This window comes from Micromys minutus (genome assembly GCF_963924665.1).
Source record: "Micromys minutus genome assembly, chromosome: 29".
Classification (NCBI taxonomy): Eukaryota; Metazoa; Chordata; class Mammalia; order Rodentia; family Muridae; genus Micromys; species Micromys minutus.
The window spans coordinates 5,207,410-5,351,588 of record NC_137964.1 but is presented as its reverse complement, the minus strand read 5'-3'; the positions used below and the strand labels follow the sequence as shown (position 1 = coordinate 5,351,588).

The 144,179-nt window shown below is 43.1% G+C and overlaps 2 protein-coding genes and 1 pseudogene across 6 annotated transcripts; 1 reads left to right on the top strand and 2 right to left on the bottom strand.

Annotated features, from left to right (window-relative positions):
- Positions 1 to 24,213: 24,213 nt before the first annotated feature.
- LOC308439279 (large ribosomal subunit protein P1-like) lies at positions 24,214 to 24,540 on the bottom strand (annotated as a pseudogene). Its single transcript has one exon. The product of its transcript is annotated as a large ribosomal subunit protein P1-like (transcript).
- Positions 24,541 to 46,019: 21,479 nt separating this feature from the next.
- On the bottom strand, positions 46,020 to 57,404 carry RNF6 (ring finger protein 6). Of its 2 annotated transcripts, none has more exons than XM_080941299.1 (5): positions 57,208 to 57,404; positions 56,406 to 56,488; positions 54,413 to 54,609; positions 53,284 to 53,379; positions 46,020 to 48,785 (listed from the first exon to the last, which is right to left on the bottom strand). In XM_080941299.1, the coding sequence occupies exons 3-5, from the start codon at positions 54,588 to 54,590 to the stop codon at positions 47,047 to 47,049; spliced, it is 2,013 nt and encodes a 670-aa protein (XP_080797425.1). In that variant the 5' UTR covers positions 54,591 to 54,609; positions 56,406 to 56,488; positions 57,208 to 57,404; the 3' UTR covers positions 46,020 to 47,046. The 2 variants fall into 2 exon arrangements, with proteins under 2 accessions (XP_080797425.1, XP_080797426.1); XM_080941300.1 differs by lacking the exon at positions 57,208 to 57,404 and adding an exon at positions 56,848 to 56,933.
- A 13,252-nt stretch (positions 57,405 to 70,656) lies between these two features.
- Positions 70,657 to 135,331, top strand: CDK8 (cyclin dependent kinase 8). Of its 3 annotated transcripts, none has more exons than XM_080941446.1 (13): positions 70,657 to 71,221; positions 95,942 to 96,017; positions 103,341 to 103,451; positions 106,465 to 106,605; positions 117,057 to 117,114; positions 119,394 to 119,525; positions 125,784 to 125,927; positions 128,191 to 128,260; positions 129,355 to 129,427; positions 131,466 to 131,563; positions 132,134 to 132,212; positions 132,331 to 132,486; positions 134,081 to 135,331. In XM_080941446.1, the coding sequence occupies exons 1-13, from the start codon at positions 71,094 to 71,096 to the stop codon at positions 134,204 to 134,206; spliced, it is 1,392 nt and encodes a 463-aa protein (XP_080797572.1). In that variant the 5' UTR covers positions 70,657 to 71,093; the 3' UTR covers positions 134,207 to 135,331. The 3 variants fall into 3 exon arrangements, with proteins under 3 accessions (XP_080797572.1, XP_080797571.1, XP_080797573.1); XM_080941445.1 differs by having other exon boundaries at positions 132,328 to 132,486; XM_080941447.1 differs by lacking the exon at positions 95,942 to 96,017 and having other exon boundaries at positions 71,135 to 71,221; positions 132,328 to 132,486.
- Positions 135,332 to 144,179: the final 8,848 nt, after the last annotated feature.

Genomic DNA, 144,179 nt, shown 5'->3' with positions numbered 1-144,179 from the left:
ATGGTTTTCTTTGCTCTGTTACTATAAAAATGTCACCAAACTGTTACAATATTGTAACATGGTATTTGTCTAGGACAAGGTCACTCATATTTGGCTCTAAAACAAATGATTGTGGCTGTCTGTACGGCTTGTTGAGGTGAAGGAGCCCTTTGACCCAGCACTAGTTACCAGAAAATGCCAGAAGCATCTCCCTACTGAGTCAGCAGGCTGAGAGGAAGAGACAGCCGACTGGCCTCCCACAAAGCCCACGAGAGCTTGGCCTAAAATGATCTCATTATATCTGCAACGGAATGTAGCTTCAAAGTAGAAAAAGGAAATGTTTGTGTGAGAAAAGGGGGGGGGGGAGACAAATTAGCTGTCACCATGGGACTCTTCCACCTGCCTTTCTCAGATGGTAGTGAGATATAGATACTTCAAAATACTAGATATGTAGAAATCACTGTACATCATCCGCAAGTGGTACCTAATGGACACAGCAGTAACAGATCACTCTGAGGCCTGCTGATGCATTTCAGCGTATGCTAAAGTCCCAAAAGTTTTCAAGGACAAAAGCCACACAGACATGTGGATTTTCTTACTAAAGAATAATCAGTGACCAAAACCCAGGACAACCTCACCCGCTTAGAAGTAAAGCATTCATTTCCCAAAGAGACTCGGAAATGATAAAGTAACCCTCATAGAAGTCAGAGCTAATTTAAACAATTATTAAACACTCATTAATAATATGCAATTAAATAATCAATAAATAATAAATCAATTAATACCTAATCATTAATTGCTATTTCTTGATAAGCATCTAAAATTATTGATAGTAATAAATTATCAGCTGTAAATTAATAATTAATTATTGTTAATTAACAGTCAACAGATGATTATTAATTGTTGACCAATATTTATTAATGTTAACTAATGCTTAATTGCTAGCCAATAGTTAATTATTAATTGTTGTTAATAATAATGACTTATTAGTCATCAATCAATACTTTTTGTTAGTTGTTAATGAATGGATTATTGTTGTTGTTGTTGTTGTTATTACACCTGGAGAGATGGCTCAAAAGCATTGCTGCTCTTGCAGAGGATCCAGGTTCAGTTCCCAGCACCCACATGGCAGCTCACAACCAGCTGCAATTCTGGTTCATGGAATAAGACTCCCTCTTCTGGCCTCTGTGGGCACCGCACGAATGTGGTGTTTATACATACATGTAGGCAAAAAACTCATAGCACATCAAATTTAAAAAATTAATGTGATATATCAAATTTGGGGTGCAGAGAATGTCATGCTAGAAGGAAATATTAAAGGCTAATGCTAAGAAAGAAGAAGGGTAAAAAAAAACTGAGGTAGTAGGAATCTCTCTGAGGAACACTTAAAAAAACAGAAAATAAAGACAAAGAAAGAAGTTGGGATTATCCAAGAATAGAGACAAAAAAAAAAAAAAAAAAAAAAAAAACATAAGGGTCACACAGAAAAAATACCAAAGAAGTCATGAAAGCTTAATACCAATTATTTTGAGGAGATGAATAAAAGTCAGAACTCTGACAAAATCAATAAGAAAGTAAAAATATGAATTAAAATAGAGAATTTTGTTTAATAGTTCCTAGACATTAAAAAACAAACAAACAAATGTCTGGGTGTGGTGCTGAATGCCTTTAATCCCAGCACTCTGGAAGCACAGGCAGGGGGATTGCTATGGTTTGAGGCCAGCTTGGTCTACATAGAAAGTCCCAGGCCAGTCAGGTCTACACAGTAAGACCCTGTCTCAAGAGCATAAAAACAGTTTGTGACAAAGTTTGAAAATTCTCAAGAAAACCATGAAGTCTTAGAGCACCACGCTCTCCTTTACGGCTGAGACCATCATAAACTGCTTTGGTCACCTTGACTCTGGAACCCGCTTTGAGCAATGCCAGACTGGCCATCCAGGCTCAGAGATCCTGAGGCAGAAATGAAGAGCGAAGTGCTTGTCCCGAGGGTCTCTCAGACAGGGCAATGACCCCGTGCCTATCGAGCTGCAGAAATCGGAATTTCAAAGCAGCCTTGAACCCACCAAGTCACTTGAGGTGCTTGGCGTGTGCTGGAGCACCCTGACACAGTGCTGGTGAATGGGCACTCCAGGCTCTGCCCTGTGTGAGTGGAAGCCTCTTTCACTTCTGCATGCTTACAGCAATGCAGTCTGGTGTGACTTTAATCACACGTCATGGAGTTGTTTAACCACGGCTGTTCTTAGTACAACAGTGAGATCTTAGATTGTAGTACCATTGACAGGCTGAGCACAATGGGTGGCCTGCCCTGGACAGCCACAGCTGATGAAAGTGACTATTTTTGTGTTCCATCCCATTATTTAGGCACCTCAGTATCGTCAGAGAAGACTACTCGGATATGGATTTTAGCCAATGAGTCTTAGTCTGGCTGTTGACTACACTGGGTATTTGGAATCCCCAAGCCTTTCTAAGGATGAACTTTAAAGACCACAAAAATCATGTCTTGGGTGGACATACTTCAGTTAGCAACAACAGTTAGCCAGAAGTAGACCTACAGAAGTCAAAAAGCCAATTTAGTGCAGAGACTTTCTCAGAACTTTGGAGTTCGATGGACTAGGCCTTGGTTTTAGTTTTGGCAGGAGGATCTGTCTACATGTTGAATTTTATGACCTGAATGGTACTGACATCATGGCATCAGCTGGGCTAAGGTCTAGGGCCCTGCTACACCAGGATGTAGCTGCTCTGCCTTGATAGCCTTCATTTCTATGCTGGAGATTGGTGCTGATGCTTTGAATCTCATGTCCAGACACTGAAGGTCCTTGTCCCCAACTGGTTTTTGATCTACGCTGGAGGCCAAAGACTGGGTATAGGGTGGGACACTTACAGTTGCGTTGGTGGGACACAGAGAGAATCTCCTGGGGGAAAGGGGGAAGAATGGGATGCAGTAGTATAGCAGGAGATAAAGCCAACCTGTGAGTTTTCAGGTAAGGGGCTACTGGCCACTTCCCCATTGGGCCTGGGGTGGCAGGGGAAGGTTAAGTGTGCCCAGCCTTTGAATTAGCCAAGGCATTTTAAAAGTAACTGGTGCACGAACATGCACACGTGCATAGGAGATAGCTCCTGGTTGGGAGCGTGCATGCGATCTGCTGGGAGCACAAAGCCCAGCAGCCAGAAACTCACTGCAACAGTGATCTCTACAGTAGATCAGGAGTAGGAGCTCATGTTAGTGCTCCTGTGTAAGTAATGAAACTTAATTTCCCCTGAATTCACGTAAAACTACAGAATGTGGACAAATATGAGCAGATCCCATCGAAGCATCTAAACTTATGTCTCCAGGCTGGAGAGCACCAGCTCCATCGGGGCAGCTGGTGGATTCCAAGAGGCACATAAAAAAAAAGGATTCCCATTTGGGAGCGACATGTTCAAATCCTGTCTGTGTCGCCACCCATGTGGGACTCCAGAAAGCTCCTCGGATCCTGGGTTCCATTCTCCTCCCTGATGCGGAAGGATTGCAGTTGACTTCATGAGGGACTGTCCTAAATCAGGGGGCTCAGTGCTCCTTGCTGGACCCTCCAACTGCCCTGTGGGGAACATCTCATGGTTGAAGTGCAGGAAACGGACACCATGGTAAGATGCTGAGTCCTTGTCCAGCTGTCTAGGGATGAAGGGAGGGGCTTGTCTGGTGCAGAGGGAAACTTCAGGAAAAGAGGAAGCCCAAAGAGTTTAAAGCACATTGAGCATCTGGTCCGACTGTAATGAAAAAGACTGAGACAAAAACAGACAATTCTTGCCTTTCATAGTCCACACTCAGAAAGGTGGGCCGACTGTGCAGAACCTCATGGTGGCTTGACTTGTGTCCTGGAAAATTACACTGTCTTAGGGTGAACCTGCATTCCTATAGGTCCTAGGAATCCCTGACCTGCAGCACTAGCTCATCTCTTTAAGGGAAGAAACAGGGCATGTCTCCACGAGAGGGAGATTCCATTCTTGACATTAAAGTTGCTTTGGTTTTAAATCATTATTTTATCTTTTTGTGTGTATAGGTGCATGGTGGCTAATTTTGGTTGTCAAGTTGACTACATCTCTAATCAATTAACACCCATGCAGCCAGGCACTGGTGAGGGGTGTTATTGATTGGATTATTAGAGATGGAAAGACTCACCTTACACCCCCAGCAGAGCCCACATAAAAGGACACGAAAGAAGGAAGCTTTTGTGTTTTGCCTGCTTGCCCTTGATCTCTCGATGTTAGACCCTGCTTTGGGGTGTAGGGAGCCGTTTGTGCTGCACCTAAACATGGTGCCGGCTTCCCGCCGAGAACTCAGCAAACAGAGCTGTTGCCCAGCCAAGAGACTTAAAGCGCATGCACCACATAAGTCACAGCCCACCCCCGGGGCACGTGATTGAGCTACAGGAGGATGCACCAATCAGGTAGCAAGACAAGTCTCCTAGGCATGTATAGCAGTGCATCTTCTCCCCCACGAGGAGAAGAAAAGGAAGACAGTGGAGAGATTGCGGGAGACCACGTGGAGGGATGGCGGAGAGATTCCACGTGGAGAGAAGCCCGCTAGGAGAGATTGCGGGAGGTCCCACGTGGACAGAGACTGGACAGAGAGAACGCTCGTGGGGGACTGCGCGTGAGAGGTCGTCTAGACAGTAGAACTCGGTAGGGAGTCCCCGAATCAGAGACAAGTTTCCTGCTCATGAAGCCCCTGCTCAAAGTGCTGTACAATAAAGGTTATCCGCAGAAGAAGCTGTTTGTTTGTTGCACGCCTGTTCCTAGCGGCGGGAAGGGTGGGCGTGTGACATTGGGGTTTCAATGGAGACTGAGAACTAGCAGCTCTCTAGGAATTCCCTCAGACTTCAGCACCAGATAGGAATGACTGAGGAAAACATGGACAAAGCAAGCAGCCACCAAATCCTTGGTCTTTCATAAGGAGACAGCCATTGTTAGACTCTCTGGACCAGGGCCTATGAACCACCAAAAAAAAAAAATCTCTTTAATATGTTTGTGCTTGTACATGTGTGTTCATTCCAGTAGTTCTGCAGCTTAAAGAGCTCTGAGGAAGACAGGGTGGTGTGTCTCCATATATGTCTGTGCACAAAGTGCGGGCAGTGATCAAAAGAGGCCAGAAGAAGGCATCAGATCCCGAGGAACTGGAGTTACAGATGGTTATGATCCACCCTCAAGATCCACAAGAGCAGCCCATGTTTTGAACCATTAAACCATCTCTCCAGCCCATCTTTATATTTTCACAATATTTTATAGAGTTCAGTAAGTTTGGTGGTGCGAATGAGGATGGTTCCCATCGGCTCATATACTTGAATGATTTGGTCCCTTGTTGGTGTGGTTCCTCCATCATCACAGCCTGCCTGAGCTGCCCTACACTCTGGAAGGGGCACACTCTGTGCCCTGTAAATGGTCGCTGACATCGTACATGCCCAGGATGAGGACTGTGGTGAGCCATTTTTGGCTTTGTCCCATGGAGGGTTCCCTATACATGGTGAAGAGTAGGACTGCATGCAACCCGTTCTCCACAGGTGAAATGTGTAAAATCTCCATGGGGCCAGTCTTGTCATTTGATGACCACCCTCAGAATTGTGGGAAAGCCTGGCAGGTCTTTATGATAACCATGTTTACACATGGCGCAGTGTGTACACACAGCTCTGGGCTCAGGGATGGCGGGAATGGGGAGCAGATGACAGTTAAGCTGACCTCATCCTTCTCCGCATGGCTCTGCTGCCCAGCTTGACAGAGAAGAAGCCCAGAAAGTAGAGACCTCTGTCCATGAGCCCTGAAATGGCTCATCTAGAATCTGTGTCCCTAACTATTAGGGGCACCGCTGAGCCTAGGGATGCCACGAGACAGTCATATAGTTTATAGTCTTCACTGTTGGAATTTGCCCATTTTCTACCACACCAGCTGCTTGCTTTTCCATGCTTCCAGGATGGCATGCAAGGGTCCCATTTCTGAGACTGACCTGCTTAGCTTACAGCTGCAGGCCACAAGGAGACATGAGTAGATTGTACCACGTGGGAAATGAACTCATTTAGACGAGTAAACAATTCATTTTTATTAATACCCAAACATAAGTAAAAACCCAATGATCAAACCAACAATAAAAAAGAATCCAACATAATAAAAGGGGATGTTTTCTCAAAAGGGAAGGAGAGCTTAGGCAGGGAAGCTTGGCTAAGTGGGACTCAGCTGAAAATTCTCCTAACTATATGTCAACCTCAGGCAGAGGGGAAACGGCCGCTGGTGCACCTAATTGCACAACGGCAGAGAGAAACACCTGGCTGGCAGCTGGAGCACCTGCAGCCACATCTACAGGTGTCTGTGTATCAGCTGATGTGGGCAGAGCTTGACTTAAAGTCAGAGGCTTCACTGGTCCTACTTCTGGCACAGAAGGTTCCAGAACTGCCAGTTCCATGAGCTCAGTGTCCTTTGGGGGTTTCAGTTCTCCCTGTGGCTTTGCCACAGAAACTGACTTCAGAAACAGAGTCTCTTGCACCCCTGAGGCGTCCTGCACTGAGGGTTCTGGAGCTGTTGCACAACCTAAGGGCAGAAGAATATGGACCTTTTTAGTGAAGGGAGCCTAGAAACTTCCAGGAGGGGGGAGCTTCCCCAGGATGGCCTTGCCAGTCACACCAGAGAATTCCCAGGCCTCTCTTCACAGTAGGACATCTTACCTGACTGCTGTCCACCCTGGCTTCAGGTCAAAGCTCTGGAGAATTCCCTGGAGGAACCCTTCACAGAAACCACTTCCTACCTTGCCAGGCAGCCTACCCCAGGCCTCCTCACCTTTCTCAAGCTTTGGATTTTTGGCCTCCTGCTCCTCCAACGCTGAGAGCAGCTCCCTGGCTTGGGAATCTACATCTGGGGAAGGCACATGGAGCCTCACGTAGTCCATCAGCTTCCTCACCACGGCCATGTCTGGGGACTCACAGAAATCCTGGGGGAATTTCTGAAGCCACCGGGACAGAAAACAGAATATGGCACTGCGGGGAAGAGGAGGTTGGAGGGAGGTGGAGTCGGGCCTTGCTGCCCCAGCATAGCCATGGCCCTGATAGAGGAGGCAGTGACTGTCAGCCTGGGAGCTGATGGATAGGGTTCAGGAGTGTCCGGGCTGTGTGTGGAGGGCTCCAGACACTTTGTCCCTTGGAGGACAGACGAAGCTAACTTCACCTGCAGGTGAAGTTTCAGGCACCATCTCTCTAATGGGAATCCTCAAAGCAGAGCACCTGGCAATTGATTAGTCCTCAGCCCTAGCCCCTATCCTACTCTACAGATGGGCCATTACCACCCCCCACCGCCACTGCACAGATGGGCTCTTACCCCCTCTCCCCACCCCACCACCACTGTACAGATAGGCTCTTACCTCCCTCCACCTCCTCTCCACTGCACAGATAGGCTCTTTCCCCCTCTCCACCCCCCCTCCAGTGCACAGATGGGCTCTTACCTCCCTCCACCCCCCCTCCACTGCACAGATGGGCTCTTACCTCCCTCCACCCCCCCTCCACTGCACAGATGGGCTCTTACCTCCCTCTCCCCCCCACCACATCCCACTCTACAGATGGGCTCTTACCTCTCTCTTCACCTGAAGCCCACTCACCTCTTTGTTTGCTGGTCCTCCACACAGTCAGGCTGGAAGGATCCATACCTGTGGCATTCCATGAGGGTTTCACCCCTAAGGCCTTGTTTCCCTCACCTACTAATAGGTCTAAGGGGAGCTACTTGAATTTGAAGGAGCTAGAAAGGGACCAGGAATCCTGGGGGCTCTACACTGTTCTGACTTCATGTGTTGAGGGCCAGGGAATAAGCTTCTGGTCACAGGTCTGCAGAGACCTTCATGCAATGGCTGGAAGCCCAGCTGCTCCCTGACAGGGCCCTTGGTTGGTTCCTGGCTTTTTGGGTGGCTCTCAGGGTCCCTTGTCTGGAACCATTCATCCCATAGGTCAGATAGGGCCTAGAGCCTTTTAGACAAATGGGAAATGAGCTCTGTCCAAGGCACAAGACAGGGTAGTGTTTGACACTCCCTGGGGACAGTGAAAGACACAAACTAGAGGACCCCCAACCCCATGTTTGCCAATGTCACTTTGCAGCTGCAGACCCAGGACCAGCACTGCCAGGGCACAATCATACTTGTTCTATGGGAGCACAGAGTCTTGGAGAAGAGCAGAGCCCTCCTAAAACCAGTGTGATGCTTCACCACTCACATCCTCATAATCAGGTCCAGCACCTCCCAGGTTGTAGCGAACTTTGGGTAGGTAGCAAGAAAAAGGCTGATGGACAGGTTGTCGTGCTTCTGAATAGCAGTTGGTATGTAGTGGACCATTTGTTCAACAAATTCTGTGCTGTTGTAGTTGAACCTGGGGGACTTATGCAGAGAGCCTGGTTCCTGTGTATTCTGAGGAAGGACCAAGCAAGGCAGGAGGATTTACATGTAGAACTGCTGAGAGACATCAGCAACCCATTACCACACAGTGAAGAGTGGTAAAGAATGTTCCTCAGTGTCTCTCAGGAGCACACTCCGAGGCCGGGACCTCAGGGCATCAGGGAGACCAACCAGAAAGTTTCCTGCTACAGACTGACCTGTGTTATCGGGGGATCCCTGTGGGAAACACGCCAGAAGTGTGTCAGAGTGTGTATCCAACGTCTCCAAAGGCGGCCAAAGCGGCCAGTCTTGGCTTTTCTGTGCCTGGAGTCACTGGAAGTCTGGAAACAAGAGAACATCCTGCTCTCTCAAGCGCCTCCAGACAAGTAAGGCAGGTAAAGCTACTGTTGGCCTCTGGTTACCTGGTAACCAGGATTCTGAGTTCCATCTGGATTGTTGGGGTCAAGTGAGGTCAATTCCTGACTCCTCCAGCTCGAGCCCCTCCTCATAGGCTTTCTCTAGAGGTCACCAGTACTCCCTCCCCATTGCTGTCCTGTCTCCCATGTGTACAATGGGACACAGTGGCGTCCATAGGCTCATGCCTCTTCACTGACCTGGGCAGCTTGGCTGCAAGAGAAGCTCAGTTTTGAGAAGTCAGGGAGGAGTTTTCAAACCGCCACCTCTGTACCACAAGCATCCCAGGAAAAGGCAATTTCCTCTTAGGGTCTTCTCACTGTCCTGACCTGCTTCCTGAAGACCATTCTAGCAGGGTTTCTTAGAATGTGTATATGATCACAGATGCCCTATACCATGGAAACCTTATAACTGTGTTACCTGATGGGAACACACTTGTATACACATATACACACACATGTGCGTGCACGAATGCACACACACACACACATGTGCGTGCACGCATGCACACACACACACACACACACACACGTATGCTTACGTAACTCGCACATTTGGGCATGAGCATGGGGACAGAGAGCATTAACTTACAAATGCCTGGGAGCAAGTCAGTGTAGAAAGACCCCTTGTAGGGGTGTGTTAGTTTTATTTGGTTGATATTTGTGTTATGGTAACAAACTTTAGCAAAGTTTTGTTATCTGGTCAAAGTAGCCCACTGTAGAAACCACAATTAATGTCCAGTGCCACCCAGTAGGAAGTTTACGGCTGAGTTATTGGATACAACCTTGTTGTGAGAGTCATTCATTTCTGTCCCCTTAATTAAATTATTATATCAAAACCATCAAATATTTTCAACCTCAGGTGATGGCCACACCTATTGTGGCTACAGCTGTGCAGTTTCCATGGCACCTCATTGGGGGTTGGTGGGGCTGTATCCCAGGACACAGGTGGGCTGCCCGCCAGATGATGTCTCAGGGGCCCGAAGTCTTCCTAACTCAGGTCTGCAGAGAGATGCTGTGCTGTCTGGCAGGGGGACAGCTGTGGTCTCCCTTCCCCACAGCTGGGTGGTGGAGACCCAGCAGAAAGCCTCTCAGAGCCAGGCCTTAGAAGCCAGTCATGCAGCGGGGCAGTAACAATACCCAACAGCATTAGGGGCAGGGAAGCGAAGTCTACCTAGTCATAGGCAGTAGAAAATTCTAGAAGAAATGCTTTTGTCCAGTCTACTCTGGTTATACTAATAGAACCTGACATTACTTTGGAGAACATATTTTTTTAAATTTTTATGTGGGGTTTACTAAATTGTGCTCCTGAGAAATTGCACAAACTCTCTCCCAGTAGTAAGGTGAAGAGGAATATATTTTCTTCAAACAAAACGTTAATTGACAGAAATGGGTTGAGTGTCTGGGAACCCTTTTTCCCAAGTCTATGATGCTGCATCATGTGTCCACAAGAGGGCGATGGTTCTCCACAGAAGCATGAGAAGGCCCTCCCTGACCTATAGGCTGGCATCTCAGTGACATTTCAGATAGGGATGGGGGTTGGGTGGCTACTGCAGTGAGCTCAACAGAACAGGATTGGGAGCAGAAATCCGGGATGCCCTGGATAGGCTGTGTAAATAAAATCAGACAGTGTAGCTTTTTAGTTATCTGATTCTCTGCAGAGCAAGGGCCCTGCCTGTGGGAAAGGTGCCCCATCCCACCTCCTGCAGGAACATGGACCAAACCAGGGCTGAGAGTTCCTATCCAGGGGCAGAGGGTGGTAGAGGGTAATTAATGGAAATTCTTCAGAGGCTCATTTTCAGACAGCTTTAGCTTTACCAGAAATGCTGGGGCTTGTCCCATGTTCAAGGAGATTCAAGCCCCTTGTTTATTCTGGGTGGCCCCTGAATGGCAGCCCCTTTCCAACCTGTGTTCACATAGAGACACATTCATTTAAACAGGGTGGAGCTGAGACATTGGCTCCATCTTGTCTGGCTCCTCCTCTTTTCTCAGCCTCAACAGTGTTCCAGGATGCTGCTGTTCAGTGTCCCAGGATGCTGTTGGGAGCTATGCCCACCTCCCATCAGCTAAGGTTTAGCTGAACTGCCCGATTGTATGCCTTGACTTTGGGAATAGGACATGCCCTCCATTCAAGTTTAGATGGGCCCAGTCACTAGCAGATCCACACCTGTGTTCCTATTGTTTTCACTGCCAGAGACTATAGACTCACCCCAGGAAGTGAGGCTTCCACCCACCAACTAGGGAATTTGCATACTACCTTTGTAACTGCCTTAGTATATATCTGGCGTTGGGGTTGTTGAAGATGGAGTAAAGAGTTTTCTGGTAACATGAGTATTGGAGTCATGTCTTTTAAATCCTCAGGCCTTCACTGGATTCTGAGTAGCTGTTTGTGGTGCAGGCACCAAAGGATGCCACAAGCTTGTCACCTGACACACCAGCTCCTCAAAGTTCTGCTCCTGTTTCCCTGACATCCACCTGAGGACATATAAGCAGGGAAGCCTCCAGGGGCTGTTAGGGTCAGAGCCTGGACCCTGGTGGACCTGACAACCTAGACTGTGGACACCATTTTCCATGGGCCTGTTAGACAAGCCCTGTGAGCAGAAAAGTTCTGGGTATGGTGGTTCATGCCTTTTTTCCAGCACTCAGGAAGCAGAGGCAGGTGGGTAACGGTTAGTTCAAATGCAGTTTGTCTACATAATGAATTAAAAAAGAGTCAGGATGCATAACAGAGAAACCCTGTCTCAAAATCAAAACGGAAGAAAGAAGGAAAGAAAGTTAGGAAGGAAGGAAGGAAGGCAGGCAGGCAGGCAGGCAGGAAGGAAGGAAGGAAGGAAGGAAGGAAGGAAGGAAGGAAAGAAGGAAAGAATGAACAAACAAAAGAGATCTGTTCAGGTGGGCTCATAAGGAAGAGGAACAATAATGTGGTCCAAGGTCATCCCACCCCAACTTAGGGTCCTCACATGAGGGTTTCTTTGCAATAGAAAGCAAGAAGTGTGCAAAACTAAGCAGTCCCAGAATGAGGCAAGGTCAGGCCACACTGAGCCACCACAGCCTTTGCTCCAGAGTCTCCTGCGAGGCCATCTGAGGAGTGACCAGAACTCGGTGAGGCTTTTGTGGGAGCTGTTTCTCCTCCTGCCAGTGAAAGACCTCCGAAGGGAGACCCTCACTCAAATCTCAGGAGAGGCGCGCACCCAGCGAGGCACCGAGACCAGACTTGCTGCAATCGCATGAGGAAGTTTATTGAAAGTGAAAGAGTGAGATCTCAGGCCAGCATGCTGGTGTCGAGACTCATACACCACGCAGGGGTAGAGGAGTTCGACCCCGGCCTGAACTTGTAAGAGGCTTATAAAGGCAAAAATCACAAAGGAGGGGGAGGACAGGGGGAATGAGGAAATTCATAAGGGGAAGAATCATACATTTTTTTATCAGTACACCCCCAGGCACACCTAGGGCATTGGAACATTCCACAGAGGTCATCCGGACCTTCTGTGGTATTTTGGGAACTCAAATCTCAAGAAAGTGGGATTTCCTGGGTGGGATTTTCTGGGAGCGGCAGAGGAAATCCCTAGGGCAAGGAATCAGTGTCCTTTGACAACCTTTTACTCTTCATTCCCTCGTTTTTCTTTTTGTAAAAAGCTCTAATCTTAGAGCGATCCCTCAGCTTCTTGTAATATCTGGTATTGTTGTCTTAGGACCATTACCTGTACAGCACTCACCCTTTCTTTTATAGCATTATAGCTTCGGAGCTGAGCTATTCCTTCATAGTAAGGGGGATTGGAAGCAAAACACAGCCATCAGGACTGAGTAGCGGCAGGGCTAGTGCGGTTTAAAACAACAAATGCACTATCAAGCAGATTGAACAGGTGGTCCTCAGTTCTCATAGGGAGATAGGAGGGTGTGGTCAAAAGGGGATACAAGTCCTCCTTTGGTGACAGAGTGAGACGAGGAGGTCTCTCAGGCCTGGGTGCAGGGTTATCAAGCACCGAATTGGGGCCTACGGGTCGTGTGGGCGGACTCTCTATCTTTATCTTAATAACAAAAACGAATCCAGGGTCCCCTCTGCCAGTATAGACTCTCCATCCCCAACGGTTTCCTCTTACCCACTGACGATCTTGTTTTCCCTGTGGGGTAAAGCTGATATTTAGAGGGTTACAATAACTGTCTTTGCACGGTCCCTGAGGGCTACCGGAGCTTTCAGAGGCACACCCAGTCCTATAAGCCAGGTATTTGGATGGATCTCTTTCCCCTTTCTCTGGCTCCCCTGGCCTACGACCCTTTTTAACTATAATTAGATCCCAAGCGGAGGAAGGCTTCCAGTAGGCTTCTCCCGTGGTCTCACATCCCCATTTACTACAAAAATAGTCTGAGGCCCCTCTCTTCATTTCCCTGGTGTGTCCCTGTCCGGGGCAGACATAGAAGTCTGCTGCCTGAAGGTTGGCTCGGTAAAACTGTCCTGAACACCCCAATGTGATCCCTATGCCATGAGGGACAAACTGTTCTTCTGGGGATGGCTTTTCTAAATTGGTATAACTGGAAAGATCCCAGGCCATAGAGCCGGCTGCTAACTTACAGACATTGGGTGCAAGATCAGGCCACCAAGTCCAAGGGGGTGCACTGCGGTTGTTGACCACACGACGTCGCCCACTTCATTAAGCACTTCCCAGGTTAATTTTTGAGGGGCATGGGGGTTATTACCCAAGGTTGGGGCTACGACGAAGGTGCAGCTTAAGAGAATTGTCACCAGCTGCCACTGTACCCAAGCAGCAATCCCATTGACCTTGACTGCCGAGGGGGTAGTCAACAGCACCAGGTAGTGTCCCTTCCACCGGGGCTCAAGCATGCCAGCGCGATGTCGTCTGACCAGGACTGAGTCTCCGACTTGGAACCTGTGGGGCACCGCGGTGGTTCCTGGAGTGTAGGCTTCTTTGATTTGACTCCAGATCTGTGTTTTAATAACTTCTAAGGCCTTTAAGTGGGCAAATAGAGCAGAGGAGGAGGGGGAGTTAGTGCCAGGATCCAATATCCCGCATGACTCTGTTAAGGGGGGCGGTCCCCCATATAGGATTTCATAAGGGGTAAGGCTGAAACGTCCCGGCGAGTTTCGAACTCAAAGAAGCGCAAAGGGGAGGAGGGTCACCCAGTCTTTACCGCCGGTCTCAATAGCTAATTTAGTAAGGGTCTCTTTTAGAGTTCTATTCATTCTTTCTACCTGTCCTGAGCTCTGGGGTCTGTAAGCACAATGTAATTTCCAATTAGTCCCCAATAAACAAGCTAATATCTAACTTACCTGGGCAACACAGATGGCCCATTGTCTGATCCAATTACCTTAGGGGTGCCAAACCTAGGGAAGATCTCTTCTGGAATCTTCTTAGCTATGACCGCTCCTGCCATTTCTCTCTTTGTGGGGAGGCTTTTACCCGCCCAGAAAAGGTATCTATAAAGACTAATAGATACTTATATCTATATCTTCCTGGCTCAGTTCTGTAAAATCCACTTCTCAGTAAACCTCAAGTATATCTTCTCTCCTCCCGGCCTTCTACATACATTTGCTTTCTAACATGGCACACAGTTATCTACTCAAATCTGGCACAAAAGAATTTGACCTCAAGACAGCCTTTACAAGTTTGTCTACCTCTAGATGAGTCCATTGATGCATTCTCTTCAAGTCCAATGCTGTACACCAGGTCCTGGATAGGGCAATGAGCTCAACAGGTTATAGGGGTTAAGTACTGTGAGGTGGAGTTCTGCCACCAATTTGTTTACCTCTCAGAGATCTTGAACTGTCCAGCAGTCGTTGGTTCCATGTTTCCGCACCAGTAGGAGAGGCACACCTCAGGATGATGGACACATACGAAGTTGTTGGAGTAACCGAATGATGAGTGTCTTGATCCCGTCTCATGCCTCCTTTGATATGGGGTACTAACACACCACTAGCCTGGACTTTCAGCTCCATATGGGCAGGGGCTGGTTCTTAGCCTCTCTCATTCCTGCAGTCTCCGCCCAGGCCTGTGGATAAGCCTGCAGCCACCAGTCCATCTGATCTGAGGCAGGCTGTTTAGAGTTGGTACTTGTCCTCCAACTGGATGGTTAGAACCTGCACAGGCTCCCCTTCTGGACCTCTAACCTGTGGTCCATCAGAGTGGAAGTGAATCTGTGCCCCATCTTAGTCAGGAGGTCTCTCCCCAACAGGGTGCAGGGACAGTCTGGCATTACAATGAATAAGTGGGATACCCGGCCCACTCCGAGATCTACAGATCTTCGGGTAGTCCATAAATATTTAAAACTTTGGAGCCACATGTCCGGGGCTTCTGTTGCTGGTGTCCCCTTTTTTTCTTGTTGGGGCAATTTTTTTGTCTCAGTGGCCTTCTTCTTTATAGTAAGCACATTGACCTTTGTCAAGAGGCTCCCTCCTAGTGCCAGACTTGATTCCTAACTCTCTGGCCCTTCACTACTGTGGCCAAAATCCTACAAATTCCTTTTTTGTCTACTATCCTCCGGTCCTCTCTTTCCTCTGCCTTCTGCTTCTCTCTTTCTCACTTCTCTTCCTCAGTCTCCTCCTTATGAAACACTTTCTCTGATTCCTTCACCAAATCCTACAAAGTATAGTTTTGGAACCCTTCTAGCCATTGTAACTTTCTCTTAATATCTGATGCTGACTGCTGTATAAAGGCCATAGCCACCTCTGCCTGCTGACCCTCAGAGGTTGGGTCAAGGTATAACCCCTGTAAGCTTCCATTAAACGTTCAAGAAACACAGACGGCGGTTCAACAGGTCCCTGAAGAACCTCTCTTACCTTAGCCAAATTCGTGGGTCGCCTTGCGGCTCCCTTGAGACCTGACACTAGAGCCCGGCGGTAGACCTTGAGACGCTCCTTACCTTCTGGAGAGTTGTAATCCTAGTCAGGGCGGATCAAGGGAAAAGCTGCATCTATAAGATTAGGGAGATTGGTGGGGGTCCCATCTGGTCCTGGAACATTTTTTCTAGCTTCCAGGAGGATGCTCTCCCTCTCTTCCGTAGTAAAGAGGACCTGCAAAAGCTGCTGGCAGTTGTCCCAAGTGGGCTGATGAGAACACATCAGGGACTCAAGGAGTCCTGTCAGGCCCGAGGGGTCCTCTGAAAAAGAGGGGTGTTTAGTTTTCCAGTTATACATATCGGCTGATGAAAACGGCCAATACTGTAGCGGGACTACTTCTCCCGGAGCTGGGGCGGGTCCATAAGCCTGTAATGGTAGGGCAATAGCAGAGCCAAGCCCCGTGCCATTTCCCCCTGGGCTTCGAACCCGGGGGCTTCGGGTCCCGGCCGCTGGTCCTGTTTCAGAGGCCGTCTGGGAGTCAGTGGGAGTCGGCGCCTGTGGGGGACTTGCATGAGAAGCCAATTGAGGGTATGGGGGTGGAGGGTTGTCGAGGAGAAGAAAACCATCATCAATTTCAGGATAGATCTGCGTGGGGGCCGATGGAGCAGGTGCCAGCTAGTTCGAGGCCACGGCCACCGTTGCCGTTTCTGCCCCCGCTGTCCAGGGTCTCACCCAGGATGTCAGGTTTTGGACCAGGTCCTCCCACACGATGATGTATGGAACCTGATCGGGGTGTCCCCCTGAAGCCTGAAAAACAATTCGCTTAACAGCGGAGATAAGACATAGATTAAAAGTTCCCTCCAAAGGCCATCCTATGCCAAAACTCGGCCATTCGGAGGAGCAGAAAGTTTGCCACAGTCCTTTCCTGACTTCAACAGAAAGATTATGGGCCCTTGTCTTAACGTCCGTCCAATGGTTCAAAGTCAGTGTTAGTGGGGTTGTCACAGTCTGGCCCATTTCTAGTTCTGACACACACACACAAAACACTCACAGATACTACAAAACAGAGAGACAAAGTCAGTCGCCGACCTCGAGTCGACCCGAAATCCCGAAAAGAGCCAGATGGCCCAGAATTGGCCCTCTGACACAGATCGTCAAGGAGAAAAACTGATCTCCTGACTTTTCCCGTGGGGGTCCACCAGGCGTCCCTGGTCCTCCCCCTGTCCTCCTAGGACGTCTCCCAGGGCGAGCAAACGGTGGACCCTGGACACGTCTATCCCCGTCCACTCCGCTCCTCCCTTGGAAGAGCAGACTTGGTTAGAGCGTTTGCGAATACCGAACTGCGATCGCACCAGACCTCTGAACAAATCACAAACACAGAATCACAATCTGGACAATCCACAAACACAGAATCACAATCTGGACAATCCACAAACACAGAGTCACAACAGGACAACAAGGAAAGAAAGGAAAGAAAATCCTTACCTCCAAGTAGGTCTAGGGCCCCTGGGTGGTCCCGCAAATCCCGGACGAGCCCCCAAATGAAAGACCTCCGAAGGGAGACCCTCACTCAAATCTCAGGAGAGGCGCGCACCCAGTGAGGCACCGAGACCAGACTTGCTGCAATCCCATGAGGAAGTTTATTGAAAGTGAAAGAGTGAGATCTCAGGCCAGCATGCTGGGGTCGAGACTCATACACCACGCAGGGGTAGAGGAGTTCGACCCCGGCCTGAACTTGTAAGAGGCTTATAAAGGCAAAAATCACAAAGGAGGGGGAGGACAGGGGGAATGAGGAAATTCATAAGGGGAAGAATCATACATTTTTTTATCAGTACACCCCCAGGCACACCTAGGGCATTGGAACATTCCACAGAGGCCATCCGGACCTTCTGTGGTATTTTGGGAACTCAAATCTCAAGAAAGTGGGATTTCCTGGGTGGGATTTCCTGGGAGCGGCAGAGGAAATCCCTAGGGCAAGGAATCAGTGTCCTTTGACAACCTTTTACTCTTCACCAGCACCAGGCTTCAGTCTGGCCTTCTGCCTGCAAGAAATTTCCCAAGATATTCCAATTGTTTCTGGTGTGCCTGCTCAGATTTCCCATTGTCTACAGGAGGGGCTCAGTCTCTTCGGAGTCTTCACTTTCCCCAGGTCAGTCACATCTCCCATGTCTTCCTCTGTACAGCTTGGTCTCGACTGATGACGCCCATGTCCAAACTAACAACATGGACCCGCGAGCCTGGGTTAGTGGAAAACGATTATTAATATAATTTTAAGTAACAAATGAATCTGGCAGCTGTATTTCTTCACAGTAGTCTTCAATAACCACACAGAGAACTAAGATTTATTAACATAGGCTTGAGCCAAATATTGAGCAAATATTACTCCATTCTAAACCTCCAAGCTGGTCAGGATTCCTCCCAGACAGTATCCCCACATTACTTGTGTTTTTTATCATTTCTTGTTCCAACTCTCTTCTCCTGATGCTTCCTGGACCTCTCTCTCCTCATGGCTGCACTCCTTCACTTCCTGTCTCTCTCCCAACCCTCTGAGAATCAGAAGTCCCACTTTATCCTTTCTCAAGCTCTGTACTGGCTCCTTGGCTTTTATTCCCTAGGCAGAGAAAGAATGAGGAGCGGTGATTACACAAACTTGAGACATTACATAACAAAGCCATGTCAGGATTGAACCCAGATACTGGGATAGAGAAACCAGCATTTAAAATAACACAAGGGTAAACTTTTCACAGGATACAAAAACATTATGCCTATGGGTTGGAGCACATTCACCTTCTTGCCAGACAACCATACACGAGGATCTTTGCTCTATACTCTTTTGGTTTTAGCTGTTGTTGAACAGGTTGGCACTGTTGTCTCCATTTTGTTGTTAGCTTGGAGACACCAAGCCATGAGGCACATGCTGGCTTCAAAACCTTAGCTTCCTCTGGCCCAGTGTCTTAAGTACTGAGTCACAGCTATGCTGGTCAGTTCCGTGCAAACTTGATACAGCATCTGGAAGTTAGACTTGATAGTCTTGGGGAAGAGGGAACTTCAGCCAGGGAAATGTCTCCATGAGGTGACTTTTAGGCAAGTCTGAGATTCGTTCTTGATTAATGATTGACATGGGAGGGCCCAGCTCACTGTAGGAGGTGCCACCACTACCCCATCCCCTGCCAGAAATGTGGTTTTGGGTTACATAAGAAATCAAGCTGAAAAGTCCCATGGAGCAAGCAAGAAAGCAGCACTCCTTCACGGTTTATGCTTCAGTTCCTGCCTCCAGGTTCCTGCATCCAGGTCCCTGCGCTGGCATCCCTCAGTGATGGACTGTGATGGGAAAATGGAAGTCACATGAATCCTTTCCTCCTTAAGTTGTTTTTGGTCAGGGTTTTACCACAGCTATAGAAACCTAAGGAAGATAACAGGCAAAGGTTACTCAGCCCAGCAAGATCCCCTCCTGATTGGTCTTCCCTCGTCCATGAGCAATAGTCTCTGGACGCATCACAGATTCATCATCTTGTTTAATCTTGTCTGTCACCACTGAGAAGAGATATGTCCATCTGCTCTGATCCCACACTGGGGACAAAAGTGCCAGATGACAAGAAGCCAGTGCCAGTAAAACTCTCTAGCCAGTTTAAAGTAGCCAAGAGCTATGGCAAGAATAGCTATTAGGTCAGGCCTACTGGGAGTCTCTTCCTGGGTTAGATTCTGTCTGTCCTGTGGGTGATGTGCTAGGATCTCAGATGCTGCCCAGCCTCTTTCTCTAGATGATGTGTTTCCTCCTAATGTTAACAGACGTCAGTTTACAAGTTCCCAAGAAAACAAATGACAGTGGCAACATTTATTTAGTTTCTCTCCGTTCCTGTGGGAGTTTTGCTGTCTGTGTGTCTGTGTGTCTGTGTGCATGCATTTCCTGTAGAGGCCAGAAGAGAGCATGGGATTCTCCTGAACTGGATTACATCAGTTTCTGAGGTGCTGGGAACTTAACATGGGCCCTTGTAAGAGCAGACAGTGCTCCAAAGCCCTGAACCATCTCTCCAGATCCAAAGAGAAAACACATAAAACTGCAGGTGCTCTTTCTAGGTGTCCAATACTTTTCAATTATTTAAGGGCCTTATTCGAGTGCACACACTGCTAGAGCATTCTAGATTACATGTGCTTACAGATTTGTGGTAAATTTGGGACACCTTACATATTTAGTGCTGGTGACAGCAAGAATTTTTAAGTGTAAAAATTGTATCTTATATACATACTATAATAATACTACTCTGTCAACCCAATCACAAAAACAAAAACAAACAAACAAAAAAAAAAAAAAAAACCCCAAAACCACACATGGTAGACACTCACTGATAAGTGGATATTAGCTCAAAAGCTCGAATGACCCAAGATACAAATCACAGATCAAATGAAGCTCAAGAAGAAGGAATACCAAAGTGCAGATGCTTCAGTCCTTCTTAGAAGGGGGAAGAAAAATATTCACAGGAGGAAATACGGAGACAAAGTTTGAAGCAGAAACTGAAGAAAAGGCCATCCTGAGACTGCCCCACCTGGAGATCTAACACATATACAGCCACCAAAGCCAGCCAATATTATTGATGCGAAGAAGACCATGCCGACAGGAGCCTGATATAGCTGTCCCCTGAGAGTCTCTGCTAGATTCTGACAAATACAGAGGTGGATGCTCACAGCCAACCATTGAACTGAGAATGAGGTCCCCAATGGAGGAGTTAGAGAAAGGATTGAAGGAGCTGAAAGAGTTTGCAACCCCATAAGAACAACAGTACCAACCAACCAGTGCTCCCAGGGACTAACCACTATCCAAAGAGTAGAAATGGATGTAACCATGGCTCTAGCTGCACATGTATCAGAAGATGGTCTTTTTGACATCAATGAAAAGCCCTTGGTCCTGCCAAGGCTCAATACCCCAGTGTATTGAGAAATGTTAGGGAGGGCAGGTGGAAGGGGCTGGGAGGAGTGGCACCCTCATAGAAGCAGGGGGAGGGGAATAAGATGGGGGCTTAAGGAGAGGAAACCACTGGGAATGGGGATAACACTTGAAATTTAAAAAAATATATATTCAATAAAAGTAAAATGGAAATGATAATGATGATGATGATGATGACACTAATTCTTTGTCAAGGAGAGTGTGTAGAGAGAGCAAAACCTGGATGGAAGTTTTCTTCTTGAATGACATTGGTGAAGAATAACAAAAATGTTCAGAAAATTTCTGTTTCAAAGCTACTTTGATAAGATTCTTAAATATTTCAACCTTGGGCTGGAGAGATGGTTCAATGGTTAAGAGCACTCACTTCTCTTCCAGAGGTCCTGAGTTCAATTCCCAGCAACCACATGGTGGCTAATGACCATCTGTAATGTGATCTGATGCCCTCTTCTGGTGTGTCTGAAGACAGCGACAGTGTAGTCATATACATTAAATAAATAAATCTTTTTAAATTTCGCTTTAACCTCCCTTCTAGGCCATCACCCACCAAAGGTAGTGCAAAGGAAAAGTTAACAGGGCAAAGGGGAACGTGGACCTGTTTGGAAAAGGTTCTTTGTGACAATTCCAGTCTTCGATGTCACGAAATCAATAGTTGAATTTACACAAATCGGCAGTGGTAGCTCGTGGCAGAGCCTCGTCATTTCTTCTGGATCTAGAGGCTCTGCCAATCAGCCCAAGTTCTCTGAAGTGGCAAGAAGCCTCTGGAATGTCATGAAAAGTTCCTCCGTGCGTTTCTCTCTATGAAGTCATGACAGAAGTTGAGTGGTGAAGGAGAGCCAAAACCACAGTATCATCCACTGTCTTCTGGGTTATACATACCCCCTTTCCAACATCATCCACTCTAGCAAACATCACACGCCCTTTTCCAGGCAGCTTCCCGAAAAACGTCACCTGTCTGTGCTCAGCAAAACATCTTCTCAGAAGACAGTTTCCAGAAAAGCATCACATGACACAACTGAGTCTCCATGGAACCACAAATTCACACTTCACTGGCAATTTGTATGTTGGGAGTCCAGGTACAATGAAGATTTTTACACATTCATAAAAATAGCAACCACTGTTTCTTAGTATCACACAGAATCTGTAAACTTGTACAAAACGTATAAAGTTCATACAAAGCTGAACCATTGCTCCTCACAGAGACTTGGGTTATTGAAGCAGTTCCTTATAAATTTGTCATTTCAAAAATTTCAGCAACAGATAGTTAAACAAAACTTGATAATTTCTAAATAGCCAAAAGCCTTGGAAAACGTGTAAAAAACATGACCAATTAATTGGTTTTTCTGATTTATTCATTTATTTTATTCTCTTTCTGTTTGTCTCTCTGTGTGTGTGTGGATGTGTAGTTTAGAGGGTGGTCTCAAGGTGTCATCTCTCAGGTGCTATTTTTGGGATTTGCCATTTTGGAATTTATCATAACTCAGGTGACCTGAAATTGCAAGCCACCCACTTTTTATCATCCACCCTCCCACTTATCCACCTGTTTACCCATCTACATATCTATCATATCATGAACTCTTAGAGTTCAAACTGTATCAAAATCACAGTATTGTAATTTTTAGTTTGGAATGATGGAAAGTTTGTTAATGAAATGTACACTTTTCTGTTTTTATACAGACTCCTCGACATCCTTGATATTGGAGATCTTCGAGATCGATATTTATATCACATGTCACAGTGAACAACCACATCTCACATGTTCAGAATCCAGTGGCTTCTGTGTGAGATGGTGCAAGGGGTGATTCACCTGGAGGAGGAGTCCCAGGATGGTTGAGACTAGCTCAGGTGCAGGACAGGACAGAATTGGCAGGTCAAAGGGCAATTCAGGATATTTTGAGAAGTCATATGGGTGCCGAGGAAAGTCAATAGAGGTGAGAAACCGAATTCAGATGCTGTAAGTAAGCCCTGCTGTGTGGGTGGGTATCTTACACAGATGGCCGTGGGGACAGGCTTGCTCTGGGATCTGGTGGCGTTTGTGTCATGATCCAGCATGGACCAGCAGTGTGGCACAGTGGCAGAGTGGTAGTTCCTCCACTCTGCCCAGCCTCAGTATTCTCATCTGGAATATGAGGCTGCCACACATACCTACCTAGTGGAGCACGTAGAAGGGTCATCAAGTTAAGTGCATAGCCATATAAACTGGCTTCTGAAGCAATGACAGTCATGGGATATTTTCTACTACCATGGTTTTCCCTGGTATGAATTAGTGGCAAGGGGGTACCACAGGTGACAGAAGCATCAGTTGTGAATACCGTGTTTCTATTTTGCATGCTCCAAAAAGGAGCAAGTGGGGACTGAAGCAATGGTGCAGCACTTAAGAGCACTGACTGCTCTTCCAGAGTCCCTGAGTTCAATTCCCAGCAACAGCATGGTGTCCAATGCCCCTTTCTGATGTGCCTGAAGACAGCTACAGTGTACTCACAGAAATAAAACAAAGCTGCTCCAAGCCTTGAGAAACAGAAACTGTGCCACCCTCTTAACAAATTCCTGATCTTTTAATGGATATAAACTTGAACTCTTAACCTCTTGTAGACACAAGCAAATACATCACACAAGTTGATGCTGCCCTATAATTTGTACCCTCTGATATCCTATTTGAACTCTTCAGTGAACACTTTAAGAGGGACTCCTAAGTGTCAGGTACTAGACCAACATTCTGTTTTCAGTATTTAAAGACAGCATGAATCCAATTTTCAGTTTTAGGTCCTAAGTCTACATTAGGTCACAGACTGGTTTGGTCTTTTGTGATGTCATTCTGGAGGGAAAGCACAGCCATCAGCATCTGTCATGGAGATTGGGTTTTTGAGGATGAAGTTCAAGTCAGTATAGAAGAACCAGACAGACATCACACTAAGTCAAAGATACCAGGTATAAAATCTCATGTAGTGTCTGATCTTCCTGATTAGAAGGACCCAGAGTGAGCCAGACAAATGTCTATGAAGACAGACATAATGATGAGCCAGTGAATGGGAGAGAGGAGAATAGGGAGGGATCTTCAGAGTTTTGTTGTAGTGGGTAGTTTTTTGGCTGCCCTGCTTTATGATCCTGGCTGGTCACATGCACACAGGAAAGATACACACATGTTAGCTCGTGTTTAAAGCACCTTATGGCTCTGTGGCTGCCCTTTCCTTTACTCTGAGTTCAACACCTCTACACCTGCCCCCAACCTTCTGTGCCCAGATACCTTCTGTGAAGCCCATTGGTCTTGCTGCTGTCGTTTTTGGGCTGCCCTTCCGTGGACTGCTTTCTTTTCTGCCTACATTTTGGAATATTTCCCCCACAGCTCTGAGTCTGTTCTGTCTCTCTCCCTCAAGTATATCAATTCTCTATTCCCCCTCTCCTCTCTCTTTGCCTGCGAGAACCTGGAAGTCTTGTTTCTTTTTCTCTGCCTAATCATTGGCCTCTGACATCTTTACTGATAGATCAAAACTCAACTGGGCACAAGGACCATCAGCATCACTAAACAGACTCCCAACTAAATGAAAGCCTCAGAATCACTCCTCTATATTTTGTGGTGCACTCACACATGCTTTTTGAAATAGATAAGCAGTGCTGGACACTTTAATCATGTGCTAAATAACTTGCTCACTTAAAAATGGTTATTTTTTTTTACAGGTTCAGCTCTTTATTGGACATGTTAACAAAAGCGGTTTAGTCAAAAGCTTGTGTCATCTTCCGACTCCTCATATTCTTCCTTCTTTGCGTCCACTTTCTCCTCATTGGGGTACCAGCGGTGGATGGAACAGGACCACCAGCAGGCACAGCTCCTACTGCCGGAGTGGGACCACCAACCCCTACATTGCAGATGAGGCTCCCAATGTTGACCTTGGCCAGAGCCTTTGCAAACAAGCCAGGCCAGAAGGTTCAACAGTGACACCAGCTGCTTTAATGAGGGCATTGACCTTGTCCTCCGTGACCGGCACCTTGTATCGTGCAGGATGAGAGCAGAGTAGATGCAGGCGAGCTCAGAGACAGAAGCCATGTTGTCGACTGCCGACATGGTACTAGCCTCCGGATGAAGTGAGGGCCTCACCCCAAATCGGCCTCAGCTTCCTTGGAAGGACCGAGCACCTTGGCGACAACTGAAGAAAGGCTTTAAAAAAAAATGTTTATTTTTATGCAGGGTATGGTGGGAAATGCCTTTACTCCCAGCACTCCGGAGGCAGAAGCAGAAGGATGCCTGTGAGTTCAAGGCCAGTCTGGTCTTCATAGTGAGTTCTGGAACAATGGCTATGTAGAGAGATCCTGGCTCAAAAAAAAATTATAATACATTATACTTTTAGTAATAATAGCATGCTATTAATATAGATATTCATACCTGTGTATATTGTAGTCTGTCCCCACATATCACCCAGGGTTCTCTCTTCACTTTGTTCCCCTCCACAGAGCTCATGTGCTTCCCAGCTGGTTTCCCTCCCACTCTCAAGTTTTCCTTTTATGACCCACTGAGTTTCACTAGGCTACTTCAGAGGATACTGGACAAGAGCCTATGAAGCATCTACTAAGGAGCATGACACATATCATCACTGCTGCCTACAAAGGCCAGAGATGCTTCCAGGGGCTGTACCAGCCTGATGTCTCTTGCTAACAAGTCCAGGATAAAGTCTCAATGCCAGAAGTGTGCAGCCCATAGCCCATTATATAACCTGACAGCTTTCTTATGTGCAGGAAATGAAAATGCAGACACCATATTTGCAACGCCCTAAGGCCAATGGATCTGATTGAAAGGCATGGCTTCAATATTACCTGTCAGAAACTTAGTCTAAATGCAACGCAATAAACAGATAGAAACTTCTTCGGAAAGGATGAGGCTGCAGTGTGTCTGTTTTCATGAGTAGATTTAGGCTGTGTTTGCAGTCATGGGCCAGCTGCTGCCGGTTAGATTGATTGATTGATTGATTGATTGATTGATTGATTGATTTTTACCAAATTGTGAGATTGTCAAGAAATTGTCTAAGTATTACTCACCATTCAATCTCTAGGCCGTTGTTGAATATTTTGTATCTAGTAGACATCCTGATAGGATAATTGAACTGGACCCATGCATCGCCTGAACATTATAAACTTCCTAAATTGTTAATTGCTAGAGAAATCGGCTCTGTCATAGTCACCCTCACTGCAAGCTCAGCATGACTGTCCAGGATTCTGTCGGCAGGAAGGACCACAGATGGAGAGATTGGCATGTAAACTGATGGGTCCACTAAGCAGCGTCTGGCACTCTCCCATGGCCTTGTCATAGACTGCAGACTAGACAGATCATTGGCCAAGGTCTGTCTGTATCCATTGCTCTAAAACTATAGCTGAGAACAATAGTTTTAGGGTAAGGGCTGGAGAGATGGCTCAGCAGTTAAGAGCATTGACTGCTCTTCCAGAGGTCCTAAGTTCAAATCCCAGCAACCGGATGGGGCTCACAACTATCTATAATAAGATCTGATGCCCTGATGCCTCTTCTGGTGTGTCTGAAGACAGCTACCTTGTACCTATATGTAATAAATAAATATTTTAAAAAATAAAAAAAGAACAATGGGTAAAATGAGTCCACCTTTGCTTGGCTTTCATATGTTTTACTAATGGTAACATGTAGTTCCATATTTTAGCTTTACATCTCTGTAAGTTTCTTTCTTTTTTTCTTTCTTTTCTTTCTTTCTTTCTTTTTTTTTTTATTAAGGTCAAGTAAAGATTCTTGTTGTAACATGCATGTTCAATTTGTTGAATACTATTCTTGGGAAAGCTGTTCCCACTTGTGTGTGGGATACTTTCTCATCAGTTTTATTCCATTAGAACCATGTTTTTACCTCTTTGGGGGATCATTCCCTCTTGATGAGAGGCATCATGTGGATATTTCTCTCTACTTTTTTTTTTTTTTTTTTTTTGTAGAATTGTTTGGTTGGTTCTTGAACCTTTGCTTTTCTATCCAAATTATGAATAACTTGTAATTTACAAGCTCAGTGAGATTTCTCATGAAAATTGAAATAAAGCTAGGGGAGATCTTTTCCTTGTGTTGTGTTTTCTGATTGGTGTCTACCATATGCCTCTCTGATTTTTAGTCTGCCCTTTCTTCCCACATAGATAATTTCAGGTTAAGGACCAGGCACATATTGTTGCGTTCATGCATTTAATTTCTAGTTATTGCTATAACATCGTTGCTTAGATTTCCCCACTTATTGTCACCATTGTGACAAATGCAGCTGAATCCTATGCTGTCATTATGCCCAACGAGTTTCTCAGATTCACTTGTTACATACATTCATTCTGTGTCCCCAATCGTGTGCTCTGCATGGACATCATGGTGAGGCCTGAAAATGAGTCTTTCTGTTCACTGCTTTGCCATCATAGGGGTTCAATGGAATGTTCTTGCCTCACTGCACCAGATGGTACTTCTAGGATGGGGATGAATACCAGTAGTCAGGGTAGACTTCTGAACTGCTGCTAGTTCAGGCTTCCCCCACCACCTATGAAGTCGGCTTGAGGATTTTGTATAGATTTTCTTCATGGGATAGAAGTTTGGTTGTTTGCAGCCACCAAATCCTTGGTCTTTCATAAGGAGACAGCCACTGTTGGACTCGCTGGACCAGGGCCTATGAACCACCATAAAAAATCTCTCTTTAATAAATGTTTGTGCATGTACATGTGTGTTCATTCCAGTAGTTCTGGTCCTTAGAGAGCTCTGAGGAAGACAGGGTGGTGTGTCTCCATATATGTCTGTGCACAATGGTGGGCAGTGATCAAAAGAGGCCAGAAGAAGGCATCAGATCCCGAGGAACTGGAGTTACAGGTGGCTATGAGCCACCCTCAAGATCCACAAGAGCAGCCCATGTTTTGAACCATTAAGCCATCTCTCCAGCCCATCTTTATGTTTTCACAATATTGTATAGAGTTCAGTAAGTTTGGTGGTCCGAATGAGGATGGTTCCCATCGGCTCATATATTTGAATGATTTGGTCCCTTGTTGGTGTGGTTCCTCCATCATCACAGCCTGCCTGAGCTGCCCTACACCCTGGAAGGGGCACAGACACCACTCTGTGCCCTGTAAATGGTCGCTGACATCGTACATGCCCAGGATGAGGACTGTGGTGACCCCTGGCTTTGTCCCATGGAGGGTTCCCTATACATGGTGAAGAGTAGGACTGCATGCAACCCATTCTCCACAGGTGTAATGTGTAAAATCTCCATGAGCTCAGCCTTGTCATTTGATGACCACCCTCAGAACTGTGGGAAAGCCTGGCAGGTCTTTATGATAACCATGTTTACACATGGCGCAGTATGTACACACAGCTCTGGGCTCAGGGATGGCGGGAATGGGGAGCAGATGACAGTTAAGCTGACCTCATCCTTCTCCGCAAGGCTCTGCTGCTCAGTTTGACAGAGAAGAAGCCCAGAAAGTAGAGACCTCTGTCCATGAGCCCTGAAATGGCTCATCTAGAATCTGTGTCCCTAACTGTTAGGGGCACCATTGAGCCCAGGGATGCCAAGTAACAGTCACATAGTTTATAGTCTTCACTGTTGGAATTTGCCCATTTTCTACCACACCAGCTGCTTGCTTTCCACTGCTTCCAGGATGGCCTGCAAGGGTCCCATTTCCACGATTGACTTGCTTAGCTTACAGCTGCAGGCCACAGGGAGACATGAGTAGATTGTACCACGTGGGAAATGAACTCATTTAGAAGAGTAAACAATTCATTTTTATTAATACCCAAACACAAGTAAAAACCCAATGATCAAACCAACAATAAAAAAGAATCCAACATAATAAAAGAAGATTTTTTTCTCTAAAGAGAAGGACAGCTTGGGTGGGGAAGCTTGGCTAGGTGGGACTCAGCGGAAAATTCTTCTAACTATATATCAACCTCAGGCAGAGGGGAAACGGCCGCTGGTGCACCTAATTGCACAACGGTAGAGAAAAACACCTGGCTGGCAGCTGGAACATCTGCAGCCACATCTACAGGTGTCTGTGTATCAGCTGATGTGGGCAGAGCTTGACTTAAAGTCAGAGGCTGCACTGGTCCAGCTTCTGGCACAGAAGGTTCCAGAACTGCCAGTTCCGTGAGCTCAGTGTCCTCTGGGGGTTTCAGGTCTCCCTGTGGCTTTGCCACAGAAACTGACTTCAGAAACAGAGTCTCTTGCACCCCTGAGGCGTCCTGCATTGAGGGTTCTGGAGCTGTTGCACAACCTAAGGGCAGAAGAAGATGGACCTTTTTAGTGAAGGGAGCCTAGAAACTTCCAGGAGGGGGGAGCTTCCCCAGGATGGCCTTGCCAGTCACACCAGAGAATTCCCAGTCCTGTCCTCACAGTAGGACATCTTACCTGACTGCTGTCCAGCCCTGGCTTCAGGTCAAAGCTCTGGAGAATTCCCTGGAGGAACCCTTCACAGAAACCACTTCCTACCTTGCCAGGCAGCCTACCCCAGGCCTCCTCACCTTTCTCAAGCTTTGGATTTTTGGCCTCCTGCTCCTCCAACGCTGAGAGCAGCTAGCTGGCTTGGGAATCTACATCTGGGGTAGGCACATGGAGCCTCACGTAGTCCATCAGCTTCCTCACCACGGCCATGTCTGGGGACTCACAGAAATCCTGGGGGAATTTTTGAAGCCACCGGGACAGGAAGCAGAATATGGCACTGCGGGGAAGAGGAGGTTGGAGGGAGGTGGAGTCGGGCCTTGCTGCCCCAGCATAGCCATGGCCCTGTCAGAGGAGGCAGTGACTGTCAACCTGGGAGCTGATGGATAGGGTTCAGGAGTGTCCGGGCTGTGTGTGGAGGGCTCCAGACACTTTGTCCCTTGGAGGACAGACGAAGCTAACTCCACCTGCAGGTGAAGTTTCAGGCACCATCTCTCTAATGGGAATCCTCAAAGCAGAGCACCTGGCAATTGATTAGTCCTCAGCCCTAGCCCCCATCCTACTCTACAGATGGGCCCTTACCACCCCCCACCGCCACTGCACAGATGGGCTCTTACCCCCTCTCCCCACCCCACCACCACTGTACAGATGGGCTCTTACCTCTCTCCACCCCCCTCCACTGTACAGATGGGCTCTTACCCCCTCTCCCCCCCTCCACTGCACAGATGGGCTCTTACCTCCCTCCACCCCCCCCCTCCACTGCACAGATGGGCTCTTACCCCCTCTCCCCCCCCCACCACATCCCACTCTACAGATGGGCTCTTACCTCTCTCTTCACCTGAAGCCCACTCACCTCTTTGTTTGCTGGTCCTCCACACAGTCAGGCTGGAAGGATCCATACCTGTGGCATTCCATGAGGGTTTCACCCCTAAGGCCTTGTTTCCCTCACCTACTAATAGGTCTACAGGGAGCTACTTGAATTTGAAGGAGCTAGAAAGGGACCAGGAATCCTGGGGGCTCTACACTCTTCTGACTTCATGTGCTGAGGGCCAGGGAATAAGCTTCTGGTCACAGGTCTGCAGAGACCTTCATGCAATGGCTGGAAGCCCAGCTGCTCCCTGACAGGGCCCTTGGTTGGTTCCTGGCTTCTTGGGTGGCTCTCAGGGTCCCATGTCTGGTTCCATTCATCCCATAGGACAGATAGGGCCTAGAGCCTTTTAGATAAATGGGAAATGAGCTCTGTCCAAGGCACAAGACAGGGTAGTGTTTGACACTCCCTGGGGACAGTGAAAGACACAAACTAGAGGACCCCCAACCCTATATTTGCCAATGTCACTTTGCAGCTGCAGACCCAGGACCAGCACTGCCAGGGCACAATCATACTTGTTCCATGGTAGCACAGAGTCTTGGAGAAGAGCAGAGCCCTCCTAAAACCAGTGTCATGCGTCACCACTCACATCCTCATAATCAGGTCCAGCACCTCCCAGGTGGTAGCGAACTTTGGGTAGGTAGCAAGAAAAAGGCTGATGGACAGGTTGTCGTGCTTCTGAATAGCAGTTGGTATGTAGTGGACCATTTGTTCAACAAATTCTGTGCTGTTGTAGTTGAACCTGGGGGGCTTATGCAGAGAGCCTGGCTCCTGTGTATTCTGAGGAAGGACCAAGGAAGGCAGGAGGGTTTACATGTAGAACTGCTGAGAGACATCAGCAACCCATTACCACACAGTGAAGAGAGAGTGTAAAGAATGTTCCTCAGTGTCTCTCAGGAGCACACTCCGAGGCCGGGACCTCAGGGCATCAGGGAGACCAACCAGAATCTTTCCTGCTACAGACTGACCTGTGTTACCGGGGGATCCCTGTGGGAAACACGCCAGAAGTGTGTCAGAGTGTGTATCCAACGTCTCCAAAGGCGGCCAAAGCGGCCAGTCTTGGCTTTTCTGTGCCTGGAGTCACTGGAAGTCTGGAAACAAGAGAACATCCTGCTCTCTCAAGCGCCTCCAGACAGTAAGGCAGGTAAAGCTACTGTTGGCCTCTGGTTACCTGGTAACCAGGATTCTGAGTTCCATCTGGATTCTTGGGGTCAAGTGGGGTCAATTGGTGACTCCTCCAGCTTCAGATCCTCCTCATAGGCTTTCTCTAGAGGTCACCAGTACTCCCTCCCCATTGCTGTCCTGTCTCCCATGTGTCAATGGGACACAGTGGCGTCCATAGGCTCATGCCTCTTCACTGACCTTGGAAGCTTGGCTGCATATCATCACTGCTGCCGACAAAGACCAGAGATGCTTCCAGGGGCTGTACCAGCCTGATGTCTCTTGCTAACCAGTGCAGGATAAAGTCTCAATGCCAGAAGTATGCAGCCCATAGCCCATTATATAACCTGACAGCTTTCTTATGTGCAGGAAATGAAAAACCAGACACCATATTTGCAAAGCCCTAAGTCCAATGGCTCTGATTGAAAGGCAAGGCCTCAATTTTATGTGTTAGAAACTTAGTCTAAATGCAACGGGATAAACAGACAGAAACCTCTTTGGAAAGGATGATGCTGCAGTGTGTCAGTTTTCATGTGGAGATGAAGGCTGTGTTTGCAGTCATGGGCCAGCTGCTGCCGGTTAGATTGATTGATTGATTGATTGATTGATTGATTGATTTTTACCAAATTGTGAGATTGTCAAGAAATTGTCTAGGTATTACTCACCATTCAATCTCTAGGCCGTTGTTGAATATTTTGTATCTAGTAGACATCCTGATAGGTTAATTGAACTGGACCCATGCATCGCCTGAACATTATAATCTTCCTAAATTGTTAATTGCAAGAGAAATCAGCTCTGTCACAGTCACCCTCACTGCAAGGTCAGCATGACAGTCCAGGATTCTGTTGGCAGGAAGGACCACAGATGGAGAGATTGGCATGTAAACTGGTCCACTAAGCAGCATCTGGCGTTCTCTCATGGCCTTGTCATAGACTGCAGTCTAGACAGATCATTGGCCAAGGTCTGTCTGTACCCATTGCTCTAAAACTATAGCTGAGAACAATGGGTAAGGGCTGGAGAGATGGCTCAGAGGTTAAGAGCACTGATTGCTCTTCCAGAGGTCCTAAGTTCAAATCCCAGCAACTAGATGGTGGCTCACATCCATTTAAAATGAGATCTGATGCCCTGATGCCCTCTTCTGGTGTGTCTGAAGACAGCTACAGTGTACCTATATGTAATAAATAAATCTCAAAAAACAAAAAAAAAGAATTGGTAAAATGAGTCCACCTTTGCTTGGCTTTCTTATGTTTTACAAATGGTAACATGTAGTTCCATGTTTTAGCTTCACATCTCTGTAAGTTTCTTTCTTTCTTTCTTTCTTTCTTTTTCTTTCTTTCTTTCTTTCTTGTCTTTTCCTTTCTTTTTTTTTTTTTTAAGGTTAGGTAAAGATTCTTGTTGTAAAATGCATGTTCAATTTGTTGAATACTATTTTGGGGAAAGCTGTTCCTTCCAAAACTTAATAGACCTCATCTGTTTTATTCAATTAGAACCATGGGATCATTCCCTCTTGATGAGAGGCATCATGTGGATATTTCTCTCTACTTTTTTTTTTTTTTTGTAAAATGTTTGGTTGGTTCTTGAACCTTCGCTTTTCTATCCAAATTATGAATAACTTGTAATTTACAAGCTCAGTGAGATTTCTGATAAAAAATGAAATAGAGCTAGGAAAGATCTTTTCCTTGTGTTGTGTTTTCTGATTGGTGGCTACCATATGCCTCTCTGATGTTTAGTCTGCCCTTTCTTCCCACATAGATAATTTCAGGTTAAGGACCCGGCACATATTGTTTTGGTCATGCATTTAATTTCTAGTTATTGCTATAACATCGTTGCTTAGATTTCCCCACTTATTGTCACCATTGTGACAAATGCAGCTGAATCCTATGCTGTCATTATGCCCTACGAGTTTCTCAGATTCACTTGTTACATACATTCATTCTGTGTCCCCAATCGTGTGCTCTGCATGGACATCATGGTGAGACCTGATAATGAGCCTTTCTGTTCACTGCTTTGCCATCATAGGGGTTCAATGGAATGTTCTTGCCTCAGTGCAGCAGATGGTACTTCTAGGATGGGGATGAATACCAGTAGTCAGGGTAGACTTCTGAACTGCTGCTGGTTCAGGCTTCCCCCACCATGAATGAAGTGAGCTTGAGGAATTTGTATAGATTTTCTTCATGGGATAGAAGTTTGGTTTTTTCTTTGCTTCAGAGCTTTTATCATGAAGGAGCTTTACAGGAGTTCATTTGAGCCCAATATACATCTTTGAAAGATAGAAGAAAATTCACTGCAAGGAAATAGAATTATTGGTTTCCCCCTTGTGTCCCCGTACAGAAAATTAAATGGATTCCTCCATGAGGCTGGGAAGATGTCTCGGCAGTTAATCAGACCCACACTGAGTGGTACACAAACATCTGCAAGTCCAACCCCATGTCATCTGATGCTTTTGTCTGGCCTTGGTGGGCACTGTGCACACATAGTACACTGGTATACGCGCAGGCAGAACATGCATAAATATAAAAAGATTTTGCTATTGTATTATTTTAAGTTGTGTGTCTGTGAGATATATGTGCATGCGTGTGCGGGTGCCCTTGGAGGCCATAAGTGTCAGAACTTCTGGAGCTGGAGTGCTGCTGGTTCTGAAGTGACAACCTGGGCACTGGGAACCATTCTTGGGTCTTCTGCTAGGGGAGCAAGCACTGAAAGTGCTGAGCCTTTTTACCATCACCAACTCTTTTGTTGTTTGTTTGTTTGTTTTGAGGCAAGTCTCTCTGAGTAGCCCTTGTAGACCCAGAACTTAACTAGAAGAGCAGCTGTCCAACAAAGTCCCATAAGCCTCATGCTCTTGAGTGCTTTGGACTACCATCCCCAATTCCCATGCTTTTTTAGTAGCCACCATCGAGAAAACAATAGCCTGGCCTCTATTTTCTCCAATTGTTTATGCTGCTGATAAGAATAAATCCCAAGACCATTATTTTATATATGTGTTAAGGTTTAAATTAAATTAAAACCTTAGATAAGGTTTCAATTGCTTTGATGAAACCTCATGACCAAAAAGCAAGTTGGGAAGGAAAGGGTTTATTCAGCTTACACTTCCACATTGCTGTTCATCACCAAACGAGTCAGGACAAGCATTCAACCAGGACAGGATCCTGGAGGTAAGAGCTGATGCAGAGGCCATGGGTGTGTGTGTGTGCTGTTTACAAGCCTACTTACCATGGCTTTCTTATAGAACCCAGAATTACCATCCCAGAGATGACACCACCCACAATGGACAGGACTCTCCCCCACTGATCACTAATTGAGAAATTATCTTAGAGCTGGATCTCACAGAGGCATTTCCTCAACTGAGGTTTCTGCCTCTCTAATGACGCTGGCCATCCATGAGGGTTTTGTCTGCATGTACTTATGTATGCCATATGTATGTGTGAAGGTCAGAAGTGGGTAATATCAGGGAATTACTGATAGCTGGGAACTGCCATGTGGTTGCTAGGAACCAAACATGGGTCCTCTGCAAGAGCAACATGTGCTCTTAGCCTCTGAGCTAACTTGCTAGCCGTTGATCCCAAGGGCACTTGCGTCCACTTCTACTCCGCAAAGCCTTGAAGAATGCTGTAGGGCTCTTTGATATTCACATGGAATAACCGTGGAAACATGTGCAAGAGAGATTTTCATTTAAGACGAGACTTTAAAATTAAGGTGTGAAGCCATGCCATGTGGATAGGTGACACCAATATTCATACAGGTTGTAAGGTAATCTCAATGGAAAGTATGTTGAGTACAAGCAAGGTCTACCACTTAAGACCAGTAACTACTTGTTAAATGAGTAATATTTGCTTGACATGGTTCCTGGGGCTATAGATACACACATAACTTCTTTGGGGTAAATTGTCTTTTCATTTGAACTCTAGCCTTTTAGACCAGTGGGGTTTATGAAAAAGGCTGTTATCATATCTGAGGATGATGAACGGAAAAAATAAAAAACTTTGAACACTCCCGTCTCCAGTCTTCACCAGTGGCAAACTCAAGAAGGTGATCACAATGAAGAGGGTGTTTTTTTGTTTGTTTGTTTTAAGATGTATTTATTTTAGGTATATGAATACACTGTAGCTGTCCTCAGACACACCAGAAGAGGACACCAGATCCCTTTGCAGATGGTTGTGAGCCACCATGTGGTTGCTGGGAATTGAACTCAGGACCTCTGGAAGAACAGTTGGTGCTCTTAACTTCTGAGTCCTCTCTCCAGCTCCCAAAGATGGTGTTTACTAAAGGAACAAACTCGGAGACAGGTAGAAAACAAGTCCATAGTCCCTTTGCAAGGGTCGGCCCTCTGAGTTACAATTTCTATAAGATTTCTTTTTAATCTTCATACCCAGAGGACCCATCATGAAAGGCACTGGGACATCCCACTCATCGTCTCATGACTGGGATGACATGTCTTTCCGGGACCTTAGTTTCCACATTTAGCCACGGCTGTTGCATTTTGTGCTTAAGTGTTTCCCATCATTGGACACTATAGAGAGATGTTGGTGAGAAACTTGAGACAAGAAGAAGAGAAAGGGGAGCCCATCAACATGAGAGAGTAAGTAAGTGGCGGTGTGGCTGATGGGACTGTACCTCAATGTCCCCTCAACCCTAGGGATAAGACATCTGCAAACTGACACAAGGCCAAAGTATGAGTGTGACAGGAGCCTGGACTGCACTGATGATCTTGTGGTTCTGACTGTTTCCCTGCCTGGGTAGCTCAGATACAATGTTATCAAGATGTGAGCTGCCTCTGATACAAGTGTTGATTCCCATGTCTCTCCTCTCTCAGCATCTCTGGAGCTTATAGCATGGATGTCATCATTTGGCGTGAAGGTTGAATCCCTCAACAATCCACAGGATGCCTTCGTGCAGAAAGCCAAGATCTTAACAGAGCTGGATTTTCTTGACCCACTTTCTCTTTTGTTCTTCGTCCCTCAGGTCAAAATATCACTATTACTGAGATGCAATTCACACAGAAAATCATGGTGTACCTGCTTAAAGTGTATAATTCAATTTTTGCTCATAGAAGACAGTGTGTGCCCATCACCGCTGTCAAGCCAGGGAACATTTTACTCAAGAAAACCTGCACACACACACCCTTTTTTTTTCTGAGTGACAGTGAACAAGGACGCAGTGCCATGATGGCGTCGGGCAGGCTTCGGGAGTACAAAGTGGCCGGGCGCTGCTTGCCAACTCCAAAATGCCACACACCACCACTGTGCCGAACGTGAATCTCTGCACCCAACCATGTGGTGGCCAAGTCCTGCTTCTGGATTCTTAGTGTCACAGCTGAAGGAGATGGAGAAGTCATCTGGGGAGATTGTGTACTGCGAGCAGGTGTTTGACAAGTCACCCCTGCGTGCGAAGAACTTTGGCATCTGGTTGTGCTACGACTCCTGCAGTGGCACACGTGACATGTACCAAGAGCACCGGGGCCTGACCATCGCTGGCGTGGTCACAGTGCTAACGCGACACGGGTGACCAACACTGTGCCCTGCACACTCCAGACCATGACGGTGGAAGAGATTGGAGGCAGCTGGCAAACAGTCCCATGGCCCCAAGATCAAATTCCCATCGCCCCACCAAGCCACACTTCAACCAAGAGGCCCAACACCTTCTAGACACAGAGACCCACTGGAAAAAAAATTCAGACTGTCAAAAAAAGAAGGAAAAAAGGAAATAAAGGAGATAAAGGAAGAAAGGAAGGAAGGAAGGAAGGAAAGAAGGAAGGAAGAAAGACCTTTTATTCTTGCCTTCCATTCCTCCTTGCTGTAAGAAACACCAACCCACTGCTCCTGTGGATCTGCCTATTCTGGGAATGCCATAAAAATACAACAGAAACACAAACACATCATAGGATGTGTAGAATTCAGCGAGGAGCTCCTTTCATTCAACAGAGCCACCTGCTGCAACTCCATGTTCTGCAGACATGTTCTACATCATCTGATGGTCAGGTTATTTCAAGATTGAAGGTGTTGTGAGGCTGTCAGGGACACTGGCGTCTGACATGACTAAACTTTGTTTTCATGTCTGGGCAGGCACTTGGGGTGCATTTGGTGAACTGGGTGTAAGGATTCTGTGTTTGATTTATTGAGACACTGAGAGGTTTTTTCCCTTTGAGAGCTGCAGCATCCTATTTTGTCAGGAGTTCATAAGGGCTCCCATTCAAAGCTTTGTGTTGTTGATTCACGGCGCTTATTCCAGCTTCCCTAGTAGACATTCAGTAGGAGAGCACCATGCGTGTTGGCTTGGGCTGTCCACATTGTGATAATACTCTCCCACATGAGAGATATTATTGTCTTTCTTAGACAAACATCTGTTCAACCTTTGTCATGTGTAGCTGAATTTTTTTTATGTGCTTGGCATTGAGTTGTAAGACTGACATGTGTTTCATGAATTGTCACTTTCCAGACATATAGCTGACATATTTTCTCCATTTTAGATGTCTTTTCATGTCCTTGATGGCATCCTGTGAGGTACATATATTTACACTTTTGAGATGCACAATTTTAAATGCTGTGATATAATCTCTAAGAACTCACTGTTTGGGCTGAGATTATGAACATTTAATCTCTTCAGTTTCATCTTAACTGGGTACTACATTTCCTGGGCCTTATTATTATTATTTTGAGACAGGGTCTATGTAGCTCTGGTTCTTCTAGAACTTGCTATATATATAGCAGGTTGGCCTTGAGTACAGAGTAGACCAGCCTCTACATCCACATTAAAGGGATTAGAGGTGTGTGCTCACCACGCCCAGTTTAACTTAGAATCTCTGACCCACTTTTAGTTAACTTGTATCCACTGTTATAAAATTAATTCTGAACAAGCAGTGGTGGCATATGCATATTCCAGTACCCGGGAGGTAGAGGTAGGAATCCCTGTGAGTTGAGGCCGGTCGGGTCTATAGAGTAAGTTTCAGGACAGCCAGGGCTACACAGAGAAACCCCATCTCAAAATCCCCAAGATAAAATGTGTTCCTGTCTTGTAGAAAGAGCAGAAAAGCTGGGGAGTAACATCACCCTGGACATGGACATCTGTCACACTCTCAAACTCAGAGCAGTTACACAAGATCAAGCCAACCAAAATTCCACCAAAGGTTTGGGGGTCGCCCTCTGGGTCCCGCCCCTTCCTGAGGAACTCTTGGCCACTTGGTAGCCTCTAGGGAATAGAGAATCATTCTGCTTCTGTGCTGTGGCCACTGGTGAGTTTCCCTTGTTTCAGTGGGTGGCCCTACACCAGTTCACAGGAGGGCCGCGCTTAGGGCTTAGAGTCTTACTAAACAACACAGAGTTGTGAAGGGAAGTCTTGTGGGGGACCCCGAAGAAGCTGGAAATGGAAAGTGGGAAAGCGGGTGAATATGTTATTTCACTGCATGTAAGAAATGATCAAATAATAATAGTATTTCTTCCTATATATTTTTTTAACACTTTGTAGTCCGGGTCCTTTATTTCTCTTTGTACATTAGGCCATGAATTCATAGGGAATGGGCTCCAGCAGCTCAGGTTCTTTTCCATTAGTCCTCACAAAGTGGCCTTCTTTGGGTAGTGCAGGCTGGCGCTTCAGCTGAACCCCGGTGCCCTTCTCCTTGTTCTCCTGGTCGTTCCCCTTTGTGCACTTCAGAAGCTGTCTCCGCTCTTTGAGTGTTTGATGTGGTCAATCCGCACACTGATCCCCTTCGTCAGCATCTTGCCCTTAACTTGCTTGTTTTCAATGACGCCCACAGCACGCTGGGTAACATTGTAGACTCTTCCGGTTTTGCCATGGTTAAACTTATGGGGCATTCCTTTTTAAAGTGTCCCTTCCCTTGATATCTACAATATCACCCTTCTTGTAGATTTACATGTATGGGGCCAAAGAAACAACTCTGTGTTTCTCCTAAAAAGCCTGGAGAACATGTACCGAGTGCCTCTCTGTCCTTTTTGTGTTCGTCATTTTGGTGAGTTACTAGAAGGTGAGCCACGGCCAATATTATTTTTATTATGTGTACATGCATACTTGCCTCGGCCGTCCCTTAGAGATGTAGTTGCAGTTATAAACCATTCAATGCTGAGTACTGGGTGCTGAACTTTTGTCTCCTGTAAGCAGCAAATACTCTTAACCACTTGAGACATTTCTCCAGCCCATATCTTGATTGATTGATGTTTTGATGTATTATAAAGATAACTATTTCTTAACATCTCTTTGGCATCTTCCTTTGAGTGGATTGTGGAATTTAGCTTAAGTTGATTTGATTTCTAGGAAGTAAGTAAGCATTTAGTGAAGTTTGTTATTACACTTTGCTTTCTTTCCTGTGTAGCCATGTTTCCACTCAATACTCCAGTAGACAAGATGCTAAATATCTCTATTTTTCCAAACCGGGTGTCTTAGTTAAGGTTTCCATTGCTGTGAAGAGACACCATGACCAAGGCAACTCTTATAAAGGGCAGCATTTAATTGGGGCTGGCTTACAGGTTCTGAGGTTTGGACCATTATCATCATGGCCGGAATGATGGTAGCGTCCAGGCAGACATAGGGTTGGAGGAGCCTAAAATTCTACAGCTTGACCCAAAGGCAGTCAAGAGATAACTGTCTTCCAGGCAGCTAGGAGGAGGGTCTCTTCTTCAATAGGTAGAGCTTAAGCATAGGAGACCTCCAAAGCCCACCCCCACAGAGAGACACTTCCTCCAACAAAGCCACACCTCCTAAGAGCACCATTCCCTAAGAGCCAAGCATATTCAAACCATCACACCTGGTAATGGAATTTTCCCATAACTTTGTAAAAAAAAAAACACGAAGCAAAAATGCCGATACAAATCAAAAGGTAAAATGTGGTGGTACTGTCAGAATGCTCATAGGCAAGTATCACATATTGGCCATGGCCAATGATCAAGTATCATGTGTGCCCTTTTCTATGGGTTTTGTTACTGGTAAACACAGAAGGCTGGGACTGAGGTAGATGAGTTTTACATTTTTAGGGAGGACACAAGGTAGATGCTGGATGAGTCAGTATGAGAAAGAAAGATGAAGTCTCACATTCACCAACAAGAATGAGTTGCTACGCCCTGGCAATGAAAATGGGTGAGCACGTTGCCAGCACCTTTCATTGAAAATTTGTGAACAAATAAAAATTACTGATTATTAAGTTTGCTGCTGGGATACTGTCCTCCAAGCTGGAATTGTTAAAGAAACATTTTAATTATGAGCCTCTTACGTGATACATTCTCCCTGCTGCCTGGCTTGGGGTGTTTTCCTTACAAGGATGCTGTAGCTGCTACCCTGGTCTGTGGGTTCTCTGGGCAGTGAGTTCGAAAGCTGCTAGCCTAGCTTTGCTGTATATGGCCTGGAGGAGGCCACAGAGGTCTATTTGTGGATCTTGAAGATGGGCACCTGTGACATCACTTTGAATTTTGTAGCTCATAGAGCATCAGAAACTCACACAAAACTTGGCAGTGAGCACTACAGACAGAATTAATCAAGGAGGCTGTTGGGTAAGCACTGCAGGAAGAGAACAGAGAACTGGAGTTTGGGAATGTTCCTGAGCAAGTGCCACGATAGCACTCAGCAGCCCTCTGGCCAGGAGTCTGCTCATGAGGCAGAGACACTTAGGCCAGAGGAACAAAGACCAAGAGCTGCATCTCTCTCAGGGAGAGTCAAGCCACACTTGTGGGCTTTGGGGGCCATGTTATTCTCAGAGAAGTGATAGTTTGACTGCCAATGAGATGTCCATCTTTCTGCTTCCAGAACAGAGTGGAATTTCTTCAGCTGATGAACACACAGAACTCCAAAGCCAGGGTCCCAGAAAGGTAACCCATGATGCTCCACAGTGTGTGTGGATCAAGAAGTCTAGAGGGAATCGGGTGTCAGGACTTGTGAGTGGGGTCCACACATGGAAGCATTTCTGCCAATTTCAGAAAGACATGCATGTGGAAACACAGCAGTGTCAAGTGTGATCAGAGTCTGTAGGGCGGCCATAGAGAGGCACGTCATGCCCAGAAGTCCTCTGAGTGCTGGGTCATCTATGACCGGGCAAATTCTGATGACCAAGTCATCCAATCCCACTCTGAATCTCTCTCTGCCTAGGAATTTGTATCTGGACCCAATCAGGAAGCACACTGTCCAGCAGTGGGGATGGCCACTGGGAGTACATAGTGAAATTGGGTTCAACAGCCTCATCTGCCATTTGTTCTGCTCGGTGTAAGTGGCATCTGAAAAAGTGTATGCCTTGCTCTTCTTCATTCTTCAGGACCCTGACTTGATAACATCATCCACGTTAGCTTTATAACAAGAACTACTATTATAGCTATAGAATGACTTTTCAATTCTGGATTTCTAGTCATCATCTGGCGTAGAAAGTTTTGAATCTTACTCATTTGTTTCTAGCAGTGTGATCTTTTGCAACCCATTACTTTCTTCTGATGGTTAGTTACTTTGCATTTTAAGTTGTTACTCATATCCACTTGGGACCCCATTATGTGGCTTCCTGAGGCCTTGTACCATCTTTTTGATTTTGATTGCTAAAAGAGACTTTGTGTTTTCTGGTGGAAGCAGAGTTTAGGGGAAGTATAGAGAGACCCTGTTTGCGTCTGCATACTCCTCCACTACAATGAAGCACTCTGGTATTTTGTCCTGGTTACTGTGACAAATTAACTAACAAAAACACCTTGAGTAGTAGTTTATACTGACTCACAGTGTAGTGGGACAACCCATCACAGCAGGAGAGTGTCCAGGAAATCTCTGTACGGCTTTGTGTTGTTGTTTAGTAAGACTCTGAGCCCTAAGCACGGCCCTCCTGTGAACTGGTTGGTGTAGGGCCACCCACTGAAACAAGGGAAACTCACCAGTGGCCACAGCACAGAAGCAGAATGATTCTCTCTTCCCTAGAGGCTACCACATGCCAAGAGTTCCTCAGGAAGGGGCGGGACCCAGAGGGCGACCCCCAAACCTTTGGTGGAATTTTGGTTGGCTTGATCTTGTGTAACTGCTCTGAGTTTGAGAGTGTGACAGATGTCCATGTCCAGGGTGATGTTACTCCCCAGCTTTTCTGCTCTTTCTACAAGACAGGAACACGTTTTATTTTTGGATTTTTGCTTAATTTGAAGTAGGGAGACCACTTTTGATCCAAATCTCTGAAGTGGTAAAACATGACTTTAATTTAGATTTTTTGAGCTGGGAAAAAGACACATCTTTAATCTGGATTTTGAAGCATGAAGATGTCTGTGTATTCTGGGTCACTCCTCCTGCTGGAAGCCTATAGGAGGTTGTAGAAGGAAGCGTTTGATCACTGCCCTCTCCTTGCCAGCAAGTCCACTCCTTTACTGTCATCAGGTCCACTCTGAGATTCCAGTGTCCACTGAAGACCAGCTGAGACACCCAGCCTTGTAGGCTAAATTCTTGGACTTTCTGTTCACAGCCAGCCTTTGCTGGATTAGCTCGACCAAAGCCTGTTGTAAATCATTCCAATAAATCTAGTAAAATTATACATACACACACATATGTAAATAAAATGGAAAGAGATTCATTCTACAAGTCCTGTTACCCTAGAGAACCTTGTCTAATACAATTAGGAAGTGTTTCCATTCTGTTGAGACATGATGCAGGGGGTGTGGTCTCTCTGAAGGTTCAGGCAATCTCACTGAGGACAGAGAATGCTGGTCCTCTCCTGTTTCTAGATGTTGTGTCTCTGCAGTTGGTGACTCATTCAAGGGTGCCATCTGCTCGCTGGACATTTAAGACATTTATGTATAAGCAGGTTCTTATTTAATATGGAGCCCAGACCAGCTGGGGCTGGGGTGAGGGGTGCAAACCTTTAATCCTAGCATTTCAGAGGCAGAGGTGGATTTCCAGGCCAGCCTGGTCTACATTGTGAATTTTAGGAGAACTCAAGCTATGGAAGACCCTACCCTTTACAAAACAAATAAAACCACTGAAATTTTGAGTATGATTTTCTTTGTTATAATCCTAATCAAAATAGAGAAAAGTTTTGTTTTTTAATTATATTTTCCCCCATGAGAACAATGAAGTCTAGAGATCAGGGAGACATGAACCAGCTTCTATTGATATATTTACTACCTGAGGGCAGGGGCTTTTTTGGTCATGCATTCCTGATGACTGTAACTCGAGTTTTAGGGAGTCCAGTGCCATTCTCTGGCCTCCAAGGACTCCAGGCATGTACATGTATGTAGGCAAAATACTCATATTATGCAAAATAATAAGTGTATCTTTAAAAATAAACGAGAGTTCTGCATGCTTAGATTATGTATTCATGTTAACCACTTGTCTTAGTGTTCCGCAGCAAGTATGAAATTGGTTTAATCCAGTGCCTTGAGAGGAAGGCATCATAGGTTTTTCAGGTTCGAGCCCATGGTTACTGGGGCACTGTGAGCCTTTCAGTTGCCATGAAACCGAGGCACTCCCTCAGGCAGTGAAGCATTCAGGTCACTTGAGTGTCTACATTCCCTAAAAGTCAGTGAGGCATGTAGAAACTTGGCTAAACACATAGGCTTAGACATCAGCCTAATGTACTCTGTACAGTTTGTAAACATCATAGTGTCCTGGCAACTACCATTGTATTCCGTTTCTGGTAAGGGTATTAAAAAGTCTAATTGCTTGCAATAAACTTGTCTCAGTGTTGCTGAGACCCCCTCTGAACAGACCTGGTTGGAATTCCCTCTGATCTCAGGTAGCCCTAGCTCAGTGAGTAAGTACTGGTTGGTGCGTACACTGTTCTAATTCTGTGAAGAGAATCATGACCAAGGCAACACTTATAAAAAGGAAAGCATTTAACTGGGGACTCAAAGGCTTAGTCTATTATCATTGTGGTGGGGAGCATGACAGTATGTAGGCATGGTGCCATGCCAGAAGTAACTCAGAATTACATCCTGATGCACAGGGAACAGGCGGGGTGGGGGAGCAAGCCCCAGTGTGAGCCAGTGACAGATCTCCAACAAGGCCATATCACATCTACTCCAACAAGACCCCACCTAATGCTTCCCAACAGTCTACCCAACTGGAAACCGGGCATTCCAGTGTACTGAGTCTATGTGGGTTATTATCAGTCAAACAACCACAGTATTGGCAGAATAACAAAAATGGTAATCAAGGCAGGGTCACAACAATATTCGATAAATACAAGAAAAAGAAACAAGGAAATTCTGAAAGGATGTAAATCTATGGAAGAGGAGTCAGGAAGCTTCAACTCTCAAAATATAAGTCTGCAAAATAGCTGTAGTCTAGTTTAGAGCCCAAGCCAATCACTTGCTTCTTTCTACATTAGACTTACAAAGGACACAATCATTACTAAATAGAAATTAAACATAGATACATAGCCTTTGGATATGCCAGCTGTTTCCTAGAAAATGAATGGAAGTATTGTAGAAGACCCTTGTTCTTCTCTGCAGTACGAATATATCAAACTCATTCTGCCACACTGTGACTCCCAAGGAGTCCTCCAGGACAGTACCCACCCTGCTGTGCTTCAAGGACCTAGCTGAACCACCTAACGCTGTTAAAACCATATCTTAAAAGATTTAAGTCAAGTTGGGTGTCATGAGGGCATGCCAGCAATCTTGGCACCTAGAAAGCTAATTTAGATAGACTTTGAAGATAAAACCGGACTAAGTTATAGAGGGAGACCTTTCAAAACCAACAAAAACTAAGTCCAACAAAAATACCTGCTGTTTTTCTGAGGTGTAATGGCTGACACTTTTCACTTTTGGGGGAGTGGAGTGGTTCAAGATAGTTTCCTTGTATATAGCCTTAACGGTCTTGGAATGAGTTCTGTAGACCAGGCTGGCCTGGATTCCAGGGCTCCAAGTGCTGGGGTCAAAGGCATGCGCCACCGCTGCCCAGCTTCTCTACCACTAGACTCGCTTATTCTCACAATGTCCTCAATTGGGATAGAGTTGGTAAAACTTCCACCTTTCCACATAAGAAGCGAATGCTGGATTTCCTTTCTGCCTAAAAAGGACACACGGAATCCATGTGTGAGCTCTCTTGAGATTTTGTCCAAGTTAACTAACCTGGTTTCCCTGTGTCTGTGTGTGCCAGCACTCCTTCCCCAACTGGTTCTCAAATCCAGCGCCAAGCAATGCCTGTCTAGGAAACCAGACAGAATGCCTACTTTCTAGTTCCACCGTATCAGCCTGTAACAAATGAGCTTAACTGACAAAATGAAGGTACTTGGTTTGGTTTCTGTGTTTTCATGTGTCTTCGTGCACATGACATGGAGGTCAGAGGTCAACTGAGTGTCGGCTGTTTTATTTTTTAGATAGGATCTCTAACTGAACCAATTTGGTCAGACTGGGTGGCCAGTAAGCCCCAGGGATCTGCCTGTCTCTGTTCCCCTAGTCCCAGGAGCACAGGCTCGCACCACTACACCCAGCTTTTACGTGGGTACTAGGGACTGAACTCACTCCTCATGGTCTCCTAGCAAGCACCTGACCAAGCCACCTCCACAGCTCTGACTTCCTGTAACAGCTCCTTTACTGGTTTGCTGCCATGTCTCTTCATTCTGCTGTGTCCCGTATGAGATATTAGAGCAATCTTCCCTAAACAAGGAAAACAACCAACACCTGTCCCTAAAATCATCAAGAGATGACTGTTGCCATCTAACAGCTACAAGATTAAATGATAATCTATTAGTCTGATGTATAAAGGTTTTCAACCCAGGCCCAAATCAACCTTCCTGGACTCATGAAAAGCCTGCAAAAGTTATTTATCCCAAAGTCTTAACTTTTACAGAAATCTTTTGCTTTGGTGAACACATCTTGTGGTATTTCTAGGCACAGAACTAACCTTATGAACTGAATGTAATCACTGGCAGAGAGAAAAGCTAAATATGGAGGCATTTCTAAACCTCTCAGGATTTGACATGAAATGTTTTCTTATGATTTGCTCGAGTGGTACCATCACACATGAATGAGACCTTGTCACATATTAATAAGCAAACATCAAAGTAAAAACTGAGTTGTGCCTTCTAAGAGCAAATGTTGTTTCCATGAACACAGGAACTTGATCTGTCACCTAGTGAACCCCACCATTAGCCACCTAGTGTGGAGTAAGTATTTGGAGATGAGTAAGCCACAGGGACAGAAATGCGCTCGTACACAGTCTTTAATGTTTACTGGTAGAAATAGACTTTAATGCATACTTTGTGTTTATATAAACTCTATGTTCTTTTAAAGGCTTTTACCTTATTTGGAGCTTTTTGCCATCCAAATTTACATATTTTCTATGCATTTCACTACTTTATAGACTTTAGAGTATTTTAGATTTTAAAATTAAATTTGAGAAATCAAGCATGCTGTAAATCCTACCTAACCCCAAGAAGTATTTGTACTTCTCAAAAAAAAAGAATCACAAAAAAGACAAACTTAAACTATCTGTCAGAAAATTTCCACATTCCATTAATAAAGAAATACTAGGTTCATTATTATGTATCGCTCGCTCTCTGTAAGTCAGATTGTCAGACACGCTTCAGTAAACGATCTCTATATTAACTGGATCTTAATTCACTGCCTCTTAGAGATGATCTTGTCACTGTCAACATTGTGCCATATGCAGTCTAAGCCCCAAAGCTTAAGTCTCAAGCTTGTAGTTTTTAGCCTGGATATGTTCCCACAGTTACATACCTGCATACACGCATACAGTGTGCCACGTGTTAAGTTATCATTTCAAGTAACTTAAGTATATCTAGCAGACATTCAGCCTAATAGTCTACAAAGACTCAGACAGTAGTGTCTAAATGAAGCACTGAGCTGAAACTGGAAAACCCCAGCAAACCCACTGCAGTATGAAGAAAGAATCAAGATCCCTAACATACTGAGTTGTGCAGATACAAAAGTGCTTAGCATGACAAAATTACCAAAATAAAAACATTTTAAAGGTTATTTGGTTCTAGCAATATTAACTATTCTTTACTTTTGGATAATTTAACATCTGCATTTTAATTTTTTTATATAAACAAACTCTTCGTAACAAGGTTTTTAAAAAAGCACACAAAAAATAGTGCAAACTATATTCTGATATTTTTGTCTTGGTTACATCATCACAAGTAACTCAAGAAAAGTGTGTTTGACTATGAGGCTCCAGTAACACACAGCACTGAGCAGACCCCCATCTCTCACCCACTGTTTGTGGCCCCAAATTCTAAAACAGGCCGCCGACAGACGGGGCAGGTGCAGTTCTCTGACAACCAGCGATCAATACAGTGAATGTGAAACTCGTGCAGACAAGGCAGCTGCCGGAGCTTGTTTCCAGCCACATAGTCACTGATGCACACGCTACACACTTTACCCAACTCACTGTCAACCCCGTTTTGCTCATAACTCCTGGTAGAAAGATTGTCAATCTGCTCTTTGGTTAAGCCACGAACTGGATCATCACCGCCTTCACTCAGTAGGAAGAAATGAGCAAGGCGCAGAATGGGCAGTGCTCCAGCCTCAACTGTACTGTGTGCCCTGCGTAACTGCCTTCTACTTCTATGGCCACTGCTGTGAGGCTGTGGCGGGGCGGGCTCACTTGCATCCGGCATTTCAGCACTGCCGTCTTGGGCCTGGGCGGCCTGTGAGGAACCTCCTCCCTGACCACTGCCGTCAGCTGCATCTCCATCACTCAGCTCTAGGTACACCTCTGGTAAACGCTGACCATTGCTTTGATTCTCTGGTGCAGGCTCCACCTCCATTAGAGAACTCAGCTCTCCAAACCCAGTCATGATCTGCCTTAAAATTGACCGAAGAGCCACGGAGGATGGCTCAACCACCTCATTCTCAGAAATCCTACGGAGAGGAACTGTAATGGTACTCACATAGGTTCGGACACCTGACCGTTCTAAATGAGAAATAGTTCTGTGGAAGCCCCCACTGTTGCTCTCAACTGTACTTTCTGCCAGCCCTACCCTAGATCGGGTTCTATTTGCAATGCTATCCCTATCTCTAGTTTCTCCAGGACGAATCCTCCTGACTTGCAGGTCTAGTGTGATTGCTGGATGGCGCTGTGTGGCAGTGGAGGACCTGCTGGAGTCTCCTTCTTCTACTGTTATTCTTGACACAAGTCTTGAGTTGGACAGTGGGGTATAATCGGTACCTCTGCGCTCTCTACCTTGTTCTAAAAAGACCCGAGTTACACCTCTGTGCCTAACAGTCCTGTTTCTACCTGTTTGCTGTAGTGGTCTACCCTGCCTTTGAGAATTATGATGAACAGTACCATTCTGTCTCTGAATGGGAGACCGGCTTCGACTACTGAAAGCAGGACGTAATCTTATTGGCTCTAATCTTTGGTTTGTGTTCCTCACGGTAACATTACTTCTAGCCCCATTTTCCCAAATATGTGCTGCTCCAAACCGCTGCCGTCCACTTTGCCTGAGAGTATTAACATCAGACTGGTTTGTGTGAGTGTTAACATTAGTGCGAGGGGCACTAACTCTGGAAACACCAAGTGCTGTTCTAATTCCATTCCTTAACCCTCCCAGTGCTGAGAATGATCCTTGCACAGAATCCTGCCTCCTTGCTCGCCTGCCCCCAGGAACACTGGAGAGAGTACCACTGGATCTCACAGAGGTCTGGCTTCTGGTTCGCCGAGCCACAGGACTCGATGGCCTCTGCTGCCTATGCTCTCTGCTGACGCCTGACAGAGGAATGTCCGCAGGATCCTCTCCGGGCGTTCCGGGGCCTCTGCTGTCAGGGTTGATGTGGATCTCCAGGCTGAACCCGAACTCCCCACTGTTCGGGTTTGTCCGGCTCACAGCCCTCCAGCTCTGGCTCCCATTCTGTCCACTCCGAGTCATGTTCCCAGTGCGCCGGAAAGTGCTCAGCCATCGTAGCAGAGACCCCTCATCTGAATGTTCTCTAAGGCTTTCTGAGTCTAGAAAGTGAATCAAGTCAATTTAAGGTCAATTTCTATAATAAGACTTTAGATCTTAATCAAAACATTGCAAGAAAGACAGTTGTACTGAGTTAAACTTAGGCTCTGCATTATTTTAATCAGTCAAAAATGAAAAAAAAAAACTTTCTAAAAGTACATTATAAGCATACTATAGAAATTAAAATACTGGGCCTATGCCAGGGCAGATGCTGCCAAGCCTAACTGTCATGAATTGGATCACCGGAGGACACATGTAGTGAAAGAACTGCCTTCTACACAAATTGTCTACACACACACACACACACACACACACACACACACACACACACACTACGTTTAAAGAAAAAGTATATTTTCTAGACTCAGGAACCTCTATCAGCAGACCCCCTCCATAAGGTCCTGCTCAGAGTTGTGGGGACCCATAAAGCAACCTCTTCCCTTGGCCATTTGTCCCACTCTGAAGCCCCAACTTGGTAAGCCAACCTCTCCCCATCAAGCCTGCTCCACCCCTTTCCTTTCAGAACCTCCACCAGCCACCTCCATCCACACAACTGGCCCACAGTGGATGCAATGAGAAACCTCTTCCCTTCTGCTCCACTCCCTCACAACTCTCTTGGGCACTCAGATGACCAACTTGCGATTTTGGCCTTGGGTACTGAAAACACACAGCAAGGCACATCTAACAACCTAATTCCAGATGCTCAGGGCTCATTGCAAAAATAAGTTATATAGAAAAAACAAGACAGTGTCTGCTAAAAACAAAACAAAAACCCCCAAACCCCAAAAACCCCCACAAACCCACAAAACTCCTACAAATCCCAGCAGTGTAATGGCCCCAAGGAGGACCACTTTCAGGCACAAAAGTCAAAAGAAGAATCACACAATCAAAGAGTTCAAAGAATTTAAGGACAAGGATAAATACTTGAATGAACTGGTAACAGAAATAAACGGAAACCCCAAAAGACACAAACACATAGCTAAATAGAATCTAAAAAAAGTCAGAACAGTACACAAAATCTAATGTGAAATAAAGCTGGAAATGAAAAAGCAGTCAGATAAAAAGCTCACTGGACAGCCTCATACTCAGAGTAGATTATTTGGATAAGGCAGGAATATCAGGACATGAAGGCAGGATTGAAGAATTGGATCATCCACTCAAAATTAGAAATTAAAAAAAAAAAAAAAAACCCAAAGCACATGAACAGAACATATAGGATCTTTGGACACTATCAAAGAGATTGAAACTATAAATTATGGGCAGGGGGTGGAGGGAACAATTCCAGGTCGAAAGCATAGAAAACATTCTCAATAAAACCACAGGAGAAAATTCCCCAAATGTTGAGAGACACCCTTAAACAACAAGAGCAGAAAAGGAGCCACACAACACATTCCAGCTAAAAAAGATAGAAGAAAAGGCTGAGGAAAGGGTGCTGAAGCTGCAGAGAGAAGGCCCACGTCACAGAAAGGCAGCCTATCACAGTAATCAAGTCCCTGGACCAAGTCTCAGAAAGACACTCCCCAAATTCTGAAAGGTCATACCTGTCAGAATGTTATACCCAGCAAAACTGTTTGGTAAATGAAGAATAAAAATGTCCCATGACAAAAACATAGTAAACTAATTTGTGATCACTAAGCTAGCTCTGTGGAATAGTCTGATGGAATATTTCAGACTGAAGAGAAGGATAAACACACTCCTCAGGCCACAGGAGATAAATGATACCAGGATAATTAATCAAAAGATGTTTAGCAGTAAAAATTCATCGAAAGGACAAAACTTAATATATATCTTTCAATAAATGGGTCTCAGTTCACTATATGACAAGATTAGAAAACACGATCCACCTTTTACCAGCCTCTGAGAAACATGCCTAACCATGAGAAATAGACATCTCCTTAGGGTAAAAAGATGGAAAAGTACTCCAAGCAAACACAAGATGATAACAGGCAGGTGTGTAGCTATTTTAACGTTTGACAAAATACATTTCAAACCAAAACTAGCCAGAAGAGATCACATCACACTCTTTAATCTACCAAGCAGATATTACAATTCTAAACACATATATCAGAGATGTGCCTAAGTACATAAAACGAACACTATTAAATGTAAAACTACAGATTAAACCAACAAAGTAATAGGAGGAGACTTCAATAATGTGTTCATATCTATAAGCAGGTCATCCAGACAAAATATAAACAGACACTGCAGTTAAATAACATCATAAATCAAAGGACTTAACAGAGATATATGAAAAATCCACCAAACCTTAGAAGAATACATATTCCTCTCATTAGCCATGGGACTTTGTATAAAAGAGAGCACACAGGACACAAAGTAAGCCTTAGTGAATGTAGGAAAACTGAAATAACATCCCATGTTGTTTATTACAAAATAAAGCTGGATATCAAAAGCAAGAGAAAACAAAGGAAGTACAAAACTCATGAAGACCAAACATAATATTAACAATTAATGAGTCACAAAGGAACCAAGATAAAAAAATTTAGACTGGCAAAAATTATAACTAGCAATGAGCTGGAAGTAGTATTTAAAATTAAAAGTCTCTCAACTAAAAATAAAAAAAAAAAAAAAAACCCAACCATCAAACCAACCGTCCCACCCACCCAGGACCAGGACTCAGTACAAATTCTAGCAGACCTTGGAAGAACACCAATACTATACTAAAGTGCCCCATGGACAGAAAGGGAATTGAGATACCCAGCCTCTCATGAAGCCAGGAGTGTTCTATACTGCAACAGGAAGACAGACAAAAAGAACTAAGACACCAGCAGTATTGAAAATGGTTATGTTCTACCCCTAGGGCAATCTATCCTTTTGCCAAAGGGACAGAGTGGGCAGTGTCCCTAAACAGGGATGATCTCTGCACCGGGTTGAACAGATGGGTGGCTCCAGCCATTCTCAGTTTCCCAGCTGCTGAGCACTATTGGTGGGACATGACCACTGTGGAGGGAACTACACAAAGAGCACCACCCAAACCTGATCAAGGTGAAAAAGCAGCAAGTCATTTTTACTCTAAAATTGTTTCACTTGAACACAGAACAGTAGATGGAATTGACTTTGCCCCAAAAGACACATGTCAAGGGTTGTCTCCTTCCTCAGACTCGACTAATGGGCAGGAGCCGGAAGAGGCACATTTTTACTGGTAATTGATAATCTTATATCATGTATATTGTTAGTGCTCGCAGCCTCCCCTTCTAACCCAGGAACCTGAATTCCACTATCCTTACTGCTATTCCACAAACGCCACAATTTATAAAATAGTAATACTTCAAAGGCTGTAAAGAGAAAAAGAAGACCAAGCCTAAAGTAGTTTCACTATGAGAGAGGCATTAAGTGTCCCATTAGAGGACTGAAAACAGGTACTAGCTATATCAGATCAAGGTACAGCTCTTGGGACTCTGCTGCCAAAGGAGACTCCAGAAAGGCTGCTGAGAACGGTCCCCCACCTGCTCTCCAGAATGGTAGCTTTTCCTTGAGAACGGATTAGCTTTTAGAACTGCATTATGAAGACAAATTTATTTAAATTAAGAGATAGGTATTTTAAATGTCTATGTAGTACTTGGTACACTCTACAATAGGTTTTGAAAAAGATTTAAAGATTTAAGTTTTTTATTTGTAATGGTGTGTGTGTGTGTGTGTGTGTGTGTGTGTGTGTGTGAGTTCTTGAAAACTGTCCTATATCTGCAGCACTAGACTGCTGAAGTAACAGCCAGCAAATGTTTTTAACTGAGGAGATAATTCAAGTTCCCATTATTTTTCTTACTTTCTCATGCTTTTATTTTATGAACCCAGGGATCTTAGGCTCAAATACCACTCAGTTGTAAACATGAAACTTAAAAAGTCTTTGTCATAAACTTAAAGAAATCATAGTTGTCTCCCCGAGAAGCTGAGAACTGTTTCTATGCAGGTAGAGCAAAAGAGCCCTCAGCCAGCTGAGGTAACAGCATCCCTCACTAATGATGAATGTCTCTGGAAGAGGAGGTAGAACAGAAAGAGGGTCCCGAGGTTGGTCTTGCTTTTAACTCTGTAATTGCCATTATTTTAATTTGGTTTTCATTAGTATTTTGCTTATTGCGAGAATTTTTATGAGTTAGTGTTTGCTTGATAAAATAGCAAGCAAGCAAACTGACAAAACAGAGCACCAAAACCGTTTCCTGTCTGTATTAGGATCTGAATACATTTTAAGTCACATCAACACAAAAAACAATGTATATGTTTAGAAAGAACTGTATCTGGCTAGGAAATGTAACGTCAATGGTAGAATATTTATCAAGAACACATAAGGCCCTGGCTTGTCTTAGGAAGGTTGGAAGAAGGGAGAATAAACTTCCTGAAGACAAACTATGTATGAGAAACATTTCTCAACGTATTCTCTGTTCTTTAGTCCCTAACCAGACTGCTCTTAGCAACACAAGTGTTATCTGAATGAAGATCGTATCAAAGCAGCAAACAGGCCTGCTGCATCAGTGCAGGCCGCAGTACCTCCGTCACTCATCCCACTCCCCGTGCCAGGCTGGGATGCCAGCTGTTCCTTTGCTCTATCTAAGCGCTGCTGTAGCTCCTCCGATGTTATGTCTCCTGAAACAATGAGAAAGCACTCATTTAAAAAGTTTAATTACCAAGTTTTATGAAAACTCATGAAATAATGATCTTTATTATTTTCATGGTTTATAAATTTAAGTTAATAATATTTGTTACAAATACATATCAACTTAGTCATATCTCATTTATTAATACTTTATTAAAATTGAGATTTAAACTTGAATCATTTTGGTTACCAGAATCTCTCAGTAAAAACCTGAAATTAGGGCTGGAGAGATGGCTTAGCAGTTTGCAGCACCCAGACTGAGTGGCTCACAACTACCTCTTCATGCCAGCTCCAGGAAACCAGAGGGCCTGGGACCCAACAGTCTGTGCTGGCCTCATGTATACAACTCCCCACCAGAAACAAACATCAAAAAATAAAACAAATTTTAAAACAGCAACAACAAAAGGATGAGATGTAGTCATGTAGAATTTGCTTCTAAGAGTTAAAAAAAAGATAGGGACTAGTTTTAGTTCAAATCTTGGTGCTTGAATTCTACCCCAATACTTTATTATATGAGCCACCAACATACAAATATACAAGCACAGAGACAGGCAAATTTTAGCTAGTTTACTATAAAATAAATTTGAAAGAAAATGTATAGACTAATGGACTTTTGGGTAGTCACTGTCTAGCTGAATGTAAACACTTCAAATAGGAATTACATTTCAAATAAAATTTTATTTGTACAAATATTGTGTAAGAAAAATAGAGAGTATAACCTAGTAATAGAACACTTCCCTAACACGCACACAACCCTACGTTTCAATCCCAAGCCCATCCACATGCGGGGTTGGCAGTGGGAGTGGTGAGAATTATGCATGTGAACACATAATTCTTCTGTACATAGCTTTTAAAGTTTGGCCTGTGTGTATGCACATACATCCAGTATTGAAATGTATTTATCAAACACAGAGGGCAGTGACTGTTATACTGCATAATTTCAGACTCAAAGGGAGGCACGCTCTATTTTAAAATCTCTTTTCAATGGTAGAAAACAATTTCCCCCCTTTGCCCATTTCTTACCAGGGGTGCCTAAAAGATTCTGGTCTCTCATTAGCCGATAATCTTCATCACTGAGTGCGTTAATGAACTGGTAATAGGCTTCTTCTCTGTGCAGACGCTCTTGCTGCCATCTTCTCTCATTTTCTTGAAATGGGATTTCTTCTCCACTACCACCTGATCTAGATCTAGATGAATTCATCCTGAGGACTTCTAGTTTCCTGTTTAAGGAACATGTACAAATTCAATGCATCAGTCATGGCTAACACAGCTTCGTTTTTTGTTTTTGTTGTTGGCGTATCAAGGCAAGTTCTTCCTATGTAACTCTGGCTGGCCCAGAACTCACTAGCAATCTCTTCAACTGTGACTCATAACTACCTTTAGAGACTTACTGAACTGATACTCTAAGAAGCAGTGGTGCCTTTCCTCAGCTCCTTATCAAGGTAGGAAGTCAGCTTCCCAAGGACAGCACTTACTGTCCCCACAACAGAAACTCCTGAGGCTAGCCATTCCAGCCTGAAGGATGGCCTGATAGCCAGCCAGATCCTCAGAGCCATGCATGGCATGTTGTTTCCTGTTGGTTTTCAGTCTCAGAGCTCAACTTTGAGTCTTCAGCAGACACAGTAGGCAAAACTATTTTCATCTCAATAAAGTGCAAGGAGACAGAGTTGGTCATTTTATATTGTCACCTTTTCTGGAAGGAGTGCAGGACAGCATCATCTACAAATAGAGTGGACTGTATTCCTAACTATCTTGGGATGCATGGAGGAGCCCTCTGTATATTAAGAACATGTATTATTCAAGCCTAAATTTTTAACATGATGAAGGCTTTTAGATACAATTTTTTGAGAGAAAAAAATTTTAAAGATGATCAATTTAATGTTCAGATATGAGATATGTGTGTTGAATTGTGTCCGACTCAGTGAAACTTTTAAAGCAAAAGCCTAGACCTACTAGCTCCTAAACATTGTTTTATTGTTTATGTGAATTCTTTATTGTAGGATTTGACCCATGTATTTGACTAGCGGATACATTTAAAACACTAACCAGGCAGCTGGAGGCCCACACCTTTAATCCCAGCATTCAGGAAGCAAAAGAATCCTCAAGATCAGCCTGGTCTAGAGTAGGCTACAGAGAAATTCTGCCTCAAAAAGCCAAAAACAAAAAGCAAAATAAAAAACCCAAAATAAACAAAAGCAAACAACCCCCCTAATTTTAAAATGCAAAGCTAACTAGTTGTCTTAGGGCTTTTATTGCTTCAATGAAACTCCATGACCAAAAACCAAGCTGGGGAGGAAAGGGTTTATTTGACTTATACTTCCATCACTAGAAAAAAGTCAGGACAAGAACACAAACAGGGCAAGAACGTGGAGGTAAGAGCTGATGAAGTCATGAATGGGTGCTGATTACTGGCTGGCTCCTCCTGTTTTCTTATAGAACCCAGGACTACCAGCCCAGAGATGGCACCACCCACATGGGCTGGGCCCTCCCCCCTTGATCACTAGTTGAGAAAATGCCTTACAGCTGGATCTCATAGAGGCATTTCCTCAACTGAGGCTCCTTTCTCTGTGATGGCTCTCTTCCTTGTTTCAACACAAAACCAGCCAGTACACAGGTGTAGTAACACATCTTCATTCCTAACACTCAGGAGAAAAGCAGACTGATCTCTGTATGTTCCAGGGCAGCCTGGTCTACAGAGTGAGTTTTAGTATAATCAGGAAAACACACACACACACACACACACCCCTTGGAGGGGGGTTGCAGTTAATTAATAACATCAAAAAGTAAAGGTTTTCTATTTGCAGTGTAATCAGTACTATTATTAGCAAAGAGCATTTTTGGTGGTCTCAGCAGAAACTTCATTTTAAAAACATGTTTAATAAGTAGAAAAGCAGAAATCTGATGATTAAAAAAAAAAAAAAAAAGCAAGCGCCTTTAAGATATTCAAAACCTGAGACCTTCTCTTCCAAGGCAAAATTCTTGGATTAACTAACCATAAGTAAGCCAAAATGAATACCTTATTTTCCTTCGAACATTCTCCTAACAGATGAGACTGTATCCATGCTTCTGATATTTGTGCCGTTTCTGAGAACTGCTCATCTAAAGTAATAAGAAGACAAGTTGAATTATTCAGCAAAGTGCCCCTTTGAAGCCCTGGAATACCTGGTAGTCTCCGAACTCCTCTGCAACGCCAAAGCTAAATCCTCCAGAAGGTTGTGTTGTACTTTCATCTAGGAAATTAGAGCCTCATACAATTAGATAACAAAAACCTCCCAAAAGGCCTCTCCTACACTGTCACTGCTCCGAGGATTGCGCCTCCTCCTTTCTCAAAGGCCTTCGTATCACGTTCCCATCTGAGTGTAGCTGGGTTAGGTGAGGAAGTTAGGTGAGTTTAGTTTCTAAGCCATCATTTCGTTATCAACCGCCCCCACCATCTCGCTACCGGTTCTTTCCCTTACCGTGTTAACCGAGGCCCCGGACTGGGGGTAAAATGAAATCCCTACTCCAATATACAAACTGGACTCAGGAACCCGACCAATCTCACCTCAATCTAGCCTCAAGTAACGCTTCCTCTGCGACCTGGATTTGGCTTTGGGGCCAATCAGCAACTAGAAAGCTCAACCAGCAAGCAATTAACCAATCGGATAAGAGGTAAGGGCCTCTCCCCTCCGCCCCCCCCCCCGCCCCTTAGCACGTCCTCCTTTCCGAGGCGTCTCCCGGAAGTAGTAGTGAGACTCACAAAATGACCCTTCCCGGCTTACGCAGCTCCCCCTCCCCCAGGCCCCACCTCCAGGGGGATGACCCACGGTTTTCCTCACCGGGGCGGCGAGAGGGCGGAAGGTTCTGTGGCCGAGCCTTCGAAGGCCGCTACGCCCTCTAATCTTCCACTGAGGCGCGAAGCTCAGAGCCTCTGCTGCTGCTCACAGTCGATCCGGCGGAGAGAAAGCTAAGAGAGGATCCCGGGCCTGCTCTCACCCCCTAGGAGAACTAAGGCACGCCACCGTCTACGCCGACCCTGCCGGTGCGTCTGGAAACGGCGCTCGCCGGAAGCCGAGCCGCGGCGCCTGAGTTCCGCATCTGCAGTGCGCAGGTCCGGCTGTCTCGGGCTGGGGTCTAGGCTTTCCGAGCTCATGGCGGTTCTCAGTCCCGAAGGCGGAGCCGCCTTTCCTCGCTTTGGAAATGCCAACCCCTCTTGTCATACTTCCGTGTCCTTTGACGGAGTCTAGCGAAAAGTGCATCAGTAAAGCTGTTCGTTGCTCTTTACTACCCGGGTATAACTACCCAGTTGGACCATTTCCCTTGTGGTAGTTCACTAGGACAAGGAAATGTCAAGTGCTTGTAATGGGAAAGCATTTTGAAACTCCCAATATTAGCCATATATGTTCTTTCTCTCCTGCTATCCCTTGTCACCACCTTCCTCTCTATTTTCTTTTTTCATTAGGTGACACCAGACTTATTCTAACCATTTTGTTTTTGTGGTCCTAGTAGGGCCCTTTCCTGACATCCCCATCAGCCAAATGGCTTAATCACAGTTTAATACGAACATGCTGCTGTGATTCATAATTCTTTCCTCCCTTCTTTGATTATTGCGTGAATTTGTTTTGTTTTGAGATGGGGTCTCATAGCCCAGGCAGGCCTTTATTTGGTGAGCCTCTTGCGCTTGCCAGGAATGTACTACCATGTTTGCTGGGTACTTGGTTACCAGGATGTAGCAAGCCTTGGGATCAATGAAACTACTAGGGTAAAAGGTGATAACAGGAGGGTTCCCCCTCAGTCCTCCCCGTCTGTTAAATATTTAAAACATAGAATGGCAAACGATGTTAAACTGAGGTTTCTTGTCAAGTGTTACAGATTTCTCCTGTAGAAAAGTGCCCCCAGTTGGCTTTAAAGTGGGTTGGGTTTTATTTAGGGTATCCTGCTAGGTGATTCTTTCTCTCCATTTTAATATTAATCCAAAAAATGTCTACATATTGCTGTTCTGAAGATGAGACTTTCCCTCTGACTTACCTTCTGGAAGCAGCAATATCCTTGGAGTCCCTTCCCCCAACAATCAGGGAACTTCATAACGGAGGCAGTGTTGGGCTCACTTCTGTGTAGCCTGTCTTTGCTTTTGTCTTTTCCTTACTTGCTTCATGAATTTCTAAAGCTTTCTTTGTGTGTCTCCATTTGGGATTGTGGTGGTTTGAATAGGAATGGCCCCCATAGACCCATGTGTCTGAATGCTTGGCCATAGGGAGTGGCACTAGGAGGTGTGGCCTTGTCAGAGGAAGTGTGTTACCATGGAGGTATGGTTTTGAGGTCAGTGTAAAGCACATCCAGTCTCTTCCTTGCTGCCTGTGTGTGGATTATGATGGAGAATTCTCAGCTCCCTCTCTAGCACCATTATCTGCCTCCACACTGCTATGCTTCTCACCATGATGGCAATAAACTAAACCTTGGCCAGTGGAAGCCAGCCCCAATTAAAGGTTTCCTAACAGTTGCCTTGGTGATGGTGTCTCTTTATAACAATAGAAACCTTAACTAACATGGTGGAAAAAGTCTGTTGTTGGTTTTTTTTTTTTTTTTTTTTTTTTTTCTTATTCTGACTCTGTCTTTCAGAGACACACACAAAGCCAGATCTCTAGTCTTTCACCTTACCTTGAAGTCCCTTCCATTTCTTTTTAATACTGGAAATGGGACTTGTGAACTGAAGTTCCCCCTCCCCTCTAGGGGGGTGGGGTGCTACATCTATGTTAAACATTCTACAAGGTGGATTGATTAAAACTTCCATGATTGTGTTACAAGTAGAAGTTAAATAATCCTGGGTGAAATATCTTCACCCCCCATACCCCCCCCCCAATAGACACTTGTTGCTCATTTCTGTGTGTGACCTAACATCCTTGTGACTAGCAGATTAGGCCTTATGGAACATCCCCTAGTTTCCACCAACTGAAAATAATGTAAGCAGATAGCATCTGTAGTACATCCTTAACCTGCTTTTCTTCTTTTTTTTAAAGATTTATTTATTGAATGTTTATGAGTACACACTGTCACTCCCTTCAAACCCACCAGAAGAGGGATTGCATCCCATGACAGATAACAGATGGTTGTGAGCCACCATGTGGGTTGCTGGGAATTGAACTCAGGACCTCTGGAAGAGCAGTCAGTGTTCTTAACCACTGAGCCATCTCTCCAGACCCCTTAACCTGCTTTTCTGACATCTGCCTGCCTGTTAACACCAACTTCCTCCCTCCCTCTCTTCCTTCCTTTCATCCTTCAAGATAGGGTAGCCCTGTGTAGCCTAGCTGTCCTGGAACTGACTTTATAGACCAGACTGGCCTTGAACTCAGAGATCTGTCTGCCTCTGCTTCCTGAGTACTGAGATTAAAGGCCTGTGCCAGCACACTTGACTTATCTAACAAGGTATCTTGAAACTATCTCAATTTTGTTTTCTTTGTCCTGTTATTATAAAACCATAACAAATCTGTTACTGCCGTAGAATGTGGTATTTGGAGTAACTGAAATCTGCCATCCAGGCCATGGTCACTCATGTTTGGCTCCAGGACAAACTACCTCTTATTCTTTCTGAGGCAAGAGCTGTTTTGGCATTAATGGGTTTTGGTGGCTGAATGTGAAGCCCCGAAGAAGATTCAGTTTTGTCAGAGGAGTCATTGGGTTGGTGCCAGGATGTGCCAACTGTTTGGTGTTGATTCCTCAGCGGAATGCTGGTGAGTTGTTTCTGGGGTTTGGATCTCCCTTGGTTAGCTTTATTCTGAGCTGGTTGTAAGGATCCTCTTGGTTTGGTTACTTTATTATTTTCCCTATTTGCTTAGGGAGCCCTTTGTTTGTTTACAGTCATCTGTTTCCTTTGGTTTCTGCTTGTGCAGTTCAGTTTGTTTGCTTCCTGGACATTTGGTTCATTCATTTGCTTTCTGCCTTGCCTCCTCTGTCTCATTCACAGAAGGAGGAACTGTTCAGAGAAAAATCTGCCATGTGTTACTCCAGCTGGTTTTATGTTTGATAATTGTGTTAGTTTAACTTCTATGTGTTTGGAAAATGGGGAAATCTAAAGATAACTTGGTTTTATGAATCTTTTCATTGAAATATTTAATCCAAAATTGGAGAGAAAGAGAACACACACACACACACACACACACACACACACACACACACACACACACACCTAAAAACCCCAGAGAAGAGAATTTAAAATGAATAGACAGCCTGCTTTGACTTAAAAAAAAAAAAAAAACCTAAAGTTCAATAAAAAAGAAGTGATAAAATTGGTAGTTAACAAAAGTTGATGGGCTGACTACATTGAAGTTAAAAGGAGTTATTAAGGATCAATAGAAAAGTAGTAAGAAAATGTGAGAGGCTTTATCAGAAGAAATTTTGAGAAAATAACTTTTTCTCAACTCTCTATTTCTTCCCTCTTCAACCCCTCTGAGACAGGGTGTCTGTGTAGTCCTGGCTGTCCCTGAACTCACTCTGTAGACCAGGCTGGCTTCAAACTCAAGAGACCTGTCTGCCTCTGCCTCCTGACTTCTTCGATCAAAGGTGTGCACCACTGCCACCATTGCCACCACCACCAGGCTCAACTCTTTATCTCATTCATATTTTTCTTAGTCAGGGTTTCTATTCCTGCACAAACATCATGACCAAGAAGCAAGCTGGGGAGAAAAGGGTTTATTCAGCTTATATTTTCCACATTGCTGTTCATCACCAAAGGAAGTCAGGACTGGAACTCAAACAGGTCAGGAAGCAGGAGCTGATGCAGAGGCCATGGAGGGATGCTCCTTACTGGCTTGCTTCCCCTGGCTTGCTCAGCCTGCTTTCTTATAGAACCCAGGACTACCAGCCTAGAGATGGCACCACCCACAATGGGCTGGGCCCTCCCCCTTGATCACTAGTTGAGAAAATGCCTTACAGATGGATCTCATGGAGGGAGGCATTTCCCCAGCTGAGGCTCCTTACTCTGTGATAACTCCAGCTTGTGTCAGGTTGACAGAAAACCAGCCAGTACAATATTTTTCTAACCTTTGTTTTTTCTTCTTCTTCATTTTCAAGCAGAACAAAATTCCATATGCAGAGAAAAGATTGTCACAGTTGGTTTAAAGATAAAACTTAAAAGCCTCATGGTGGCACATGGCTTTAATCTCGTCACTGGGAAGGCAAAGTGAGGAAGATGTTTGAGTTCGAAGCCTGCCAGGTCTGTGGAGTGAGTTCCAGGATAGCCAGGGGTAGACATAGAAATCCTGTCTCAAAAACCAAAACCAACCAACCAACCAAAACCACAAAAGAAAAAAAAAAAAAAAAGAGAGAGATGTCATACTATATTTAAACTAGGTATCTTTACATTATTTTATAGAGTGTGTTGTCCATGTGTATACATGGGGTGTGTGTGTGCACCTGCTGGAGTTAGAAAAGAGCATTGGATCTCATGGAACTGGAGCTATAGATGTTGTGAGCCCCACGTGGTGCTGACAATGGAGCCCAGGTCCTTTTCTATAACAGCCTGTATTCTTAAACCTCGAACTACCCCTTCAGCCCTAAAAATGTGTATTTAAAGACAAGACTCTACTGGTTCTCATTCAATCTCTCCTCCCCCCCCCACACACATTCTTTAAATTCTTCTCCCCACCTGTGCAGAAACAATGGCAGAGTGGCCGGCCCTGCCTCAGCCTAAGGGACTTCCTTGAGTAAATAATTCTCAGGAGAATCTTAGAATGTACTGACTGTTTGCCATCTGACAGTCTGGTACCAGACAGGGATCTAACGCATATGCTCACTAACCAACAGGTTTAAAGGTCAATATGCTTAGCCAGTGAATTTAAATTATAACCTTGCTGATGTAACCTGCACCTCTAAAAAGTATAAAATCTGCTTGTAACAGCCTTTCGGGGTCGCCTCTCCTCTGGATGTAGGCTGCCCCAGCGCACTAGACTAATAAACCTCTTACTTTTGCATTGATTGCTACCTCTGTGTCTCTTTGAGAGGGGGTCTCCCGGATACAAAGGTTCTCTGAGTCTTTCATCTCTTTAAGTAGCCCTAGCTGTCCTGGAACTCACTATGTAGACAGGCTGGCTTAGGACTCTGAGTTCAAAGTACAGTACATCATGGTGGGAAATCATAGCAGTGGGAATTTGAGACAACTGGTGCTCAGCATATTTCTGCTTTTATTTAATCTAGAACCATGGCCCATGGGATTGAGGTGGGTTTTGGAGACAAGTTTCTCTGTGTAGTCCTGGCTGTTCTGGAATTGAGAAGATCTACTGGCCTTGAACTCAGACCTGTCTGCCTCTGCCTCTCAAGTGCAGCATTAAAGGTGTGGGTCAGACAACCTGGCATGAAGTGGGTCTTAATTGTAGCCTTTGATGGATGACGTCTTCCCTTCAGGCCTTTTTCCAATTTTCCCAAAGAGGGTTAATGTGCTGGTTTGAAAATGCTAGGCCCAGGGAGTAGCACTATTAGGAGGCATAGCCTTATTGAAATAGGTCACTGTGGGGGTGGGCTTTGAGACCCTCCTCCTAGCTACCTGTGAGACGGTCTTCTGTTTGCCTTTGGAAAAGATACAGAATACTCAGCTCCTCCAGCACTGTGGAGGGCCTTTTGGGGGCCACTTACTTCTAGACACTTGGTGGGAATTTCACATTACCAGACAAAAGAAATAAGCTCAAGGTAGAAATCTGACTCTGGGCCTGGGCTCAGGAAATGATTAAAAACATTTACATTTGAGTTAATGCAAAGCTCAGGGCTGGCTCAGCCAAGCATGGGTGGCTGTGGTCCTTTTGTCTCTGTCATCCTGCTTAGCCCCACAAAGATGTTTACAGGATTTTGTTTATTGCCCAGCTTATTCCTTGACTCATAACTAATCTTATTATTCTGCATGTAATTAAAGTAGCTTAAAGGCAGATTGGAAAATAATAAACCTGCTTCAGCCTCAGAACTGGCTTGAGTCATGGTTTTTGTTTTTTAAGATTTATTTATTTTATGTGAGTACACTGTAGCTGGTCTTTAGACACACCAGAAGAGGGCATCAGATCTCATTACAGATGGTTGTGAGCCACCATGTAGTTGCTGGGATTTGAACTCAGGACCTCTGGAAGAGCAGTCAGTGCTCTTACCCACTGAGCCATCTCTCCAGCCCTGGAGTCATGTTTTAATGCTGTCTAGTTGTCTTTTTTTCTTTTCAATCCTCACTCCTGCCTTGGAGACCCTGTTGACTGACTGAGCTGGTCTTGGTCAGCACCATGCTTGCCTGGACCCTGCTTTTGCTTCCTGCCATGATAATGGACTGAACCTCTGAACTTGTAAGCCAGCCCCAATTAAATGTTGACCTTTATAAAAGTTGCCTTAGTCATGGTATCTCTCTGATCAATGGAAACCCTAGAACAGTCGGTTTCTCTTTAACAGTTACAGATGCTTTGTTCACCATCTTCAGCTCCACAGTTTTCTTGGCTTTGTCTCCACTTGTTATCCTCTTGTCAAACCAGGTATAAGAACAGTGTCATGAGGCAGAAGGAATGCTGTCCTGTCTGGATGCTTCCTGCACTAAACACACCAGTCTCCTGCCTGTGGCTTCAGCATCACTTGTGGTCTCAGGACATGAACAGAAGGCTGGCTTGTCAGATGGGCCATCCCCAGTTTCTGGTAGCCCTGTTTCCCCTGAAGATAGGTCTCATGTCCTTTATTTTCTCATCATTTCTGTCTTCCAAATTTCTACCAAGATGATCCATTTCACTACCATATTCAAAGTCTTTTCTAGCCCAAAGTCCAAACTCTTTCACATTCCTCCTGTAAACCAGCTGTAAAGGCCTAAGGCCTTGCATGCTGTTTTAAAATATTACCAACTCCACTTTATTCCCCGACCTTCCGTAGTAGTTACTTGGCTTGTTGTAATCAAATATCCTGATGGTTTTCTTTTGATTCACAATTCCTGGGCACAGTTCAGCATGGTGGGAAAGTTATGGTGGCATGTTGAAAGACCCTGTTATTAAGGTTGCAGTCCCCCATGACTGGATGACTCTCAGAGCTTGGTGCAAAATGGAAGACTCCCTTTCTCCATGGGACTAACCCCTTCTCTGCCTGACTTTGTCTGGAGAGTGTCTGTAGTCCCTAAGTGTCACAAAATCCATCAAAGCCTTGGCCATCACCTTCTTCCAGCCCCAGCCTATGCACAGTGGTAAGATGCCCCTGTGGGAGCTGTCAAAAATGGCAGCACCATGACACCTCCGCAGCCTGCAGCTGTCACAGGAGCTGTCCAAGATGGTCCTTCCCCCTTCTCGCCTTGGCGGAGCTTTGCCTCAGAAGCTGTCCACAGCTGCAACACCTTTCCTGCCTCAGCCTACTGCCAATGTGAGGAGCTGTCCAGGGTGCCGACATCTTTCCTGCCTCAGCCTACAACCTTGGTGAAACGCCGCTGCAGGAGCTGTCCTCTCCAGCGTCCTCCAGCAGCTCCATTGAGATGGCGCTTCAGAGAAAGCTGGCTGCATCCAGGAAGGACTTCTCACCCTAACCCATAGCTCTAATGCAGGGGAAAGGGGGTGAAAAAAAATCAACCAATCTCTGAGCAGAAAAAATATATATCATTCCCAAGATTCCCACAAAACCCCATTGCTCCCTGAGCAGGAGAACCCACCAATTCCTGACCTTCCCAAGCTCAGGACATAAAATCCCACCGATCCTCACTCTAGAAATTTCTTCCCCCGAAAAGCCCCCATTCCCCAAATCCTGTATGAGCACTGCCCCTTTGTCCAGTTTCCTGCAGTCTTCTCACTGGACTCTTTCCACACCCTGGATCCTCCAGTAAATTCTCCACATGCAGTTTTCTGCCTGCTGTTACTCTCTCATTGGAAGAAGCCAAGAAGAAAAAAAGCAATAAAGAGAAGGAACAGGGCTAAGGCTCCCAAGCTCCTCAGCTCAGCTGGGGATACCTTCCCCTGGGAGCTGCAATGCCTCTGCTGAGGAGGCAGCTTCTCAGAGCTGTGTGGTTCCTGGGCGTCTGAGTTCTAGGACACACTCCCATATGAGCAGAAACACAAGAGAAACACGGGATGTGTTGGTAGGAGCAACAGGAAGAAGGAAAATAATGTAATTATATAATAATCTCAAAGAAAAGAAAACCTACCTACCCTGCAAGGTTGTCTGTCGCGCGCCCCACTTCCCGCCGGCAGGAAAAGGCATGCAACAACAGGATTCTTCTGTGAACAACCTTTATTGAACAACACTCTGAGCAGGGGACCCACGTGGAAGAAAAATGCACTGCTTATATAGGCCCAGGAGACTCGTGTTGCTACCTGATTGGTGTGCCCTCCAGTAACTCATTAGCATGTCCCGAGAGCAGGCTGTGATGTCTGTGGCACATGCGCACTACGTCCATCGGGCTGGACAACAGCTCTGTTTGCTGAGTCATTGGCGGGAAGCGGGCGCCATGTTTGGGTGCGGCACAAACGGCTCTCTACAGTTGTCCACAAATTGCACACCATTTTTGTTCATTTGATCAGCACTTGGCCACACCTTCTGGACCTTCATGTAAGTCTGTTGGCTGACAGGCGATTACACTGGGTTCCTCCCAGGGACCTAACAGTACTTATGCCATCTGTCATCACGGTTGCCATCACCTGATGCCAGGTCTGGGCTGAGTATAAAAGGACTACCTGCCACCATGTTGGTTCTCTCTCTTCCTGCTCCCACGAGATCCTGGCTGGACTCTATCCCTGTTCTTCTGTCCTTCTCTGTCCCCCATCTCTGTCCTCACGGCTCTGCTCCCATCTGTCCGCCTCTACCCCTCCTCCAGGTCCTCACTCCCTTCCCTTTCCCCAAATAAACCATCTTTTATCAGATTTGTTACATGGCATGGTTTTTCACGGGGCATCTTGGCACGGGCCCAAGAGGTACACACCCCATTCTGCTGTTTCACAAGAAGGTCCGCCAGTATGGAAACCCTGGGCATTCTTCTGCCTCTTCTCTATTAACTAGTGCAACTTTGTTGGAGGAAGTGTGTCACAGTTACTTCCTGCTGCCTGCAGATCCAGATGTAGAATTTTTGCTATCTTTCCGGTACCAACCATGCCAGCCTGCCTTGCTTTTTTTAAAGATTTATTTATTATATATCTGTCTTCGGACACACCAGATGGCATCAGATCTCATTGCAGATGGTTGTGAGCCACCATGTGGTTGCTGAGATTTGAACTCAGGACCTCTGGAAGAGCAGTCAGTGCTCTTAACCACTGAGCCATCTCTCCAGCCATCTTGCTATGATGACTTAACCTCTGTAAGCCAGCCCCCAATTAAATGCTTTCCTGTTGCAACAAATATTTAATTGAATCTGTCTTATCTCTTTATCAGCCCCCGAGATCTCAGTCCGAGGGCGCCACTTAAAATGGAGCCTTGTGCACGGACTCTGTCGCTTGGTCCACGCTGCCCTCTCCAGAAAATTCCCTTCCCAAGCTGTTCACTCGGCCCCAGTGTGTTTCTTTACCCCACCGCCCAGCACAAACATGACTCTAAGGCCCGATTGCTTTTCACACAGGTTTATTTATCAAACTCTCAATCTACAAACCCTCTACACAAAACAAGATTACATCAAATGGACAAAGATACAAACTGCCCTTCTATATGAGATAAAAGGCCTATAGAATCTCTTAGAATATTTATATCTGCCTAGCACCAATTAATCTTATCTGGGTCCAGATCACCCTTTCTGAGCTCCATCTTGATCCCCTCCTTCCCCTTGTCCAATTTTCTTCCTTTTCTCTGCCTACCTCTCTCTGTCCAATCATGTTATGCCTTAACATAAATATACACATTCCTTTATCAAATTTGCTTTGGTCATGGTGTCTCTTCACAGCAATAAAATCTTAACTAGGACAGAACCCCACATGTCTAAACTCAGAACCCTTGACAACATGGATACTAACCGTGCTTTGTATTTCCTAAGTCTTTTATTACATGTAGGTCCTTATTTTATGTAGTCATTTTTAATTTATTATTTCTTAAAATAAAATTTTTTGTTATATTTTTACAACCCATAAGACTGTCTTTTAAAAATATTTATTTGTGTGTGTGTGTGTGTGTGTGTGTGTGTGTGTGTGGTATGCTATTGTAAAATTAGCTGGGATTAAATTAAACAACAGTCATATTTTGCCGACAAAAAGTAAATGAATGATGGGCAGTTGTGGTGTATACCTTTAATCCTAGCACCAGGGAGACAGAGTTCCAGAACTGCCAGGACTAGCAGAGAAATCTTGTCAGGAAAAAAAAAAAAAAAAGTGGTTCCTATTGGAATTCCCTCTTTTCTACTATACAAATAGTAAGATTTGATTATTTAAATAACTTAAAAATTAAAAGCATTTAATTATGCTTACAAAGTCTGTGGAATCCTGCTTTCTCAGAAGTCAGACTTCATAGTATTTCTGTACATATAACAGCCTCCCCTAACTCCCATGCAATTTTGTTAAATTGGAATTTGAGTTTATATTATTGTTCAATTTCATCTGTAATGTGATTTTTTTTTCACCTACTTCTCCAAACTAACATTTGCTCTAGTACTAAGATAACCGGACAGATCAAATTGTTAGCCATAAATAAAGGTTAGAGTTGTTTAGATAGCAAGACCAATCTCTCCTAAAATGAGAACTAACCAATTTTTACGAGCTTTTAGTTATAAAACAAAACTGGCTTTAAAAATCTACCAAAATTAAAAGACTCGAACAGTTCATTGAGTGAAAATCACTGTAAACACAATGGAAATGTGTGATCCATTTAGTTTAAAATTGCGAGTTCTGTCTGGTGAACAGACCTGACTTCCTCTCTGTCACATGTACTTCTTTGGGTCATACTGTATTCTTGATTATTGTTTGTATGAGTGCTTTGCCTGCATGTATGTAAAAGTGTACCGTGTTTCTCAGTGCCCTGAGAGGCCAGCAGGAAGTACTGGATCCCCTGGATCTGGAAAACAAGCAGTTGTGAGTCATCATGTGAGTGCTGGGAACTAAACCTGGGTCCTACATAAGACCAGTAAATGCCCCTAACCACTGAGCCATCTCTCCAGTTCCATTCTGGATTATTTCAATTGTAGGTATAATATCCCTATTATATTTCACATGTTATATCAGATGTGGGGAGGTGGGAAGAGGGAAAAATCAAATCATTATAATTAATAGATATGTTTAGATTTGACCCAGGTGTTTTGTTTTTGTTTTTCCATAATGGCTTTACCAGCTACTTCTGTTCCCTGAATCCTGGCTTTCCTGCCTACTCATTCTCTATCAGATTCTAGGGGTGAGCCTTCCTCACAGTTGACCTCCACATATGCAAAGATGTGATGTTTGATCAACAGGGGGAGCTGTAAACTGAAGTTCCCAGAAAAATATCTGCATCTCAGAACATTTTACAGGAGAGATTGATCAAAACTTTCACAACTAGGAAGAGCTAGGATGTCACAGTTGAAGACATGTTTGTCTTGGGCTATTTTGTATTGCGCATCTCTATGATGGTATTAGCTGGTTTTGCGTGTGGACTTGACACAATCTAGAGTCATTTTGGAGAAAGGAGCCTCAGTTGAGGAAATACCTCCAAGGCATTTTCTCAATTAGTGATTGATTGGGTAGGGGAGGGCCCAGCACATTGTGGGTGGTGCCAGTCCCGGAGCTGGTGTTGTGGGTTCTATAAGAAAGCAAGCTGAGCAAGCCGGGGAAGCATGCCAGGGAGCGGCACTTCTTCACGGCTCCTGTCTCAGGTTCCTGCCCTGCTTGAGTTCCTGTCCCAACTTCCTTTGCCAATGAACAGTGATGTGGAAATATAAACTGAACAAATCCTTCCTCCCCAACTTTTTTTTTCAGTCATGGCGTTTTGTTCTAGTAATAGAAACCCAAACGAAGACAGTGACTTAACAGCTTCATATTAATTAAATCTTCCAGGGACACATAAACATTAACTCTCACTAACTGAAAAACTAAGAATTGCCATTAGAGGGCACGTAAGACCTATAGCAGACACATTCTTGCTTTTCTATCAACAGTCTACTTGATGTTTCTGCCAATTTATCTGCCAGTGTGTATGTGTGTAGAAGTGTTCTTGTATATGCACATATGTGTGCAAGCGTAAGCATATGTGGCTATGCCTGTGTGTGGAGCCTGGAGGTTGATGTCTGTCACGGAACCTGGTCATCCTGATACAGAGATCCTGCTTTTCTGCCTCCCTTGCATTAGTATTACAGGCACATGTGAACATATATGGCTTAAAACCTTTTTTTTTTTTTTTTTTTTTTTTTTTTTAAGAAAAGATGCTTTGGCTTCTTGATGGCAGACTGTAACCTGTAAGTTAACATAAATCTTTCTCTCTCCAAGTTGTTTGCGGGCACGGTGTTTTTAACATAGCAACAAACAACACGTGGCGATCATTTTTATCAATTTAGCCATCTCCCCAGCCCCTTTCACGAAATATTTTCCTCGTGGCTTAAAGATGTCATTAAACCGTTACCACGTTAGAATTTGTGGCAAATTAAATCTGTGTCTCTAAGCCATGATCACTCATATTTGGCTATAGAATAAACTATTATGTTCTTCAAGTGATAACTATTTTTGTGTTTACAGAATTCAACCTTAACTGAAGTGAAAACAGTTTTACCTGGCTGGAAGTATGATGGTATGCTTGCTTAGCACGTACAAGCCTGAGAACTTCATGAAACATGCAGTCAGATAAAAGAAGAGAAACCTTAAATAAAGTTACGTAGTTTATTGTTATTATTTAGAGACTGGTAGAGGCTGTAAGAGGAAAAACCTGGAGTCTTGGGGATGGGAGGAAGCAGTAATTGCCCTTTAAATCCTTGAGTTGAGAAGTGACTTCAACACAAAACAACACCTTCACTAACGGGTGTCTTTGCTAAGCTTATATGAGCTAGATTGGATTGTATAGATGCGGCTTTGGGAAAAATAATCTTCATGCAGCAGAAACTCGTTGCGTGGTTGACTACCAATCCCATCATGCAACGTTCTGAATTCGCGGCGGCGTGGTAAAGACGCCTACTGCCGCCACTCTTGCACAAGAGCTATGGAGTTTCTGGCCGCACTGCCGACTGGGTTGGTCCACGTGGTAAGTCTGTCAGAGGCTCCGCACCGCGGCTGAGCGAGGCCCTTTCGCGTGCCGGCGTCAGAAGAGGCAGCTGCCACCTCCTGAGCCCCTTACAGGTGGGGAGGAGGCAGCGCGAGGCTTTGCGACGTTTTTACGACAGCGGCTGCCGTGTTCCTCGCTCGCCCTCCCTCCTTCCCTCCTCCTCTCTCGGAGGAGCTACCGGCTGTTGTGTGGCGTCGCTGCTCTGTCGGGGCGGATGGCAGCTTGAGTGTTCGTGAGCGCGTGTGGGAGAAGGTGAGGCGCGGACGCGCGTGGGCGAGGAGCAGAGTCAGCCGTGGCCGCCCCGCGCCGCACCCGCAGCAGCACGCGCGGCCCACCGCGCGCGAGCCGGCGCCCCGGGAGCGCGGGGACAAGGGCGGACGCTGCTCCCCGCCCCCAGCGCGTCCCTTGGCTGTCGCGCGCCCGCGGGGACCGCCCGGCGCTCCCCTGGATGTCCCCGGCGCCCGCGCGGGGCCTCCTGCCGTCGCCGCGTGAGGCGGGCTGGTGCTGCGGCCGGCGGGTGTAGCTCGGGGGCTGCGGCTGCCGCGCGGCCCGGTCCCCACCGCGGCCCTCGGCCCCCCGCCCCAGCACCCCGGCCTTGGAGGCTGTGACAATGGACTATGACTTTAAAGTGAAGCTGAGCAGCGAGCGGGAGCGGGTCGAGGACCTGTTTGAATACGAGGGCTGCAAAGTTGGTCGAGGCACTTACGGGCATGTCTACAAGGCGAAGAGGAAAGATGGGTGAGTGTGGGTGTCGCTGCGGGTGTCCTCCAGGCTGGGAGGCAGGTGCCCGGTCCGGGTGCCGGGGTCCTTACTTCCTCCAAGACTGCCTCTGTCCTGGCCAGCCTGCTTTGGGGAGGAAGTGTTGTCCCAGGAATCCAGACTCATAAGAAACCCTTCGTGCAAGAGAGAGAATCGTCTCCTGGGCAGTGTACCTTTTATTGTGGATTTTAGTACAGTACAGTTTTCTTTAAGAAAATGGTTATAAAATGCCATTTTAAATATATCTGGTTTTCTTTGGTGGATTTATCTGGTAACCTTTTGGGGACTAACTCATCTGGCTCTGGGGTGACATCGGTCAATTTGGAAGAGAAGCTCTGATCTTTTCACCCTTATCAGTTATCAGTTGATGACCAAATTTGGATTTGATTGGGAGAAAGGAGGCAGCGAGTAAAAGTGGGTCTGGAGAGTTACCAGGAGGATCATCTGTAATGTAAATGTAGCAGTTGCTATTCAGGTATCATTAGCTAGTTTTTATATAGAACAATGGGGATTTGGTGCAGAGTGGATGGTGTGTGTGTGGGGGGTGGGGAGCAAGTGACAGGGGCTATGTTGTGCAAGCTTGTAAAGCAGAATGTATCGGTTGTTGGTGAACTTTAATCTTTGTGCTTTAAATATCCTCTTCTAGAAACAAAAACCTATGGCTGGTGATACTCCCAATTTTGCTTCAAAAATGGAGTAGAGTGAATGGGCTCATTTCCCTTTTGTCAGTACATGACTGCCTTGTAATAGTGCCAGAAGGGAAAGTACTTCTTAGTTTGGGAGAAAATATTTAATAATTTCCCGTTTCCCTCTTGGACAAATAGATATCATCTCTGCCTTTGACACTAGGAAATTATTGGGAAGATTATCGTGGCTTATTATATAATTTTTTGGATTTATTAGAAACAGCTTTCTTTGAACATCTGTTATTTGGCTAGTTGCTATTTCACTGCTTGGAAATGACTTTTTCATATTCAGAGGAATGCACATTCAGAATTACATGAGCTCTATAAATGAAACCGCTGAAGCTGGAGTAAGTTCTTTTTGAGGGAGCTTATTTATAAATACTTTCGGAGTCTGGATAATGGAAAAGGAAGTGTCTATTTGTTAAACACGTCTCTTTGCTTTACTGGAATACCTTCCTAATTTATAATGTATTTCAGTGCTTTTGTGCAACTGAAACCATGAAGCTCTGGACAGAAAGGAAGGGATGGAAAACTTGATGTGCTGGGTGCCATGTGGATTTAAAAGCACCTTGTAGCGGAGTGTATAAAGCACTGACGTCCAGAACCTGCATTAATTCTTGTCTAACTAGATTTGTTCTATCAGCATTTTATTAATGAACTGTATTTAAAGAAATCATCCATATTAATTTGCTGCATAATAATTTTCAAAAGGATTAAGGCCTCCTCCATTCCTCAGTATTACATAATTTGGGACATGGTTCTAAAATCTTCACTCCCAAGACATTTGATATTATAGTACATTTGACCAGTCTGTCTTTTGTATTTAAAAATGTGAATGCTTTTTATATTTTATTCTTGTAAAAGTAGACAATTCTAGTTTCATAAATTGCAAGTTTAAACTAATAAACTATCCAAATGTGTTTAAAGTATATAATGAGTATGGAGAGAGATACTTTAAACATCTCGATGGTCAGGTTTTCATTTAGGCTGTTAAGAATATTTTCAGAAGATATTATATAGTTTAAAATAGCTGGTGCTGGTGTGTATTTCTTAGTCATTTTTGATAATTGCAAATGAATATTTGCATATAGGGGAATTGTTTTTTAAGCTGTAATCCTCTGGGTTTGTTTTCCAGCAACGTTTAATGAGTCTGTTTATTGTGATGAACTAAATCCTTTTTTGTAGTGAATCAAATGTCAAGAGAGTTTTAGAATTGGAGTAGTTTTGTTTTCCACAGGGAATATTTTTCAGTTTGATTTGTTTATAAGGCCAGGCTAGTAATGTACTGTATTATATTTATGACTTATGTCAGTGAAGCACAGTTTTCCGAATTTTTAGACTTGGTACGATACCATTTGTGACTGTTTTAATCTTTTATAATAAGATGATCAAGTCATTTGCTTTTGGTTGTGATTTACTTTTAAATTAAATGGTATATTCTGCCACTGAAATGTCATAGTCCTCAAGGAACTTGGGCAGTAATAACTAAATTTAAAGAAAATCTGGAGCCCTGCAATAAAATTAAATAATGGTGATACCTTTGCTGGGACACATGATTGTGAAAATGAATACATGAAAATGTTCCTTTCAGCTGTCCAGTAAACAGTATGAGGTAAAAGAATTTAGACGAGAGGAATTAGTTTGTTGAATTAATTATTCAATTTTAGGAAATAGCCCGGTAATTTTGGCATAATGAGTTAGTAACACCACCCTTCTCGTATACCAGAGAAAATATAAAATGCCAGATAAAAATAGCATTATAAGGAGTAAAGGGGGTGAGAAAATACTTTCAGCGTGACTATATACAAAGATAAAGGGCCATTTATAATTACGCTAATCAGGTTTTGATGAGAGTTAAAATAAGTGCACACTGTATATCTTGAAATTAATTCTGTGTGTGTGGTTTTTCAAGACAGTGTCTCACTATGTAGCCCTGGAATTCCGTAGACCAGGCAGGCTTCACTATGTAGCCCTAGAACTCCGTAGACCAGGCAGGCCTCATCAGAGTCCACCTGCCTATGCCTCCCAACCAATAGGATTAAAGGTGTGCACCACCACTGCTGCCATAAATAGATAATGTTCTTTATTTCTGAACACCAAAAGAGTACTCCATAGAAGGCCGAAGGCATGGGGAGGGGTTGGCAAAGAAGGGATGAGTATGTGGGTCATTACGTTTTAAGCCAGTTGTATTATTTCCTTTTAAAGAATAGAGCCAACCAAATGTGAGTTGGAAAGAATAAGACAATTTTAAGACAAAACTTGTCTTTTAAGACTTTATATTCTCAATATAGTCACTGGACATTTGTACAATTAAAAATTTAATTTGTCTAGAAGTGGTGCTGCATGCTTGTAATGCTGGCTAAACCAGGAAACTTGACAGTTTAGGCTACCCTGGACTACCTAGCAGCACTGTGAGGTAGGTAGGCGCGTGTGCGTGTTTAAGTTAGAAAAATCAGGGGCTGGAGAGATTGCTCAGTGGTTAGAGCACTGACTGCTCTTCCAGAGGTCCTGAGTTCAAGTCCTAGCAACCATATGGTGGCTCACAACCGTCTCTAAAGGGATCTGATGCCCTCTTCTGGTGTGTCTGAGGCCAGCTACAGTATACTCATATGTAATAAATAAATAAACTTTAAAAAAATAAATTAGAAAAAATTTAGAATAAGAGTTTTCTGGAAAACACTCACAACCCCCCCCCCCCTTTTTTTTGAGACAGAGACTTACTGTGCAGCTTTGACTGTGGACCATAGCCTTGAACTCATCTTGCCTCTGCTTCTTGTGCTGGGACTTGGGACAAGTCCCAAAGAAGTACCTGGTCCCACAGAAGTATTCCTGACTCGTTATAGTCATGTTCAGTAAGCCAAAGAACACCGGAGAGAGAAACAGAAAAAGAAAACTTTGTGAAAGATTTAGAAATTAACTGGTAAAGGTAGTGGTAGCAACTAAATTGTTAGATGATTAAGTCCTAGGTCCTGGCTAAAGCACTCTGTGTTGTATGTCGATCTGTTTAATTTCATAAGAACAACCCTAGTATGTCCCATTCACACATGAGAAAACCATTGAAAGCTAAGCCGATGTCCTGTGAGTGCATGGCTAAGCATAGTAGTTAGGACCTGAGGATGTCCTTGTCATATGTGCACCCCTGAGCCTGTGCCAGTTTTGTTTTCCCAGGGCAACCCTGGCTTGCTCTGTAGATCAGGCTAACCTGGAACTCACAGACTTCCTTCTGCCTCAGTCTCTTGAGTGCTAACATTAAAGACGAGCTACTGTGCCTGCCTATGATGGAGCATGTGCCTTTAACCACTATACTTCACAAAATTAATGTGAAGGCTCCAAGACAGCATTCCACCTGCCATTGACCCCTCAAATACCATAGGATTTGCTGACCCAGAACTCACAATCTTCCTACCTCAACCTCTTGTGCTTTTTTTTTTTTTGTTCATTTTAAGTGTTTGAATGTGCGCCACATATGTGATTATGTGATTGCTTGAAGTTATGGATGGTTGTGAGCCATAATGTGGGAATCCAGCCCAGGTCCTCTGCAAGAGCAAGTACCCTTAAACACTGAGCCACCTCTTCAGCTTACTCATGCATTAACCTTGGTTCTTACTGGGCAACTCCCAAAGACACAACAGCTACCTTGGCTTTGGGCTAGTACCTGGCCCACAGTTGTCTGTTGTTGGGGAGCCATCACGAGGGACTCCTGATTCAGTTTTTATTGTAGTTTTGATTCTTTGGATAGTTGGATGTGCATTAATGAGTATTCCTTGTAACCTTTTAAAAATGTCGTGGGAGGGGACAAGCATAATGTTTACAGTACATGTCTTACCTATGTGGCATTGAGTGTGGTATGTTTTCAGCTCCCAGTTTTGGTCATTTTCAGGTTTGATGCTTAGAATCCATGTTTTTCTTTTGTTTTCTTTTTGTTTGCTTGCTTCTTAGTTTTAGGGTTGGCAAGCTGGTTTCATTTGGAACTTGCTCATGTGAGCTTTACTTTGCGTCTTCTAAGCTTTGAAAAACTCATTTACTGATCTATTCAGCAGATATCTAGTGGGTCTCTCTGTGTGCTACTGTTGGAAGCATTGGGAAGGCAAACATGAGTGAAACATTGCTTTATTTGAGGAAATAGCTACTGAGAAAAGACATTGTTAAATTACAGCAATTTAAGAAGCACTATAGTGTTAGTTGTAATGCAGGGAAGGAAGCTCTGAATCACTTTGGAATTTTATGGGAAAACTTTGAAGACAGAAATATTTGGTTGACTCTTGGAAGATGTGAAGAGCTCATGTTGGAGCAGCTTTCCATCAGAGGACTGTTGATCATGCAATCCAGGCAGCCTCTCCGATGCAGGCATCTGATTCAGGAATTTCTCCTTCCACCCAGCTTTGCCTTTGGGTCTGGATAATGGCTGTTCCACTCTGACTTTGTCTCCACTAAGAGTTGGAGCAAGGTTTGTAACTTATTTTCATTGTTTTTTAAATTATGTGGGGTGTGTGTGTGTGTGTGTGTGTGTGTGTGTGTGTGTGTGTGTGTATCTATGTATGTAAACATGAGTGCTGAGTGCTAGAGATCAGAAGAGGGCATCTGGAGTTTTAGGTGGTTGTGAGCCACCGTATGGTGCTGGGAATGAACCCAAGTCCTGTGCAGGAGAAGGACTGCTTCTCAGCTGCTGAACCATCTCATCTATCCAGCTCCACCCAACTTGCTATTTTGACCTAAATACTTGATCTCTGGTGTCAGTGATTTTTCAGGATTCATTAAGTCAGTTATGGCCTGGAGAGATGACTCAGTGGGTAAGAGCACTTGTTGCTCTTCCAGAGGTCCTGAGTTCAAATCCCAGCAACTACATGGTGGCTCACAACCATCTGTAATGAGATCTGATGCCCTCTTCTGATGTGTCTGAAGACACAGCTACAGTGTACTCATATACATGAAATAAAATAAATAAATCTTACAAAAAAAAAAGTTATCAGAAGTCCCAAAACTGGGCTAGTAAGATGGTTGAGCAGGTTAGGAGTACTTGCTATACAAGCTTGACCTACGTTCCAGCTTCAGAACCATGGTGGCAAGAAATAACTGACCTATTGTCTTTCACCTCCACATGAAGCATTCAGGCACATGTATACACACACACACATAATAAAAAAGAAAAAAATTTAAGGTCTTTAAATAAGCCCCTGCTGTCCTAAGCTGCCATGTCCTAATCTTCAGATCCACAGAAGCAGGAAAATTGCTGGAAACTCTGTTAAGAATTGAGGTGTGTCCTAATCTATAAAATCCAACCTTCTCACTGTATTCACAGGCTATGTAGCCATTAACACTGTTAATGTTCCTGAACATTTCATCTGTAAAGAAGCTAAGTGCCCATTACCAGTTATTCCATCTCTCCCCTCTCTTGCAGCTGTTTGCCTTTCTGAGGGTTACGTTCTGTGGTATCATGTGCATATAGTACACTCACCAATTGGACATTTGAATGGTTTCCACTTTGGAGTTGTTAGGAATAATGCTATTATAAACTTTCACGTATGAGTTATTCTGGATGTGTTTTCAGTTCTCTTAGGCGTAAACCTGGGATTGGAACTTCTGAGTCATCCAAAGCGACTGAACACCCGGTTGAAGTGTCTATAAATTTGTTGTATTAGGTCGGCTTCGGCTAGGGCAGTGATCATAACTTGGTTTGTCACAGTGACTCTGAAACAGTAAACCCTTACCGGTGCATTTGTCAGTGCAGATCATTTCACTCTCTTGTGGCTGAGATTGCTCTAAACTTGGAGCCTTAGAAGTCCTGTGTTGTCTTTACATGAAACAGCATCTCAGCATCTTGTCACTTATTATCCACAAAACATAGTTTGTCCTGCTTTGACTTTGTAACTACTTGAGTGTACCTGTAGTTAATATTTGTATATATCCTTCGGGGTTTTCAGGGAGTATTTATAGGCAAGAGGGTGTAGATTTCTTCTAGGGCAGCAGTTTACTTACACTGCTGGCACATTGCCAAATGGTGACAGGTGTGTGTATGTGTGTATACATCTGAAATTCATATTTGCCAATCATTGATTGTGCAGCAATTAAGAACTTAAGGCATATTATAGGAGAGCAGAAATGCAGCACCTTCTAAAAATAGCAGGCGAATCTAAGGTGGCTGGGCTGGCTATATCAATACCCTGCACAGAGCTGGGGAAAAACAGAAGCAAAGGCGAACTTTAGAATCCAAGTTCTTTAAAATGGAGCCACTGGGAACTTTAGTGTTTTTTGAAATAATACTTTACAAATAAGTCTGCTTAAATGAGAATTGAACCCATACTTCTGAAATTAAAAGATATAATAATTGATCTCTGAACCCACGTTGCCATTGAATTTTTGGCTTATTTTCCTTCATGTGATTGATTATTTAGATTACTACTCAGTTACGCAGGTCCCTAAAATAGCCTATTAACATTCCCTCCTAGAAAAGGAGGAGGACTCTGAAGGCCATGGAGCCTCTCCCCTCCCTGGGGGTGGGCTCTTGAGTGGTACTGCTACCGGCAAATTGCTTTATGTGCCTCTAAGTAACCCCAGTTAAACCCATTAGTTTACCAAACTAGACTTGGGTAGTATAATTTGTTTGATATGTTGTTGCCCTCTGTCTGGAGTAAACAATTGAACTTTTCAGTAGAAGTCATGCAACACTTGGGCTTCTAGGGGCTGGATAGAAACCAAAATGAGATTGGTGGAAACATGCAACCAATGCTAAACAGTTTCGGGATCGAACATTTGAGTGTGCACAGAATTGTGTATTCCATCTCTATGTGGCATAGAGTGGTATCCCTTCTCCATGTGGTATAGGGTGGTGTCCCATCTCCATGTTGTATATAATGGTGTCCCTTCTCCATGTGGCATAGAGTGGTGTCCCTTCTCCATGTTGTATAGAATGGTGTCCCTTCTCCATGTGGCATAGAGTGGTGTCCCTTCTCCATGTGGCATAGAGTGGTGTCCCTTCTCCATGTTGTATAGAGTGGTGTCCCTTCTCCATGTTGTATAGAGTGGTGTCCCTTCTCCATGTTGTATAGAATGGTGTCCCTTCTCTATGTGGCATAGAGTGGTGTCCCTTCTCCATGTGGTATAGAGTGGTGTCCCTCCTTCATGTGGTATAGAGTGGCTCTTTTCCATGGGGTATAGACTGATGTTCTTTCTTGCTTCAGTAATAGCCCTTGCTGTGAGTGATTACGACGTGCAGATGAAGATGGAGAATTGGGGAAATCTGGGTCCTCTCTGTCAAGCATGGAGATGTTTCAGATTGCCTAGCATATGTGGGATGGGATTCTAAGGAAGCCAAGGCAGCAGTTACACTGCTTCAGCTATGAGTGATGGTGACAAGGCGTGCGACTAAGGCTCATCTGTGCCAGAACACAGGTTGATCTGTTGGCACAATGGATGAAGTAGACCTGCTGTGGCTTCTAACTGGGAGTGGGTAGGGAGGAACTTACACAGTAGATGTGCTGAAGGGCTCCTCTTGGGATAGAAAAATTTGAAGAACATAGTGTCAGCATTTTGGGATGGAGGTAAAGGAGGCACAGTTCTCACTCTCGGCAGACCAAGTAGTTTGAGCTTTAGGGCCCTCAGCTTAGACCAAATTAGCCAGCATGAAGCAAAGTTGAAGATTGTTTTAAAGCTATTTTAGTATAAGGTTGAGAAAGAGGATTAGGAGAAAAAGGAAAGAGAAAAGTCAGACATACCCTAGTATGGATAGGGCTCTTCAAGGGAGAGTTTTTAACAGCTCATTCTTTTTACAGTGATCATATATAGGATTATGGTGGTACTAAAAGGTGCACTGTCTTATTACTGAGTGGTTCCTGAGGGGCACCTGAGATAATTGCAGTAAGCGAGGTAAAAGTCTAGCCCCCAGGGATACTGGGAGGAGGCATATCTTTACTGTTAACTGTAATGTCTGGGGGAAAGAGATAAGACTCCGCCCAAGGTCACATACACTTAACCTGGTTCACTGCTGTTTTAACATACAATATCTGTATATGGAAGGAATCTCAAATTGTGCTGTAATACTCTTTTCTCTGCTAGGGAGAACCTTTAATCAGACTCTGGGATGACAGGGTTCTTTCCTCTCATGCTCTTATAATTTCTCTATGTTTCTTTCCTGCCTCAATAGGAAGATTTAAAACAGTGAAGAGAAAGACAGTGAGGCAAAAGTACTAGAGAGAAACTGAGGATGAAAGAGGCTGTATGTAGTGCTCAGTTCCTGGACCCAGTAAGAAGACTGTTCACTTGAGAGTTAAGGAAGCTAATTGAGCAGGAACCTTGGTACACGTAAGGGCTTTTGTGACTTTGGTGAGACCCATGGTGGGTCATGATTTTTACAAGGTAGGAGAGGCTCTGGAAATTCTGAGTGTCTTTCTTATCCTGGCATGTGAATTGGGTTCATAAAATATTAAAGCTGTCAGGCAGAGAGGAGAAAGGAGATAAAAGGTAGGTCCTGCTTGAGAGGAGCCCTAGCATGGCTGTCCTCTGAGAGGCTCTACCCAGCAGCTGACTGAGACAGGTGCAGATACCACAGCCAAACATTGGATGGAGGCCGGGACCCCTGTGGAAGAGTTAGGGAAAGGATTGAAGGCTCTGAAGGTGATGGCAACTCATAGGAAGATCAACAGTGTCAACTAACCTGGACCCCTAGGATCTCCCAGAGTCTGAGCTACTAACCAAAGAGCATACTTGGGCTAGTCCAGCACATGAAGCAGAGGCTGCCTTTTCAGGCCTCAGTGGGAGAGGTCGTGCCTAATTCTGCAGACTTGATGCATCAGGATGGGAGGATACCTTGGGGGGGCACCCTCTCAGAGATGAAAGGGAGGGGTGTGGGAGGAATCCTGGAAGGGGGAACTGGGGTGGACAGTATTTGGGATGTAAATACATAAATACATTTAAAAATAAACTGGGAACAAAAAAAGTGTGTGTGGGGGGTCTTGCTTGGTTTAATTAAAATTGGATGTGGAAAGGTTGCTAGGGAAAAATTGACAGAAAGCCCATGCTGTGCTTGTGGGTTTCTGGAAGACTTTATAGGTCTCTACTTTGCTGCTGAGGAGGATCTGCTATGTTGGGAACTGTCCTATCCACTCCCCCAGTGGGATGATTAAGGCTTGTGTACTGTTCATTCCAGAGTTATTGGTCCACTTGTTTTCAGGTGTCCCCTAGAGCATTATGTGCGCTAGTAGACAGATACGGACCTAGAGCAGTGTGCACATGAAAATGTTTGTGTCTCCTAAGGATAGACTGGGTGGAGTGTGTTGTGTACATTTCCTGCCTTCAGGAAGTATACTAGGAGTGGAAATTATTCCCCAGATCAGCAGCCAGGTGTCAGTGTCATGGAGAGGTTAGGGTGTTAGGTACTATGTCAGGGAACTGGCTCTAGAGGCAGGTACAACATACATGCCTTATATATTATATATTAAAATTACTTTCTGCCTTGGGCTGGTGAGATGGCTCTGCTGGTAGACAACTGACTGCTAATTGCCCTCTGACCTCCATGCACATGCTAGGGCATGCATGTACACTCAGAGCACACAGCACAAATCCACACATAATATACAATATAAATAAAAGAGTAAAATAAAAAAACAATACTTATTTCCATAAGTGTATAGTTCTCAATGGGTTTTATTATTGTAGAATGTTTCTGTGTATGCATATAGATATGTATTTAGTTAACTATTGCTCTGATGACAGACATTTTCAGTGGTCTTCAGAATTTAGCCTTTTCAGTTGTCAGTTGATGTCAACAAACATCCATGAAGTTCTTCAATGTAGTGTCAAATTGTCAAGATAGGATTGCAAATCAAAGGCCATATACTTTGAACATTGTATTTTTGTTATTGGATGCAATTGGATTTTAAAAATAAATGTATTCTTTCAATAAAATATTTAAACTGTACAGAAAGAATTTCCGGGGAAATCTAGCCATGCCTCCTTCTGTCTTGGATTTTCACTCTGATCTCACTTTGACCATTGCCTGTGGCTCTTTGTATGCTTGCAGATGGAAGCATTTATCTGCAGTGATACACTTGAAAGCTTAGTATTTTCTTCTTTTTAGATAGATAATAAATGCATTTGTGAAAAGTGGTATTGCATGTCTTGGCCTGTCTGTTAGGCTTAAATGATTGTGAGCATGGGGAATACATGTTTCACCATGTCATTCCTTTTCACAGATAAAAAAATGTTAATGTACTGGGCTAAAGTACATTTGGGGGCTGGTTAAGAGCTCTTCCAGAAGTCCTGAATTTAGTTCTCAGCAACCACATGGTGGCTCACAACCATCTGTGATGAGATCTGATGCCCTCTTCTGGTGCATCTGAAGACAGCTACAGTATACCCATATAAATAAAACAAATCCAAAAAAAAACAAAAAAGTACACTGGGGTTTCATTTTCTAGCCACTAAAACAGTACTGAGTATATCTCCTCACCTCTCTCTGCACATAGTTCACTTTGTTTGTAGAGGGGAAACTTCACTGGTGTCCAAAGTGCCCCAGAATGTTGTTAGTGTGGGTGATATTTTTGGTAAGCTGCAGCGATTACATCCATCAAGGTGGGGGGTGCAGGGAGTTAGGGGAAACAAAAAAAGTTCCTTAGTTGTATTCACAAAGTTAGGCCTTTTTTTTTAACCTTTTATCAATGCTTCCAGAGAGTCTGGTGACCTTGAACTTCTGGTCCCCTATACACCCTGACCCCTGACGGAATTACAGGATCATGCCACTGTGGCAAGGTCTGCATTACTGGGGGTGGAACCAGGAATTAGTGCATGCTAGGCTAGCACTCCAGCCATGAAGCTGCAGTCTGTGTTCTCTGGAAACTTGGCACAGTTGCAGTCACATCAGAACCTCAAGAATAAGCACCTCAGAAGGCAGATGTGTACAGAATACTTTTTGTGTTGTGACCACATAAGTTGTGAAATCAGAAGTATTGAGATTTTTTTTGTGGAGATTTTGTACTGTGTTTTGCTTCCCCACACCAGAATGGATCTGTGTATTTTAGATTGTATTTGGCATAAAGAGTCATGTTGATGTCTAAACTTAACTATCATTTCACATTTTCACATCTTAGTTTGTGTTTGCTTTAATGACATCTGAGTCTGCTTCATCCTTTTGCTACTAGTTCATTTCTATCACAAATGATGGATACTCTTCAAATGGTCCACCTGTACCCACTTCTATTTTATGGTGATCTTAGTTTTCTGACGGGGAGGGGTATCTATCCTGTTGAGTGGCTTTGGTCCTGCTCCCATTGTATGTATCCAGTGATGACTTCCTACTCATTTTTCTCCATGTCTCTACTTCTTGCCTTGACTTTCTGATTCATTTTACTGTGGCTTTGTTCTGGTTCTTGTCTCCTTTCCTAGTTTGAGCTTAGTGCTGGCTTTTCTTGCCTTCATAGAATGGGAACCCAAGCCACTTCTGATGCAGAAGTAATCCTTGCTGATAGATAAGCAGAAAGGACAGTATTTCTAAGGAACTTTTGATGGTTTTATAATTAAACTTTTAGCTAACAAAACTAGGTTTTGCTTTGACATTTTGATACACGTATAAGTATAATTTGCTCTTATTTAGGTCTACTACTTAATTTAGGCCCTCTCTCATGCCTCCTCTCCTTGCTGGTCCCTTATGCTTCTCTGCAAAGAGGCTCCCCTTTTACTTATATTCCATTACTCTCTTGTCCCCTGCCTGCTTCCTTTAGATCTCTTCCCGCTCACATACCCTCTCTTACTTTCACCGTCCCTACTCGTTTACTTTCCACACAGGAGAAAACAGATATTTGGACACTTGTCTTTCTGAACCTGGTTTATTCACTTAGCATAACAATCTCCAGTTCCATCCACTTTAGTACAGATGCCATAAATTATTTTTTCTACAATTGAATTAATTCTGTTGTGGGTTTTCTTTACCCATTTACCTATTGATGGACACCTAAGCCTCACCTCTTATCTTTCAATTCTGCTCTTTTGGTGGGGCTTTCAATTAGAAAAGGTCTGCTTGATGCTCATAAGAGCTTGCTGTTTGCCCTTTGGGTAGGGCTTTTAATAATAAATGGTCAGATGAAGCTTTTAAGAGCTTGCTGTTTCAGTGCTGCCACATCCTAAGCCAGTACAAGTACTGTCTGCTTGGGTTGCACTGAGGACTACTCACTGAGTTCAGTGTGCTTGCCTGTCTCACAGGAGAATGTACCAAAACTGCTTGTAGCTTACTTTAATGAAAGATATATTACAATTATTGGTGACACTGGCTACTAGTTTACTTTTAAAACACAGTTTTGATTTTGTCATGTTGTACTAAGTAGCCAAATCCTAGTTACTTTCATGGAAAAAGTATCACCTGCAGAAATGCTACAAAGAAGCTATACATAGATATGAAGTTTCCCTAGGGCTTTATTGAGACTTAATTCAATAATACCCCTAAAAGTATTCAAATTGACGCCTTTTCACGTGTTTATAAAACTGCAGCTATCACTGCAATCTAATTTTAGAGTGTTTTGCCCCTTCCTCTCCCCTCTGCTCCAAAAAAGGAATCCTGGACTAAGTTACTCCTATTCCCTCTAATCCTAGAGCTAGGTGGCTCTCAGTCTACTGTCTGTTCTTGGAATTGCTTATTCTGGACAGTTTCACCTAAACAGCACATGGTGTGGTGTCTTGGTTGGCTTCTTCCTGCCTTTGAGGCCCTTCTTAGGATTGTGTGTGCTACGTTTTGTTCACTCTTTCATTCATTGATGGATACTTGTTTTCTTCTATCCTTTGTGAGTGCTGCCTCTGTGGACTTGGGTGTACAGATGCCTGAGTTGCAGCCCTCTGTCCCCGATAGTCAGTGTGCTCACCTTTGTGGTTTGTTCAAAACTAATTGCAGGTTTTGTATTGCTAAATTTGTTGTTTGATTCTAGAATACATTCTTTTCTTTTTTCTTTTAAAGATTTATCTCATTTATATGAGTACACTGTAGCTGTCTTCAGACACACCAGAAGAGGGCATCAGATCCCATTACAGATGGTTGTGAGCCACCATGTGGTTGCTGGGAATTGAACTCAGGACCTCTGGAAGAGCAGTCAGTGCTCTTAACCACTGAGCCATCTCTCCAGCCCTAGAATACATTCTTAATAAATGTGATTATTTTATGTATCAATTGAATGTACCTTTCTTACTTTGTTGTTTTACTAATGACTCTTTATTCAGTGTTTATATTTATTTTATCCTATGGACCTGAGGTTAGACAAAAAGCAAATTCAACTGTTTTCTTATTTGAGTTTAAAATGTGTTGTAAAGCAGCAGAGACGACTGGCAACATCAGTAACTCATCTGACCAGGAACACCAAGGAAGACAGTGCGGTGCTGGGTGAAGATGTTTCATAGAGGAGAGGAGTCCCTGAAATGAACACCACGGCAGCGTCAGAAGCTGACAATGACCAGCTGAGGGCGGCCAACAGAGCCGGTCCTCTTACAGCTGCAGAAGTGGTCAAGCGCTCACAGCATGCCAGTCATCAGCCATTTGGCATTTGAAGCAAATTGAGAAAATATAAAGCTTGATAAATAGTTGCCTCATGAGTTGAATGTAAATCAAAACCACTGTCATGAACTCTATTGTCCATTTTTACTCTATACAGTAATGGACCTGGTCTCTTGGACTGTGATACATGCCAAAAAAAAAAAAAAATGGTTTGCATACAACCACCAATGACCCTCTTAGTGGCTGGACTGAGGAGAAATTAGTTGCAAATCATGTTCCAAAGTCAAATTCACACCAAAAAGGGATCATAGGTCGGTGATCTGATCCAGATTTCTGAATCCCATATTATTAGTACCTCTGACAAGTATGCTCAGCAGATCATCGAGATGATCCACCTGCAGCCTACATTGTCCACAGGAAGGGCCAAGTCTTCTTCATGGCAACACCCGGGAGGCTGCACCATGCATAACCAATTCTTCAGAAGGTAAAGGAGTTGAGCTGTGAGAAAAAGCCTTTTCTACTATATTCACCTGATTTCTCTCCAAGCAATTACCACTCAAGTATCAACAAATATTTTTAAGATACTTTATAGCCAGCAGGATGCGGGGAAACACTTCCCAACAGTTTTTCAAATCTTTGAAGTATGCATTTTTAAATCATTTGAAGTATGCAGAATTTTTTTAAATTGAATTTTCTTTTGTATATTATGTGTGTGGGAGTGACTTCTGTGGTCCTACTGAGTCAAAGTTTTATCATAAAATATCAGGAATTGGGGCTGGAGCGATGGCTCAGTGGTTAAGAGTACTTTCATCCAGAGGTCCTGAGTTCAATTCCCAGCAACCACATTGTGGCTCTCAACCATCTGTAATGAGATGATGCCCTCTTCTGGTGTGTCTGAAGACAGCTACAGTGCACTCATACATGAAATAAATAAATAAATCTTTAAAAAAAAGTCAGGAATCATTATATCCAGAACCAGTTTGGTCTTAATAAGTTATAAATACAGAATAAATACAGGAAGTTCTACCAAATCTGAACGTAGATGTTTTGCCTTTGAACACCGATGACCCCAGAGCTGTAATACATTTTGTTTTACATTTATGCCTGTATTAGTTTATATGTCCACTTGTGTTTATCGTTAAGGACAGAGGGTGCCCCTTGCAGGAATGCCCATTTCCTGAGGAGTCAGTCCCCTCAGGCAGTGGGGACTTATTTGGATCATCTTTGGAAACCAAACTAAGAAAATGATAAGAAGAGACCACACCTTGGCTAAGCCTGCTTAATAATATGTTTCTCTCTCTCCTTTAGTCCCAGTTTTAAATTAAATCCAAAGTCTGTCTTTCTATCCTAAGATGGACTTAAGGGCTTTCCCTTTAAAATCCAGTTCTACTGTGTTCTACAGGTCATTTGGGCTACTTAACAATATAAATGTATATGTATACTTATGATCCACATTGTATCATACATAATATAAAAGCTGTTGCTTTAATAAAGACATTGGCAAAAGCATCTTAAGGGAAGAAGGATTTGTTTAGTTTGAGGTTCCAGACTATCATGGCAGGGAAGTGTAGAGTAGTAGGAGCTACTGATGGTGTCTTCAGTATCAGTGAGAGTAGGAAATCACCTTGAGATATACCCAGTATCCTCCAGTCCTCGGTCTGTCTTTGTGAATTAGGTTACAAAGCTAGCTTCCAGGAAGGAGTTGTAAGTGCTGTCTTGATGAAGATAGGAATCACCTTTTCCATGAGCAACAGAGATTGTCATTTATGAAAACACTTTACAGTTGGGTTTAGCTCTCTGAAAAATGGGTTCATTGCAAAAGGAAATGTGTGCTCTGTGGCCTGTGTGTGCTTTGAAATCATCCCTAAGTGGTGAGTTTTATTGTGAGGCTGTAAAAAGGTGGAAACTCATGTGAGTATGTTTAAGAACTGGGACCTTGGGACTAAATCATCACCACAATACAGGTGGCTTTATCAAACAAGAAAAAGATTAGAACGCAAAGACAACTGCTTCTTTCCTATAATGTTCTGTATTGTCACAAAGACTGCCAGCCAGAAGGCATGACCAGATGTAAACCTTTGAGGCTCAGAAGTGTGAACTAAATAAACCATGATCCTTTAGAACTGTGTGCTAAAGCAAAACTTTGCTCATCAGGTTCTCCAGGCTCCAGTATTTTATTGTGGAACACAGAACAGAGTAATACTGGTGATAACTTACATTAGCCTCACAGCATGCTCCTTGATAGACAGCAGATGGCCAGGCCTTCTTGCTTAAGGGTCAGATCTATAACTGAAGATAATGTTTCTAATGTGGCTGGTCTGTACTGAGTTCCTGCCCCTGTGATGAGCCTCAACAAGTCTTGCTCTAGACTGCAGGGCTTCAAGGCCCTCTTCAGACTCTACTAATAGTAGTCTCAGAATTCTCCCTGTTCTTTCCAGTTTTCTTGAATATTGGTGGTGCTTTGCAAAATGAGTGGGTAGGAGCACCCTTCAAGCTGGGAACACAAGGTAAGGGCTTCTCCTCCTTCTCTCTTGAATAGACAAGCTCTCACTGTGTCATATAGGCAGTCTCAGACTCTGAAGTCTCCTTTCCAGACTCTAGTTCTGTTCCTCCACCCCCACACTCCCAGCCTGTAGGTTAGTAGGCTTTTTTATTTTTATTTTTTACAACTTCCTGTTTGAACTGTAGACTTCCAGCAACGAAAGACTTAAGTCTAACAGAAGAATAAAGAATACAGTAGCCAGGACACACTAAAAACATACAGGCTCGTGGGGTAGTGGTGGTGGGGGAATGATTATATGAGAGTATTAGGTAGTCTTGGGAAAAACCTTGACATTTGGATTCTTGTCTGAGTGACCTTTTATCTTAATTGTGGATCATGCTGTGAGAAATGAGGCCAGGACCTTTACATGCTCAGCAGTTTATTTTAATAAAAAGGTTTCATTGTGTTGATACATGAAGTCACCTATCAGTCTCTCCATACCTGAATATATATCTTTAATGCATTTCCAGATTCAACTCCTTAACCACTGGTACCACAAGGAACCCTCCTGAGATCACCAGAAGCTGTGTTTTGTAGTGCTGGGGAAGGGACTCTGGGCTGTCCAAGACAAGTGCTTTGCCAGGGAGCTATAGACCTGGCCCTCTTGCTTAATTTTTAAATTATGACCCATCACCAACCAACTCTGAATTTCCTAGTGTTTCTGATGTCTATATAGGGCATAGTTTATCACCACTAGTTTCTCCCTTTTTAGGAAGTAGAAGAGCAGCAGGGATTAACAAACTTTCCCTGAGGAAAGCCAGAGAGTAAACATTTAGATTTGATGGCTCACATGCAGTCTCCTTTTTGTGGGCTGTGGGGTGAATAGGTGGGTATATTTTAAGCTACTGTTTAAAAATATAAAAACCTACATAGCTTGTGGACAGTATATTAATGGGTCATGGTCATTTAGCTCTTGAACACTAGTATGCTGCATTAACATTCTCCTTTTTTTAAAGCATGAAAAGCAACATTTATATGAGAAAAAAATAAACAAACATGGACAATCAAAATGGCTTGTGACATAAAAACAACTTCTAAATGTGATGTCGATCTATGAATACAGAGTGACATTTATACCTACCTTCTCCATAAACAAGAGTTAGCATTTGTTGATCTAAAAGTGGTTTGAAAATAGTTTAAAGAGCATGAAGACAAGAAATGTTAGAGAAAACCATCAGGTAGAGAGAAATGTTAACAAAAAACATATAAAGGTGGGTTTTGTTCGTGGAGGAGAATGACAGTCTAAAAAAATGGTAAGAACTGCATGAGTGGGGTGGGTAGGGTTTCACAGGGGCATAAGACCATTGGCAAACACAGGTCTTTACATTATGATTCAGATCAGTAGCAAAGTTACAGTTATGAAATGGCAACAAAATAATTTTATAATTGGGGGTCACCACATGAGGAACTGTAAAGGCCTCAGCATTAGGAAGGTGTCTCACTGGGAATGCTGACAACCCAATAGTTGGCTTCAGCCACAAAGCTGGCTTGCCTTACCAGTCCCAGTCTAGCCCCAGAAGTTTCCTAGTGAGCCTCGGATCTTCAGTCAATAGCAGAAGCCTGGAAGTGCTAGTTCTGAAATCAGTGAAAGTAGTGGCAGCAGCAACAGAGTAAATCAGCTCTATGACAGGGAGGGCCAGGCTAGAAAACGCAAATTTTCTTTCTTCTGTCACAGTACTTTATATGTGCCAGGGTATGTCTTTCTACATCAGTCAAGTAGTCAGGACAGCTTCTACTCAGCATGCTCATTTGTGGCAAGTTGATGTTTCTGCCCCATGACATTTTATAGCATGAATGGAAACACAGCAGAAAGAAATAAAGTCACAGAATTATATAAGGAAGGCTTCCTTGCTTGTGTGTTTTCTTCAGTGAGCAACAAAGATTGCACAATAGGAGTGACACTGGAGTTTAGAGACCTTTAAACCAGGCTTCAGAGATACCTTCAGAGCTTGAGTGATTTCTATACTTCCAGAGGACCTGAATTCAGTCATATACTCATAAATAAGTAAAAATTTAATTTTAAAAAGACCTTGAAATCAAGTCAACAGAAGCCTCCTTAACTGGGTGTATTCTGACTGTCTCAGAAGAAATGGGTAGTAGTTATTGGTCCCTGTGTTGTGAGACTTTTGATCTAATTCCCATGAAGTAATGTCAAAACTTGTACAAAGGTCAAATCTTATGTATAAGTAGCTGGAAATTTTTATAATTAGATAAATTCAAAGAAGGAAGCTGCTAAATCCTCGTTTTAAATTGGAAAAGATCTGTTCCCAGCAAAGAAGCTTGGGTATAGGGGACTTGGTTAAGTCCTTTAATAACCACCCATTATGAGACAATAGCGATCTTTTGCTTGAAGTGGAAACTTAAGGGTTCTTTGGGAAGTTAGTTGGATGGTGTTTTGCTGGGGCAAACATATGAAGGAGTGTTTTTCTGAAGTGGACACATTCACTCAAAGACTAAGCCCATGTGAAGGAATTTCACTGAAGCAGACCCGGGAGAGAGGGTGTTCTGCAAAAGTGAGCACATGAAAGGACAGGTGACGAAGGATTCTGTGCTAACACACACGTGTTGGTCCACCTTACATTTTGTAGTTGAGCTGCATTTGTTGGAACTCCAGAGAGAAACACACCCAAAAACTTCTGGAGGTGTGCTGCAATTTCTTGTTGCTTCTGTGAACTCAGGGTCATTGGCAGAGTGATGTCAGCTGAGGCAAGACCTGTGGAAGACGTGATACTTGGAGGGTATATATAGGACAGTGGAGAAGGCTGAGGTAGGCTTGCTTACAGAGCTCACTGTGCAATGCTAGTAGACCTCTCATCTTTGCTGATCTTTGCTTCCCCAAGAGAGACATAGCCGAGAACTTCTGACATTCCTCCTGGTCCCTCATGCTGACTTGTGCCTAGGCTGCTGATTTGTGTTGATATCCCAACTCTACTGATCTGGACTGCTGGTGTATCTGTGGAGTGTTTGTGAGTGGGTTGAGTTGCTGATATCCTGTGAACTGAACTACCAATTTCCAGACAGTTTGCTCCAGAGAACCTTACTAAACAGGTCTACTCCCCCCCCCCCCCATATATATCCTTTCATTCTCACTACCTCTGGTGGGTGGTGGGCTAAAAGGGAGGTTAAATCATTTAAGAACCATCATTTGAAATAGGTTTTGAAAAACTTAAAGTTACATCTGCCTCAGATGGTCAGTGAATCACATTATCTCTTAGTTACAGGTACTGGGTGTATACTGCCTGAGGTTGCCTTGGGTCTTCTCTGTGCCAAGTTGGGAATGTGCAGAGTGAGGGTTCACTTATTCAATTTTTAGACAGTGTCATCTGATGGTTCCCTAGAATAGAAGCCAAGAGTATGGATCTATTCCAGGACTTGCTGAAAACATGGAGTGTGCTTGAGGGAAACCTAAAGACAGCTATCCAGAGGAACTGCTCACTCCTCCAAGGGGGAGCTCATCAAAAAGATAATCAGGGACATACTTGCAGCCTAGGATGGTGTGTTCAGGCCAGGGGTGGTGGTGTGTAGCCTGTAATCTCAGTACTTAAGAGTCTAGGAGGAGGATTGAGTTTGATGCCAGTCTGTATCCATAGTGAGTTCTGTAGTACAGTATGAAAAACAGTAAAGTCTGTCTCCACAAACAGGCAGAAGTGTTGAGTTTGGGATGTGGACACAGATGCAGTGTGTTTACAGCTCTGAGATCCTGAGTTTGTCCTTCCTCCTCCTTCCATTGTCTATATAGTCTTCCTGTGAACTTATTACTTCCAGAACTCTGAGCAGGTGTTTGGATTTGGTCTTAACAAATATGCAATCATTGGTGAATCTTTTCCCCTCGGGACAAAGTTGCAGAAAAGAAGCTGCAACTACAGCTACTGACTTGAGAACTTCAGGTGTGGAGAGGCAGTGTTGTAAGTTCAAAGCAAAAATTATTTTAGGCTACCTTTAGCCCGCTGCCCCAGCCATTTATTGCCCACCTCTGTATATAAGCTCACAGGTCCCCCGGCTCCTACCAACCTAAGAATATCTTCAGACGGCATCGGGTGTCAATAGCGTAGATTCCCCAGCTTTGCAGTGATCTGCCTCCCCGGTTTCCACCAATATATTTTAAAAGTGTCTTGATTTATGATTTAATTTGTTTTTTTTTTTTTATGTGAAACTTTGTGAAACTGATTTGGAGTTGGTTACATGAGCCTGTGTTCTCAGGACACAGTCACTTATGTTTGGCTCCAGAATAAACAGCCTCTTACCCTCTTTGAGATGAGATCTGTGTTTTTACGTGACCTTGGGGATTTTAAGGAGAAGAACACTAGAGGAAAAGTTAAAGTAGTGATTTGTTTTGTGCTGTAGATGCTTCTTCCACAGTGAAATTATCCAATAAATTCATAATGTCACAAAATATGAAAGACTATGACTCTGATAAGCTCTTCAGAGGGGTTAAATGAGGAATTGTGGGTAGTTTTCCCCTTATATATATTTTTAGCTAATATAGAGTACTGTTTGTTCTACTATCTTTCCAAGTATTTTTGTCAAGCAGCTGCCTGCTCTGCTTATGAGGAACATGATGTAGGTGTATGGCCATTAGACTAATAAGATCATTAGTGGTGTACTCTGATTTTTCCCAGAGAGGAGGCTCTGCTGGTGGTTCAGGGGGAAGAGGGAAGTTTCCAGTCTGGAATTTGTTTGCATGTAGAATGTTGTATTCTTAGCTGTAATTACTTCACAGAAAGTAACGAGAAAGCTTATACTGCTTCAGGAGCTCCTGAACGGTATCTGAGAATGTTGTTAGCATTGTCCTGAGACCCTCAGTAAACTTGTTTTTTTTCTTGTACAGCACTGAATTAGAGTATACAATACACAAACAAGAGTGGATTTTGGCCTTCCAAAAGTTGCACCCAAAATCTATAGCTTTTCTCAATCTCTTTAATTTCCTAGAAAGTTCAAGATTTTTCAGGTTACCTGTGGGCTTTTCCTATTTAAATTTTACTTCTTGTATTTGAGTTTTCTATGCATGAACTAAATAATATAGATGTGGCAGCTAGGGATTATATATTTCCAAAACTTTTAAAAATTCTTTTGGAAAGAAACAGGTAAAGTAGAGATCAAGAGAACAGAGCTGTGTGTGGAGTTGTACTAGCATGTTTGAGAAATATTCCTAGTGTTATAGCTGATGGGTCTCCAGATTTCTGTGCAGAGCTTCAGTTCTAGACTATATCTGAGGACAGCCCTCGGTTTTTGATGATCTTACAGAGTTTAGAATTAGTCCAGAACTTGTATAAATTTTAACTTTTTGTAATATATATATTTTTTATTGTAGTAAACAACAAGCTCTTGTCTATATATGTTTCATGCACTCATGGCATACCTAACATTTTCTTAATTTTTCTTAATGTCATATTTCTAGGTCATATATAGTTCATTTACAACTTTTCACACTCATGAAAATATTAAGAAAATTGCATATTCAAAGACCTGAGAGCTCAAGCTCATGTTGTTCAAGGGTTGCTGTACTTAGAATGCTTTACTAGCATTTATTTATAATTTGACTGCTTACATTTGATCATTACTGAAACCAGTGAGTAAATCTGTTTAAGATCTCATGAACCTTTTACTTTAAAAATGTGTGGCTAGTAGGACACAGTGGCACACACCTTTAACCTCAGCACTCAGGTGGCAGAGACAGGTAGATTTCTGTGAGCTTAAGGCCAGCCTAGTCTGTAAGCCAAGCTCAGGCCAGCCAAGGTTGCCAAGTGAGATCCTGTCTCGAAGGTAAGTCCAAAGACAAGAGGGTCCTAGTTGAGGAATTTCCCAGATCAGATTGATGTGTGTCTGTGTCTGCAGTGGGCTGTCTTAATTATTACTGTAGGAGGGCTGAGCAGGTGGTCCGGAGTCATATGAGAAAGCTAGCTCGGGTCTGGAGACATGGCTCTGCAGATAAAAAGCACTACTGCTCTGACAGAGGACCTGAGTTCGGGTCCCAGCATTCAATGGAATCCTTATAATTCCAACTCCAAGGATATGATGCCATGGGCACTTGTGTATTTGTGCACATTCTTACACACACACACACACACACACACACACAAGTATCTTTTAAAAAGCAGCAGCAGCTAGCTAGCTGAGCATGAGCCTGTGAGTGGGCCAGCAAGCAGCAAGTCTCCAAATTTTTGTTTCAAATTCCTGCTTGAGTTTCTGCCCTGACTTCCTTCAGTGATGGGCTGTGTAAGCTGAATGAACCTTTTCCTCCCTTTAAGATGCTTTGGTCATAGAATTTGTCACAGCATCTAAAATAAAGCTAGAATAAGATAGTAAGAAGGGGAATGAGTGAGTGTTTCCATGACTTTCGCACTATTTGTCCTTGGAGAGTTAAAGTCAGATGTTAAGTTTCTTTCTACCTTGGACAGAGCTGAATGTATTTTATAACATTAATCAGCTAACCCCCCATCTGTATAAATGTTTAGTAGGCTTCCTACTGTGTTTTCTATGTCTTTACTTATTTCAGACTTTGAGAAACCATTCAGACTTAGTATTAAAGTACAGTTATCCTTATTATCTTTCTTATATGATGAGACCTGTAGAACTTTTACTGTGAGATACGTTGTAAAATCCTTTATCATAAAGCTGTTTCCCTATGGGAAATAGGGAAATAGTGTCATAGTTGAATAATTGATATTTATTTACCTGAGGATTTGGTATAAATACATTGTAAAAGAAAAGAATAAAGCAATGTGAGTTCTAATAACAGTTTAAAAGAATGAAGCATTAGGTGACCTTAACTGGTTTTACAAAGGTTGATTCAGTCAGCCCTCACTGTACTGCCCTCTGATTTCCTGTTATGCTGTGACCTTTTCTTCAGTTTAATGAAAATCATGAAAGTCATTAAAGTGGGATATTCCTCAACTTTTCTGTTTCTTGATCTTCTTCAGGATCCTATTAGTATCCAGGAAAATAAAGGGTCCCCAAGCCTAGAACCATTCCCTCAGCTAGATGATACTTCTGAAAAGTCTTTGCATGGGTCTTCTGTCAGAGTAATCCCTGGATTATGTGTCTGGTTTATACATGACCTGTTGTAGCTCTCGCATTGTGTTATGGCAGATGGCATAAACACATGAAGCTCTGCAAGAGGTTGCGTGCTGGTGTATCTCCAGTTTTTAGCACAGTTGTTGATACCTAACACTTAGAAATAGATGCTAAGAGAATGACTCTGGAAGGTACTTGAATGTGACCTAAGTTATTATTGGGGTATGATTAGAGTGTGTTTGTTTTAATACGACAACGATTTTGTCCTTTAGTGACATATTTGAACTTCTCAAATGCATTGACCTCTAAACTGGTTTTAGAAACTGTCGTAGGTAGGGTTTCCGTTGCTGTGACAAAACACCATGACAAGCAAGTTGGGGAGGAGAGGAGGGTTTATTTGGCTTGCACTTCATATTGCTGTTAATCATTGAAGAAAGTCAGGACAGGAACTCCAACCGGGCAGGAACCTAGAGGCAGGAGCTGATGCAGAGAGGTGCTGCTTCCTGGCTTGCTTTCCATGGCTTGCTCAGCCTGCCTTCTTACAGAACCCAGGACCACCAGGATGGGTTCTCATAGAGCTCGCCATCAGTGACTAATTAAGAAAGTGCTTTACAGCCAGGTCTTAAGGAGGCATTTTCTCAGTTAAGGTTCCCTCCTTTTAGATGCCTCTAGTTTGTGTGTCAAGCTGACATAAGACTGGCCAGCACAGAAACCAAGCTTTATTTCAGAAGGAAACTTGTTCCTAGGAGTTCAGAGCAGGATGTCTGACTCTGTCCTGCACAACTAATTGGAGTCCTGGACAAGGCTGCTCATTCTGGGAGAGGGCACATTCTGGTGGTGGAACCCCCTCCCCCAGGTAACCACCTTGACCTGGTTTGTTAGTTTTCCTGTCTGACACAGTATTAAACACAGGATTCATTTTTATATAGTACTTATTAAAGTGCATACAAACATAGAGTAACCTGTATATTAAAATAACTTTGTTTTTACAGGAAGGACGATAAAGACTACGCTTTAAAACAAATAGAAGGAACTGGAATTTCTATGTCGGCTTGCAGAGAGATAGCAGTAAGTGGAGCTCTTGTTGTTACCACGTCAGCTAATGTAGGACTGTCACCTGTGTAGGTCTCTGCTGTATTTGCCATCATATAGCCGATAAATATTTTTCATTTTAAGTATTTACAGAAAATGCGGTTTTTAAAAAAGGAGAAGTGAGGGTGGCTTAACGTTCTTGCAGAGTATACATTTATTTGTTTGGGGTAAATATCACTGATTCTTAGCGCTCCTGTTGTCATTTTATTCTGGCAAATGAATATCTGTTACTGTATGGAGTTAACAGTTCTATATGGCTGGAATTAGTGTCTTTATGTTTGCCAGTAAAAAAAAAGAGATTCTGTTTGATTATCATCATGTTCATTTTTCTTTTGGAAGCACAGCTCTCCATATTGAGACTAGAATCTCCGTACTCCAAAGGAAGTGTTCTCATGATAGCACATTGTTAGTAATTATGCATAAACTAAACTTTGTGTCCTTGAGACTGATGCATTTTTACTTTTATAAAACTATGGCTCTGTAGGTAAAGGTGCTGGCTGCCAAGTGGCATGGCCTGAATTCAGTCCCCAAACCTGTGAGTTAGAATGAGAAGAACAACTCCTACCACTGTCCTCTGACCTTTACACACACAATTTTTAAAAAAAGCGGTTCAAATTTATGTTTCCTGACTTTATAATCAGATCTTCATGTATGTATCATAGTCTCTGCCTGTGTGTTACTGCTTTAGTCTTCTTGTCTATATGCAAATGTGGCTTCTATAATCGAGAAGTACTAATTTAAATAACTACACTCACTTAACAGAATCATGATCATGTGCCTCCAAAGGACAAGCATTTATTGACAGGACATTAAAGTAGGAATAATGAAGATTCACAAGTTTGGGTCTTTATGTTTGAGTACTTTTACACTACTGGTAAAAGAGGCTCATGGATCTTAACAGTATAAATCAGTAAGCCGGTGTCATGATAGAGATATACTGGGAAAGGAAAGGATGCTTGCTTGTTGGGTAGAGAGTTGGCAAGAGACGGAAGACATAGAAGAACCGCCTCCGTGGTGTCTTCAGCCATAGGGTCCAGCCATTTAGTTCTCTTCAGCAACCAGAGCAATGGCAATAGCCCGGACTATTTTGGATGGGCTCCCACACCTGGCATTGGAAAGAATCCACTCAACAAGCCTTGATCCATCAGGTTGAGTTTTAAGAAACACACACACACACACACACACACACACACACATACACACACACAGTATTTTATTATGGATAGAAATCTAATTTGCTTACAAGTTTATTGTTTAAGAAATACATCTAAGTGTTATGAACATAACATTTTAAATGAGACATAGAAATTTATGGTAGTAAACACAGAAAATTGGTTTGGGACTATTTAATTTGACTTGATTGCTTATCTAGAGTCCAAAGGTTGTAAGCGAATGCTAATAACTTTCAATTATACTCTTTAATAAAACTAAAAACTAGAGGTTTCTATATGTCTTTAAATAACTTTCTCAGTTTTGGTTAATCTTTCCCTCTATGTGCTGCCACTGTGGATGGCAATAGATGATGGTCCAGATCAGCCAAAAGGGCTTTTTCCAAAATATACAGATGCCACATCACTATGGAGCACAAAGGGGTCCCCAAGTGACCACTGACCCCTGGGACACCTCAGCAAGCCAACAAGAGGCCTAGAAGTGGCAGAAACTATACACAAGTTCCAGGCACCAAAGAGCCTTTGCCTAGTTAGTAGGCAGCAGTGACTGCTTTCTCATAGCAACTGTGGATGGAGAGAGGCGCTTTGAGGTAACCTCAGTGCACAGGGCAGAGGCAAGTGTCTCCATAAGTGACCTTCATACTGATGTGGCTCTGAGGACCTCTACAAAAACAAGACAGGTGAAATGGACATGGAACAGTGGAGGAATTCGAGGGAGACCAAAACAGATCTCCCGCCACTCCACGGGCAGTTAGCTAGTGAATCCTGTGGGTTTTGGAGAATCAGCTCTCAGAGCAGTAAAGCATCTGGATCCCTTTGCTTCCATAATTGTGTTCAGCCACTCGGTCCAGCGGTGGCTTCTAAACTTCCATTTATTTCCATGTGAGATGCATTTCAGTTAACTGGCCCTCACACTCAACTCTTGACATAAGATTTTTATACATCAAGGATGGTTCATCAAACTCTAGTATGCATACACAGGTCAGTCTTAAACTGAAATTCATTAAACCTTGCTTTGTGATGTTAGAAGTCAGGCTGCTTAAGACTGTTGGTGGGATCAAAGTGACTGGAAGGGACAAGGGGAACTTTTGGAGTGCTGATGTTTTGGGTCTTTTTTGCTCTGGTTTTGGTCTCAAAGGAACCAAATGTGAAATTTCATTGAATTTGGCATTTGTGGTTCTTGTATTTATTTGTTCCATGGCATGAGCGTGGTCAGCCAGAGGACAGAGCGCAGGAGTGGCTTCTCCTGTGTGGGATGTGGACCAAATTCAGGTTTGCAGTGAGTGCCTTTAACCTGCAGAGCTATCTCACACTGTGCAGTCATTATTCTTTATTGCTTTTTAAAAATGCACTTGCAGTTAAAAAAAACATTACATTAAAATGAACCAGATCCAAAGTTTATACAACTTAATGAACTTAAGATGGCTACAAAATGCTTTTATAGATAAACTTGATTGGATTTTGAATCAAGGGTACTTACCGTTACAGGCTTCTCAGTAACTATACATGCATTTACACACAAAGAAATAGCAAAGTGTTCGGTTAACTTACAATTCTACCTTTTAATTTGGGCAGGGATTTTTAGTTTAATACATTTACAACTTTTATGGCTGTTTTTTCTGTTTGGGTAAAGAAATCTTCTTCAGTTCACAGGTTCGAGACTGTGTGAGCACAGGTCTGTTTCTAGACTGTGTCTGCACCACTGATGTTATCTAGTCTGCCACTAATACCAGATTTGCAGACTCAGTGTCATGCAGGGTAAAGCTCCTAGCTTTACCTCTTGTTGAGATTACTTGGCCTATTTAGTATTGAAGTCTTCTGTGGTATTATGTGGGGTTTTTTTGCTGTTTTTGGGTTTTGGGGTTTTTTTTTTTTTTTAATTTGTTTGTTTGGTTTAGTTTGCTTTTGGTTAGCTAGTCAATTTTAATTTCTAAAGAGTACCTTCTAGAATTAAGATATGGATCAATAAATCATAAATTGAGAAAATTGGTATCATAATATTGTGACTTTGAAGTTAATGGAAAGGCATAGTTTTTATTTTATAAGATTATTTTTATAGACATTAGTGTAAAGACTACGTTATCTCTGTTAATTTTAACCTTCATGAGTGAATTTTAAAAACATGAGACATGTTTTTCATACTAAAATGGAATTATTTTAAATTTCAACTTTCAGGGATTCTCTTCTGGTGTATTCTAAGATAGGATTACTTTTCTTTGTTATATTTTATATTGTATACCCTGAGCCCTTTCTCAGTTCTGAGGTGTATTTGGTGGCTCCTTCAGGCTCTCTAGTAGGACAGTTGTACGTTCTTCCATCTTCAAGCTCTGGTTTCCTTCTCCGTGCTGAAGCTCAGACCAGGCTAGCGTGCACACTGGGTGAGGTGCGAGGAGGTGGCTGACACTTGCTGTGTGATAATCTGGACTTTATGTGACAGCTATCGTTGTACCTAGAAAATTTAAAGTTCCTTCCAAAACAAGTTTTCAGAAGAATTTCTCATCATTCTGTTTCATCACACATTTTCTATGTATATTTACATGACTATGTTGTTTTCCTTGCTTAAATTGTTTAAATTGCATTAATTTCCTAGAATTTATTGATTACATTCTGATAAACTTTGGCTTATATGCTGATGGATTTGACCAGCACATACATCATTAAGGATTGTTACGTCTATGTTTCTGTCAGGTTATGAATCTGAAATTCTTACAACTTTACTTATAAACTAAAACCTTTAATTTTCATCCTGTATTTTCTGATAGTAGCATGCAATTGGAATTTTTCCTTAAGCATTTAGTAGAATTTACCCACCAGTGTATTTCCTTAATAGAATCCTTTAGATAGTGTACTTTTGTTTGATATTTTCATGTCATTTGTCCATTTTAGCTAAGTTGTTGAGTTTATTAGTGCAAAGTTGTTCCCCCAATTCCCTGCTATTCTCACCAGTGCTGTCTGTCTGTCTGTCCGTCCGTCCCTCCCTCCGTCCGTCTCTCCGTCTGTCACTGATGATGATTCATGAACATTTGTTTCCTCCACTCCTCTTACCTCTTCTACTTTGGGCTTGTGCTTCTCTATTTTACTAAGTGGAGCCTTGGTTTATTGGCTTATTTTTTAAGTATTTAAGTAAGTATTTAAATTGTAATTCCCTCCAACCTGTGTTTTACTTTCATGCCACAAGTCTTGTAATGTTTTATTACATATAGTACAGAGTATTTCTGTTTTTTTTTTTTTTTTTTTTTTTTTAAGAATTATTTATATATGAGCACACTGTTGCTGTCTTCAGACACAGCAGAAGAGGGCATCAGATCCCTTTACAGGATGGTTGTGAGCCTCCATGTGGTTGCTGGGAGTTACTTTATAAATGTATGAGGAGTCTTTTCTAGATATGTTGTCATTGCTGGGTGTTATTTATCTTCGCTGTGTTGAGAAAATGAGTGTTTTAGAGGTACATACTGAAATGCGCGTCGGGGAAGTGGTATGATATCTGGGATTTGATTCAAGATAAGTGAGGAGATAGAGAGAGGAATGGACTTGAGTGTACAGGCAGTGACTGAGACCATGTAATAAAAGTGGGGAGGAAACGAGGTGTGTCTTTGTTCACCTGACACCTCCTCTTGTTAATTATACTCAGTTTGGTTCTTTAATAATATTATAACCTATTTTTATTTAAAAATAAAGATTTTAGGATTCCTGTTCGTTGTGATCTGTTGCCTCCCTGCACAGGCTAGACTGTGACACACAGCAGCATGGCCTAGATTCTTCAGGAAGCATTCATAAGGGGGAGGAGAGAACCGTGGGGGATTCTTCAAAGCCAGGACATCACAACGCTCTCATTTTGCTGTTTGTCACATTCCTCTCCAAAATTTCCTATGCACTGGAATCCCTTAAGTTTAGGGTTCTGGCCAACTGTACAGAAGACATCAGCTGCCCACCAGTATCCCAGAACGTGTCTGTAGACATGCAGGCCCATGGTCAGTCTGCTTTCACAGCTTCTTCTCCAAGAAAGATTCAACAGTTTAAATATTTTTTTGGAAATAATTTTGCCATAATTAAGGTTCAATTTAACTATCACTATACTCAAGGTATACATTTAGAACTATTTTTTACTTTTAGGAATTGTTAATGTTAGAATAGTGTCAGAGTTGGGGGATGGTTTAGTTGGTAAAATACTTGCCACCCAGTCACAAGACCTTTGTTCAGCTCTCAGGATTCAAGTAGAAATGGCTCCCAGTGCTGTAGCAGGCATGCTGGTAATCCCAGTGCTCAGGAAGTAAAGACAAGAGGCTCCCTGGGTCTTAGCTGTCCAGCCCAGCATAATTGGTGAGCTGCAAGCCTGTCAGAGACCATGTCTCAGAAGGAGGTGAAGTGGGCAGCATAACTGAGGATGACCCCAGAGGTTGTCCACTGGCCTAGACACACACATGCACCCCACATGCACACAAATGTACCCCACAAACTTACAATTCTTTAAGAAAACACTGTGGTTTTGGAAATATAACTAGTTTTCCTACCTAGTTTCTTTCTCATTTCTGAGTGACATATACTGACATGGTATATTTTAAAATATTATTATATTTTTTGTACAAGTTTAAATTAAGAATGTCAATTGTGGTAAATCAGGTTTACGGTGAATAATGTATTTGAAGTATGTATATACTCATAAAATTAAAAAAAAATTTCTCCCACTGGTAAGATTGGAAGAACAGGTGGTTTCTGTGAATAAAGTTGGTATGGCTGCATTTATACCTTTTTTTTGTGAAGATTAACCAGTTCTTTAAAAATGAAAATAAAAGTTCTATTAAAGGCCAGTTTAATCCCTGAAATCTGTCTATCTCCATTCACCAGCTTTGGCAATACACATGTGCACTGCCATGTCTGTCTCAATAAATGTGTTTGTGATGGCTTTATCAGAGCGTAAATCTGTTCTGGACTGAGGAGTGTCTCAGTATACTGTGGAATGCTCTTACCTATAAAAAAAGAAAACCCAAACCCCTCTACATGTTACAACATGGGTGGGCCTTGAAGACAGTACTGAGTAAATGAGCCAGACATGAAAGGGTAAGTGTGAGGCTGGGTAGATAAGAGCTTTCAAAGTCCCATTTGATCCTAGAACCTACAGAAAAGCTAGGTATTGTTGTCATGCTGATGCTTACAATCCCAGTACAGATGAGGTGGGAGTGGGTGGATTCCTGGGGCTCAGCAGCCAGCCAGCCAGGGAGGAAGGGAGGGAGGAGGTGTGGGCTGGGGAGATGGCTCAGTGGTTAAATACTCACTGCTCTTCTAGAGGACCTGGGTTTGATCACCAGCACCCATATCTGGTGATTTATAACTCCAGCTCCAAATGTAGCAGATACACAATCATACACATAAAAATCAACCAGTTCCATGGACCGCACTGCAGGAGTGATACCAGAGTTGACCCTTCCTCCTACCAGCTCCCTAGCACTGAGATTATAGGTGCATATCTGTCAACATACACGAGGAAAATGAGGTGTCATGAGAACCTTCCATTGCTAGGTGTCTACCACAGAAAAAGTAGGGGTAGGTAGTAGAGTTTACCTGGAAGCTGGATCAGTGATAGCATTTTCTACTTGGAATGTTTAAAATTTTTAAATAGTAGTGATGGTTCTACAACATTCATATTTAATGCCACCAATTTGTAGATTTTAAAGTGGCTAAAAATGTAATTTTGATAAAAAGTTAAAACCAAGTCAAGCAACAAATGGCAGATTTACTGTTACTCTTTTTTTCAGTGTCTTTTTCCCTGAAGGATTTTCTGTCATGAAGTACCTGTGTAGCAATCACACTGTGTGGGTGTTTATTGAATGCTTAATATCAGTAAGCGTTGACTTGCATTGCTTTTAAGTTGCAGCTGGTCTGGGTGAGTGGGTAATGTCTGAGATGGATTTCTGCCATCAAGTAATCTTTCTGCTTGAGCCTTCATATTCTGAGACCTTTGTTCAGTTCCTAGCAGCCAGGTAGATACAGCTGCCATGGTGGTTACAGGGCATGTTATATCCTAGTATACATGTATGTACTACCACACGTAGTGTGTGTGAGGTGTGTGTTTGTGTTTTAAGCATTATTTTTTTTTCGTTAAAATTTTGAATGGATCTTTTTTGTTTTGTAGTTACTTCGAGAGCTTAAGCACCCAAATGTCATCTCTCTTCAGAAGGTGTTTCTGTCTCATGCTGATCGGAAAGTATGGCTTCTCTTTGACTATGCTGAACATGACCTCTGGGTAAGGTGGACTGCTGGTAGACAGGCCATTGTTTTCAGTCAGACTTGAGAGTGACTAAACAGTTGGCTTCCACTGCACTAGAAATCACCTTACAGAGTAACAGTCAGTGTATTGCCAACTTGGAGGCTTTTGCTTTGTTCAGTGGTTGAGTTCAGAGTTGGTTTTCACATACGGGGCACTTACTAACATCTATTTAATGAGACATCTTGGAGACTGACCTCATGTCTAAACTTGAAGCCCATTTGTGTTTTCATTTCATATTTACCTTTTATCGCCTGAAGGGGATTTCATGCCATGTTTATAATGATCCTATATATGAAACAAAATCTCACTACATTAGCTCTCAAAAAGTTCTGAAATGTGAAGCATTTTGGGTTTTCAGGCTACAGAGATTCTGACAACATTTCTTTTTGAACCTGGTGCTTTGACTTTGGAACAGATGGTAAAGAAGCAAGAGGACCATGAACTGCAGCAGAGCATTGGTTCCTAACAGTTTTCATTTGGAAAGGCGACCTTTTCTGCTATAAGGTTTTAAAAGGACAGCCATTCTTTTATTCTGTAGTGTGAAGGAATTTAAAATGAAGTATACTTTTAAAATATTTCATTTAATGTTTAATTTTTGGGGTGAGCCTGCTATAAAAGGATAGCTGAGTCTAATCACTGTCCCTGCCTTGTTCTGGGATGCTAGGAAGGTCTCCTAACAGTTCTAAAGTGGTTACAAGTTGTGTAGCTAAGCATGGGAAACTTATGAATCATTCCTTAGTTATTGACAACTGATATTTAATGTAATACATTCCATTTTCATTGGCAGTAACATTTTACTATCTGACTTGGCATACCTAGGAAAGCAGTCACTGCTGAGAGACACATTACAAAATGAGGTCAGGGCAGACACAGCAATGTGTCCTGTGGGCTTGGTTTTAGGTTTGTCTGTCTTATGTCATTTATATGTACAGATCCAGATTGTGTATTTGAGAATTTCTCAAGTAAGGGATTACAGCAGGGTAGCCAGTGTTGTAAAAGGTTCCTATAGTATTGATAAGAACCTAAGTGCATCTTGTCTCACATAGACAAAGTAGAACCATCTGCCTCCCTGTCACCTATGTCCATGTGGCTAACCTTGGGTCACACACAGGCTAGGACAGGACAGCAGGACAGAGGCTAGGGAATAGTATTTAATTTTACATATAAGCTATGTTGCATGTATGTATAAGTAATTTATAATTCTATTATTTTACTAATTTTACTGACAGCAAATGAATATTCTTAACATTACTTTAAAAACAAGGCAGTTCAGTTCCCTAAAATTTAAACCTTTTTTCCTTTTAATTGGAATATTATATGTGGACTGGCTGGCATAGGACAGCAAAAGTTATAAGTAAGAGTTTTTTTGAAAATCACTTGGATTGGTGAAATTTATAGCCCGTGTACTGTGTATTTGATTTATAACAATGAAATATGAAAAATATGCAGGCAAAAAAATCCCATCCTACAGAGTTTTACCTATTTATAGTTTTAAAATACTTGGTTTTTTAGAAAAATCACAATAATATTTAAAGTCTGACCTTTATTTACCTTACCTCCTCTCCTTGGTTTTTACTCCTGGGAAGCTTGAAGCTTTTAATTCTCTCTCTCTGAGATTTGTTATATGAGTACCCTGTAGCTGTTTTCACACATACCAACAAGAGGGCATCAGATGGCTGTGAGCCACCATGTGGTTGCTGGGAATTGAACTCAGGACCTCTGGAAGAGCAGTTGGTGCTCTTAACCCATGAGCCATCTCTCCAGCCTGAAGCTTTTAATTCTTAAATGCACTCTCTCTAAACCTATTGTTTGTTACATTTGGAGAGCCAGTGGATTTTCTTCTTCCTGACAGAGACTTGATTGTTATCATATTTTTACAATAGGTGATACATATTCTAAATTACTAAATAATGTCTAAGGTAAAAGATTGACAAGAAACTTAAGGTATCAAAATACAGACAGGCGTGCATCAATGAGTATGTTAGTCTTCTCACTCCAGACTTGCTCCATTTCCCCCTTGGGACTACAGCTTCTTGCTTCACAGCTTCCTTGTCTGTGTGCTGTTCTGTATAGCATCAGGCAGAAAGTCACATGTTAATCTGAGTGGATCACATTTCCACTCTCATGATGTCTTTTGTGTGTGTGTGTGTGTGTGTGTGTGTGTGTGTGTGTGTGTTTTTTTTTTTACTCATAAGAATCCCTTAATGAAGAGCCTCTCTAGGGATGAGTGAGTGAGTGTCTTGATGTCAGAGCGTAGATGGCCTGAGAGTCCTGAAGTGTAAGGGCTTTCTTTCCACAGAAAGATGAAGAAGCTCACTGAGAGCTTGAGACATTAGAAGGAAGAAACCCTTTTGTGTACATTTATCTTCAAAGTGTTTAATTTATAAAGTTAAACTTTACTTCTCTCTGGTTGTCTAGTCCTGTGTACAGAGAAAGCTTTGCAGGTCATCAGGCAGACTCTTTCCTTATCTGAATTCTTCATGCTTCTAACTGTATCCATGTCCAGCTTGAACTGACTGTCTACATGTTATCCTTTCCTTAGTTTCTGTATGTTGGGTGTGTTTTACTGAAACATATCCCTGATTGTTCTTTATAACCTGTTCGTATCAGAAATTACTACCACACCTGTGCTGTATTGGCCAATCAGAATTTTGTTTCCCCTCTTTTTTATTGAATCTTGTAAGAATGGTTTTGTTATTAGAAATTCCTGCCAGATTAAACAGGTCTGTAGCACCCCAGATGTAATTAACTTTAATTATATTTTAAAATGAGGAGCACCCTAGTTCCTACCCTGTCTTTCATTTTCTGAGATGCCATCACATCCATTTAAAATGGCTCTTAGAACGTGCGTATGTGCATGTTACTCGTTCTGCTGTGCTGTGCTGTTTTCATTGTCCTGCATAGTTTCCACACTGCCTTTCCGATGAGACAATATTCAAGTTGCCCTTCTCTCTTTGTAAAGCTTCTTACGGTATTTTCTTTCTTTCAGCATATAATTAAGTTTCACAGAGCTTCGAAAGCCAACAAGAAGCCAGTTCAGTTACCTCGGGGAATGGTGAAATCACTGTTGTACCAGATCCTAGATGGGATTCACTATCTCCATGCCAACTGGGTGTTGCACAGGGATTTGGTGAGTGGATCCACAGCTGTGTTCAACCAGGAAAATATGTTCATAACTGACACTTTTTCTGTTGTCTGTAGAAAGTTGAGCCATAGGCACATAGGCCTGAGGGTCTTTGGGTAAGGTTGTGCATGAGTGTGCCCCAGTCTCCTGTGCAGACTGTCCTTGTGCAGGTGCACTTACAGGAGTTGTCAGTCAGCTAACTCCTCTATTGCTTTCTTCCCTCTTAGTTTAGTGCTGTTTTCCGGACCTACGTCTGGCTGTTTGCACTGGACTAGATAGCCAGGGAACCCTGGGAAGCCCTAGGTACCCACTGTCTTCATTATTCCTTACTGTGGAGTTAGTCACACTAACTTTTGAATGGGTGCTGGAAGTCAGATCCTTATGGGTGTGCAGCAGGACTTTACCCACTGAACTGTTTTCCAGCCCTTGTTTGCTTAAAAACAAAAACCAAAAAAAACAAAAAAAATGAATGTATTATTATTCATTAAGTCTTCATAGGTTTAAATTACTTGGATTACTTTATTTTTTTGTAAGTAAACTGTGCTTTTTTAGTTCCTTTCTTTGTAAAGGTGGTAACTGAAGTCAGCCTTACAGTAGCACTTTTGTTTAAACAATTACATGCACAGGGCAGGGATTTCGTCTCTGACCATGTGTGTACATAGGAACAAACTCATAGATGGAAGTGAAGCCACAGGGCTGCTGTGCTGTGGTGTTCATTTAGTCTCTGGCCTTAGATGAATGATTGTAGTAAGCTTCTGCCTTCTACAGCCTGAAGTAGTCATGTTAAGAGCGTTGAACAGGAATTGCTTTTGTCCTGGCCTTTTCACACCTATAGAGCCTTTAAGACCAAGAGCAAAGTCTGCTAATAAACAGTGGGTTTACAGAACAAAAATAAGATTCAGTTGTTTTATGAAGTTAAAGATAATTTCAGATTTCAGAAATAGTCTGTTTAACAAAAGCATCTCTGTTTTTATTCTCTGATTTGTACTATTGGCTTTTACTATAAAAGAATGACAGTCCCATTGGAAGGTCATTGTTCTCACACAACCAGTTACACTAGAGGAGCTCTACATTTTGTTTAGTTTTGTTTGTTTTTTAAATAATCCTCTTCATTTAAAAATCTGTGTTTATTCAACAAATTCAGACTGGCTTTCTTAATAAGTGTTTAGGTTTTCCACTTTATTTCTTGCAATAGTATGGACTAAAAACTAACTAGAGCTTCAGTTCCCCTTTCTTTGGTGAAGCGCTTATGAGATGTGGGAACGCTCTGTGACTTGAGCTAATCGAAGAATAGGCTCTTTCAGGAGGTTTTGGTAGGGCTGTCTTAAGAAGGAAGGGCTTAGAAGGCCAGAGCACTTTATCACAAGCACCAAGATGTCCATCGTCTGTAGATGCTGTCTAAATAATAATGATGGATCCCAAAGGTTAGTGGTGGTGTCATTGCCGGCTAGCAGTGCTGAGCCGTGTTAGTAAAGCTCTCCAGTGTGAAGCACTGTGCTCCATTTGTTCTGTTAGCCCTCTAGATACATCACACTACCCCGCTAGTCATGTATCTGGAATGTGCCTCATCTGTCAACACCTCCTCTTGGCTCCCTTACTTGGAGTGAGACGTCTCTGTTCTCCGTTGGACGAGTCAGTGCTGTTTTCAAGCATCCATCCATTCATCCTGTGTCTTAGAGCCATTGTCTGCTTAGCATGGTAGGCTGCTAAGATTGGTCAGATTCAGATTGGTCACTGTGCAGGTGCTGGCCTCTCAAACCTTGCTTTCTGAGTGAAAGACACCATTTTAAAAAGTATTAGCACTTGTTGTCAGCTAAAAGTTAAATTTTGGACTTAATTTGGGTTGTGTAATTTTTCAAAGTAGCTACATATGGTGCTGACATGTGTGGTAATAAGATATTCACTCTCGGACTGTTCAGAAACCACACAGCTTTTAGCTTCACATTTTCAAACATCCCGTGTGGATGAAGCACTTATCAGAGCAAATCCAATGCATTACAGTCTCTGCCTTTGGAGCGAGCCTGGTAAGTGGTGGCAGTGATGCCTGAACTGTGTGTAGGACGGTTCCTGTGCAGGACTTTGACCAGTTGATGGGATGTTCCACCTTGCCACAACAAACCACTGGTAAGGTGGATCACTGGTACACACACCCTGAAAACACCCCTTTGATAATAGCCAAGGACTTACTGAGCTTTCTGTTTAATTAAATCAGGATTATCATTGCTAGAAATACTGGTTTGAACATGCCTATGATCCCAGCACCCAAAAGGCAGAGGCAGGAGGATCATAATTTTGAAGTTATCCAGGCCATATTTCCTCTCAAAAACAAGAGAGGCAACATTCTTTTGTTGAGGATAGATGTAAATACCGAGCTTTTACAGCTAATGCCCTTGTTTGGTAAGTGAAGATTTATATTGTCATCTTTAATCTTCACACAGCCAAGGATGGTAGCTGAGACTTGCTTTTGGTAGGAATTACAGAGTCATTCCGTGGAGCCTGTGTGGGCGATGTGAGGGCATTTGCATGGGTGTAGCATTGGGTTTGAAGCCAGGGCCTTGTACATGCCAGATTCTCTAATATTAAGCTTCATATTCACTCTGTGTAAGTGTCCCCAGGAAAATGGTCTGATAGGAAGGAAACACAGAGAGTATTTATTTTGTGAAGTAGTTTATGAATCTAAACCAACGTTTTCATATTAGAACAGTAAAGTCCCCAGTCACAATAAGTAGAGAGAAATTCAAACAAAAAGGTGCCTGAGCTTGTGCCCTGCCTCTCCCTATGACAGTCTCCTCTCTCTTCCGCTCCCCACTTCTTGGCAGTAAGAATGTTTGTAGTAATTACAATCCTGGCTCTGCTGCTCCTGTCTTTGTTAGGCTTTTCCAGAGCAGCAGCACACACGGGGCGTCGGTATAGGGAGATGGAGAAAGCTGTTTATTTTAGGAAATTGGTTCATGTATTTTAGAAGCCTCATTGTTCCAAATCTGCAGGATATGCTGCAAGCCAGGAAGATTTATAGTACAAATTGGACACGGAAGCCCATCTGCTAGTACATCCATTGTTGCTCACAGTCAGTCTTTTTCCTATTATAGCTTCATTTGACTAAATGAATTCTCACAGCAAGGAGGGATTGGCTTTGCAGCACTGTGAAGTGGTTGGCAAGATTAACTTACAAAAAGAGAAGCGTTTTGGCTTTTAGTTTTGGAACTCCAGTTCCTAATAGATGGGCCTTCTTGCTTTGGGCTCCTGATTGGGTGTTAGGTGAAGTGATGAGGAATGAGAGACGGAGGAGAGGAAGCAGAAGGGATGAGCTGAGGAATACCAGGAATCTGTGTTCATCTCAGAGCTAGAATTATTAGTACATATAACCACCATACTTGGCTTTTCATGTGGGTTCTGAGATTTGAACTCATGTCTTTAGGACTAAGCTATTTTCTCAGCTCTATAAATTCTCGTCTTTAGAACCATTATCACAGTAGAATAGAGGCAGAAGCAACATGAATGTCCATCGATGGATGAGCACATAAAAGCAATGTAGCATATACATACAGTGGACTGTTACTCAGCCTTAAAGTGGGAGAGAATTCTCATGTATGTATAATACTGATGAACCTTGAGGACATGATGGATGGATTATCAGGCATATATCAAACATTTTCTGTAAACAGTTTTTTGGAAGAGAGGCTTTGTAATTGTTACTTGGGATTTTTATATGACCTTATGGGAGTGCATTATTACGTAATTTAGGTGAATGCTCCCACTTCTTGTAACAGAGTAGATTATCATCAATGTTTCTGAAAACAAGATCAGTGAGTGGGTTTCCTAAGAATTTGCTAGGACTCAGATTCCCTCTCTCATAAACTGACTTACGTACTAGTACTACAGTGTAGCAGTGAGTGCACAGGCTTTTTTCTTCTGAGTTTTAGGCTTTTCTTATTATAAAAGGGAAATATAGTATTTGTAAATAAAAGACCAAAAATTGGATTTTTTTGGAAGATGATTTAAATTTTTTCTGATTACGCTGGAAAGCCAATAAAAATGTTCTCAGTTGTGCTATTAAAAAGGATTAAAAAAAAAAAAAGGCATGATGGAATCCGCCTCAGTGTAATTCCAGCACTCGGGAGGTAGAGACAGGTGGTGAGTTTGAGGTGAGCCTGGTCTACAAGGGGAGTCCTGGATAGCCAGGGCTATTATACAGAAAAACTCGGTCTTGAGAAACAACAAAACAAACAAACAAAAAGGATAGCAAATAAGCCATTCAGCCTAACTTTTTAGCAATTGTCAGACCTTAGATTGTTGTTATCGTCCAGATTTCCAAAGATTCACAAAAGGAAATGAACCTAATCTTAAAAGATACACTATAGCTTTTAAAGCCTTCTCAGGCTAGGGTAAAGTGCCTATCTTAAGGCATGAGGGGTTGAGCTCCATCCCCTAGCACCCAAATAGGCCAGGAATGTGGTTATGTACCTGCAATGTCAGCCCTAAGGTAGTGGAGGTGGGTGGGTCGGTAAGTCTCTAGATTATTTAGTGAGTTCTGGGCCAATGAGAGATCCTGTCTTAAAAATGGAGGATAGCACCCTAGAAAGGACGGCTGAGGTTGTCCTGGTCTGCAGTGCACCCCCGCAGTGTACACCTACACCAACATGGGCATGTACACACCTAGGAACCACATAAAGCAACGATGAATGACCTAACATCGTTACTGTTCTGAATCTGTTTTAAATCTCAGAGCCACAGAAATCTTTGATTAGGTGTTTTTCAGTTTGCCTTTAAGAAATAACTAAATAGGGGACAGGTGAGTGTTCCCACAGAAGCAAACCCAGGAGGCTGTCCACATTGCAAAATCCCTTTAATCTACTTGTGTAACTTTTTGTAATGTAAATGTTGTTTGAGTCAACACAGATGATTTATTTACTTATTTTAGATGTAATAAACTAAAATTAGCATCAAGTCCAATTAGATGTAGAATCCGTGTCTCAGAGTAGACCACTAAAGGAATGTGACTGCTCTGTGGCCCCAGTGCATGTTCTGGGCTTGGCTTCCCTTTGCACAGTATCACAGTGTTGCTTTGTGCTGCTTTAACTCACGTGTAATTAGCCAGTGGGTTTTTATATTGTCAGTGTGTGTGTGTGTGCTCTGAGGATTTCTAACCTCTTCCTATGGTAATTAATGTTGTAAGTTCTAAGCTCACAGTCTTGAATTTTCACTCTTTCTAAATTACAGATGAGCTTATAATTTAAATCAATACCACTTAGCATGCATAAAAGTTAATGAAAGTAGGGGGGATGTGGAAGATTAATTTCTCTTGACTCTGCCTAAATATCTCTTCATAGAAACATAATTTGAGATAAAACCATTTATGTATTTTCTCCAGCTTCAGAGATTTGTACACCCGTCAGGCTGAAAGGTATCTGCTGTACAAGTGCCCTAGTCTCTCGCCTGCTTGGTTAACTCTTGGTGAGACCTTTGGAGGGATAGTCATATTACCTGCTTATATATCCTTGCTGTGTCTGGCTTTATCTGGCTTTCTCTGCTGAGCATAGCCACTGTTACATAAGGGTCATCTTCTAGTTGCAATTTATAGCACTTGAGACTTGCCTTTGATCTTTATCAATCAAATGCCAAAAAGAAGGGAAACCTGAGACTGAGGAGATGGGTACAAGCTGGGAGAGAGCCAGGGCCTTAAAGGAAAGTTAAGGGCAACAGGAGAAGGGCGATTAGAAGTTTTCTGTCACCAGAGGAAAAATCAAGCTTGAGGTTTGTTTGAATCTTGGATCTACCTCTTGACTCTGTAGCCTTGGGAAGGACAGCCGCTCATGGTGGTGTTTCATCTTTTTTGCTGTGGTGTTAAGGGTCAAACCCAGGGCCTTGCACTTTGTAGGCACAAGTCTACCCCTGAGCTTTAATCCCACCCAGAAAGCTCCACTTTTCATCTGTAAAATGAGCCAGGCATGTACACACACACACACACACACACACACACACACACACACACACACACACACACACGAGATGGTAAAGACTCATAGGAAGCATGGGACCTGGAGATGTGCTGTCGGTGCAGGAACAAGAGTGGTGATGTTTACAGCGCAGGCGTCTCCTGTTGGAAATACTGCTTTAGGAGGTGAGGGACACAGCAAAACAAGCAAACAACAGAAAGCCATCCAGTTGTAAAATGTGGTCATGGTCTTTTTATTAAAACTGGTTGTTAATGTTTTTCAAGAGAAAGGTTCTGTAGCTTCAAACAATCAAGCATTGTTAGATCTTCCTTCCACTGCACAGTGATGCTTGCTCTGTTTCCATGTCTCTTTGTGACATAGCTGTACTATAAGATACTGCCTGGTTTCCATGGAGTGTATGCCCCCCAGAATGTCAGCAGTGAAGTTCTACATCTTTTAAGGTGACTGTAGCACTCTATGAAAAAATATTTATCACAGATACGGTTCTATCTAGTACTGCTTGGAGGAAGGTCTTGGCTTTAGAACTATATACATTCATAGATTCTACTACTGACACACAAGAAGGAAAGAAGTTAGGAACTAGGTTATTATTTTAAGATATTACTGAATAATGAAGTAAAATTACCCATCAAATCTTTTGGAAGCTTTCTTAGTACTGACTAAGCAATAACATCTAAGATTTTACAAAATAGTCAAAATCACACCTGTTCTCTATGAACACACACAGCAGATATAGCATGTCTGAATTTTGAATCTGAAACCCTTTAAAAGCAAATGATTCTGCAGGATGCACACTGATAGTCCCATTAGTTGAGAGGCAAAGCCTAAGAATCCCATGAGCCCAGGAGTTCAAGGATAGCCTGGGCAGCAGAGGGAGACCCCTTGTCTTTAAAAAAAGAAAGAAGGAAGGAAGGAAGGAAGGAAGGAAAGCAAGAAAGTGTTGTGAGAAAAACTAAAACAGTGGTTAACTGGGCTTTTAGACCTAAGACTAGTTTCAGATTTTACACCAGGTAGGGAGTAAAGTAACAAAGAAACTTTTCATAGTAGGGGCTGAAGAGATGTGGTTCAGTGGTTTAGAGCACTTATTGCTCTTGGAGATAGGCTTTGATTCTTAGTACCCACATAGTGACTCATGGCCATCTATATCTCCAATTCCAGGGCATCTTTGGGCAAAACACTCATATACATAAACTAAATCTTAATTTTAAAAGTTAATTCTAGAAATTTGACTATGAACACATACCAGACCAGACCTTGACATCTTTGTCAACTATTTAGTCCCTAGCTGTCCTCAGCTCAGGCTCAAAACTTGATCAGTCTAGTAAGTTTAGAATAAAAAGAAACTAGTAACTTAACTGGATACTTGAGAGATAAAGGCAGGCGGACTCTTGAGTTCAAGAGCAGCATGGTCTACAGAGTGTGTTCCAGGACTGCTGGGGCTATTATATAGTGAGACCTTGTTTGTTTGTTTGGTTTGGTTTTTTTGAAGAATTAAAAAAAAAAAGCTTAATCTGAAGCCAAATAAGGTTTTTCCCTTTACTTGATGCCAGGCATTCATAGTGCTCCCTTCTGGTGGCTTTGAGGGTCTGCTGCATGGGTAAGAAAATGTCTAAGGAGAGAAGTCTTCTCATTTCACCTAAAATCACAGGACATTAGTTGTGGTTGCCTGTACTTTTTGCTAGATAGAGGCGGACTTGTTTCAGGTTGTTCAGGGATTGTGCTTTTGTACAATAGGGACATAATTGTTTAGAGTTGTTCAGGAGCATCCATCAAACCAAAGCAGTTAATCTGCTTGTATCTTTAGAAAAACTAGGTAGGATTTGTTGTGGGTAGGAGGGAAGCAGTAAAAGAGACTTATTCTCTATGTGACATTATAGCTTGAAGTGTTTGCATTCAGAATGTTTTTGTTGTTATTTCTGTCAGTGAGAGAAAGAAGGAAATTTCAATTTTATCAGATAACACACAAGAAAAATTCCTTGGGGTATGGCACAGCTATTAGAGTTAGAGAGGCCACGTTCTACCCTAAGAACAAAGGAGAGGAGACACTGAGAAGTGGGCCATGCATATGGCAGAAACTCTCACAGGTGTCATGTGTACCATAGTGTGTGTGTGTGTGTGTGTGTGTGTGTGTGTGTGTGTGTGTGTGTGTGTGTGAGAGAGAGAGAGAGAGAGAGAGAGAGAGAGAGAGAGAGAGACAGACAGAGAGAGAGAGAGAGAGAGAGAGAGAGAGAGAGAGAGAGAGAGAGAGAGTGAGTTAGGGAGAGAGTACAGAGAGTACAAGCTCTCAAGATAGGCCAGAGGAGGGTGGCAGGTGTCCTCATCAGTTATTCTCCATCTGTCCTTTGAGGCAGGGTCTCTCACTGAACCTAAGGCTTGCTCTAGGATAGATAGGATAGAAGGGAGCCAGCGCTAGCCACCACCCCTCACCCTCCCGCCCCGTCTCTGCCCTCTTGGCGTGGAGTTAAGGTATGTGAGACACCCAGCTTGCTTTGTAGGTGTCAGGGTCTCAGCCCTAGCCTTCCTACTCACAGACCAATTCTCTTAACAGCAATTCTCCAGCCATTGCTGGAATGTTTTAGTGGAAATAACAGAATTATCTAAGTGATTGTGAGAAAACGATCCATGTTACTGTAACTCTTGTCCTCCTAAACCTTATTCACAGAAACTTTTTAAAAACCTAGTTCTGTGGTTGGGGTGTAACTCAGTTTGTAGTGTGCTTGCACCGGTTGCACAGTGTCCTGGTTTCATGCCCACTAGCTCAAAAATACTGGTGTTGTGAAAGCAGGGGGTTAGGACATAATATGCTCAGCTATATTAGTCTGTGGACAGCCAGGACACATGAGACCCTATCTAAAACCAGTAGATACCACCTGGTTCTAGTTGCAGTCTGCATCATTTTGTGTTCTGGTTCTCCTAATTTTCTGTGGTATCTGTATTGCCTTAGCAGATTCCAAAAACAGAGATGACATAATCACATTTTTTGTCTTTTGGGAAGACAACCCGCAGTGGTACAGAAGATGGGTTTGATGGGAAGAGATGCATAATGGGGTTAAGGAAATGCATCATGGTGCTTAGAACCATTTCCCTCACTGTATGGAATCACTGTCTGCACAGAGACAGACTGACCTGCTGTTGACTGATTACTGCAGTGTAGGAAAACAGTTCACCCTTCTGGGCAGCATCGTAGCATCAAAATCACTAGACACAGTGTTAGGGTTACTCTCACTTTTGGCACGTCACCAGCTGCCCCTGGTAAAGAATGTGATTGTGATAAAGATCTCAGAATTTTGTTGTTGAATAAAATATGATGGTGATGGTGATGATGACCTCGATAGGAAGCCTCACCTGATTGAAGAGTACTATAGACTGGAGACTGTCCGGAGGGTCCGAGTGTAGGCAGTAGACTCTGCCCTGCACCTTCCTCCCAGTTTACTTTCTAGTACAGAGTTACCTCATCTTGGAAACTAGGGATCTGTAACCTCTGGTGTCATGGCCTGCCATTTCAGCAGCGGCATCTGGTGTGTGGGTTTGGGGGAGTGGGCTTCTTAAAGAATTAATTTCAACCTTTGGGAGTTAATAGGACAGTCTACTGTAGGAACTGCCTTGGAGCCATCTCCAGTGATGGCTGTAGAAGCCTGTGAAATGGTGGTCACTGTAAACAGCTTTTATGCAAATCTCTAATTTGATTTTTAAAGTCATTTAATGTCTGAGATGTGCCCTAATCCAGTCTCACTTCTCTTTAGCATCAGATTGGTACAACTGAAGTTGTGTCTGTTGGAAGGGTAAAAGGATAAGGTTTGAGGGAGAAGCGGCCTCCTTCCTCTTCCCAGAAGATAGCCCTCAGACTCTAGAGGATAAAGTGCCACTTTTAACAGGTTGTAGGTGGCAATCTGGTGTGGTTAGTTTTTAGAGCTTAAAACTAAAATTCCACTTTCACAAAAAGACAACATCGATTTCTTTATGTTAAACACAGGTGTGTGTCTTATGGCTTCCAAAAAAGTACCAGGCGAATATTTGCCTGCAATTAATTTGCTACTTTGTTTTAAATGAGCTGTGGCAGTTAATTTTTCCTTAAACTCTGAGACTGTTTTATATAATTGAAAACATGTCAGACCTGGTGGCTCTTGCCAGAATCCTTACTCAGAAGGACACAAGAGTCAAAGACCAGAATTCTAGGCTGTTGTGGTCTACATAGTGAGTTCCGGGACAGTCAGGCTGTATCATGAGACCTGTCTCAAAAGAGAAAGAGACAGACAGACAGACAGGCATTGTAAGTTTCTAGCGCTCCACCGTAAAGACCTGTTGATTAAGGGCCTCAGCTGTTTGTCTGCAATGAGGCTGAATGTGGCTTTGCTTGTATAAACATGCAGTTTCTTCAATGGCTTTCTGTGTTTAATTTTAATTTTGAGGAAAAATTTTTAAGTAGATATATGTTATGTTAACATTTGTCTAAAGGAAAACTACTACTGTCTATTGAAAAAAGTTTTTTTGTTTCCACAGAAACCTGCTAATATTTTAGTTATGGGTGAAGGTCCTGAGCGAGGAAGAGTAAAAATTGGTATGTTATATCTTTGATAAGTCACAGTTCAGTATATTTAAAATTGTTGTAGGCAGCTATATTACTGTTTTCTGTATCTATATGCACATATGTAGTTCTGAATGTCAAAAACATTTCAAAAGAGCTTACATGAAAGGGAAGACCTTCCCCTGTGTGTCAGGCAATCCTTAGAGAACAAACTGCTGTACCACATAGGCAGGCTTCCTCCAATCATCTGACTTGCTTAAACAGCCTTAGCTGGCGGCTTCTTTTCTCATTTGAGGCCAGCTTTGTCTCCTTTTAGAAGCTCATAGTTGATTTGATTCTCCCATCAATCTTCATGGCCAGGTTAATGAGAAGCTCTGCTGTCAGTCCTCCAGCTGAGGAGCTGACCAAGGCACGTGTCCTAAGGAGTGTGCATAGCTCTCCTGTGCAGGACTGTCCCTGGGCTTGCCTATGGCAAAGGCATTCATGGCAGTGCACCTTGATGCTGTGCTGTCCTCTCCCTCAGACTTCTCCAGGGCAACAGTGTGTAGGGACAGCAGAATCTACCCTAACGGTGGCTTCTTTCATTGTCGTTTTCCTATGTAGTGTTTGTCACGTATACGCCGTTTGTTTGGTATGGGGTAGAAGACATGTAATAAGTTGTAAGTTAGTGTAATTAAGGTACAGAGTCATAAGAACACAGAGCACAATTAACAGTAGTTTCTTTTGCCGTGTGACATAAGTAGAGCAGTGGTTCTCAACCTGCCTAATGCTGAGACTGTAGCACAGTTCTCATGTTGTGCTGACCTCCAGCCATGATATTATTTTCCTTGCTACTTCATAACTGTACTTTTGACACTACTGTGCACTATAATTTGGCCTTAGGCAGCCCCTGTGTTGTTTAACCCAAAAAGGGGTTGCAGCCCACAAGTTCAGAACTACTGGAGCAGAGGCGCCTGCAGCTGTTCACCTCACTAGTCCAAGTGAGGCTGTTCCTCACCTCTCCCCACCCTCCTTTATGAGTCCACTTTTAAGTAAACGAAGTGTTCTTTTATGACACAAATTTTGCAGATTCTTAGTTGTGAGAACATGTGATCCGAGTTGTACTCTGAACCATTGACTGTTGTTGAGGTCTAACCTTGTCAGTGTTCATCCTGGGGCCACCGAATGCTTGTGGCCTTACATGAGCTTCTGAAGGGATCTCTTCAATCTAATGTCACAGCATCAGACTCAAATGTCAGTTCAGGGAATGCACATTAGACTAGGTCAAGTCAAAGAGCAATGTTAAGTATGTCCTTTACCATCTGCTCTAGAAAAATTTTGCACAGCACATTTAAGGTCTCCTTTAGAATTACACTTTTGTGTAATAGAGTGTGATGTGGGGAGTTTTTGTGGTACCACATCATCAAGTATTCACATTTCAAAGGGAATATTTGACAATCTGATTCAAGGTTTTTATTTTTTGCCAAAATTTGGGTTTTCTTCCTCTATAATTAAGTCAATTAAAGGTAAATCTACTTCATTAAAATATGCTAGGATAGATTAGAATATGGCTCAGAGGTTAAGAGCACTGGTTGATCTTATAGTAGTCTCTAGTTCAATTCCCAGCAACCACATGGTGGCTCACAACCATCTGTAATGAGATTTTGTGGCCTCTTCTGATATGCAGGCATACATACAGGGTGATCATTGTATATATAATAAATTAATGTTCTAATAGAATTAAATTTTCCAGATGGTCTTGAATCTTGACCTCTCTCAGTGGGTGGTAAATGTGGGTCATACGTATTTGTATGTACTGACTGCATATAAAGCCATACAGAGATGAGACTTCTAAGATTATGATTAGCAGTGCAAAGTCCATAACTGAGTAGTTTGATGCTTGGTACTCATGCCATGAACTCTTCAGTGCCATCTAAGTTAGTGAAACTCTGGCCAAGTAAGTGAGGAAAATAGTGTAGTTGGGTCTGATGCCCGTGTGAGCAGGCTCGTTGGTGCACACATGGAAACCCCAGTCTGTTGTGCCTAAGTGCTCAGTGTCAAACCTATCCCGACCCCAGAACTGTGGCCCTTAGAAAAAAATCTGCCATAGGAGCAGCTTTACCCTGAGATCTGACAACAGAGCCTGCCAGTTCAAGAGCTGAGGGCCAGATCTCAAATGTTTTTACATTTCAGTCAGTAAAAGTGGCAAAACTTTATCCTCTTCCTCCTCCCAGATCTGCACACATTCTTGATAAACAACACTGGCAAATGAGACTACAGATGCAAAACAGACCTTTCTGTTTACTTACATGGTTTTGTTGTTGTTTTTACAGCTGACATGGGCTTTGCCCGATTATTTAATTCACCTTTGAAGCCTTTAGCAGATTTGGATCCAGTGGTTGTAACATTCTGGTACCGAGCTCCGGAATTACTCCTTGGAGCGCGACATTATACCAAAGCAATTGGTGAGTAGGGCTAATTAAAATTACAGGACTTTAAACAATTTTTCTGTGAAAGAGACGTTTTTGTACATGTTAAACAAGTATTAGCAAATTATAAAAACAACCCCCCAGAATTCTACTATCCATATATACACATTAGCACCTGAGAGCATGAAATTGCATATCTCTTTACAAAAGAAATTCACAATGTTTTGAGTTTAAAAAAAATTATATGAAAAGAGAAAACTAAAAATTTTAAGTTCTGGAACTCTGTTTAAATGTTCTTTGTACCACCAAAAGAAATGCTAACTTCTAGATGATACCTCAAATATTAAAGAAAAAAAAATATGTAAACTTAGGACTTTTTCTAAGTTAAGAGCATGGTACTTTTGCTTCCTCATGTCCTATTGTCAGCCATGTTAGTGACACCACAGCTTGGGCTGCTCTTTCTCAGGTCCTCTGCTGGCTGCCATTCATGGTACATGAATGAAACTCATCCACAGCCTTTTTCTGCAACTTCCCATGACAGATATCTTTGCTTCACTTTACTGGGGTAAATGTTACTCTTTAGTCCTCACCTTTCATGTTGATGACCTAGACGCTTGCAGCCACTTCTCCTGTGACAGGTAACCCAGGCCTACCCTCTGCCACCCCCCAGACATTTCCTTTTTATTCTTCTAGGCTGTTATGCTTTTCTGCATCCCCTGATTGTGTCTTTTCTTTTCCTGTGGCTTTCTTTGGAAGGGCATGTTATTGTCTAATTCATAGTATTTCTAAGACCTTTACTTGGTGGTTTAGAGTTGTGCTCTGAGACTTTTTTGCCTTTAGGTAGCAGTGTAGCTAATCTCTTAGATCAATCTTCTCAGGTTACTGTGGGTCACTTAGGTTTGCCCCTTTCTGAAAACAAATGCTATTTATTTCTCATTTCCACATTTTATAGCGAGTTTTTGCTCACAATCATTCAGCTCCTATCCTTGTCTCTGGACAATTCTTAGGGTATATGGTTCTTTGATCTCACTCTCTAAGTTTCCTGCTCCTTTCTTCTAGAATAAGATGCTGGGCCTCTTGGTGTTTTCCACTGTGCTTTTCATCTGATGCTTTTCTGGCTTTCTTGGGAGATCCTTGTCTGACTGTGACTTTGGTGGCCTCTTGTATCGGTTTATGCAAAGAAAAGCTTTGCTAATATTTTTGAAGACAAGGATTACAGCACTTGTTTGTGGTTTGTTGTGCACACAGAGTTATTACCTGCCTGGTCTTTTCTTTGTATTAGGTTGGAAGATACTGTGTTATAGGGAGTTAGCCATGGTCCTTTCAGAGCTTCTGGACCCTCTTAGTGCCGGTAGCCCTGAAGCCTTGAGCACACTGTCTTGTTCATTTCTTGCTCAGGGCCATGCACATGTCTTAATTGTCTGCAGGTCCATTTTTGGGGCTCAAGCATGGGCAGACTGAGGGGCATACTACAGGTGTACAAACATGTTCTTGTGGTGGTTCTGGAAGCAATTTTACTTGCAAATGTAGCAGGAAGTCCAGGCCTCTGTATCTTCATCTGGGTCACCATACCTGAAAGGATCTACCCTTAGGTGGAGAGGTTGCCAGTAAAAGACCTTTCTTGTCTGTGTGTCTTCTGTGGCTTCTTTGGGTGTCTTTGAAGCACAGACCAATGTTCTTGGAGTGAGGAAGCTGCTTCTTGCCAGTCTTCCAGCAAGCCGCTCTTCTTGCTTTGAAAGTCTGGGCTGCTGTTAGTTAGTAAGCACTCTCAGCCTGAATGTCAGCAGTCTCCCTGGCAACCTGAGGAAAGAACCTGTGTTTTCTTTCTAGGCTCTGTTTTCCATTAGTGTCATTTCTCATCTGTGTTGTAAGGTCCCTTAATTACTTAGGTGACCACCCCTAGTTTCTCTATTTATATTTAAGAATTAAGTTATAAAAGCCACCTGGGAACTCTGTGTTGGATCATGAGATATGTAGGTTGCTGATTACACTTTGAAGTTCTCCAACAGTCAGCTGTCATCTCCAGGGAGAGCCAGATGCCTGAATGGGCAAGTCTGTGTTCTGAAGCCAGTAAGAATCAGATGTAAGAATCTCCTGACTTTTGACCCAGTTGCTCTATATCAAACAACCAAGAGCATTGGTAGAAAATGGGAGAAGAGCCAGTTAGGTGTTGAACAACAGTCCTTCCTGGTTTGACATATCCGCAGCTTGGTAGGATTGTGCTGTTCAGGCACCATGCCATAGACTGAGGTTTTTGCATTGTTCCATCTCCCTTCATTCAGACTTCTGTAAGAATACTGCCTTCTCACAGAGAGCTTCCAGAGGAAGACCTCTATGCTAATGCCATCTGGGGTACTCTGTCACCCACATCATATCCTTACCTTCTGCAGTGCTCCAAGCGGTGTCTGCAGTCCAGCAGACCAAACTCACCTTCCTCTTGTTCACCACAGCCTGCTAATGCCTAGTCTGTGTTGACAAGTGAACCTTTATTGTCTAAAACTAGGCATTTATTTTTGTTAAGATTTTGCTCATATTTCTGTGAAGCCTTGTCTGTTCTGCAGATGGGAAAAGGAGGATGCTTGTTGTCATCCTGAGTTATCTTGAATCCACCCTGGGCCTTTACTTGCAAAAACTTTATGCTCACTAATGTTTTTATCTGCTTTGATATCACATTTTATTTTTTTTAAAAAAGTATAAATATAAGTTAGATATGAAAAATCTCTCTGCAGCTTTGAATAAACCTAAAATCATTCCAAAATATTAACTTCTTAAAAATAAGACTCTTCTCTTTTTTCTCTGTGTGTATGCTCTTTCTATTCTCCCCTTCTGCCCCCATGGTGACTTCCCTGACCTCAGTCCCTGGGGCCAGTGAACTTATCTGAGAGCAGCTTCCCAATAAACCTTATTAGGAATATATATATGTTAACTGTTTCTGAATATGTGCTGTTATCTAAACACATTGAATATTTTTTGAAAATACTCTTAAACAAATTGAAGATGGCTTTCTCAGTTAATATGATAGTTATTTTTTATTATTAAAGAACTTAATATTTCAGAGCATTGTTACATTTGGTAAGATCTTAGCAGACTGTATAGATAGTGGAGTGATTATGTAGCTTAGCCCCAGGCCCTGAGCACCTGAGACTCTTTCTCAGTCTACAGTTCAGCAGCTTTAATAGTCCTTCTGACGTAGGAGAGTGTAGGTTTAACTTTGTATTTATCTCTCTCTCCTTTCTTCTCATCTATACATAAATAAATGGCTAGTGTGATAACTTTAATATGAAATCAAATTTTGGATCTTGTTCCTAAGAGTTTATAATCTGCATGATAGGAAAGCAGGGACACATGCACAGAATGACTGTCAGTTACTGAGCAAGGAGAGTAGAAATGGCCCCCTAGGAACTGTGCTCACACTGCTGACAGGTCTCTTAGTCCTTCAGTTCTATTTCCTGAAAATGGGAATTTAGCTATAATCAAATGCATTTGTCACCATTAACTCTAATAATTTTATGGCATTATACAGAAATATTTGCCTTCTACGTAGGAGAAGAATGGGATAGTGTAAGAGGAGACCTTCAGTTCTAGTTTGTACTTCAGTTTCATTACTGCCTTTAAGTCTGTGGGCAGCCTTCACAGCTGGTAAAATACTTCAATTCCCCACAGCATTTAAAGATTCCTGCTGAGAACTCTGTATAGCATTTGGACTTTGCTGTTGAAGTGTGAGCAGCTACACTAACCTTGGAGTTAACCATCAATGTACCTGGAGCATGTGCATGTGTCCACTCTCACTGCGTCATGCAGAAGGGGTCCACTGTTGGGATTTGACAGATCCTGTTAGGCTGCAGAGTGCATGAGGAAACATCTGGCTTAGATTACGATGAACTGCCCCTCCCCCCCCCCCAGCTGCAAACAGATTTCTATGCTGTGGCCATTTGTCCGTTTTGACAGCACTGGAAGCTGAATCATTAAACCAAAGAGAGAGAATAATGGGCCAGTGAGCATGTTATCTAGGAAACAGAGACTTGAGTGCCTGTGCTTTTAGTTTTGTTTGTTTGGTGTTGAGGACACTGAGGAAAGGTCTTAGTTCCCAGATAACTGTGACTAGAACTGTCCTGAAAGTCTTCCTGGAGTGTGGGGTTGAACAGTCTTCACCCTCCTTGGGTGGCTCTCTTGAGTGGGGAGTTTGAGGTAAAACAGAAAGGATGAATGCTTGTTTTTTCTATCAGAAATTGCACTATTGATTAAACGATATTTAACGAATCATCCTCCCTCCATTAGGGTGTCAGGTGACAGTTACATCATCTGATTAGCTACACACGGCTGCTGCATGTTTGAGAAGTGGGAAGGAGTTAGGCAGGAAGGTAAACAGGGAAGAGCCTCCCATGAATTTGGCATGTTTTTAAACATGAGCAAGGAAAAGACACCTTCTTGGAAAGAATTAGGAAGTTTTGGGGAATAAATATTCAACCATCTGGTTAGAATTTGTGATTGGTGACAATCAAGATTGTGAGGATGAAAGGTAGAAATTTGGTACACACATAAGACAGGTGGAAGTTGTAAGTTGGAAATGATCAGGGTTGGGTGCTTTTCCTTCAAGAATGAACACCTGTCCTGCTGTTGTGGAGAAACTACTCCATTCATCTTCAGGGTTTTCAGTAACTAACCAGATGAACCATTGCAGTATCTTTTAGGTATATTATAAATTGAGTCTTTAAAATTCAAATGATTCATTACCCATTTTTTTAATTCTTAGCTTGCCTACCCATGCAGTGGTAAAGATGATCAGAGATGACATTTATATGCAGTAGCTTTCCTGTGTACCCTCTTAACACTAAAACAAAATGGCCTAACCTGTTTTTTGATAAACTTTCCCCAAGTGGTAGTGCTGTCTTATCCGAACAGTGCTGGTGCACACTTTTAGTCCCAGCCCTCTCGAGGCAGAGGCAGGTCTGAATTGAGGCCAGCCTGGTTTACAGAGTGAGTTCCAGGACAGCCATGACTACACAGAGAAACCCTGTATTGAAAAACCAAAATAAAGGAAATTTCCCAGCCCCAAAATGAAAGAGTGGGCGGGTAGTATTGATCACCTTTGTTTTCTGAGATGAAAGAAATGTGGTCAAAACAATCATCTTCTCAAATTATGAATCTTTATGTAAATAGATTAACTTGTCACTTCAAAATGTAAATATGATTGTTTACATATACTATGAGAACTTTATGTATGACAATATAAAAATCATAATTGTGATAAATATATTTCAGTGCTGAAGTTTAGAAATTCTCCTAACATTTTTTTTCTCATTTCCTACTTAAGCCACAGTTTCTCATACCTGAGTAATCAGCCTCAATATAAGGCTGCCTTTTGTAATTTGTTCTTGTGGGTTCTATGGTTTTCACATTTGCCCCAGGTTTTGTGCAGGTCGTTCAGACAGCACTTGCTGAGCCTGTGCTGTTGCACAGCACTGTGTAAGGGAGACAGTGCCTGCAGCCAGAACAGTGGGACATTTTCAGCTTCATGCTCTTGAGTGGGCAGCTCTTGCCTCTGTTAATAGTTCTGTTGAACACAAATTGTGTGAATGAAAGTGAACCTATGTCTTGTGAATGAAGGAAGTCACTTTGCAATTTGTCTATTGTATATATTGTTACTAATTTGTGGCCTCTACCCATTTTGAAGATTGTTTTGTTACTTCTTATGTTCCAGTTAGCTTTGTAGAAACAATGTTGCTGCCTTAGCATAGAGAGATGAGATAGAGTACATATCTTTCCCTTGTCAGTATTAGCACAGAAGATAGTTAATAGGCTTGAAAACTAACAGGTAAATGAACAAGATAAAATTATTTTATCATGAAAAATGTTCCTATATTCTGACAAGTGCCCAACTTCAAGAGTTCTGTGGATTTTATGTTCGTTTTGTTTTGGTTTCATTTGTTTGTGGTTCCCATGTCCTATATGCAGACTGTAGTTATGGTAATGTTTAAGCATTTAAACTCACCCAGATTTAGAAAATAAACAGGCTTCTGTGAAGTGCCTAGGTAGATGAGCTATAGCAGTGAAAGGTTGGTGGGCGGAGGGTATTTACAGTGTCCTGTGGTATTTAGCAGCTATATGTTTGCAGGGATTACTATTAATGTCCGAGAAACAGAGAGAAAGAACATGCCCCTTTAAAGTAAAAATGCATTTTCTTTTGGAAAGAAGCACTTTATTTTCCTCCTTTTTCTTTTTTCCTTTCCTTTCCCCTTTTTATTTTCTCTTTTCTGTTTTTGTTTTTGTTTTTCTTTTCTTTTTCTTTTAAAGATATTTGGGCTATAGGGTGTATATTTGCAGAACTACTAACGTCAGAACCAATATTTCACTGTCGACAAGAGGACATCAAAACTAGTAATCCTTATCACCATGACCAGCTGGACAGAATATTCAATGTAATGGGATTCCCTGCAGGTACACACTTGCTTTTGTTGTTTGCTCTCAATCACTGTTTGCTGTCTTCTTTGGAAAGGTTGTGGTTTTGGCTTATGAAAGCTTGCATTACATGATTCTTTGTTTTTATGACTGATTTTTTTCAGAGAATCACAGAAATAGCAAAACTTATAGAATTCAAATATCAACATTAAAATACTGAGTTTTCTGAATTCAATGAGGTTTTATTTGTTTTTCTTTTGGTTTGCTGTTTTGTGGTGTTGTTCGGTATTTGAAATGATGACATCTTGCAATAGGTGGGCCAACCTGAAGCCTTTGTTCCTGCCAGTGAAAACTAAAACAAGCAGCAGAAGGGTTTTCTGGCATCACATGACATAGCTGCTGCTTGAATGCAGAGACTTAAGGCTCTGGTTAGGTAGAGCGCTGTGCAGAGCCACGTCTTGTGCAGTAACAGCACTTCTGTCCCCTGGTTTTGTCAGTAGTTTTTAACTGTCTTGCTAAAGCAGCCAGGATTTGACTGAATATCACAGCCATGGATTTTACAGCAGAGAGAAAATGTATGGGTATTCACCTCTCTGGAGTTAACCCTCTCCTGCTCGATCCCAGATCCTAGTTGTAGCACAGACCAGTGATCAGAAACTGCCCAGGGGTCCAGAATAGTGAAGGTTGGAGGAAGCACTTCAAGATGGTGGGTGACCAGTCAAGCACAGGACTGAAATTGTGTCCTGTTGGGACTCCTTCTTAGGTCGCCACAGCTTAAGATGGATAGAGCCCACCTGTCCTTGTAGGGTTATGAATTAAATGCAAATTCAGAACTACACAGACTTCCCTTCTCCAGAATGACCCAGTATTTTTTAGAAGACCTTATTGGGATAAAATGTCATTTACTCATTACATTGCCACCATCTTGAATAAAATATATTGACCAGGAGCTGGGTGTGGAGGCACACACCTTTAATTTCAGTACTTTCTAGATGCAGCAACTCTCTGAGTTCAAGCCAGCCTGGTATGTAAAGCAAGTTCCAGGACAGTCAGAATAACATAATAGAGATACCCTGTGTCCAAATAACAGATAGATGGATGGTTGGATGTATGTATGTATGTATGGATGGATGGACGGACAGACAGACAGACAGACAGACAGACAGACAGACATTGATTCTTGCCCTCTTAAGTATTTACATTGATTAGATGTTTTTAAAAGTAGACATGGTTTGAGTGGCTAAAGGGAATACTTCTTCCTTCTTAGATCCAAGTTCTTTCACTATGTCTGAGGCCCATGGGAAGGAGACATGGCAGGGATTGGAAGCAATGAGGACCACAGTCACGGATGATTCTCGGCATGGGTTTAATAGTTCAGATGCCTCAGTTAATGAGAAGCCAGAAAAGCAAACAGCAGCCAGCAAGGATCCATAATAGACACTTGAATCATAGACAGGGCTTGTGCTCTGCTTAAGAAAGGTTAGTGTGGCTGTGGAGTATTAAAAATTTCAGTTAGAGTGGGCTAACTGAAGTCAGGAACCAGCTACATATAACAATACCACAGCCATAAAGACACAGTAAGGATGGAAAAGAATGGACAAATATTAACTTTTTAAAATGGTTACCTTAAGGCTTTTAGCTTGAAACATCGGTAAAGCAGAGAAACTGGAACAAACAAGTAGTTGAGGAAATACCATTTTAAAGTTAAGTCTATATTTAGTTTACACTGCTTGATGTCTGGAAGATAGATGGCCAGTGCTGTCAGCTGGCATAATGCTGTGCACCTAACAGACCCTTGGTGACACACTGACAGCTTCAGAGACGCAGCTGAGCTGGCATATGTCCACAGTACTTCTCTTGTCTCCATTGCTCACTGTATTGAGCAGTAATACTAGGAGTGGCCAGGATAGCAGTGTCCGTGCTGTGTGTCCACCATTTGCTGTGATGATGTCAGGAGGGCTGCCTGCCATCCAGAGAAGTGTCCAGGAAAAGATCCTAGATTTCTCAGTTAAAACAGAGCCAAGAAATTTGATGAATATAAATAGGATTATTTAATAACAAATATTTATCTGTAACTTTTTTCCTTTAGTGATAGAATAGATACTTGCAAGTTATAGTGGAACAGAGTAGCAAGTGTAGGCTAACACTTGATTAGGGTAGAGTCAGAAGGCGGAGGGGTGGAGCTGCAGCCTGAGCACTCATGAGAGCCAGGGCTTAGAAAGCTCTCACAGTAAGCTAATCTGTTAGCATTCTTGAGACCAGGAGCCTAGGCAACATAAACATTTACCCATGTGTTTCACAGATAAAGATTGGGAAGATATAAAAAAGATGCCCGAACATTCAACATTAATGAAAGATTTCAGAAGAAATACGTAAGTTGGAAAGAAAATGGACGCTTTGTGATTTTAACTTTTCCAGAATAGTTACAATAAAATTAAATGTTCAGCATGCCACAGCACTCAATTAAAGTTACTGAAGAGTTTTACTTCCTTATAAATACTGTTTGATGTTATTTTTCATTTTGTAAGATAACAAATTAACAGAGGTGGCTCTTGTTAGCATCTGATGAGGGAAAAGTAAGCTTATTCTTTCCATATTTACTACTTTCTGGAAACCAGATACTAGTAGGAAGTGGGAAGCCAAAGAAATTTTAAAAAATACAAACCTTGCTTATGGCTACTTGTGTACCCATATAAAGTATATGCATTTGAAAGCAAGTTTTAATTAGAAAGGCGTGAATGTTGCACTTAAGGCCAGGGGTAGGCAGAGTCCAGTATTTACACACAACAAGTCAATGCCATCCTTCTTGGTAAGGCTAAGTTAAACCTTTGGCACAAATGTTATTTAAAAAAACTCATGTGTGGAAAATACCCTCCAGGATGTGTTCATAAAGCTGTCTTGAATTTCATCATCAGTACCCACTCAGGAGTGACTAGTGTGGCTGGGAATGTGGCTCAGTTGGGAGAGTGCTTGTTAGCATGCATGAAGCCCTGGGTTTGATCCCCAGCACCTCAAAAACCCCCACTGGGGTTGGTAGGGCATGCCTGCAATCCTAACAAGTAGCATTAGATGTTCAAGGTCATGCTCAGTTCTGTAGTGAGTTTATAATCAGTCTGGGATACATGACACCCTGTCTTTAAGAGAAAAAAGTCAACAAGTCATTATTACAGCTGGGTGTGGTGGTGTGTATCCATAATCCCAGGCAGGAGGGTCAGAAGTTCAGGGTCATGCTACCAGGAGTGTAGGCCAGCTTCAGCTACATGAAACCCCGTCACAGAAAACAAACATCCAAAGACTAGGATGGATATTGAATGGATCCTAAAACTGGCTTAAAGCTGCTACTTTATGCTGCTCAGAGCATATTTAATGTGTGGTTATGATCACAACTGTGTGTGTGGGAAACTATCAGCAAATGTAAAATTAAGCTGTGATCTAATGTGGATGTTTTCTGGTGTTTCTCCTTCAGGTACACCAATTGCAGCCTTATCAAGTATATGGAAAAGCATAAAGTTAAACCTGATAGTAAAGCATTCCACTTGGTGAGTAAGCCTGAGACAACAGCATGGTTAGAGCCCTTGCACCTCTCAGAGGGATTCTTAAAAGTTACAAAAAGTACCAAGGGAGAAAGTTACAAAAAGTTACTAGGTGTATCAAGATAAAGCACTCCTGCCACTCGGAGCCACATCTACCGTTTTCCATTTTAATTCTCTTTGTGCATTTCTGGGAAGAAAATCTTAAAGCCTTGTTCGTGCTAGATAGTCACACCAAACAATAAACACCAAGTTTTATGCTGTCATCTACTTAACGAGGGTTTGTAAAATTTTAGCTCCAAGTTACCTCATAAACTTGAGTCTTGAAGTTCTTTGCTGACACTATTACTCCTCGATCTGGAGAGCTGGCATGTTGTCATATAAGCAGAGCAGGTTAGACTCCGCAGGGTGGTCACACTGGCTGGCCATTGCTGACTTGGTTTATAACTGTCCACTGTGAGACTGCAACTAAAAATGCTTCCCATTTGTATCTTAAAGAAGGGTTATAATATATCAAAGGAGGGCGAGGCAAGCATGCATTTCACTTGGCCTAAGAGTCTTTTAAAATGTAATCCATTGTAGTCATGACTGGGGATTCCTTGACTTGAAGAGGCCACACTTTTTCTTCCTAGCAGCTAAAACACTGGGCAGAGAACTTTTCTGATACTGTTTCTGCTTCTTTGCCATCCTCTGGCTGTTATGTCCTATGCATTTTGCCACATTACCACGTAATATATGATATATGACAATGATTTATTCCAATGTTTTTGCAACAGGGTTCAAATTGGGGAATTAAGTTAGACCTTTTGTGATCTAAGACTTATTGATCGTAACAAAATACTGGTCAAATGGCTTTATTGGGATTGCTGCCATGCCTTCCTTGCAGAACCTGAGAGACCATCTGTTAGGGTTTTACTGCTGTGAAGAGATACCATGACCAGTGCAAGTCTTATTAAGGACAACATTTAATTATGGCTGCTTAGAGGTTCAGAAGTTCAGTCCATTATCATCAAGGTGGGAACATGGCAGCATCTAGGCAGACATGGTGCAGGAGGAGGTTCATCTGAAGGCTGCTAGCAGAACACTCCCAGGCAGCTAGGATTAGGGTCTTAAAGCCTGTGCTCATAATGACACACTCACTCCAACAAGCCACACCTCCAATTACTGCTACTCCCTGGGCCAAGCATATACAAACCATCACACCAGCCTTGTAGCTTATTTGTTGGTTTTTAAAATTTGGTTTTGTTTTTTTTTTTTTTTTTTTAAATTCTGGGCTTAACCACAGGAGCTCATGCCCAGCTCTGTCTGATTTTATTGAAAGTGTTGGTATCTTAAGTAAGTCCTATTATCCCTGAATTTTAAAGATATTTGTATGGCCTTTTATTCTCTATGAGTCATCATCCCTTAAATCTCTGTGTTTATTAGTTGATTACTTTTCAAACCAATCGCAGTCCAACAACACAGACCAGGCAATAACCAACTGGGAACTTGTTGAAAACAGAACTTCTTAGATTCCTGCTCACATCTATCCATCAGACTTAGTGAAGGGCTCAGCTCTGTCAGGCCACAGGAGCAAGGGCTCAGCTCTCAGCCTTGTAGCAATTCTGCTGCATTCTGAAGTCTGCAGATCAGAGCAGGAGGCCATTGTTCAAGTGTCTCTTGCATCACATTAAAAATAAACATTCCCGTAGAGCAGTAGTGGCCCACACTCTTAATTCCAGTGCTTAGGAGGGAGGCAGATGGATTTCTGAGTTCCAGGACAGCCAAGGCTGATACACAGAGAAACCACGTCTTAGAGAGAGAGGAAGGGAAAGAAGGAGCACGAAAACAAAGAGCCATCAAAATTGCTTACCAGATATTGATTTAATACTGAAAACAAGCTATAGTAATTGGTGTTTCTTCTCCATCTGGAGAGAGATGGTTATAAGGAGGTGAACTGACCTGCCCAGTACAATACCCTCAACCACTACTGTCTGAGTCAGGGTTTGGAGTGGGCCCCAGTGTTTCTGTGGGAACATGTCCTGATATTTCTGACTTGTGGTTTCAGCTTCAGAAGTTGCTCACTATGGACCCAATAAAGCGAATTACCTCAGAGCAGGCCATGCAAGACCCCTACTTCCTAGAAGACCCACTTCCCACGTCAGAGTAAGTAACAGATTTGTTGGCTTCCTGTGCACTGGCGTCTTTAAGTGTGCTTCCTCTTCACTAAGTTGCTATGCCTCTGAGGGACCTGAAGAAATGGAGCTTTTCTACTTACTGTCATTTTGGGTTTTGTGGTTAAGAGGCATTGCTGAAATGGATTCATTTACTCAGTGATAGGTTCATTGTACTCACTGGATTCTGTGGGCTGCTGTAGTCAAGGGTTCTGATAATCGGTCCTAAATAAATTTGTGTCTCTTTATTATCATTTGTTTTAACTGTGGAAGGGCAGATGAAACACTGCAGACAGTGGTATATATTGTACTAATAAGAAAGAAGGCTGTCCTATTGGGTGATTATTGATTAGGTTACACAGTGAAGGATCTTTGGACCACCTACTGCCTTATCATTGATGAAAGGATTCTTTGCATCAGACTCACACAAGAGACACTTACATCTCTGTAACTGTGAAGACACAGTTCCACCTTCTTCGAGAATGACAGTGAGTCACCCAATGAAACACTGGAAATACCAGGCAGAGTGTGAGATAGCTCTCTTCTTTTTTCTTGTGAATAGTGTTTTCGCCGGTTGTCAGATCCCTTATCCCAAACGAGAATTTTTGACAGAAGAAGAGCCTGATGAGAAAGGAGACAAAGTAAGTATAAAGAACAGTTGGCAGTGCCTTCCTCATGGCCACTGGGCCCTCTGCCATGCAACCAGCTTCTGTTCTCCTCCTGAGTTGAACTGTGTTTTCTCTTTAACCAATTGAGAAGAACCAGCAGCAGCAGCAGGGCAATAACCACACTAACGGAACTGGCCATCCAGGGAACCAGGACAGCGGCCACGCACAGGGGCCCCCCTTGAAGAAAGTGAGAGTTGTCCCTCCTACCACTACCTCAGGTGGACTCATCATGACCTCCGACTATCAGGTACTGCATGTGTCTTCTACTGACCTGCTGTTCCGGGGTTTCTAAAGGATCTCTTGCACAGTGTGGTCTACAGTAGTATTGGTGTTCTGGAAAGATACATTGGCATGGAATGTTACAGGTATGGAAGTATACAGACATGGAAGAGTAGAAAGGGATCAGCATTCAGAACAGACTTGGAGTAGAAAGTCCAAGTTTGGCCATTCAGTAACTTGAGACCTGTGGTGTTAATAGCATATCTGCTGAGTTTGGGAGGCAGTGCAGAGGTAAAGCACCTCTAGCAGGAGCATTCAGACCCCAGCACCCATATAAGTGTTTCAAGGTTTGGTGGCCCATCTGTACCCTATTGCTCTAATTATTTTTAAGGCAGAGACATGATTCTAGTCAAGCCAGTGAGCTTTAGGTTCAAGTTGAGAGACCTTGCTTCTGTGTTAGTGGAGAGCAATCAGCATCACCCTCTGGCTTATACACATGCACACTCGTTCATGCACTTGTGCAATGTGAAGCGAAAACACTTGGTTCCAGTGTTTCTCATCTATAAAATGAAATTGGTAAGTCAGCTTAAACATTCGTGCCTTGCACTTAGGCAGTGGCTGCTTTTGTTTCTGAGCACTGTAGAAGAGTGATCAAGGCCACAGGCTCTCACACCCACTTACTTCTGTTCATCCCTGAATAAGAGACCTGGGTGTTGTTCATGTCTTAAGTGTGGGAAGGAAGAAGAACAGAAATTCCTTGCAGACAACATCCTCATTAGCAGAGGAGGAACAGTGATTAGAAGGTGAAGCTGTGGGAAGACTGAATGGCTGTGTGTTCTGAACATGCTGGCCTGCCTGTGGAAGCCCTGACAGGCAGTGCTGGAAGCTCTCATTTTGTTCTGACCATCATTGACATTTTTGTACAAAGCAGTCAGTGCCCTTACGTGGTGGAGTGTAGCTCATTGAGGATGTGTGTTTGTATATGTGTTTATATGCTTGGGCACACATTCATGTGGATATAAGAGTGTGGTGTGCATGTGTGTGTATGTATGCAGTCCCTAAGTTGATATCAGGTGTCTTCCTTGAATGATTTCTTTATTTCTTTATTCTTCCCTTATTTACTGAGGCAGTATCTTACACTGAGCCTGGAGCTTGCAGGTGTTAGGTAGTCTAGCCAGCCAGCTTCCCCTGAAGATCTTGTCTCTTCCTCCCAAGTGCTGGGATTACAGAGACCCACCATGCCTACCAGGCTTTTGTATGGACTCCGAATATGCAAACTAAGTGCCTCATGCTTATGTTGCAAAATATGATCATAATTTCCCAGCACAGCTGGTAAATTACTATCTTTTATGTCCTAATTCTTGGCTTCCTAAAGAGAAGCTAATGTTGGAAGACTTGGGAGTTTTGTTCACTTTTGTTCTGTTTTGCTTTGTATGGGCCAGTTGTGGGGTTTGTTGCTGTTTATTTGTTTTTATTATTTTAATTCTAAAGCTAGTGCCTTGCAGAAACTTTTGCATCTTTTCTTCCTTGGAACAAGACTTTTCTTTCCCATACGCCTTTGACGTGGGGCCAAGCTACTTCGAGAAGCCCCTGAATCACATTTTCCCTCATCTTCTTTCCAGCGTTCCAATCCACATGCTGCTTATCCCAACCCTGGACCAAGCACATCACAGCCCCAGAGCAGCATGGGATACTCAGCTACCTCCCAGCAGCCTCCACAGTACTCACATCAGACACATCGGTACTGAGCTGTGCTGGAGTCTGTCAGTGCACTGTTGCTCATGCTGCAAGACTGGCTGCAGCACTCTGCGGGAACCTGGTGTGGGCCATGCGAATGGACTAAACCACGTCTTCAACGTCCAGTAGCCGAGTTCCACCAGCTGTCACAGATTGGGGCGGTAGCGTCCAGGTTGTACCTAAGTTTGGAGTTAGACTTGAAATGAAAGTGCTAGCACAGTTGTGTTGTGGGTTTGCTCCTTCCATAGTTTACTTGACATGGTTCAGACTGACCAAGCATAGTTTTCAGTGACAGTCTGTAGCAGTTGAAGCTGTGAAATGTGCTAGGGCGAGCATTTGTCCTCATGTGTGGTGACGTTCAGTGTAACAGCGTTATCTGACCAATAGTACACACAGACACAAGGTTTAACTGGTACTTGAAACACAGACTATGTTAACAACATAACCAAGACTTAAAGATTATTTTGGTACACCTTTCTTTTTAGTGTCTTATCAGTGGGTTGATTCATCTTCTACATAAATCAGTGTTTTATGACCAAGAATATTGCTTGGATTGTTTTAAAAGTACAAAAGAACCACATAGTTTCTACTGACAGGTTTCAGAACTCCCAAAGATTAATTTCCAATTTAGAGGTTTGTTTTTATTTTCAACCTGTGACTTGACTGGTCTTAAAGCTGCTATTTGATAGTAATTAAATATGTTGTCATTGATATAAGCCTGTTGGTTCAGCAAGCTGAAATGATTGTGGCAGACAGTGTTTCCTTTTCCTCGTTGGTGTTGCTGATTTGTGAGCATGCTTTCCGGTTACAAAGCGTGAGTGGTGACCTCCGTGAGGCACGGCATCAGTCCACACTCTTCTGTCCTGATTTAAGCTGCCTAGTGTAGTGCTATTACACTTTTGTTCAGTTAACTTTCTTTTTAAAAAGTTGTTCGCACATTTTTAGGGTGCCCTTACTTCAGCAAAGGAGAAGGAGTAGGAGAGCCTTAGAACTTTTGAGGGGAAAATAAAAAGCTATAACATACAACGTACTGTATCAAACTATTTTACATGAATGACACAAGTATTCTGAATAAAAAAAATTGAACATTGTTAAAAACAAGGTGTTATGTAATAAATTTATTTTTCATAAATCAATGTATGGTGTCAGCTGTATTTTTCGGACTCACCTCTGTATCACTCTTCCTGGTGATTTATTGATGACGTCTGTGTTCTGGCTGTGCTCTGGAGTGATGGCTTAGGCTAAGGTGCGGACTCTGGTCAGTTGTCTAGGCCTGTAGCACGGGGGACAGGCAGCTCTGCAGCTGGACATGTTCCGCTCCATTACCCTTGGTTCCTCCTTTTTAGAGCTAACAAATATTTTCTCAAAATCTCAAGCCATCCCTTTAAAAACATTCTAGAGCAGTCCAAGAGCTGAGGAAACAGTACTGACAGGCCTGACCAGAAGAGAAAGGAGGATTGCCAGGAGTGGCTTTTCGGTATCTTCTCACCCCAGATCACACACACACTGCATGCCTTTGATCACACAGCTTTCCTCCTTGACCGTCCAAATTGAGTAGTTGTATTTGGTGTCTGTCAGTCTTACCTCTCACGGTGTTTCGTGTGTCCCTTACACTTTGTCTTCTAGCAGTTTTTTCCCCCTATACTAAGTGGCTTAGAAGCTCAGTGGCTATGAGGGCCATCTACATGCTCCCCCTTTGGGATCTAGTTCCAGAGATTGATTCAGTAGAAACTTGGGTGGATACAGAAATATGGCTCCTTTTTAACAAACGCCCCTAGTTCTGAAACATGAGTCTGAGAAATGTGTTAGGAAAGACCATTCTCTGGGGAGATGGAGAGATGACTCAGCACTTAAGGCCACTGCCTGCTCTTCTAGAGGACCCAGGTTCAGTGCCCAACACCCATACGCCAGATCACAGGCAATCTACTTAAAGTCCCAGATGCCCCTCTGGCCTTCATGGATACTGTGTGTCTGTGGTATGTTGTGTACACTCAGCAAAGCACTCAGTAAAAGAAGAAAGACTCATCCAAGGCCACAGTGAGAAGAAACAGATTGAGCAGCCACCTGCCTTTTCTGTCTTTGTATTTTATGCTGTCTGCTTTTTATTTTAGCTTAGAAAAATGGTTCAGTTATAGACTCTAAATTTGGTTCTCCTGCCTCCTTGCACTTTGTAAGTTGAGTTCTTGAAAATTGTGGTGTTGAAACAGATGTATTACTTCAAAGTAAAACTCCTGCCTCTCACTAGCTGTGGGGAACTTAAAGGTGGTCCTGCATTTAGGGATTGACGTACTGAAAGTTTGGGCTTCGCCACAGGGAAGTGAGGTGGTTGTTTACAAAACTTAAACACACCCTAAGACCTGCTGCGTACAGGCCTCCCTTTTGTTACCAGTTTTCTAGAAAGGACTAAGTCTGTGTAATGTGGTGGAGATGCCACGTAAAAGAAAGTAAAAACAACACTTAGTGCTGAACAAAAAGAATAGGAAATTTAAAACTCAAGGCATATCCTGAGGCCATGCACAAGAATACATGAAATGCTGTGATCAGTCTCGACACTTCTGATTTACTTGAAATCAGGATAATGAACACCTTCTGAGGCAGGTGAAACATGCAGAAGGTCACTCCGCACCTAAAATAGTTTCCAAGACACATGCTCGTCTTGGCTTTGTTGAATCACAAGGGCTGGTCTAACGTGTTGAAATTTTGTGAGAATCCAAATGGTGCCCCTGGAAGTCAGGTGAAGATGACAGTCCTGTATCAGGAATTAATATTTCAGAGCACACACACCATGATCAGTGGACTTTTAGGGAAGTTCCCTGTTTGTAGAAAGGTCTTAGTTGTTATATATTCTAATACTTACATAGCTGCACTATACGGCCAAGGCCAGTGTATTGGACTGCAGCCAAGAACCGGTTTCCTGCAGAAGCTGCAGGAGACAGATGATGGGAAGCAACGGGATGAGTTGAAAACGTCAAGGAGGATGTCGAGAGAAGCCTGTCTGCAGAAGATGCCAGAGTGACGACTGAGTTCAGACATGAAGAGATGTGAACAGTGTAAGAAACCCCTGAAGGCTGGTGTGTGAGCGGAAGCAGCGCAGCTGTGAAGGTCCAGCTTGGATTAACTGGCAGAACTGAAGCTGTGTGCCAGAGGAGAATGGATCTGTGGGTGCAGGTGAGAGAGTACAGGGAAGGCAGAGGAGAATGGATCTGTGGGTGCAGGTGAGGGACAGTATAGGGAAGGCAGAGGAGAATGGATCTGTGGGTGCAGGTGAAGGACAGTATAGGGAAGGCAGAGGAGAATGGATCTGTGGGTGCAGGTGAGGGACAGTATAGGGAAGGCAGAATAAACATCATCCTGCGTTATACATACTGACTAATGGGGGAATGGCCATGTATGTGTGTACTTACATGTGTATGTATCATACATACACACACATACATGCATGCCTACAGGTTGGGGATATGGCCACACCAATGACACAGAACATGTGACTCCTTCAGGTGTAGATAGCAGATGGTTGAAACTAGAGAATAAACTTCTTCAACTAGAAAACTTTCTTCACCAGCTACTCCAAGTGAAATAACTTTAAAGTATGCCTTCTAATCTGGGCATGGTGGTGCATGCACGTAATCAGGTGGATCTCTGTGAGTTCGAGGCCAGCCTGGTCTACAGAGTGAGTTCCAAGAGAGCTACACAAAGAAGCCCTGTTTCAGGGCCGGGAGGTGGCGGGGGTGGGGGAGGGTGCCTTCCCTGGCCACTTATATCTCTGTCACTGTCACGAAGCTTTGACTCAGCTCTCTGCCTCTGACCCTAGTCATTTCTTCCTCAGAGATGGTTCCTCAGACAGTAACTGAGAAGAGCTGGTGTGGTCAGTCACACCTCTGATCCCGGTGCTTGAGACTCAGAGGCTGGCCAGGACTGAAGCAAGACCTTGACTCAAAACAGACACTAACACATCAGTAAGAACAGTCATCTCGTGCTCTTAATCCTTCAGTGGTCTTGTCGCACTGAGAGCAAGGTCGGCATTCCCTAATGCTTCCCCAAACAGCTCCGTTTGTTGACTTTGCAGTCCAACTACCTCAGCCTCTTTGAAAATGTGGATCTGGCACATTCCTGACTCTTGGTTCTTATTTGTGCAGCCTCCTTCCCAGAGCTTCCTCGCCTGATCCTATCTGGCTTTCCGTTCACTTGGCTCTGCTCTCTTGCCATCTCCTTGATAGGGGAGTTCCCTCATCAGTATGCCCAGAAGGCTTTGCAGGGTAGGTTAAAATTAGTGTATGCCCTAAGTTCAGCAGTTACCAGGACTGGGCCCTGCCAGTGAGTAAGGCCCTGACTGAGCTATATAACTTTACTATGTTTCTGTACTGAGTCCAGATAACTCATGCTTTCAGAGTCACAAAAATGTCAAATGTCATTACCTAACCACTACACATGGTTTCACAACCCAACTCTCTCGGCTAGGTCCTCCAATAACACACGAGGCACCGTGCTGAGCACTGCCCACATATTCCTCTCAGCACTATAATGCTGAAGGTGTGTTTCCATTTGTAGATGAGGAATACGGGGAATCTGTGTCATGCATAGGTATGAAAGTAGCCCTGCTTTAAGCCCTGACCTTCATCTGCCCATCGCAGAGGAATAGGCTTGGGTGGTCACACTCGAGCTTGTGACCACTCAGCAGAGGACAAATGGGCACCAATAGCCAGGCGTAGAATCAGTGAGCATGGGGTCAGTGAGGACCGTCTCATTTACAGAGTGTTTGTTAGGAATGTTGACCTGTTACTGCCAGAGTATGACATGAATTTGTATTTTACTGGTTACTGATTATCCCCATTCAATGCACACTTCACTCCTTTGGATTTAAAAACATGCTAGCTGATTATAGACCCTAAAGCCAGTTTCTTTAATGCACAGTAGTTCTCCCAATCCAATTTCTTCATTGACACAGATGTGCTAAAATAGACAAACAACCATTTTCTAGTTTGTGGTGTCTGGTTTCTCACTCTATTAGTTTTCTCTAACAGGTTATCCAAGAGTTTCTACTTTGCTCAAAGAAAGTTTTTTTTGGGGGGGAGGGGCATGTTTGTTTTATTTATTTTTATTATTTGAGACAGAATTACTCTGTGTACGCTTGGCTGTCCTGGAACTTGTTGGTTTGCAGTTCTATAGTGTGAGAAGTTGAGGTTTGTTGGCTTCTCGTGAGATCAGCTTTAGCTCACAGTAGGAATGAGAGTCAGGAGGAGCCCCATCCAAGACTAGGGAAGCGCCAGCTACACATTCTAACCATGCACAAATTTCTTCATGAGAATAGGTTTGCACAAACCAGTTAATAGACCAACTGTTTCTCAGCGCTATTGTGTGCCAAGTCAACATGGATTTGGGGACACACAGCACTCCTTGTATTCATAGTTTTCAAGTGTTTATCCCTTCTAACCACTTCTGTAGTCAGTAATTCCACCGAAGCATTCCCAGTGTCTGCCCCCATACTTTGCCTTAAGCCTGTGCCAAATATGTCTGTCTTCTTACCCTAGAGCCTCTTGGAGGCTTCAGTGTAGAATGTCTCCAGGAATTCACACTCAACTGGGGAGTGTGCATTAGGTACAGTGAAGCTAACGACCGTAGAGTTACTCTTGATGGCTGACTGAGAAGAGCCTTTTCCTCATTTCCAGAGCGGTGCAGTTTGGAGATGTGTTCCATCTGTGGGTGATCACAATCCTATAGAGTCAAGACTCTAAGGTAGGGGTCTGTGATGGTTTGTATATGCTCAGCCCAGGGAGTGGCATGATTAGAAGGTGTGGCCCTGTTGGAGTAGGTATATCACCGTAGGTGTGGGCTATAAGACCTCGCCCTAGCTTCGTGGAAGTCAGTCTTTCACTAATAGCCTTCAGGTAAAGATGTAGAACTCTCAGCTCCTCCTGCACCATACCTGCCTGGATGCTGCCAAGACCCCGCTTTGATGATGATACTGGACTGAACCTCTGAACCTGTAAGCCAGCCCCAATTAAATGTTGTCCTTTTTAAGACTTGCACTGGTCATGGTGTGCGTTCACAGAAGTAAAACCCTAAGTCAGGGTCATAACTCCACAAGGAGGAAACTGAATCTAAGGTGGTCACAAAGACTCTTGACAAAGATAAATGATTCTTGAGTACATGGTAAGCAAGAATTGATTCAAAACCAAATGTGTGATGAATCTGAGATGAACCTAGCAGTACTGACCCATGTTGTAACTCATAACTTTGTGGCATATGTTATATGTTCAGAAAATACATGCTTTGGGCTGTGTCTCCATCATACCACGTCGTAGTAACAGTGTCTGAACTACTTCAGTTCAGGTTTGAGACTGTATTTAGTATGCTATGAACTTGAGTGTTCTTGCTGTACGTAGTAGCTTTTCTGCATTTACAGAAACATAATGGTTTAGTAACAGAAAGCAAAGATTGAATAACTATCTCCTGTCATTGCTTGATATGTAATATCAAATTAGTTTATCTCCAGATTGTGTTGACAATTATGAAACAAAATATTAATTAATGCTAAAAATGCTGACACTTCTCTGTAGCACAATGGCAGATGTTCAGCCAAGATTTGTTTCCTTATGTAAAATATGTACATTTGTCACAATTGATTTTGGTCTTACTAGATGGTAGAATTATATGCACAAAAGAATTAAAGTAAGTTTATCTGAATTTTATTATCAACAAATATCAGATTTATATGCCTATTTATATCACCATATTTCCTGGGTCATATAAATGTGGGGGGGGGGGTAAAGAGGTGGCAAAGAAGCCCTAGGGTAGAGTGTGAGGTACCCACAGCTGTGTCGCAGTTGGTTCCAGGTGTCATGTGCTGATAAGCTGGGAGATAGCAATCAATATTCCTGGCTGCTTGCTGTAGCCATGGTAGCAATAAGGACTTTATTTCTCAGTATTGAGGTTTCTATGTCTGACTGACTTGTCACTCAGATCACTTAGTGCTGCGGAAAAGGTGTGAATGTCATTTTCTGGTGCCTACCTCACACTTGGTTTCTTCTGGCTGCGTTTCAGTTTTTGTTTGTATTATTGGCAATGGAAAGTGAATGTGTACAGAAAAAGATGTGGCTCAAAAACAACCCCGAGATGGCAGGTGGTTTTCCCTTCCGGCTGATTTCTGATGTAAAGGTACCTTACACCATTCACCAGCAAACCCTGTGTAGACACAGAAACCTAGTTGCCAGAAGTTTTACTTTATGAGACTCTGGTGTTTGTTTGTTTTACCAAAAATACCAAGGCATGCAAAGGAACTGGAAGTTATGTCCTGCTTACAGAGAAAACATTGGCATGAAATATCCATGGGACACAGGTTCCTCATTGGACGGACGCATAAGCAAACGGTTGAGGGTGTCCGCACGACTCGAAGAAGACTCAGGGCTCATCGGATAAAAGCACACGCGTGCCATACAGTCCCTGGAACTTTCAGTGGGAAAGAACCAGCTCTGAAAGGTTGCTTGACCTCCACACATGCAGTGACACAAACATCTGCGATCAAATACATCGTCCACACGTAACAGGGACAATTAAAACGACGTCTTTAAAACATTAGGGAAACGATGTGTGGGACATATTTTCAATAAAGATAAAAATTTTAAGAAGGAGCCAAAGATTCTTGAGTTTATAGGTACATAACAAATATACTAGAAGGATCCCAAAGTGTATTTGAAGGGCTGGGGAGATGCGTCATTTGTGAAGAGCACTGGCTGTTGAGGGCTGAGTTCAGTTCCCATCAGCCACGCGAAGCTCACAACCATGTGTAACTCCAGTTCCAGGGGATCTGATGCCCTCTTCTGGCCTCCAGCAGGCAGCAAGCATACAGATATATGCACAAGTAAAATACCCATATGCATAATTTTACAGTACATTTGATCACACAGAAGACAGACTTGAGTTTTAAGGTCAGACTACTGACATTTTAACGGGTGAGAAGCAGAGCTAATAAAACCAAAGGGACCTGTGATGGACAGGTATGCATGGTACACATTCCGGGCATCCCAGGCAGAGAGAGGCTTTTTAAAAATTTGCACAGAATACACTGTAAGTGGAGAAGTTACCTGTCATTTACAAGGGGTCATCAGTAAGGTTACAAGCTGATTCTCAGGGGAAACTTTGAGAGCTTAATGTCAGTAGATTGAAAATTTTTAAGTTCTAAAAGGAAAAAAAAAAGTTCTTTAAATTCTTTAAATTAAAAAAAAATTTCCCCCCAGAGGACAATTTGCAGGAGCCAGCTCTCTCCTGCTTTTATGTGGGTCCTGGGGACTGAACTCAGGTTGGCAGGTAACTCTTCACGTGCTGAGCCAACCCTGTATTTATTGTCTGTACAGACTTTTTCTAGGCATTACTTCCTGGGCAACATAAATATTTGCACACTGCTTACACTGTGTTTGGTATTTAAAGCCAGCAGAGATGGTGCGGAGGTTCAGTGCAGACCACAGCCTTTCAGATAAGGAACCTGAGTATCCACGGGTTTGGGGATTAGGAACATAGCCCCCGTGGATTCCAAACAACAGCTGCACTAACCCAGACAACAGACTTTATATGCAAAGCATTATAAAGTGCATTTGAACAAAAGATCTGATTCAGCAAGAGGCTCTAAGTTATTGACGTTTCCACATTGAGAACAGACTCTGGAAGTAGTGCAAGTGTGTTCTGCCTGCTCACCCTTTCTCCATTAAAAATGGTTCAGCTTACAAAACCAATCGATGTTATTACATCAGATTACTAGAACAAAGGAGAAAAGAAAACGTCTGTTCATCTCAATTATTGAAAACCAGGCATCTGACAGGTCTCAGGCCCTTTTATGATGTAATAATAGTAACAACAACAACAACAACAACAATAACTCTTAGAAAATAGGACCAAAAGGCAATGTCTGAACATAAAAAGATATGTATGAAAAGCTGGCATGAACACCATTTTCTAGATAAGAAGTGAAGGTTTTGAGTGGGGATGAATCAAAGGTCTTGACCACTCAGCCTTCTGCTGTGTTTTGTTATCCCCTCTGGACTCAAGTGTGCAGTATGCCTCTGGAGTGTACTTGGGGGAGGGCTTGAAGTTGTCTTAAAGGTTTTGGATACAGGGGTGTCCTGAGCTAGATCCTGGTCAGACCTTCTGTGTATTTATCTCTACTGTGTTCATAATGTTTGAAGTCTACAAACGTTTCTGGGCATACTGCATAAGGCTCTCTGATAGAAGTTATGATTCTCCATTCAGAAGACTAAGAAAGTCATATGTATATAAAATTACATATCTAATTATTAAATAGAACACACACACTTAAAAGAGAACTGTGTGTATTATGTATGCCCTCTAAGGTATGGAAGTGGAATGGTTAAATATCAATTGATAGAAAGTTAGTAACAAGTGAAAGTTTACACTGAATAAGCAATAGTGACCTTTCTCTTCAGTACCCTGATGTACAGGTGGGCGTGCAAGTGTGTTATCCTTTTCACGGCTAGACAGATTACAGGGACCTCCTAGGACGCCTGTACAAAGGTGCTGTGTGAATGGCATTTTCAGCATCTGGGAAACAGTCTCTTTAACTCTCCTGTCTTTGAAACACAGAAGACACAGCTAAGGCTCTAGGACTGCATTCCTTCACAGCATTTCTTCTCTGGTTCCTGGTCAACAGTGTTCAGACGCCCATTCTCCCTTCCGCATCACTGAGGAGGATTGCTTTTATCCAGTGAACCTGGTGATGTGCCTGACAGTTCATAATAACTTTTTCTGTCACTTTATTAAATTAGGAAAAAAAAATTAGCCATCTGCCACTTTGGGTCCTATTTTAGAATCTACTAAAAGAAAAAAAAAAACTGTTAAATTTCTCTGTGGCTCAAAGGAGAGATTCTGAGTTAACACCAGATTTCATTCAGCCTGAACCATTTCCCATGGTTCAAACACTCTTTTGTTCTACCCCCAAGGCTGTAGATTGGAAGTCAAGCGGTAAACTTGGAAGTG

Excerpts from the sequence above, each read along its gene's own strand:
- RNF6 (XM_080941299.1), bottom strand. The coding sequence starts at position 54,590 with ATGAATTCATCTAGATCTAGATCAGGTGGTAGTGGAGAAGAAATCCCA. Across the intron at positions 53,380-54,412 it reads GAATCTTTTAGGCACCCCTG|GAGACATAACATCGGAGGAG; the intron begins GTAAGAAATGGG and ends TCATTGTTTCAG. Across the intron at positions 48,786-53,283 it reads GAGTGGGATGAGTGACGGAG|ACTCAGAAAGCCTTAGAGAA; the intron begins GTACTGCGGCCT and ends TTCACTTTCTAG.
- CDK8 (XM_080941445.1), top strand. The coding sequence starts at position 71,094 with ATGGACTATGACTTTAAAGTGAAGCTGAGCAGCGAGCGGGAGCGGGTC. Across the intron at positions 96,018-103,340 it reads CGGCTTGCAGAGAGATAGCA|TTACTTCGAGAGCTTAAGCA; the intron begins GTAAGTGGAGCT and ends TTTGTTTTGTAG. Across the intron at positions 132,213-132,327 it reads CTGATGAGAAAGGAGACAAA|AAGAACCAGCAGCAGCAGCA; the intron begins GTAAGTATAAAG and ends TAACCAATTGAG.